Genomic DNA, 131,108 nt, shown 5'->3' with positions numbered 1-131,108 from the left:
ATTCAATAAGCTGAATTTTCTGTAATTTATTTAGACAAGTTAGCAGGAGTATGTTACGATTACTAAATAATTTTAAATGGTGTTTTCTTAAATATGTATTAGTCTATTTTTTAGATTATCAATTGTGTTTTGAAGTGTAGTTGTTTTATAGAATTATTGTTTCCTTTAAAACTTTATGTACTAAATAACTTTCGTCTTTTGTTTTATGGCATGCAAAGTAATAACAACACTTATTATACGAATACTATATCGTTTATTTCTAATCCAACCAGTGTTTAAACATAGTATTATGCATGCATAACACTGTTCCAAATCTGGAATGGGATATAAAGATTTGAATATTTTGTCTTTACTTCGTCTGCGTTATTTAACGTAAACCAAAGATGTATGCTTTTATAAATCAATTAATTACAAAAGACATTGGTCAATAGTTCATATATTACAAAACAAGGATTCGTCTACGTAGGTTAAAAATAATTGTCGTAGACAGATAGTATATTCACAGAGAATACTTAAGATGTGTTTAATGGTCCATACACACAGCTCACTGCTATAATGCAAAATAAAAACTCCCAACAACAGAAAATCTGAAAGTGTCATACAATAGGAATACCGGAAAACAAGTAACATGGTGTAAAAAACGTAAAAATAAAAACATTCAACTTTTTAACACCATAAAATCGTTTCAACGATGTCACTTTGTGTTGTTTAACGGATGATCCCGAGTCAGGTTCAGGCTAATTGCTTTAATTTGCATAATTTAAGACAGCTGTTTATATTTAATACCACGGTCTATTAGAATTATATTGCACATGTCTTTTAGAGTCAGGTACAAGCGATCACATACACACCATTTCAATTACAAAGCAATACAGTGAACGATGTGTGAACTTATACACTCATGATAGATAATCTCATAATTGAAATCGAAATAATGACCTTTGAAATGAAAACAAGTCATAAATAAATACAAGTGATCTACTCTTCAAAGTCCAGTAGATAATAGGCAATAACGCTTTGCTTCCGACGCTGCTCGAAGCCAATCTTGCGTTTGCTCGTGAATGTTCGGATATAATAGCGGGGAATTCAAATGAAATACAAAGTCCCACAAAAAAGAAAAACGAACGAGTTTGTTCAACCTAGCTTTAATACTTTATGAGTTGTCAAAGGATAACGATTTTAGTTTTCACTTAAGTCTATAACCATAGCAATTTTTATCTGACAAAAGAAGACATAACGCGCTCATTTCCAATAAGACCACCTGTCCACATACACAGTTTCCTCATACAAACTTACTCACTATTTCAGTAAGCACGAGATCCATATTTTGTTTCGGAATGTCTGACAAACGGACCAATGGTAAACCTAAACATTCTCTCACATCGCATTATACACATCATTTTTATTAAACAAATGTCAAACAAATCATAGGATGCACGCTCACACAACAACAAAGTATATGTATGTGATATTCAAGCAAATTAATTCTTTATGTGGATCAAATTGTAAAAAAATAGAAGTGTGCGTTAATTTAAACTCTGTTAATATATAACGTCTCCTTTATAGCAATCAGAAAGAAAAGTACACTTACAAATAACTCTATCCTAAGTTGCATAGAAAATGAAAAGATTGAAAACAGTTTTAAAAAGTGTGTATGTTTTTATGTAAAAAGTACACATATTATTATCAACGAGTTTAAATAGAATTGTTCATGTATTTTGGTAAACATATTCTCCATATAATCAGCTTTAAACTTATTTTCTGTTGAAGTGAAAACGTAATACAATTATTGGTATTTAAACCATAAATGTACTTTACACAAAACAAGTGTAATTATAAAACTATATCTGTGAAAAAGGCCATTATTTATAACAGTAATACATTTTTTTAATTCGTGTAACGAATTTTAATTGTTTTCATTAACTTCAAACAATATAAATTTCCAAATCCAAAATATAACAATGTCAGCGGCAATAAATAAACACATTATGTTATCAAATTAAACAAAACCAATATAACATGTTAATATAAGGTATATATATACATTACTAAAGATTAGCTATTCGCATGTTTGTATTACTTTTCAGTGATCATAGGGTAATGTAGAAGGCGCAGAACAGAATCAACATTTACATAGGATGTCAATATATATATATATACATCAAGGGCAGTATCAGTCATATTTGATACCTTCGCATAAATGTTAGACATTACCAAGTAATGAAAAGGACATTCGATTGATGAATTTACAAAATGACATATCCTTAGTAAATAAACTAATAACATTAAACTTGAAGTCATCATTCTATCATGCTAAGCACACAAAAAAACAGCCACGTAAAAATTCCGACTAAAACTCGAAAAATAACTTTAAAATGTGCAAATATATTTCCTGCGTAATTGCATAATATTTTGTCGGGTGATATTATAGTATAAAGCCATGTTATAAGCTTTAATTCTCTTGATTCACAAATAAACAATTAGAAATATATTGTATTACTCCAATACCACATTCAAAAGCCTATGCACATTTAAACAATACTAACTGCTACATGTAATACAAAAATATATATTTTATTTTTTCTAAACACTTATGTTAAAATCCACACAAATCAAACTGGTATTGTCTACCTACAACAATAAGCCAATTCATTACGCTTATTAGCATAAACATAAAAGCTCATTTGGACATCTACAAATCTGTTACAAATATTGGCGATTACGCAATTATAGATACCTAATTATGTAATACTGTTCAAATATAAACGTGAAATGAAAGCAATTGATGAAAATTCAGGAAAAGTCATAAAAACAAAAGCATTAATTTATCGTTACCTATCTTTTAAACACGCTAAAACATTAAGTATATTAAATAACGTTCACACTTACACATCAAACTTGCGTTACTGAATATCGCAAACAGTATTTCACATGTGAAAACCTACACCTTTTTATGAATATCGAACATGTGTCGGTAATACAAGATAATACCATGGTCAAAAAGCAAATATCATTTAATAAAAATATTAAATTTCATTACAAAACTTCATTTCATTAGATTGAACATTAAAATAAACAAGAGCACCGTATAACGGGTGCCAACGCTCGACTGCGGGTGAAGTTTTGAATAAATGAAAGCTTGTCAGAATTTTTTTAGAGGTCACAGTAACCTTGACCTTTAAACTAGTGTCCCAAATATGAGTGTGACTTGTAGAACTCATCAAGGTGCATCTACATATGAAGTTTCAAAGTTGTAGGTGGAAGCACTTTGATTTTAGAGACAAATGTCAAGGTTTTAGCAAGACGCGGACGGCGGACGGCAGACGGCGGACGGCAGACGGCGGACACCGGACGGCGAACGACGAGCTGGCTATGACAATACTTCGGGTTTTCTCCGAAAACAGCCGAGCTAATAAAAACCATCAATCAAATGGGTTTCAGCTAGTCATTATATAGACACTTTTATGTACATGTATAAACAAATAAAGTTCAAGGGTACCATACCACTTTTAAGTGGCATTTGATTATGTATTTGTCGATAACCATGTTCTTTATTTTATCTGTGCTTCTCCTCATTGTCAAACTAGAAACTTAAAGAAACATGCCTTAATTGATGATCAATACTCTTCGGAAAAAGTCGATTAATACTAATTCCATCAGTAAATAAAAATGTAATAATCTGCTTATTGTATACACATACATGATTGCCCGTTTAAGAACATTTTCTTGCTGACGACTTCATACTAATTATAACAGACCCAAACATGACCATTAACATTTGATTTCAAAATATAAAAAAATATTTTATCAGCTGTAATTGTTCATGTAAAATTTAAAAAATGGTCGTTGATATTGGACCACTGTCATTTTACCAATGCACACATAATTAATAAGTTAACTTCACCACGAAAATGGAATATTTCATGATAAACATCGTTTCACCGTTCTAAAACATGTTGACGACTACAACACAATGTACTAAGTGTATATAAATATATAAAACCCACCAACGAATGTTTTAAACATACAATATTATGTTTGAACTATTGGACATGGTTTACAGTGAGGTAATACTGGTAATATATTCAAGGCACGCACCTAAGACCCGAAGGGACTAAACCATTCTGAGTAGGCGGACTTCAGAAGAATGAACGTATTTTATGACACATACATATTTCATTTCTAGGCACATTATTATGACAAACTTTTGATAATTAAAAATATTTCCTACGAAAATTGTATATGTTCATATAAAAATCTTAGACAATAAATATAATGTAAGATCGATAAGCGTTCAAATGATTTTAGTGCTTTATCAAAAGACTTACTGACATCCAGGCATGTACAATCTTGCATCAAACTACACCATATTGCGGCAAAATGAAATTTAAACAAGATGTGTTTGTAAAACACTATGTCCCCCCATATATTTGACCTTTGACCTTGAAAGATTACCTTGACCTTGACATTTCACCACTCAAAATGTGCAGCTCCATGAGATACACATGCATGCCAAATAACAAGTTGCTATCTTCAATATTGCAAAAATTATGGCCAATGTTAAAGTTTGACGCAAACCAACAAACCAACAAACAAACCAACAAACAGACAGGGCAAAAACAATATTTCCCCCAGTATAGACTGGGGGACATAAAAATATAATATACACAGTGCTAATGCATAAGTATAAAACGTCAAACATGTATAAACATTAATTATCAAAACACTATACCCATGTATTCACAACAACATCAAAACTTGATTGGTCTATCTACAACAATGAATGTATATGCACATTCATTACTAACATTTTCACAAAAATTAATTGTTCATGTGGACATCTACAAGTGTAGTAATAATATGGGTAATTATTCAATCATACATCAAACCTAAATATGTAAAATCGTTCAAATATGGACGTGCAAAAACATAATCAATTCAAGAAAACTCCAAAAACCTACATTTTTAAATCGTATAAAACATTTAAACACGCTTAAAACATCAAAACTATTCCTTTACACCAACACATACACATCAAACTTGCATTACAAGTTTATACTTTATACACGGTGTATATTCCAGTTCATAACACATGTATCGCCAACAATATTGAGCATGCAAACACCTACACCTATTTTATGAATAACGGAAATTATACACGATAATACCACGATCACATCATTTAAAAACAGCATTAATCTTCATCAATTAACTGTATTTCCATTGAGAGACCATTTAAATACAGTATAACCATAACACAAATGGGTTTAAAATATACATGTTATGGAAACACTTATTTGAAATACATTTATTACCAAACAAAGGACAAGGTTCAACAGCATAATCTTTTAGGTGTTTTGTGATGTCTTTGTAATTGGGCGTCTGCTAAATTGAACAAAATAAAATAACAAATAGATCATTAATACACTTTGAACAAAGCCATTTACTTCTATTTCCATCAAGTAAATCAAAATGTAATCAGTAATCATCTGCTTACAACAGACACATACATGATTGTCCATTCTATATGTTGAAAGAAAATAAGCATACGGACGACTTCATAATAGTTATAACAGCCCCATACACGACCGTTCATTGCAATTGGAAGTTAACATCGTGATATTATAGAAAATCAGTCAATCAACCAACTTCATTCATTACTATGTTCAAATCAACAAGAATGTATGCTTAAAACATTAGTGTAGTACCCTAACATTTGGTCAATAATTTACTTTCCAATCGCATGTCCTAAAAGACCTTGTTTACAAAGGTTTCTCTGTTGTTTTTTTATCATTCGGGAGATTAACACGTGCAGCGTGTATAGCTATCTTAAGACTTTGCAGCGTTGCTTTCTTCCCATTTCTATTCCTCCATTTAACCAAGTACTTATAAACGAAAGTGCGACGATCTTTGCCCCATTCTTTTTTATATAGCTTACTCATTTCAGCTTCCGTTAAACCAAGTTGAATGCCTAGCAACCAAAAGCCATCACCAATGATTTCAGATGCTTTCAACAATTCTCTGTCTTCAACAGGTGTAGCTGAGGCATCGCAATTTGCGTCATTGGCATTGAATAGATCTAATTTCGCTTTATACCAGTCTTTCAATGCATCTTCTCTTCCAATAGCATGACGTTCAGAACATGCCGTACATGCGAATTCGGAACGATACATAAAGCCGGTCACCCGGAACATGCCTTCATTGTACAAAGACTCCTTCATTTTAGGGCATTGTATGTGCTCTTCGAACGCTGTAGGAGTCCATGGGTCTTCCAGTGACTGGCCTGCAAATTTAAGCAAACTTTGGCGCAGTATGAGTCGAACTTCTTGACACTTCTCGAAATCAATGCCAGATAGCCCGTCGTTAGTACAGGAATTAATTCGTGCATAAATTATATGATCTTTGTACCAGATTGTCAAAACGTAGGTTTCTTGAATATCAAACGCTGCAAGTCCATTGTACAATAGGTTTTTCCTACCTGCTCTGCTGATAGGCCAAGTGCGTATACACACGGCAACAAGTCTGTGGAAAAACGATGGTGGCACGAAGTTTTGAACAAATACAAAGCACAAAACTGGTGTTTTGATGCAAAGTTCCGGCGAAGTAAATTGTGCAATTGGAGGTGGTGGTTTCTTCAGTCTACATGGCACAATATGAAAATCTAAAAAATTCGGATTCAAATTTACGGCTAAATCAACTGTATCTTCTTTAGGCTGTTGAAGATCAGTCGGTTCTGCGTCTTCTTCAAACTTTAAGGGTTTTGCCATAACATCCAGATGCTCCATGTACTGCATCACATGTACTCTATTTTTCTTTATGTCGTCAGAACTCCGGTCCATAATGTCATTGAATACCTCTGGCTTAAGTATAGCAAGTTCCTCATATGTTCTCCAATGTTCTAAATGTAGAGGGATTGTATCTCGCTTGTGCCTCATAAAGCACTTGAATACCTTAATAATCCATTGAGGAGCAAGAACAACCAAATTTTTTAGTTCTTTTGTGTCGAAATACAGAATATTTCCATGTCTGTGCTGAATGTCCAAAAATAAAGCTAGTTCCTTTTCAGCAAGTGGGTGTATTAACAAGCTATTTGCGGTATATATCTCTGCCATCTGTAGTAGCTGTTCTCCTTTGTCTCTCAATTTGTCAAGGGACTGTTCCATCTGGATCCATTTAACCGGATATTTGTCACCCCAATAGACTTGCTTTTCTGCCAGACGTTTGATTTCTCTTCGTATCTCCTGAAAAACAGGATCCTCTCGAGATAGATTATTTACCAGAAATTTCGTATCATGAATGTGCTGCAAGATAGACGAGCGTTCAAATGATCCAAGTGCTTCATCAAAATAATTATCTTTCTGGATCTCTTTATCCTCGTCGTTCCCATCCATTTCATCCTTATGAGTACCAACCAAAATAACGGTTGGAGAAATTGTATCTGCCATCGATTTAAAGCCGCTGTACATGTGAATCGCATTCAGCCAAAACTTGAAGACATCCAAGTAAGTACAATTTTGCATCAAACCACACCAGGTTCCACTTAGGTCATCTTCTTTGACATATTCATGCAAACTCTTAGTCATATCCATTATCACAAGATATATACACCTTTTATTCAAAAAGAACTGATGGGTTGAATAGTACAGCGTCTGTCCTGCGAAATCCCAAACAGATACAGTAATGTCTGTTTTTGTTGCAACACGAGTAGGTATGTTGTCGAGAATTTTTTTCTTTGTCTCCCGAACCAGTGTAAAAAATTCTCGAATGCCCTCTTCGTCTTTACGTTCTGCAACATGTTTTTGTATTTCTTCCAAAGGTTCTAACTTTTCCTCAGTATCTGAATCATGAACTTCATCTTCTGTATCCTGGGGCATTTTGGTGAAAGACGGTGTTAAGGCAGGTACTTTAATCTTGGTAGGCGTAGGCAATTTACTGGCATCCTTAAAAGCCTTCTTTAACCTTAACTTATCTTTAACTAATTTATGTTCTTTATCTAAGCACCAATCACCATCGTCCATTAGCTCACACCTGTGCAGATCAATACCTTCTGTGCTCACAGGAGTCAGTTTTTCATCCCTTAAGTCTTTGATGAGATTTTTAACCAAAGACGTCTTTCCGACACCAAACATTCCAACGACCATAAGGCGAATATTCTTAACTATTTCACAGCCGTCTTTGAGAGCTTTGGCAATTATTTCAGCGGACTGGACATCCCGTGGTTTAAGATCATCAAAAAAGTATGCGTCATGCTCATTATTGAATCGATCTAATGCCTCTTTGTACCAGTCTTTCAATGCCTCTTCCCTCCCAATAGCGTGACGAATTGGACATGAAATGCATGCGAATTCGGAACAATCAATAAAGGAGGTCACCTTAAACATCCCTTCATTATGCAAAGACTCCTTCATATGAGGACATTGAATGTATTCTTCGAACTCTTGATCCCATTCGCCTACAAGTGGTTGGCCTGCAAATTTAAGCAAACTTTGGCGCAGTATGAGTCGAACTTCTTGGCACTTCTCGAAATCAATGCCAGATAGCCCGTCGTTCGAACAGGAATAAATTCGTGCATAAATTATATGATCTCTGTACCAGATTGTCAAAACGTAGGTTTCTTGAATATCAAACGCTGCAAGTCCATTGTACAATAGGTTTTTCATACATGCTCTGCTGATAGGCCAAGTGCGTATACACACGGCAACAAGTCTGTGGAAAAACGACGGTGGCATGAAGTTTTCAACAAATACAAAGCACAAAACTGGTGTTTTGATGCAAAGTTGCGGCGAAGTAAATTGTGCAATTGGAGGTGGTGGTTGCTTCAGTCTACATGGCACAATAAAGAAATCTAGAAAAACAGATCGACAGGGCTTTGCCATGACATCCAGATGCTCCATGTACTGCATGACATGTTCTCTATTTTTCTTTATATCGTGGGAACTCAGGTCCATAATTGCATTGAATACCTCTGGTGTAAGTATAGCAAGTTCCTCATATGTACTCCAATGTTCTAAATATAGAGGGTTTTTATCTCGCTCGTGCCTAATAAAGCACTTGAACACCTCAATAATCCATTGCGGGGTAAGAACAACCAAATCGCTTAGTTCTTTTGTGTCGAAATACAGGATATTTCCAAGTCTGTGCTGAATGTCCAAAAATAAAGATAGTTCTTTTTCAGTGAGTGGGAGTATTTTCCCATTATTTTCGAGTTTTATCTCTGCCATCTGTAGTAGCCTGTTTCCATTGCCTCTCAATTTGTCAAAAGACTGTTCCATTTCGATAAACTTAACTGGACTTAACTGACCCCAATAGGCTTGCTTTTCTGCCAGACGTTTGATTTCTCTTCGTATCTCCCGAAAAATAGGATCCTCTCGAGATAAGTTATTTACCAGGAATTTCTTGTAATAAATATGACGCAAGATCGACGAGCGTTGAAAGGGTTTTAATGCTTCATCAAAATATTTATCCATCTGGATCTCTTTATCCTCGTCTTTCCCAGCCATTTCATCCTTATGAGTACCAACCAAAATAACGGTTGGGGAAATTGTACCTGCCATTGACTCATAGCCGCTGGACATGTGAATCGCATTCAGCCAAAACTTGAAGACATCCAAGTAAGTACAATCTTGCATCAAACCACACCAAGTTCCACTTATTTCATCTTCTTTGACATATTCATGCAAACTCTTCGTCATATCCATCAACACAAGATAGATACACCTCTTATTCAAAAAAAACTGATGGGTTGAATAGTAGAGTGTCCGACCAGCGAAATCCCAAACAGATACAGTAATGTCTGTTTCCGTTGCAACTCGATCAGGTGTGTTGTCGGAAAACGTTTCCATTGTCTCTTGAACAAGTGTAAAAATTTCTCGAATGCCCTCTTCGTCTCTACGTTCTGATATATGTTTTTGTATTTCTTCCAAAGGATCTAATTGTGCTTCAGCATCGGTATCAGATTCTGCTTCATTTGGCATTTCTGTGATAGACGGTGGTAAGGTTGGTATCGTTATATTGGAAGCCGTCTGCAGGACTTCCTTAAAAGCCACGCTTAACCTATTCTTATATTTAACTAATTTATGTTCTTCATCTAAGCGCCAATCGCCATCGTCCATTAACTTACACCTGCACATACCAATACCTTCTGTGCTCACAGGCGTTAGTTTTTCATCCCTTAAGTCTTTGATAAGGTTGCTAACCAAAGACGTTTTTCCCACACCGAGCATTCCTACGACCATAAGGCGAATATTCTTTATTTCTTCTAAGCCATCTTTGAGAGCTTTGGCAAATATTTCAGCGGCCTGGGCATCCAGTTGTTTAAGATCACTTGGAAACTGATCTATCATTTCATCTGCTGTTGATTTATCGATATCTTCTTTGCAACCACTCTTCATACCCGGTAACATTTTTATGATTCATCATGAAACGCAGGACGTTGATTATCGCGTAGGTTTTTACGTCTACAAACGGTGCCGTTAACCCAGAGTCTGACTAACTATTTCGTGTTGCTTGTAAAATTAAGGTTATCACATTTTTTCTCACTGATCTTCATTATCTGTTAGTTCCTTTGCCACTCCCTGCAACACGCAAGCACTTTCAAGCGCTTCGGGGTCAGTACAATCTGTTGAAATTTCTACTTGATCGCCAATGTCAATAATTATGATGCATATCCCTAAAAATTAAAAACAAAATTTTATATGGGCACTTAATACTTTCAAATATCAATTCACAAAACTATGAGGATCAATTTTCCGTACAAAGTCTTATTTAGTTTGCTTGTAAAATCTGTATTTTATGTGGCCCTTAAATATGGCCAGTTTTTATTAAGATTTAGAAGGGAACGTTAATGATAATATTATGGAAAATATACATAGTTTTCGTTATGAAAGGACGCTTGACTTTGACCCCAAAATTGCAAAAGAAAGGTATGATATGTGACGTTTTTGTCGAGTGTTTATTTAGTCTTCACGTTCTCAAAACCACACGACACAGAGAGAGATGGACAGGACGGACCTATAGACCAACGTGTCTATGAATTTAAATGATCATGTATTGAATAGTTTTTGAGAGATTGATAAATTTACTCGTTTTTATTTTCAGTTACAGTGACTGGACTTTGTACGATATGTTTAAATTAAAACGTCGGTTTAATGTATATCAGTGTAGAGTGTTTAATCAAAGTACTATTATTATTTTTTGCGAGAAGGGCAAACAATAGTCTTTTTGCCTGAAACACCGGTATATTTACTTATACGGAGATCAAGAGGGTCATGATGACCTTAAAGCGCTAACCTGAGTTAGATACACCTATTTTGAAGACTGATTTGGTGGCCTAATGTTTGACCCTATTTGGTCAGATTAAAACTTGACCTGGATGGTGTCAACACAATCATTCTTACCCAGTTTTATCAAGACTGAGCAGTAGTGTGGCCTCTAGAGCGGTAAAGAATGATCCAGATTAAAACCTGTACTTATTTTTTCTTCTTCTTTATTTCAGTTTGTATAAGCTGTAAGCAGTAAAGCTATTTTGTGTCATGTGGATGAACCATAGTTACCATTTTTCTTAAACCTAGTTTATTTCCCTTTTTTCTGTAGATGCATCGCTAACTTGATTTTAATATTTGTTAAAGTTGGACAATGTTTCTTGTGTTTACTTATAACTTGAAAACATTTCCTTAAAACGTTTTATTATATTTCTGATTCTTAGGACCCTAGTTCACTAAAATAATATATTTAGTAATGGAATCGCGCGTCACATTTAGGCATTCATGTTTTCGTTTGATGCCGTCATGGGCACATTAAATTGAGATTGTTTTAGACGGGAGTCCGGTTTGTGATTATTTCTGGGCTATGTATGACGCTCCTCTAGCACTAAAACATGTCTGTACCTTAATGCCTTTAATTGACCGTTGCATGCGGTGTTTCCTGTTTTAAATATTGTTTGTTTTAGTGTTATTTATGATTAACTGAAAGTGTTGATGGAGATTCATTGACTGCTATATTAGAGAAGATATATTTAGCTTTTAAAGTGGCACCAAGGCTAATAAAGCTTTGACCTGGTGACCTAGTTTTTACAAGTACGTGACCCAGACTTCTATTTTGCCTTGATATCATCATAATGACCTGTAAAATGGGTTTTGAAACCATGTTATCTAGATTTGAACTCAGCCTCAAACTAGATATTCAGAAAGTTTCATCAAGTCACAAGTTACCAAGATTCTTCAGTTATATTAAGGTTGAGTCATAAATGTGGGTTCCATATTGACAAGTTGACCTTGTCATTGGCGAAAAATAATGTTCAATGTAAACATTCAAATCAAGTTTTTATCACGATTAATTGAAACATTCGGGCTTCTAGAGGTAGAGATACTCATCACACACCACACGATGCACGACGAAGGACATAGACTTACCACAAAAGCTCAGCATAAACAAATGGTTGCCATTTGAGCCAGTTTGATTTTCAAACAATTTTGGTCAAAATTGTTGCTATTTTGAATGCAGTTAAACAACAGTTATCTTCAAAGCAGACAATTAGTGTTGATAAAAGTGATGTATACAGTTATTTTCATCAAAAACCTTTATACCCGCGAATTAGATAACGTAAATTGTAATAAGTCGTATTACATTTTATTTTGCTTATTTTGTTAAATATATCCTTCAGGAGCAAATATATGTTTTATTTCTTTTATTATTGCACATGTCTTAATTATGCCGGTCCTTATCAACTAGAATTATTGCTAGGTCAGTTCAATGTTTGCGACACAGTGTTTTAACATGTTTCTTATGCGCATAAATAATTCATTGACTTTCTTGTTGCAAACACAAAACAAAAGCACCGCCTAACAGGTGCAGACCGCTCATCTATTTTTCTTCTTAAAGATGAAGGGACCTATCTGAATACTTCAATCCAAAAGGGAGGAGGGGTGGGGTGGGGAGGGTTGTTTAGTGTGGGATGTGGTCATTTATTACATTATCTTTCAAAAATAAGAAAAACAAATGGGCAAAAACTTTTTTTTTGGGGGGGGGGCGGGTGATTCTTGAGTGGGATAGTTGGACGGTCTCTCAACAATATAATAGTAACAAGAGGGCCTGAAAGGCCCACAGTCGCTCACCTGAGATTCAAAGGAACTGACCTGTTCTGTGCAGCCCAAGATGTCATAAGAACAAAATGTTATTACCAACTTCCATTACTAGTGAACATCCTGGCAGCCACGTTTTTCTACAGACCAGAACCATTTTCATACACATCCAAGATATCATTTAAACAACTATTCTGATTCATGAAGATTCATGAAGCCATATAAGGAAAAATACCCAGCCCCCTGGGAGCCATATTTTTCAAGCAACTGGAACAATTTTTTAATTTGTCCAAGATATCTTTGGGACAAATCTTCTGACAAAGTTTCATGATGATCGGACAATAATTATGGCTTTTAGAGTGTTAACAAGGTTTTACTACAGCTATAGTAGGAAAAATGCCACGCTCCCTTGGCGGCCATGTTTTTCCACCAACCGGAATCATTTTCAAACTCATCTAAGATATCATTGGGACAAATCGTCTGACAAAGTTGCATGATGATCGGACAATAAATGTGGCCTGTAGAGTGTTAATAGGGTTTTACTAAAGCAATATATAACCATATTAGGAAAAATGCCCCGCCCCCTGGTGGCCATGTTTTTAAAACAACCAAAACTATTTTCGAACTTATCCAAGATATCATTGGGACAAATCGTCTGACCAAGTTTTATGAAGATCGGAGTGATAACAAGGTTTTACTATAGCCATTTAAGGAAAAATGCCCCGCCCACTGACGGCAATGTTTTCCAACCAACCGGCATCATTTTTAAACTCGTGCAAGATATTGTTGGGATGAATCTTCTGACCAAGTTTAATGAAGATCGAGTAATTAATGTGGGCCCTATAGTGTTAACAAGATTTTACTATAGCCATATATAGCCATATAAGGAAAAATACCCCGCCCCTTGGCAGCCATGTTTATCAAGCAAACGCAACCATTTTCAAACTCATCCAAGATATCATTGAGACCGATCTTCTGACCAAATTTCATGAAGATTGGACAATAAATGTGGCCTCTAGAGTGTGAACAAGGTTTTACCAAAGCCATATATAGCCATATCAGGAAAAATTCCACGCCGCCTGGTGGCCATGTTTTCAAACCAACCGAAACCATTTTCGAACTCATCCAAGATATCATTGGGACAAATCTTCTGACCAAGTTTCATGAAGATCAGAAAATAAATGTGGAATCTAGAATGTTAACAAGGTTTTACTATAGCCATATAAGGAAAAATGCTCCATTCCATGGCGGCCATGCTTTTCAACCAACCGGCATCATTTTTGAACTCGTCCAACATATTATTGGGATGAATCTTTCTTACCATGTTTCATGAAGATTGGACAATAAATATAATTTTTAATGTTTGAAATTTATTGAATGAGTCGAAAATTACTTTCCCTTCAGTATGAATTTTGCCGCTAGAGGCGCTCTGGAAGGTTTCTCATTCAGCTTTGGGAACTCGCACGGTATACATGCTATTTTTATGCTAGAGTTTGTTTTTTTAAACAATAGACGACATGGACCGAGCCACGTGTTCGGAAGACATAAATAACAATTTGAAGGAAATTTTGTTCGAATTTAGGAAACTGCAAGTAGATATAACTTCTTTGAAACAGCAAGTTAGTTTACCAGTGTCGTCTAAACAAGAACATAAAGACATTACATGGAAATTTGAAGGAAAAAAAAGCAAATGAATTCAATTGTGATGTCCATGAAGGAATCAAGCAAAGCATGTGGGAAATTAAAAACCATAAAAGCGACTACGCAAAGGATAGCGGATACGTCAGAAGGCGGGTGGGAAACTGTAAGACAGTACGAACAGAACCCCCTCGCGAGTGACTCTGATGACGAGTCGAGAATCAATAGGGAGGAATCGAAAGATCTAAAGAAACAGAAGGCTATGCAGGCGAAGTTGAAGAAAAAGCCAGCCGTCATGTATGAACACTCGGACGCAGTCCGCCAGTTGCTTGAGGGACAGGTAGGAGCACGTCCGGCGCCGTACCCGTTACCACAGAGGCCCACACCACCGTCGATTGGTTCTTTTCGTGGCTACTCTGGATGGGGTCCCCAGCTCGGGTCATGCTTCGCGTGTGGACAGTTCGGTCACTTTCGGCGGACTAGCCCCACCACCAGAGGTCAGCAAGAGAGCGCTCAGGCCAGGAAGTAGTGATGCCACTGAGGCGAGCCCACCCGAGATCAAAAGTGCTGTATTTAAAGATGAGTATTATATTTATGAACAAGATGACATATTTACCAATGATTATTTTATTTACGAGCAAGGTCAGAAAGACATTATTATTAAAATATATTGAGGGAATCCAATTTTGGTACACAAGATAAACGAGTTATGTTTTTGGATGATGGGTTTGGTACACATGATAATTATGAGGAGACGAAAAAGCGTGCGTCTGACATAAAGAATGATTTGATTCTCTCTGGGTTTATCCCTAACGTAGATAAATGTATTTGGGAACCAGTACAGGAAATGGAGTGGCTGGGTGTTAATATTAATATGGGAGAGTTTTCAATAAGAATTCCTGAAAGAAGAATTAGCAAGGCTATGAATACCATCACGTTTTACTGGGCTCTGAATATATACCAGTAAGAAAGGTAGATAGTTTTATTGGTCAATTTTTTTTTCTATGAGTATTGTTATTGGCCCTGTAGCTCAAATAATGACTAGATATTTGAGTATCGATTTTGCGAAAGAGTGCACGTGGAATGCGTACGTTAAGTTGTAAATCGATTTTGTAGAGCAATTGGCATTTTGGAGAGAAACGCTTAATTTGCTTAACAAAAGATTGCTTGTCACTACTGGCGCTTGCTCAAAAGTAGTATACAGTGATGCATCTGCTGTGTCTTATGCCAGATATGAGGTAGGGACGGTCAATGGTTTGGCGCATGGGTCATGGTCGTCAGAGGAGACTAAAATGTCTTCTACTTGGCGGGAACTTTGTGGAGTTTATAGAGTTTTAAAGTCATTAATTGATGTGCTTGCAAGTCACCGCGTTAAATGGTTTACAGACAATCAGGGAGGTTGTGTTATTAAATAAGGTTCTATGAAAAAATATTTACAAGATTTAGCTATCACAATTTTCCATTTAACAGCGAAATATTCAATTTCTTTAGAAGTTGAATGGAATCCGAGAGAAGAAAACGGATTTGCACATTATTTCTCTAAGATTGTAGAGAGGGATGACTGGGGAATTAGTTTGAATGTATTTAAAATGTTGCAAAGCAAATGGGGCCATTTAGATGTAGATATTTTTGCGTCAAAGCATAATGCAAAACTTTTAACATTCTTTAATAGATTTTGGTGCCCAACATCTGCAGGTATCGATGCTTATACATTTGACTGGAGCATGTTTTTTGGGCTGTACGTTCCTCCTGTTACTCTAATTCCCAGAGTTTTGAGTAAAATGGCGTATTGTAAAGCGAAAGGCGTTTTGGTTGCGCCAGAATGGAAATCGGCTAGTTTTGGGCCACTTATATGTGATAATTCTGGCGACTTTAGTGCATTTGTTAAAGATTTTATCTTTTTGCTTACAAATAAAGATTCATATACACCATGCAGAAATGGTGTTGGCATATTTGGTACAGAAAACCTGCGGTTCAGAATGATTGCTTTTTTTCGTTGAGTTTTAAAGGTCAAATCGTCATGTGTTATTTACCGAGGGAGGTAATTTAGGTTATTATAACAACCATATCATGAATTAGGTGTTTCCCTATATAACTAATTCTGTTTTAGCCCCAAATTCATGGAAGTATCGGCTGCCATGGTTGTAATATAAATTGGAATGGATTTGTCTGTTTTTCAAATGTGTGTGTTTATGATTTTTTTATTAACACGAATTTGTGTGTTTTAATACATGTATGTTGTTAATTTTACTCGTGAATGAGTATGCGCTGATGGTTCAGCGGGTAAGGCGCTTGCCTTAATAGAAGCCACAGTGGCTTGTTACAAACCATGTGTGGGAACGTGCGTATAAGCACGGTACGCCTTGCCGGCATCGGCTGTCGGGTAAGTAGTATACATCGGAATGTATCAGTTTGTATTGAACTTTTTATTAACATAAATTTGTGTGTTTACATCTGTTTTTTTTCAGAGACATGCAGGTGATATAAACGCGCTGCCTTGGTCTTGGTGGGGGAGTTTCCTTGCTGTAGGAGTTACTCAAAGAATCAAGAGCTATGAATACATCAGAGGCATACAAAAGGGGGTTTAAAAGGTGGTGCGATTGGGTTTTGAGTAAAAACTTAATCAGTGAGGATACTTTTCCCGCCAAGGCGTTTAATGTGGCTTTATATATGACATCTTTAATTCAAACTTCTCACTCACCAAGTCCTATTGTGAATGCTTTGTATAGTATACAGTGGTATTATGACTTGTTTTACTTACAATCACCAACCGATTCTAATTTGGTTAACACTGTGTTAGAGGCTGCTAAGAGGAGACTAAGCAAACCTTCGAAAAGAAAAGAACCAATTACTGTATCTGTACTTGAACAAGTTTTTCATTGTTTGTATACAGAAAATAATGGGTTTAATCAAAGGACAATTTGTGTACTGTTACTTTCTTATGCTGCATTTTTAAGAAGTAATGAGTTGCTGACTTCAAAGAGATGTGATATAATTATTTACCCAATGTATATGAGTATTTTTATTCAGTCATCCAAGACCGACAAGTATCGGGATGGAGCATGGATGCCTTTAGCTAGAACTGGTTCTGTTTTATGCCCAGTAGTTAATCTTGAAAGATATTTTGTGTTGGCTAAGATACCAAGGGATTCAGAATGTTTTGTCTTCTCTCAACTGTCAAAAACAAAAGACGGTTTTAAAATAAGGCAATGTGATAAACATTTATCATACAGCAATTTAAGAAAACTTGTAATTGATGCTATCAAACCTTTTCTAAGTGATATAAAATGTTATGGTTTGCATTCATTGAGATCAGGTGGAGCCACGGCGGCAGCTAGCATGGGTATTCCTGACCGCTTGTTTAAGCGTCATGGACGATGGTCCAGTGAGTCCGCGAAGGATGGTTATGTTAAGGATTCGATAGATGACAGGCTAAGGGTGTCGAAGTGTATAGGTTTGTAATTGTATATGTCAATTTTAAGAACAATTGTTATAATATTGTATTGTTTTACAATTATGTTACGTCTAGTAGCCAGTTCTTTTAATTCAGCCGGTATGCGAGTCCCAACGGTTTACCAAAACAACAGAGTTTTTGTTTGTTTGCTATATAGGCAAAGGAGAGATGTAAGGGAAATATAATTTTCGATGTTTGAAATTATTGAATGAGTCAAAAATTACTTTCCCTTCAGTATGAATTTGCCGCTAGAGGCGCTCTGCAAGGTTTGTCATTCACAGTTTACATGTTATTTTATAGTAATATGCTAATATTCCATATTATGGAAATTATATATTGAATTGAATTATTGATATATGTATTGGGCTAAAATTACATAGAATGTCACTGTATGATGACTGTTATAAAGATTGTAGTATGTGATGTATGTTTAAAGGTTTGATGATGATAATTATGTTAAGTATAACAAGGCTATTGCCAAGCAATATATGTCCCCTACCGGCTCCACAATTGTCAGATTTTTTATTATATTTGTTGCCATAGCAACCAGAATTTTTGACGTAGGAACATAATAAAATGACGTGCATAATGTCCATATTGCCATCTATCCATCTTTCAAGTTTCATGAAAAAATATAAAGATTTTTAAAAGTTATCGCAGGATCCAAAAAAGTGTGACAGACTCACGGACTGACGGACAAACAGAGCGCAAACCACAAGTCCCTTCCGGTGAAACCGGTAGGGGACAAATAATAAATGGTTCATTCAGCCAGTTTCAGCCAGTATGCGAGTCCCAATGGCTAGTAGCCGGTATGCGAGTCCCAACGGCTAGTACCAGCCGGTATGCGAGTCCTAACGGCTAGTACCCAAAAACAGACTTTTTGTTTGTTTGCTATATAGGCAAAGGAGGGATGTGAGGGAAATGTGGCCTCTAGAGTGTTAACAATGTTTTACTATAGCCATATATAGCCATATAAGAAAAAATGCCCCGCCCCTTGGCAGCCATGTTTTTCAAGCAAACGTAAAAATTTTCGAACTCATCCAAGATACCCATGAGACCAATCTTCTGTCCATATTTCATGAAGATTGGACAATACATGTGGCCTCTAGAGTGTTATCAAGGCAAATGTTGACGCCGCACAACGCACGACGGACGACGCACGACGGACAAAAGGCGATCACAAAAGCTCACCATGAGCACATTGTGCTCAGGTAAGCTAAAAATGAATAGATGTGCTTTTTAAACCATGTTTCACAAAAAAAATTAGGCGGTTGGGGGGGGGGGGTCGGGAGTTGAGAGGGGGTATAGTGTGGTCATTTATTAGATGATCTTTCAAAAATAAGGAACAAATGGGGAAAGAATGGGGAAAAAATTATTGGGGTGATTCTTGGGTGGGATGGTTGGACGGTCTTTCAAAAATAAAATAATGAAAAAATAAATATTTGTGTTTTTTTAACGTTTCACAAAAAAAATATTTAGAGGGGGGTGGGGTCGGGGGTTGAGAGTGGGGTATAGAGTGGATTGTGGTCATTTATTAGATGAACTTTCAAAAATAAGAAAACATGGGAAAAGCATTTTTGGGGGAGATTCTGGTGGAGCGTGGGGGCTGTTTTGGGTGGAGTTTATTGTTGTATGTAAGGTAAGGGTTGTTTTGTCAAAGTATGAATCAAATCTGATCATAAATAAAGAAGTCATGGAAATTTTAGCAAAATATTCTAATTTGACCTTGAGAGTCAATGTCATTCAAAGGTAAAGGTCAAATTCAATTCAACTTGCCAGGTACAGTACCCTCATGATAATTTGAAAGTATTTGAAGTTTGAAATCAATAGCCTTGCTATTTTAGAAGTAAAGTGGATCTTAACACAAAATTTAAACACATATTCAAAGTTACTAAGTCACAAAAAGGGCCATAATGCCGTCAAAATGCCAACCAGAGTTATGCAACATGTCCCCTTATGATAGTTAGCGAGTGCTCGAAGTCTGAAATCAATAGCCTTGAAACCTTAGGAGTAAAGTGGACCAAAACACAAAACTTAACAAAATTTTCAATTGTCTAAGTATAAAGGGGCCATAATTATATCAAAAATGCCAGTCAGAGTTACATAACTTTGCCTGCACAGTCCCCTTATGATAGTTAGTAAGTGTTGCAAGTATGAAAGCAATAGCTTTGATACTTTAGGAATAAAGTGGACCTAAACACAAAACTTAATCAAATTTTCAATTTTCTAAGTATAAAAAGGGCACATTATTCTGTCAAAATGCCAGTCAGATTTATCTTATTGTGCCTGTCCAGTCCCCTCATGATAGTAAGTAAGTGTACCAAGTTTGAATGCAATAGCTTTAATACTTAATGAGAAAAAAGGACCTAAACACAAAACTTAACCGGACGCCGACGAAGACGCCAACGCAGACGCTCAGGTGATGACAATAGCTCTTTTTTAAATAGATGAGCTAACGAGGGAGTAGGAAGTGTAAACATGAAATGTCCCAAGAAAACGCCCTGGAATTGTATTCTGCGTGGGAGAATACAATGTATATGTTCTGTCATTCACGTGATAAAATACACCACAAAAAATTATTTTGAGTTAAATATATGTAGTAATTATATAGTTTATGTAAACTTAAATCTGAAAATTAAAAAATCAAAAACATAAATGTGACCATGCCAGGACACAAGATGTTCAAATATTTACCAATCAATTTAGCTGTATTTAGTAAAGATTGAAAGCATGGTCTAAATGTAAGCTACCTACACTTATATTTACAGCTCAATACTTCCAATACTTGCAACACCAAGACACCAAGTACTGGTTCTAGACCCAGGAAACGGACTCGAGAGCGTTTATATGAGCCTTAAGCTTTCGATGCAATCGAGCTAAAATAAATAGGATTAAACTAAACAATACTTGCAATGAGTGTGAAACAGTTTAAAAGCACCACAATACCTACTTCCATTCTTAAGTTATTGAGGGGTAACACTTTTCATACTTTAAGTAACAGTTACCCAGACACCAATACAACGTTTTGCTATGAAAACCTGCAACCTACATGTACAGAAATTCAAACTGTAAGCACACGATCTTCATCACAACAGTGACCTCGACCTTGATCCGACAGGTCACTAATGCAACCGTTTGCTAAAACTTAATGTCAGCTAGAGATATGAGATTTACAGACAAACGCTTACCTGAATTTTCGAAATACAAACAGCACAATAAAGGGCATTATTCTGTTAAACTATTGCTTATACTCGTAGATTAGTAATGAACCTTGGTCGATGACCTCACATGACGATTCTCAGAGCTCCAGATAAGCATCGTTTTATCGTTCTACGATTTGTTTTTTTTTTTAAAAAGAAAAGAAAATCAAAATCCATCGTATCAAAACGATTTGAGACAGACGGATCCGAATTATGACCGTCCGTTTGATCGTACGGAATTTTCGAGTTCTGGGCAGCGAAAGTTAAATGAAAACGAGATTTCCGATACCGGATCTGTGAATTAGTTGATTGTAACCAATAATATTTGCATTTCCGTTTCCGCTCTTCTGTTTATAAAATTAAACATGGCGGCTGCAAAGCGTGAACGAGTTCAAAAAAACTTCATTCTGCGACAGCGCCAAGTATACTTGGTTTCATTTCGTGGCGAGAACAAAGTCCAAAGTCTAGTGTTGGCAGTCTATTATCTTCTATAGTGTCAAAAGCGGTTGATGAGGTGGAATCGACGATCCCCAAACCCAAACATCGCGGTATCACGCAAAAACAGATCTCGTCATGGAATAATGACTTTCCCTGGATACAGATTGAAGGCTCGGATGTCTATATTCATTTGAAGTGTTCTTCTTGTATTAAACACAATGTGGCGAGAGAGGGCTTTTAAATCCAGAAAGGGACCGGTATGCACACAGTAGCTCATGCAAAGGTCAATAGAGTTAAAAGTTTAGTTTGTATATAATATTTTTCATTGTAAGAATTATTTTTTTTTAATTATGAATTTTGGGAAAAAAACTAATTGCGAAAAGAACTTGTAGTGAAAACTAATTTACCCGAAACCTTATCTGGAGCTCTGGATTCTAAAGGCAAGTATGAAGTTTAAATCTACTATCTGTAGTTTTTACAAACATATGTTCTTGTTCCTGACAAACTTTAAAATAAATTACAACTTGCATGCCAACCTCAACCTGACTTATAAAAGTACAAAAGTTGGCATAATCATGTTCAGATGAATATCAGAGTTATATGTCTTCTTCAGTAACTGTTTGCTAAGACCCTGATCACTTATGTTAAGTTTTAGTAGACATAGAGTTATTGAGTTGTAACCCCCAAAAGTAAACCTAAATTTTATAAGTACTATGGGACAAAATTGAAGGTTAGAGTCATTGGCTTTGGTAAGGATGGGAGTATGTAGTAGTTATGCTAAACTGCGAATTATTGAGAGTTATAGAATTTTGTATACCTCACACAATTATCATTAACACATGTGTGAAATGTCAATTGAATGCCTGTAGTAGAAACCTTTATGAAGAGATTTTGCACATTTACCATAATTCTGCTAAAGTGCAGGTCAGAGTGATGGTTCTTGTCAGTGACCTCATACAATGACCCAGAAAATAGTGACCCCAACACATGTGTCAAGTTTCCATTGATTACCTGCAGTAAAACAGTGAATTGGAAAAATCATTACCAGAGCATTACGAATATATTTGGATGCGCTCGGACTATTCGGTGATATCAGGACCTTACAGTGTTTCTTTTCGTTCAAATTTGGGTCCGGTAGGGGGACCAATTCCCAGAGGGAAAAAGTATATATTTGTCCCAAATGGGAACTACACATTCCAAAAAAAAAGATTTTTATATGTCTAAACATGTCAAATCATCTCTAAATCTAGCTCTATAAGTTGAACCTTAGAAATATAGTAATGATATCACTTTTATTATCAATTTTAAAGTATTTGTAAGCATAAAACAACCAACATAAATTTACCAATTTTAGGCGAAAGTACTTGATATTTCCCAATCCAAAGGGACCCGGTCCCATTCCCAAAATGGTGGACTAAACCACACTACCTAATGATCTGCATTTTAATATTCTAAAGATAATTGTGTGTAGTAGTTATGACTGTTATATGTTCGTGTATGCCGTTGATTTGTGTTGACATTCATAAGGAACATGAACCCATATGTTGAAGTTTTTACAAAAGTATAAACAATGACATTTTTCTTCAAAATCGCACTTCAGCGCTACGTGAGTTGGTTAACTACCAAAAACAATTACCTCGAACAAATTTCTTAACATGCAATTGAATACAAGAAGAAGACAAATGATATGCCATCATATGAAGATGTTGGACATTTACCTTGACCAACTTTCTAAGTACAAAAAGGCATATAATTCTGATATATTGCAGGTCAGAGCCATGGACTTGGTCAGTGACCACACACAATGACCACAAACATGTCTGAAGTTTCAATGAAATACCTGTATTAAAAACAGTGATAATAGATGTTGCATGATTACCAGAGCATTTCGCAGACGGTAACGTCGTACAATGAGAAAGTGTTGCTCTAACTATTCGACAAATAGTCGAGCTGAAAACATTCGCTACTTTTTTTCTTAAAGAGGTGGAGCCAATAAAAGGAAAATACGCTTAGAAAAGGTGGGAGCGCCAATCAACAATTTATCAAGAGATGTGTTTGTCAGAAACACAATGCCCCTATTGCGCCGCTTTGAAATTAAATTTCAACATATCATTTGGCAGGTTAAGAAATTATCTTCCTTTTAAAGCTTATTACTTCCCTTGGATTGTATTTTTTTACTTTTGACCTTGAAGGATGACCTTGACCTTTTACCACTCAAAATGGGCAGCTTCATGAGATACGCATGCATGCCAAATATCAAGTTGCTATCTTCAATATTGCAAAAGTTATGGTCAATGTTACAGTTTTTTCGGACGGACACACAGACAGACAATCGGACTTACAGTTCAACTGCTATATGCCACCCTACCGTGGCATAAAAATAGTGAAATTACATTTGTGATTAAACACAGATGATGGTACCATGATTTGCAAAATCATGTTGACTAAATGGAAAAAAAATACCTTTTTTAAGTCTTATACAATACAGGTAAACCTAAACAGTAGTTTGAAAATAATGTCTGTAAGGCTGATAAGTTCTGACATCACGATTTAATTCCCGTTTCTGTGTCTGTAACCAAAATATCAATGTAAAGCCTGCACATATGATAATCAATATATATCAGATGTAAAAATGGCTTCTGAAACATATACAATACGATAATCATCAAACGCATGCAAGTTAACATTTTTTTAAAGTAAACAATCAATATTAAATAAATCAGTACTGTTCCGTTTATTTTATTAAAATTATAAACAAACGTCAGGTCAAACGTATCAAATGTGTCACAACAATTCTATCACATTGTACCTTCATCGGTAAAACGTTATTACCAAACAGAGCGCGTTCATGATCAAGATAATGCATCCTAGTTAACAAAAATATCTTTATGAAAAACGAAATCGTTGTTAATGAAATAGTTTACGAATATTTATTTTCTGTATAGTATACGAAGCCTTTTCCTGGTTGCTGACTTGTATTAATTGTGTAGGTATAGTTTAAAACTTTATATTTACATATTGGTTTTTTTAATTTCAATAATATTTGTAATGTGAATTGTTATACTTGCGTAATTTGGATTGTAATAATGAAATACGCAAAGTTCCATCATTGATGAAATTTCAGTCATGGGATAATAACATGTGATGCCACTTTAATATCATATAGTGTAAATTGGCGCCAGCTCCAGTTCTTTGTGCTATCAACAAATGACTTTGTGAACATAAAATCGTATATATTATTCACTCAAACGTGTTCTTGTTATCACTGATAAAATTGGGTGTAATTTTGTTTTCTTCAGACATGCACAATCATCATATAGCTTTTGTTAAATCCACCATGTCATAACTTGACTTAATGTCAAACAGTCGTGGAAAAAAATATCGCTAATAAAATCCGTATTCAATCAAACTATACATTATTTAAGATGTACTGAAAATTCTAGTCAAACTTTAGGAATAGCATGACTATTGCCAAGCAATAAAAGTCCCCTACCTACGCAGGATCGATCCACCATTTTCAGCAATATATGTAGTTTATGTGTTGCCATAGCAACCAGAATTCTTGACGTAGGAACAACATGAAATAACGTGCATAATCGCCATATTACCATCTATCCATGCTTCAAGTTTCATGAAAAAATATGAAGAACTTTAAAAGTTATGACAGGATCCACCATTTTCAGCAATATTTTTAGTCTATTTGTTGCCATGGCAACCAGAATTCTTGACGTAGGAACAAAATGAAATGACGTGCATTATCTCCATATTACCATCTGTTCATGTTTCAAGTTTCATGAAAAAATATGCAGAACTTTTAAAGTTACCGCAGGATCCAGAAAAGTGTGACAGACTGGAAGACACACAGAGCGCAAACCATACGTCCCTCTCCGGTTTCACCGGTAGGGAAATAAAAAAAGAGATTATGGAGATTCAAGAGCACCATACTGCACTGCCTAGCGGGTGTAGACCGCTCATATATTTTTTTCTTTTTAAAGGTGAAGGGACCTTTCTCAATACTTCAATCAAAAAGGAGGGAGGGGTGGGTGGAGAGGGGTGAATAGTGTGGCGGTGTGGTGATTTATTACATTATCTTCAAAAAATAAAAAAAACTATAAAAAAAATGGGGGGGGGAGATTTTTCGGTGGGATGGTTTGACGGTCTTTCAAAAATAAAATTATAAAAATAAATATTTGTGTTTTTAAACCATATTTTAAATAAATATATTATTTTTTTGTTGTGGGGAGGGGGTTGTCGGGGGTGGGGTCGGGGTTGGGGTGAGAGGGAGGTATAGTGTATTGGATGATCTTTAAAAAAAAAAAGAAACATATGCAAAAAATATATACAAAAAAGTTGGGGGGGTTCTGAGGTGGGGCGTGGGGATGGTTTGGGTGGAGTCTATTTTAGTATGTCAGGTAAGAGTCGTTTTGTCGAAGTATGAATCAAATCTGATCATAAATAAACAGGTTATTACAATTTTAGCAAAATTTAATTATTTGACCTTGAGAGTCAAGGTCATTCAAGGGTCAGGGTTAAATTCAACTTGCCAGGTACAGTACCCTCATGATCGTATGAAATTATTTGAAGTTTGAAACAATAGCCTTGATACTTAGAATTAAAACGGACCTAAACACAAATTTAACCAAATATTAAAAGTTATAAGTAAAAAAAGGGCCATAATTCCATCAAAATGCCAACCAGAGTTATGCAACTTGCACTGAACAGTCCCCCTTAAGATAGTTAGCGAGTGTTACAAGTCTGAAAGCAATAGCTATGATACTTTAGGAGTAGAGTGAACCAAAACACAAAACTTAACCAAATTTTCAATTTTCTATGTATAGAGGGGCCATAATTCTGTCAAAATGCTAGTCAGAGTTACATGACTTTGCCTGCACAGTCCTCTTATGATATTTAGTAAGTGTTGCAGGTATGAAAGCAATAGCTTTGGTACTTTAAGATTACAGTGGACCTAAACACAAAACTTTTCAATTTTCTAAGTATTAAAAGTGCACACAATTCTGTCAAAATGCCAGCCAGAGTTATCTAATTTTTCCTGCCCAGTCCCCTCATGATAGTAAGTCCCAGTCCCCTCATGATAGTAAGTAAGTGAACAAAGTTTGAATGAAATAACTATGATACTTGAAATAACTATGATACTTCATGATAAAAAATTACCTAAACACAAAACTCGACCGGACGCCGACGCTCAGGTGATGACAATAGCTCTTTTTTTTCAAAAAAAATAGATGAGCTAAAAATTGATTATCGCGCTGTTGGAACAACATTGGAATGTATCTAACACCCACAAAAATTAATACTGCTGGGGAGTTTGATTTCATACATTAGGGCCTGAAAGGCCAAAAGTCGCTCACCTGAGATTCAAAGGAACTGACCTGTTCTGTGCAGCCCAAGATGTCATTAGAACAAAATGTTCTTACTAACTTTCATGACTAGTAAACACCCTGGCAGCCATGTTTTTTAACAGACCAGAACCATTTTCATACACATCCAAGATATCATTTAAGCAAATATTCTGACAAATGTTCATGAAGATTCAAGAAGCCATATAAGAAAAAAAACGCCGGCCCCCTGGTAACCATGTTTTTCAAGCAACTGGAACCATTTTCGAACTTGTCCAAAATATCATTGGGACAAATCTTCTGACAAGGTTTCATGATGATTGGACAATACATATGGCTTTTAGAGTGTTAACAATGTTTTACTACACCTATATAAGGAAAAATGCCCCGCCCCCTTGGCGGCCATGTTTTTCAACCAACCGGAACCATATTCAAACTAATCCAAGATATAATTGGTACAAATCTTGTGACCAAGTTTCATGGTGATCGGAAAATAAATGTGGCCTCTAGAGTGTTAATAAGGTTTTACTTAGCAATTATTTATGGCCATATTAGGAAAAATGCCACGCCCCCTAGTGGCCATGTTTTAAAAGCAACCAAAACCATTTTCGAACTCATCCAAGATATCATTGGGACAAATCTTCTGATCAAGTTTCATGAAGATCTGAAAAAAAATATTGCCTCTAGAGTATTAACAAGAATTCACTTTAGCCATATATAGCCATTTATGGAAAAATCTTTTCAGCCATGTTTTTCAAGAAACCGTTACCATTTTCGAACTCATCCAAGATGTCATTGAGACCAATCCTCTGACCAAATTTCATGAAGATTGGAAATAAATGTGGCCTCTAGAGTGTTAACAAGGTTTAGTAAAGCCATATGTAGCCATATAGGGAAAAATGCCCCGCCCCCTTGTGGCCATGTTTTTCAAGCAATCGAAACTATTTTCGAACTCATCCAAGATATTATTAGGATAAATCTTCTGACCTAGTTTCATGAAGATCGGACAATAAATGTGGCCTCAAGAGTGTTAACAAGATTTTACTATAGCCATATAAGGAAAATGCCCCGCCCCTTGGCAGCCATGTCTTTCAAGCAAACATAACCATTTTCGAACTCATCCAAGATATTATTGAGACCAATTTTCTTGCCAAATTTCATGACGATCGGACAATAAATGTGGCCTCTACAATGTACAAGAGCACCGCATAACGGGTACCACGCTCGGCTGCGTTAGCAGTTTTGAATAAATGAAAGCTTGTCAGAATTTTTTTTTAGAGGTCAGAGTTACCTTGACCTTTGACCTAGTGGCGCAAAAATGGGTGTGGCATGTAGAACTCATCAAGGAGCAGCTACATATGAATTTTCAAAGTTGTAGGTTGAAGCACTTTGATTTTAAAATGAAATAAAACTGGAGCATGTTGAAAAGACACTTACTATAGGCCTCTACAAAGCAAATAAATTGCAACAAAATGGCTGGAAATTAGGTTTTCTGTCACGAACAAGAACTATAAAGTTGCTGTTCACATAAGGTTTCCTATTCTTCTCCAGATGGTATCCATGTTTTCCCAACATGGTCATTAAAAACTCAAATTTCTCCACAAGAAATAGTTTTCTGGAGAAACCCTGCTGAGAGGTTATGGCAGACATGTGTAAGTTTGTATAAATCCTTTAATTATTGTAGTGGCTTGCAAATTCAAGCAGTTTTGTTCTCCCCTAAATGCCTGAACATGGCCCGTTTTGCCAGATCTTCTACTTCAGGGAGCCACATTTCGCTCAATTTTAAGAAAATTTGTCAGGATTTTTTCTACATGTAGGCCAATACCTTTGTTATCAATGTTAATACACAGTTGTTTCAAAATGGACTTTGAACTTTTTTATTTTTTCCCATTTACTTGCCCTATGTAAGTTCACGCTAATATACACAACGCGTCTCGAATGGAATTACGCTTCTCACAAGGTATCGGGTTTCCTGGGTAGAAAATGTTTAGGTTTTAGCACGACGCGGACGGCGGACGACGAGCTGGCTATGACAATACCTCGGGTTTCTCCGAAAACAGCCGAGCTAAAAATAGGCAAATGTTGACGCCGCACAACGCACGACTGACAAAAGGCGATCACAAAAGCTCATCATGAGCACATTGTGCTCAGGTGAGCTAAAAATGGGCAACATAATTGGTTAAAGGGATGGTTAATCATTTGGCTTTTACAAACGATGACCATATATACATGTTCGTCCCCATGTTATCAATACTGGATAAAAGCCTCTATCATGCATCAATTAAGTACGTATTTGTCTGATTAATCATTGGTACCTAATTATAAACGTTGCATAACAAATAAAACATAACTCGCTTTCAAAAGTTATGTTTGATATATCTACATATTTTTACCGTTATTAAATGTAGCTCTGATTGTCGAGTGTTGCGCACTAGACTTATTAAATTAAAGTGATGTTCTACGTCTGATCTGGTCCATGTATTACTTCATAACTACTTTAAAATCTAACCACCGTATTAAGAAAATGAAATGCTTTCATTTCTTAGTTTTTATGTTTTTTAACAAGACAGTTACAATGTAGTTCCCTTAGCGATATAGTCCAATATTGGCCCATTCCTTTGACCACTGACCAAAACAAACTGTACAGAATGGGTTTATAGTGGATAAAGGGTAAAGCCTCTGCAGTAACCAAATAAAAAATAAATGTGTATTTATACAATAAATTACATCTGTGAAAATATCAATCAGGGAAGCAGTTGAAAGTTGTTACGAATGTGTAAGCTTATTTCGGTAAACGAAAAATATATAACTTGCAAGCAGAAATATATTATGAGAAACATTCGATGACGTATGTAAGAACTACCGGTAATCCAAATCAGTATAATCTATAATAATTATAAGTATTTTATTTGTATATTTACCATTTATATTATTAAACGTTATGTATATATATACATTTGGAGACGTTGTTTTCTTACATTCATTTTCCTATTATATAAAATTTTATTGGACAAAAAAAGTTTTCAAGTATGGACTACAAAAGAAGTTTTACTTTTCGGGAACCTTTCGATTGGTAAAAATCGCGTAGTAAGATGATCAATATACAGACATATTTTTCTACTTTTTTATTCCATTAGTGCATTTTATTTTATTTACAATCATGGTATTTGTGCCTTCTGAAAATATGAGTAAAACAAGAGCACCGCATTACGGGTGCCAACGCTCGGCTGCGTGTGCATTTTTTAATAAATCAAAGCTTGTCAGAATATTGTTTTAGAGGTCACAGTGACCTTGACCTTTGACTTAGTGACCCAAAAATGGAAGTGGCATGTAGAACTAATGTGCAGCTACATTTGAAATTTCAAAGTTGTAGGTGGAAGCACTTTGATTTTAGAGCCACAACCTTGACAAAATGTTAAGGTTTTAGCACGACGCGGACGGCGGACGACACGACGACGGACACGACGACGGACACGACGAGCTGGCTATGACAATACCTCAGGTTTTCTCTTGACATGTCAATTGCCTAAAGTTGAAAGGCCTGGTAAAGCAAATAAAATAGCAATATATTGAGGTTGAGGTAATCCATTTTTAAACATCATGTTAACAACCCTAAGATTGATTCGTAAAAAAAGATCAATAGCTGTGGTCAAAAGAGTGTCCTCAATGTACATTTGCAAAACAAACAATATAATAAAAAGGCAAAGGCGACCTCAATATGAGCTAGACAACAATATGTTAATTTTTTGGTCAGCTATTCTGATTTTGGTTTTACCATGGATTGTCTGACTTGTTCGCCGTGTAATAATGTCCAAACAGTATTGCTTATATATCATCAATTACGTTGAAATATGTAAATGAAATTTCACAACAAAGCAATTATCATTGGTGGCCACATAAATACTCTTACTTGAAATCTTTCTCTAATAATCAAACTTTTTTAACCAAGTCTTTTTAGAAAGATTTCCGAAACTCAAACTCGCACTTTTCGTGATAATGTATTTGGCTAATGTGAGGAATCGACTGCTCTTAAACACGTTTTAACCTTAAAAAATTTGTATTGACCGTTCCTAGGCAGTGACCCATGTCTTCATTAATTAATAGTTAATGTTCTTCATTACCAGGTGTGGATAAACACAGGAATTTATCTCCTGCATGAGTTTGCAAGTATGAAATCTTCAGGAGTTAAGACACACCTTCGCGTTGGACCAATGAAATCACTCGTGTGTTTAAAATGTCGGCCAGTTGAAATGCATGTAGACTAAGTCTTCAAACGGCGCTGGGCAGTTAGATTTGATGCATAATGTAACGGCAATAACGGTAAGAATGTTTTTCACTAGCCTAGGAATGGAATGGCTTGGTTGATAAACCAGTTTTGTAAGAACAAACGGAATTATCTTTATCGGACTGCCATGTCCATGATATGTAGACATATTTGATTATGAACGTTTCTAATAGCACATTATTATCTGGTTACAGTTTTAACTGAACTCCCATATATAGACCAGCGAATCTACTATAATTACTATGAACGCGTTCTTCTTGATATATCTTTTTTAAACCTGCTGTTAATAAAGCGTTACACTATTTGTCTCGTTTAACGGTATCCCTCTAGCTGAGCATCAATCTCAAATATACATTTATGTTAGAGTAATATGGATTGCAAATTAAAATAATTAACAAATATTGATTCAACAATGCGAACCATTTTTTAACGTCGCACTTTAACATCACTAAATACATCGTATTGATATATTGATCCCACTGAGAAAAAAGTATCGGTTTTCTTAAGACACAGTAAAGTAAGGGTCTTTTTGGAGCATATTTCACAGACATGTACTATAAATAATAGAATAATGGCATTATAATAGTATATTAAATTTCAATTATTAGGCTTGATAGACCACAAAGGGACAGATAATTGGGATTGTTGAGATAGCAATACTATTTATTAAAAATAAGACATGTTTATTCACCTAACTTAATTTGGTCATTGAACTTAAATTCCCATCGAAATATCTTATTAAAAAGTTGTATGTATGATAACACGTGATTACCAAGGTCAAAATCAAGGTCAATAGAAATGTGATTAAATTCCATTGTGAAAACACGTATGAGGTTTTCAACAACTGTAAAGAAACTTTTTTTTATTGAAAACAAGCATGCTGTTATTACGTGTTTAATGGTGTTCTGGTTGGAAACCATGGTAACCAGATAAGCTGGTGAAATCATTAATCTATTAAGACACATAAAATATGCTTGTATTGTTTGGAAATGTACCCATTGCTGCGAATGATATTAGACATTAACAGAGCAAATAAATGGCCTTTTATAACTAATGTAAACCAAGAAAATGCATTTATGTAAAACGGACATCGCATGGTTTTTAAAAAATACATTTCAATATTTACATGAACATTTTATGAACTGATCTTTATATTGTCCTTTACCTTCAGTTGCCATTTTCGATTTATGCAGTAGTCTTATTCAACAAACAGGCAACGTCCTTGATGTGAATTCTGTATACATGTAGCTTCTATCATAAGAGATCCCATATTAAACTATAGTTAACAATGGCCTGCGGCCATCTTGGTTTTCAACTTAGATTTGACCCCTCGATATGTCGCTTGGGGATCTGGCTTTCACAATTAATCATTATCACGTACTAAAACTATCAGTTTATCAACAGGATCCGTTCTATAATAAAAAGTGATCTGTTCCAAACAGACATTCACTGTAAGAAGTGCGCCATTAAAATGATATCCGTTTTAGAAATGAATTAAGTCAGTTTTCATTGTGTAAAGTGCGCGCGCCAATTAGGAGAGGAAAGGCTATTTATAATATTAAATGGGAAACCAGATTTTAAGGTAAATCATTTATTTACTAAATAAGTTATTATTTATTTCGAAAATTCCAAAATATTTACAATACAACATTTATTATTATTTAGTATGTGTTATTTTAATATACACTTAATATAACATTAAACTAAGCAAACACACATAAAGAAACTGTTCTATAAAGGAATAGTTACCTTGCGTATTTGCAAATCTTTCCTTACACTATACTCTAGTCGAAATAAAGACTGCCCGATCTTAAAAACAAAACAATATATACACATGGCTCTTTTAAACGTTTTTTCGACAACTCCATTCAATGGCATATCGACAAGTATTGATTTTTAAATATGAATAATACATTTGCACAACGTTTTATTAAAGGATTGCTTCTCATAAAGGTCACGCTTTAAAATAAACTTGTTAAAATATTGCGTGGTGTTTGTCACGGAAAGCTGGATAATATGAGTTGTAGTTGTGTTTAAATCGCTATGAATAAAATGTACATTAGGTTTTGTCTTCTGTTGGTTAAGGGTATCGAGAGAATAGCATTGTTTATATTTTCCTTTAAGCTTTAATCAATAGATTATTATTTGAATGTAGTATATCTGTGTGAAAAGAAGAAACATTCCGTTCTTTAACTAGTGTTTATATAAACTTCAATATGCCTCTTTGAGTATGTAAAATGACACGGTAATACAGTGTTCAACGATACCGTGAATAGACGCCTTTATGAATGGCTGATCAACCGATTAAATCTAAATGGTATTGTATATCTGAAATCGCGAGACGGTCAGGTTGCCAGTAATGTCTGCTTTTAACTAATGTATACAAACTGCGTTTTACCGATACATTATTGCACATTAAAAGTAACAAGTTACCTTGATGCATTTACCTTTTTAAAAGAAGCATAAATCTTTATTGTATTTAAATAATCATTTTTTATCATGTTTAAATAGTTTCATTTAAATTGCATACGTATTTGATGAATGCAGTATTTAAAAACGTAATAGAATAATGTGCACACTTTGAATACGTAAATATATAATTAATTAACAAACTCATGGTCGCGTTATTAACATGCATATTTATTTAGTTCGCATATTGCCTAGATGCTAAAGTTCAATGGAGAAGTGGTATCCATATAATTTAAGTTTCCGTACACATAATTTTGAAATATTCTGGTGTTTCGTATTTTATTTTCGTACTTATTCGTATCTGCCAATTTGCAGGTTTTACAAAGTGTGTATCACTTTGAACTACACCTTTATAAGTCAAACCAACATTTGTCTGACCACACCAGGGTATCACCTGTTTGAAAGGTAAAAAAGTATATTAATAAAGTAGACAGTGCAAACCTTTGAGTGCGCGCGTGGTATCAGAAAATCCATATACTTGCAATTTGAACCTTTTTACACAAAGCTGTGATCGGCGGACCGCTAGAAGAAGACATTACATTGAAATTTCTTCACGGTGAAGCATTATCTCTTGGCCACAAATCAAACATGAAGTGTTTGTCTTCCATTGGTTTTATTGTTCAAATTTATGGTTAAATAGAATGATGATATGATCTTGAAATAAACTATTAACTTTAAAACTATGACATGATGTTCACAATGATTGCAAAGAAGACACCTCAAGTTTGTTTCTGACTAGTATGCCTTTTAATATTCATCTAAATTTTATTAAATAGAATCGTAGGTCAAAAATGATAATATGCATGTTGACGGAATTACTTAACATTATGATATATTTACTGCTCTAATCGATTTCTAATATTTAATATAGATAGCTCTCTTTGAATTATAGAGCGACTTGCACAACTTTTAGAACGCTTCTTAATACTAGTATACAAAAAGACAAAATTCAGTTGCAAAATGATCCGAGAAAGCGTATCACAGCATTCAGTCATTTATGTTTTGCAAGAACCATTGCCAAACAATCAGTCATAAAACAAAATGAACTAAAGAAGACAACAAATACACAGCAGTAATATAACTATTAATAAAACTGTGGATATCGCTTTGGATCAGTCAACTCAAATCATTGGTCGTTTAACCCGTTTTTTCGGGAGCTCCAAACTTGACCCATCGTTAATCATACTCGTGGAAGTATATATAAGAAATCATTATCATAGCATCATAATTAAAATACAAAATGTTTAAAACTGACAATCCGACAAAACTTATGAGATCTTGTCAGACAATGCGCTTTAAAGCCTTGCACGTTCACTGTTGTTTTATATGTATACAGTAAGACGCGAACTGGAAGTTGGAAGAGAGTCCAGTTAATAAAAGAATTTGTGTAAAATGTAACATATTGTGGGTGACTTCTCCCATATCGTGCAGGAGTGTTTGTGGGTATGAAGACATTCGCCAGCAAATCAAGACAAATAAACCGCAAATAACAAAAAAGAAAAAAATTATATACGTCAATTATGATATTTGTCGCGCGCTATGTCATTCTAGCGGGTATATTTGTAGTTCTGGTGTGTCGTTTTGACGACTGTCAAACCCGCAAGCACGTCATCAAGTTAGAGAGAAAGACAGATATACTTGTCTCAACAACAAAAAATCGCGCAAATGTGAAACTATGATACTTTTCGCCAATTTGTCGTTCTGATCGGTATATCTATCTTTCTTGCATTTTCCGTGTAAGCTACGTTCAGATCCGCCAACGCGCCAACACGCCAAAAGTGGGGCAAATACGACAATTTTGACATGTGTCGGACGTTTTGTCATACTAGTGTTTTCTCTTATTGGCGACCTGCCGTCTAACGTACACGCCAGAATGATATGGCAGCTATCAGCCACCACATTCACAATCACTGAAATTGTCTACCTTTGAAAGCCAAAGAAACAGTCAATTACAAATATTACCTTACAAACACACATGAGTGTATTTTCGTTGCGAGGGATATCGTTACGTGAGTGTTTACATGTCTGAATTCACAATTGATGGTCAGAGGCCCGTAGTGTTACAAACTAAATACGTAAGCAATTGGATAATACATATAATAAGTCTTAATATTAAGGAGGTGTTTTTAACATTCAATGCATGCCTTAAAACATAAATATTATTTATATGTCCAAGCCGTTCTTGCTTACATTTGTCAATATTACTACAATTTGAATTCACATGTACAAGCATGATTGTTATAGATTTTAAAACAAATAGGAATATTCCATTTCAGTGACAATTTTTAATACCCGCAACCCAATTATAGTATCCTTAGTTGTAATCATCGACTGCTAAGTATACAGTTTGTATAATAATGTTGTTACTGTTAATGATGTCAAACAAACAATTAACCACACTTACATACCTATTTGAACTTAAAAATCTTTTCACAGATTTTGGCATGTTTTGAAGTTTGTACAAAAATAACACAGTTTAAAAAAGGGGAAAAAGTAAACCTCATCTGGGCTCGAACAACTGACCCCTGGAGTCCTGAAGTAAAAGTCTACCGCTTAGACCCCTCACACAATGAGGGATGTATTTTATACTTTATATAAGCAATCCCCGTAGTTTCACAAAATATAACGACAACAACACAACTCCCCCAAATTATTCAATCGTTTCGCGTTGCAACGCTTTATAATTTTCAGGTTTTTAAATCGTCAAAAGATGCGTATAATGGATATTTAAGAGCATAGTAAATGTTCAGTATTACTGTTTCCTCACAAATAGCATAACTAAAACGAAACTTTGCGAATTTGAAACAGCTTTTTTTAAATTTTGTCAATTTACCAAAGCGTGAAAAGATCCCTTTAACGGTATTTACCTTACGCTGTATATATAGTAGCGTTACATGTGTTTATCTTTTACATTTAGCAACCTTTTGAAAAAAGAAAGATTATGGTTGTTCTCGATCATTTTCGGTTTATCTAATACCCTTTTTCTTTTTGAGACATAGCATAACATAGAGCCAACAAAAGAATCGAACAATTGACAATCTAATTTAGGCTTAAGATAAATATTTCTTTAAAAACGTGTATAGTTAAACACAGGGCAATATAATATGAATTATTGTGTAAACAACTGCCGGGGACCGTTTCAATAAACATCGTAGAACACATTTACGATGCGATACATTTTTCGAAGATACATAATTTCTGAAGTCCATATCATATGATTATAAATTTTCAGTTCTTAATTAATTACATTGGCATCTCAAATATATTTGACGAACATGGCGAGCTAGTTCGTCTACTTATTAAGATTACAACAATCTCTAGTAAGTTAAAATTGTCGTACGATCGTTTATGAAACGGCCCCTGATCCGCAACATTCCAAATTGTAGTTGTGCAGTTATCAAAAACTTGGTAAATTAACATTTTACACAAACAATAAAACTCCGACAATATCATTTAAAATATGCAGTTTTGAAATAATTCCTCAACGAAATTGATCTCGTTATTCACTTTTACATTTATATTTAACATCAGTGAATACCTCATAACTGGGTTAAAAATTGTAACAATATAATTTAAAATGTAACGGGGCATGATCACTCCATTCTTTAATTCACCGACAGTAAAGTTTGCTAACGATTGCAAATTGAGTTAATTCGGTGAACAGTTAATCAATAACAGAGGTATCGTTATTTGAAACAAAATGTATGTTTACAGCTATCGCCTATTCTACCGTTGATAATATGGAAAGAAGTTGACTTAAATAAATCAAGCAGTTTAATCCAGTGTATAGTATGAGTCATGAACAATAAATTCACAGTTATAACTAGTTCTGCATTACAGATCACCTGTGCTTAAAACACTACCATATTCAGGCGCATACGTTATGCCATTTTCTTAAATATAATAAAAGTCTTCATTAAAAGCTCTTAAACCCTCACAAAACAACGAACATTTCGTACAATATTTGGAAATAATAAAGTTACACATAAGAAATCAATGCTCCTTATAGCAATATCAACAATTTCAACGCTAGATATGGTATAGTACCAAAGATGTAGCTCGATAAAAAAATGATTTTTTATGGGATGGAGGGGGGAACAATATACATGTATTTAACACATGTTCATGTACTAAGTTAGTGTTCGTGTGTCGTATGAATAAGTTTTTATTTTTACTTTAAATGTTCATTATAATGTGAAACCGTTCAACTTTATGTTACTGGATAAATTTTTCAACAAGAAGCCAATATCATCCAAATTTTAAATATGTGTAGCATATGATAACTAAATCCATGAACTCTCTGAGATAATATATATTCAAGTCATCGCGCCCTACGCTATGACCGCGAATCCATCGACGTAAAGGGTGTCGTAGGCAAAGAACGCTCGCCTACTCATTTGCCTCGCCCCGTTCATCGTTGGTATCAGTCATTTTGGTGACGTCTTGTGGGATTTAGAAAACGTTACCCATACTTATCTAGTTGCCCCAAACGCTGGCGACCATCACCCGGTCTTTGAAAAATGTGAATTCGGTCATGGTATTTCGCACTTTGATAGACATAGGAAATCCCAGTGAACGATGTGCCGTCTCAAACTTAATTGAGTCAGCAACATTCGCGATATTAAAGGAAACTTAAAGACTCTGGCGGAGATTATCTTCCTAAAGACGTGCTTTGTGTTGCGATGCACTTTAAAATAAGGTCCACACATGGAACTTGTTACAAGTGCAATTGTGGTGCAAATAAGCATGTTGACAGACATATGCCTGCTATGAGAACCAAGATTGCTTATTGACAGTACATTAAGATTCTTGATCCACTGTTACATCAAGATAATATATTTATCTACTTACATTAATGGATAGGCTTTGTAACACCGATGAAAACATATACTTAAACCCACTGGTACATTTTCGAAAGCCGCACACAATTGGATATTGCGGTTAACATTTAATTCTAACCCTTTAAATGATCTTCGCGAATACCCGCGTTTGATGTAAAACAACGTTTATTAATGAATATCAAATAAATACGCGCATTGTACCCCTATTCATAGCTTGAAATGCTTGAATTAATTGACCTATGTCTTACAGATAAAAACATGATTCCGCAGATATCTGACATAAATGTTGTAGTTTCTGAAATGTATCGATGCTAAATGGAACATGTAATCATATCATATGTAATATATCAACATTTAACGGCTATTTTGTCTTGATATGAATTATTTTTTTGTTTGCTTCTGCTACTACTTACGTTTTCCTTTACATTTTAAAATTTGTGTCGAAGTGTTCTCGGAAACAAAGACAAATATACGATAGTTTTATATAAGAAAATAAAGCTAAATGCATACATTTTTGTAGTATGTGGATAAACAGAACAAACGAAACTATATTTACAACTGGAGTGTTCGCCTCCTCTTTGACGACTGATGTTGACTTTTGCGGTCGCGTGATACCGTTTATTTTATGCCAGTGTCTGTACAGGGTATTAAATTTTGCGTGCATTGTTTGAATGATTCTTTGAGCGCTACGAACACTTAAATGTATAATTGTATTATTTCAGTGCAAGAACAATGTGACCTTTGTACGATGCTGTATTGTTGGTTTTTGTGGAATTATAGTACACATTTCTTTCCAAATAGTCAATTGCAATGGTCCATATGTGCTAAGAGCGAGATAATATGAATTATTAGAGAATCGTTGCACTCGAAACACCAATGTCGTGTCAGCTTTCAACACCTCATCAGATTCGAAGAGAGCGCAGCAGACAAAACAAATTTCAACTCGGTCAGCTATGTTTCAACAACTTAAAACTGCTATACATGTACTTGGCTAGAATAATCACATTTTCTAGCTCCAGATTCCATTTGTAACCTGCAAACTATTTACAAACACTTTCGAATCCCAGAACGCATACGTGCTTACCGTCGAATAAGACTCTTCTCCAAAATTGCTTAAATTGCTGTTGCCTGTTAACAAGTGGATGCTTAATCACTGGCACTGACAGGACGACTGATCGGAGATTCAATAACGCGTCGATTTTGGAAGAAAAGCTCAAATTAATTGTACCATTTGTCATAAGAAGGCGATCACGCGATTTTCATCGGCGAAGAACGGTAACCTTGACAACTGTTTTTCGTCTAGAGCCTTGTTCGGATTTCGGATATTGTCCTAAGCAGATGCCAAATTGCAATTATTTATATAAAATAGGATCGAGCGACGTCAACACGCACTCCAGATTAGGGAACTCATAGAAACACATTTCCTTTATTTCTTGGCTGCAATATGACATACAACTTATGAGTTGCATTGCCAGTTTTTAACGTATTGTAAACAGATACGCATTTATTTTGATTTTGAAAATTTCAGCGGAAAGGTTTATACAAATATGGAAGGGTTGAACAAAAAAATACGGATTTATTGATTGTAATAATAATATTACCGAATTTAGTGTGTTTAATATGTGAAAGTAGCGAACGCTTCCCGTATTGTTTGTTTCTTGACAATAATAGAACAATATATATATCTTGGAATGTGGATTACAAAGACAGCCTAGTATATTTCCGCGTTTGCACGGATATGTCGCAATCACAGTGGTTTGCAATCGGCTTTTCCGACTACGGCGATCTTACAGACGCCGACATGGTTGTGTTTTGGACTGATTCTAGCGGTGTGCACCATTTTCAGGTACCTCGCTTTGTATTATAGCACGTATACCTTTCGCAAAAAAATGTTGTTTCGTACCACCGAAATCTACCCAACCATCGGACGGGTTTGGACACATCCTTTTTGCAATATAACAATTAGTTACTACTTCAATAATTATGTTTCATTACTGAAACACTGCAAATCTCTATACATGATCTTTTATTTATGTATACAAGATTTTTAGTGAATATAATCGAGTACATCAAGGATGATCGAATACACATAGTTTTGCTAAGTACAATGCCGTGAACTCAACATAGAATACCAAAAACATTTAAGGGTCGTCACCAAAACTTAAGGCGAAAAACAAACAACTACGTTCACACCAAACTTGTAGCATGATAGTAAGTACTTAAAATTTTATATTTCTATAAACTATTATAAGCTATAGATTATATTCTTACACAAACATACAGGTAGTTAATGTAACTTAACCAGCCGACCCTAATTTTGTAGTGTCGACCAGAATCTAGCGTTTGTTATTCCAGGTTACTTCGATCATATTATCAAAATTTACTAGTATGTCTGCGATCTTTATTGCCACATATGATCATGTGTGTTACATTAACTTTCAATGACCTAAACAAATATAAAAAGAAATGTTAAATATATAGGGAATAAAAGGTTACTGCCGGATCTTTTTGTAATATATTAGGCAAGGCTTAGAATATAATAACGGCGAGGCATGGGCCTTGTATTTGTAAAATATGTATTTTGCTGTCTGTTTTGTTTGTATCAATAATATATTATATCTCTGTATCAAATTGTTTGTTTTGTTTAATCTGATTTGATTTTACTAACATTGATGATTTTTTTAGTTCATTCCGAGTAATATCACCTACTAACAATTATCGACTGATACAACAACTGTTAAACTGATATACAAATATATTTCAGGAAACGTTATATCAGACAGACATCAATGTATCGGTATGATACGTATTTTGAGGATTTTTATCCATGGTATTGCATATCCTTATTAATGTGGGAAATCATAACAAATAACGAACACAATGTGTCGCCGACATACCTACCCATTTTTGGAGATGTAATTTAAACAAATGACGTTTAACCAAATGACTTTCAGACCTTATTTCCCTCTATTATTTTCATTTTGTTACGAATTATTTGTATAAATAAACTACTAATGACACTGACATATGCACAATGTCACAAGTACGTTTGTATTTTGAATTTAATAACAAAATAAACTCATTGAAAATCACTAGTGATCATTTCAATGACAGTGTCAATGTTTTCACAAAATTAGATAAAAAGTATGTATGTCGAACATTGTACATTTTATTGATGATGTCGGTTTGATTTCTCCACAATTGAAACAAACGATCATTCGGTTGAACAAAAACAACTTAACAACCCATCTAGATCTACTTCTAATCAGTGTAAAAGTTGTTACCACACAGTGACAGTCAATAATGTTCATTAAAATACCATATGAATCATAGATATTGTTTTGCGCAGATTACGTGTTTGCTATTAAATAAATTTTATGTTTACGTGCTAAAGTGGAAGACCTGAAAATTAAGCACATACATTTCGGCATTCGAAAGTGTGCATATGTTACCCAAACACAGAGCACAAGTTTCAGTGCTTTGTAAATAAAATATATTTGATATAGTAGGAAGTACTGAAAGACACTGAAAGACCGTATTAACAACCAACTAATGCTTGTTTTTAAACCTTCAACTAGAACAATAATAAAATGTAAGAAGACAAAGCATATCACGGCTTGCAACATACAGCATTATTTTTTAAAGGAGTCTCTTTGAAAAGCGTATTACATAAACAAAAAGGTTTTTTAAAACGTTTAAATTTTTAAACAGGGGTGGTGAATTGTGGCACTTGCAAACGCTTTTTAGCTCACCTGTGCACAACGTGTTCATAGTGAGCTTTCGTGAACGTCTTTCGTCCGTCGTGCGTCGTCAATAGTCCGTCGTGAATCGTCCGTAATTTTTTAATTTTTGAAATAAATTATATATACCTCTAAACCTCTGGGCAGATTTTAACAACGCTTCACAAGAATGATTCTGGGTGAACCTCTTTCAAAGTTGTTCCATTCGTTCCGGTCCGCTGCATAGGTTGTTCACCAAACCTAAATATTTTTAACCTCAAAACTTTGACAATGTTTTGCCATGAAACCACACGGACAGGGGTTCAATATTTGGCATGTACTATAGTTAATTATTTCTCTATTAAGTTTGTTCAGTTGGGGGCAGGGGATAACATGATCAATAGAGACAAATATAGTAAATACATGTACACAAATCTTCTCTAAAACAACAAGGTTCAGGTGTGTAAAAGAGGTCATAGCGGTCATATATTAAATTGTATTCAATCCATGCTCTGAGTTCAGATTTAACCACGTCCCAAGGATCATATGATCTATCTAAACTTTCATTTTAAATACACTACAAAACTTCTCCTCTGAAAGCACGACGGTCAAAGGTTTTATCTTTGGAGTGTAACATCGTTAAGTGATCATCTGCTTAGTTTGTTAAAATGGTGCGATGCCCCATAATGTATGTTACATGATTTATATTTTTTATAGAACATATCTTTAAAAACTTTCTTTTCTGAAACCACATGCCTCATTTTTTATAATTTTGTACGGTTACATTCAAAAGTGGTCCTGTATAACTTTTGTTGTAATCAAAGCCATGACTGACTATACCCTAACGAGTCGCATTATTTTATACTGTAAATTGTTGTTTTTTTAACTCTACAAACGCACAGTTAAGAGATTTCATATTTGGTGTGCAACATCGTTCAGTTGACCTATTCTATGTTTGTTCGAACCATGTCCCCTGGGTCAAAACAAACCACGCCTCATGCCTTATAAAGACTTTTGTATAATTGTATTTTTCATCTTCGTTGAATTACCAAGACCAAAAGGTGTTATATTTGGCATGTAACATCATACACTGATCTAGTACGTTTGATCAAAAATGAAATTTGGGTCAGAATCGACCTGGGAGTGTGTGGATAGTATTTAATTGCATATTAAATTATATAGCATTATAACTTTAAAACAAACTTCTCTTGAACCACAAAGCACCCATCATTGATGTTTAGTATGCAACCTCAGATTGTAAGTGGCCATCAGCAAATATTATTCAAGTCATGACAAAGGGGTTCAAACAACGCCACATTACACATTACACAGGTAAGCGATCTAAAGTCATCTAATGCCATCTCTACCTATTTATTTACACTATTTAGAACTTAGTATCGCTCTTTTTGTAAATGCCAATTGTCGAAATTGACCGCAATCATGTCACCAGATACACTTTGCACCTAACATATTGTATGTTAAATTGTAAGCAGTCTTGTTGACAACTTGTTTGACTATTATTAACAAACAATATGGTTGATTTAGGCACTGTGCACGTATATTTGTGTTCATTTAACCACGAACATATTTTACTATGTATTCAAAAAATTATAATAAAGTTATGTTACTTTTACACAAAAAATGTCCTACAAGATGTCCACACAGACAAAGTAGGCAGCCTGCACGTGGATGCCCAACAGGATTACACCCTGACACGTGCTCACGCGAGCAGAAACGTGGCGGAAATATTGTTCCATCGGAAGTTTGTCACGTGTGACCCGAACGACTCCCAGTTTGATGTAAATAAATGTCGTTGTGAATGCTATGACTGTAAGAAATAATTATCGATATATCATTGCTAATTGGTAAATCATCAACGAGTTATTTGTCGGCAGGTGAACAAAAGTGAATCAAAATAGTTTGATGCTAATAAGATATATAGGGCTGCAACGCTTTAGCAATGGCTCAATTAACAAAAACTATACCCCATTGGTGTTGGAGGCAGGAAGCATTGCACGTGTCCGTCTGTGTATCCGCACGATTGTAAGACCCAATATTTGTGTTTTAAACTTCTCTTTAGGCACTGGGCGGATATCGCTAAAACGTTAAGCACAAAATCTAAACAAAACAACATAATTTTATCTAGTCGACAGCCCCACTTAAGTTGCAAGTCCTGTAATGATAGGTGTTGTTTTTTCAACATGAAGATACAAATGTATATATACAAGATTAAGATATATTAGCAATTTACTTAAGACTGATGCACTAAACGTCTATCATAATGATGTATAAAATTTCGTCCGTTTACATGTTTAAATAAATATCTTTGTCCAATTTATACCAGGTATTAACATAAATATGCAGCTTTTTGACAGTATGTACCCAGCCATATTATTGTATTGTTGTATGGACTTACACTATTGATTAATACGGGCAAAAGCCCGCGAAGCGGGCGTTGACCGTTCATACATATGGGAATTTAGACATAAAATTACATAAGAATATCACATATGGATACGTCTCAAAAAAATTTGCCACGCGACATATATTTTCGCGATGCTATTTATGACCTTGAACAAATCAAAAACACTATGACAAATGCTAAATCACTTGTAAATACATACCTCAGGAAAAGTTATATCAATGACATCATAATTGTGTAGCGAATCGCACTAAATATTCTCGCATTATTTGTTTTTCTTCGCAACCGTGTCAGAATTAAGTCATTTCTCAATTATCTCCCCTGAATGCTCTTCTTCAGTGGGTATAAGCCGAAGACTGGTTCACTACATATAGTGACAGTCTTTACCAAACAAAATTTACGTGAACATAACCCGTCTTTAATATATTGCCGAATCTCAGATTTCTGTCGAATTTATTTGCTTTGATCTTTTCGATATCTTATTGTTATTATTATCCTGACAAATCACAAACGCTTGTTAAAAAATTGTTTGTTTTAAACCAGGGACCTATACAAACAGTTGTTTGTATAGGTCCCTGTTTAAACATTATAGTTGGCATCTCTATTCTTCCAGTATTCTCGCAGTATTTCAATAACGACACCCTACTGTTTATTTGTCAGAATTGGTGACGCATTTTCCATTCGCTCTCAGAAAGAAGTTTTACGTGTGACCATGAGCAATATTCTGGTAAGTTGTCGTTGTTATCCACCAGAAACACATTTATTCACAAAATTTAAAGATATTCCGATCTAACTTGTTAGTCTTTTAGCTTTAATTTTTAACGTATTTACACCTCGTCTGCTCGCACTTTACGGATACTCCGAAAGGTTACATATCACTATGATTACTTTAGGCCTAAAACCACAAAATCCGATACCGTTGGATTTTCGTACCACAATCTTACGTAAAAAATCTTCCAGATTCGAAATCAACAAAAAACAAGACATTTATAAATGGTCTGCATTATTGATCAAATTTTAAGATATTTGTTGGTTTTCCGTTTTTAGAAGCTGTTCTGCGAAGGCAAGAGCTGGGCATCATACAAGCCATTCTATCCAGCAAAACTGACAGTTTTGGTTTACAGAAATCAACAAAGGAGGGATTCCTGAACTATCAAAATTTCCAAGCTATACACACAGTTATTATCTGTGGTGATTTTTATTGGTTCTGTTGGTTTACTTGGATGGAACATGTGTGAACTTTTATAGAACTTTGAAAAGTCTATATATGTCTATCTATAAACAAAAATCAGCTATGGTATAATAAGATCAGATGTGCAAACAATGTCAAAGGGTTGTTAAATTAACAATTTGAAGGCAATTATGCTGAAAAAATATGAAAGTTCCCATGCAAATTTTGTCTGTATATCGACAAGTGTCTGCCAATAAATGTCAAACTAGTAATACAAAACTTACCACAAGTATGTAAAAGCACTACAGTATGTACCTGTGATCATTTTTAGTAAGATAGTGTAATTCTAAACAGTAGCAAATAGCTTGTTTAGTAAATGCATAATGCAATTTATATGATTTCCGTTCTATTGTGTAATTAATAAATTGGTTGTTACTTGTTAATCCATGATAAATATTTTATGGCTAGTACAAAACCAGCAATGTTAATTTTGTAAAAGGTAATACAATAACAGCACTTTGTTATTTCATATACTAGTACGTACATATTCTTGTACTGTAGGTTGATGACAGTGTTTTAGTATTACTTATTTTGTAACTATTATTTTATGTGCAAATAAATGATGTGAAGTGTTTTGTATCTCCACACAATACCACATACCAATTTATATATGTACTGAGTTATGTGTTATTTGAATGTTTAAGGTAGCGCACCTCTAATGATTTCCCGCGATTCCTTTGAAGGTTGAAGAGCCTACTATTAGGTGCCGTAGCCTAGTGGTTAAGGTGATAAGGTGGTATGTTGCAATTTTTATGCACATTCTTCAATTATTAAAATAAAAACAACGTTATGGCGAAATTGGGTGATTTACTGTTGAAAATACGAACCATGCATGTTGCATTTTTATTTTTATTTCAAAAAGTAAACGGTAAATCTGTCTAGTTCTTGGTATTTTTGCTGTATATGGTGTTTCTATAAAAACTAAGTTTAAAATATGACTTAAATGATACTGTTTTGAATTTTATGACACGTTGTTTTTAACCGACCCAATATTTACTTGGCTGAAATCACTTACATTTCATGGCGCTCTTCCATAGATAAAAATTTGTAAAAAATAAATGTCTGTAAAAGAATACTTATTTCATCTTGTTTAAACTTTAAACACCTTTACAGCATCTGTACACACCAACTGCATGCCCATATTTGGAAATTTGAATGAATTATGGAACTTTTATATACCCCAGGGATGAAAATAAACTGGACAAAAGCCGAGCGTGGGGGTGGTTTTGAAAAAATCCGTATATTTTTTTAAAAAGCATGGAAAGCCTACCTACAAATTTGCATGTAGTTCAGTGAAATGATGCTGATTAAGAAAATAATTAATTAGATTATATTTGGATATGTGCCCATTAGAGGTGCGCTACCTTAAATAAAAAAATATGGATGATATAACATGATGCATTCTAATATTTGCATTCAAATTGTAACTTTAGAGCTAAGTGTAGGCAGTTTAGACTGTGATTTTAGAATTGCTACAAAATGGCTAGTTTTTTAGTGGAGACAAAATTTTAACTTCAACAATAGTTTGCGAAAGAAAATTAGATACCTGCAAGATACCTGTATTTATTAAATATTTTAATTGCGAAACAAGTATGTTGTAATGCTGTTACACATAATTATAAATTGATAATAAATAAGAAGACAATTAGTGGTGTTAACGTTTCCCAACAGTAGAAATCATTCTTCTGATAAAGTCAGTGATATACAGACAAAAGCTCCAGGTACGGCTTTCAATACGTAGTGTGTGTTATTTGACAGTCTAAAACTTATTGGATTAAAAAAAATCCTGTCAAATTTGTCAATCAAAATTGATTTGACACATCACATGATTTTGATTATTTTAAATCAGTGTACTGTATGCTAAATGCAACTGCTTTAGCAAGCTGTCAAGTTTAATTGAGACATTTGATGAAACAAACTGTTTCCTGTGTAGGACCAGTACTTAGTGTCTATATGACGTACCATGACGTTGACTCGCTCCACATGTATAACGACTCGCCCCACATAGTCTAATTTCGATTTTATTGTGTTTTAAGTCGGTAAAAACTGGTGGGGCATTGAAAAAATATCTTAAGATTTGGCAAATTAGAAGTTAAAATGCTTTACTTTAACTTTCACCTTTTTCAGGAACTTTCAACAGAAACTGGAATACTGTATCGCATCTTGCATGATATGTTCAAGATTTCTACACCTGGAATTTTATCAACTCTTGCAATTAATATTATGCGTTACCACAGTAACATAACTATGTTTTTGCGTATATAATATATAACGACTCGCCCCCATCATTTTTATTGTTACATTTTTAGCATCTATGTTAAATGTAAACAGTACAGATGAATAGAAAGAGAACTATATAAGAAAAACTTTTTTTGTGTTGATGGTTTATTAGATACTTATGTACTTATATTCAACAACAACAACTTATAAAAATAGAAAGTTACGCAGTGTGTATAATAATATCAATACATTGAATTAATAAGAAAAGTTTACAAAAGACAGTAATACATCAGTAATCAATATAATTATATCTTAATATTATCAACATTGAATTTATGAAAATGATTTTATTCAAACGTTTTATTCATAACAAATTTAAACACTATTTACATAAACAACAACAGCAACAACAACTTTTTACACAGGTCCGTACATGGCTGAACACAAGTCCAGCAGCTGACTAGTTGAGATGGAACGCTCGTTGTATCTTTTCCACACTCCCCACAGCTTCCCCTTAATATATCTTCGATTGTACGTTTTAGAAGTACTTACCAGTGTTACCACATTTTATGTGAAGCCACCCTTGAACAGTTGTCACATGTCACCGCTCTGGAGTTTTGGTACACCCGTCGTAGACAAAACAAACAAGGAGGCGCAGGCATGGTGTTAGTCGAATTATCAATTTAAAATAATGGTATACTATAATAATGTGTACATCTTTAAATACTAAACTCCACAGTGGCACGTATTACTCAATTAAAGTTATAACCATTAAAGTAATTAAACAAATCGTGGTATTAATTGATTTATCACAAATGGTTTCTTGTTTATTTGAAATCATTGCAAATTTTCCGCGATAATTGTTCACACCTACAAATTAAAAGAACCGCCATTTAATTAGCATTTAATGTTTATTTGAAACCATTGAAAACTTTCCGCGCTAATTGTTCACACCAAAATTTAAAAGAAACGCCATTTGATTAGCATTTTAAAGTAAAGTTTGTGTGAAAAACACAAAAGGACTGATGCGCATTTTATAATATGAAAAAAGATTTTTAAATCGTGCGTTGTGTATTCAGATCAACAGGTAATAAATAGGTAGATTTAAGATTATAATGGTAATTTTAAAATTATAAATAAAAAATTATCTTACAGATGAATTGTGTCCGTAAAATTTCTGCAAAAAATAAATTTCGGCAAAGACCTTTTTTCGTTTTTCTTACCTTTCAATACCCGTATATATGAAAATATCTTTACCACGAAGCAAGGTATTCACGCTTTCGCGATTATGACACGTGTATTGTTGATTGTCATCACCCGCCCGCGGTAATGTACCTGTCAATTATGTTGTTAATTCATCGGTCTCCTTTATAACGATAATCCCTAAATTCTTGAGTAATTTAACCTGGGAATCTTTAATTGTCGATATGATCTTAGCCTTTGCTTCTTTTTATACATATAAAGGAAAGTATGACATGAGACAAATGTGCCGATATCCAATAGTCTTGCTTTATGATAATATTGTCACTGAACAAAGATGTAAAAAAAAAACATCATAAAATAAAAATTATTACTTTTCAGAATATGCCTGCAATAGACGTATATAAGGTCAGGTATAAGGCAAAAAAACGCTGAACGATGGTTATCAAACAATGCCGAACCTTAATTTCATATTATGAATTGATTTCATTTATATTACCATATATAATATAACATTTTATTTTAATAGGGCGAGTCGTTATATATGTGGGGCGAGTCGTTATGCATGTGGGCGAATCGTTATAAAAAGTGGGGCGAGTCGTTATGGGGCGAGTCGTTAAGGGGGCGAGTCGTTACATTACCCCATGTAACTTGTTTTAAGATTGATTTTTTTTGGATGCGTTACGTAATTATTGCAACAATTATAATATTTGTAACACAATCATGTCCATATATTTATTAAAAATACATGGTTATCAAAAAAAACTTAAAAAGCTTTTGCCTGTAAATTAGGTAGCACCTATAATCATATTATATTTGTTGGATTTGATACATTGTTCTACAAAAACAAATTTCGGAAAATTTGATTCATAGACGGGTACAACCCATATCGTCTATCTCATGGGAGAGGGGCGTATGAATGACGTCATAAGGATTGACGTCACAAAATACGTCCACGGACTTCAGCGCGTACAGCTCTTAAAACCAGAAATTCGTCGTAAAGTGATGCCAAAAAATGTATGGTCATTTGAAATAACAGCCCCACTGGTATGGTTTTTTTACAACTACAGTACTTAATATTAAGTACATTGTTGCTGCATTGATTGTTTTGTTCGTTTCCCGTTCTTGGAAACTCCATTGTCTTTACGTCTATTACGTGAGGGCAATATGTATATTTCTATATTAGCAACTGACACTTAATTGCGAATGTAAACTTATTTCTACTACAAAAAAGATTTATAGAATATGTGGTTTGTATATGTGTGTGCTTGGATTTATCCGACGAGTTGACGAGTTGAAGAAAGTTTCCCACGGTCAGGAGATGTTTCAATCTTAAAGGAACGCATGTCTGGAAAAAAGTAGTCCTTCCCAATTATTTTGTTTATGTAGGATCATACAAAAACAAACTGTGAACGATCGTTTGAGTTTCCTTATGAAAATTTATTACTTGAGAGGATTAAAATGAAATAGCAGTGACACCTCCAAGCAAGCCATTCTAATGAGCATCCCCTTTTCCTTAATATGACGCAAGTGATTATTTGCATAAAAACTTAATACTTAGATCTAATATAATAGGAACCACATAGAACAAATAAATCACACGTTTAAAAAAATGATGCTGCCCCTATTGTTATTCTAGTACTGTGACATGCACAAAGTATTGTCAATGTTGTGATAGAACATGCCCACTCTTCGGTAATGTGCGATGTTGCTAGGTCGTGGTACCGGACACGCAGACAACCTACTGGTGGCATGTTGCGCAGCTTCCTGCGATGAACGGGAAACACCACATCGTTCAGGTAAATTAATATAAAGAACATCCCCCAAAAATCTATTGTTATAGATATAATGCAATAGAAATATGACACTGCAGCACATGACACAATTTTGCTTTTGTGCCAAAAATTAAATGGAAAATTATGCAATTCGATGTGTGTAAATATCAATAGTTCATCGCTTATCTTACTCCTCTTCCTTCACTTCCCTTCCCCCTTCTCCATTCCCCTCCCCCGAGCGAGAAGTAATGCTTGTAGAAAGAAACTAAGATCTCTTTATATCTTACTAGTTGTTGATTATTCATTCGTTGATGCCTAATACTGACAAACTGATTTTTTCTCATATGTAAATACGAAATTGTGGATTTACAAGCACAGCCATTTAAGATGGTTAATAACACTGCAAATTCTCATTTGAAGCAGGTTAACTTTCGTTTTAATGCATACAATAATAGATAAGTTTGCGACACAAAATATGCATACAATAATGTAATTATCTAAATAAGAAATTCGCCTAGGTTCAGATGCACATAATTCTGTGAAGAATATTGCGACATATACGCAAATAACGTCTCGCACGTCTACAAGTATAAACAACATATATACAAAGTTTCATAGTTATGGGCTGAAACTCACATACAAAGAATATGACGGAGCAACATGTGCAGAGTGACAGAACAACCGACCAACTGACAGGGTGATTCCAGGATACCCCACAAACTTCGTTTTGGTGTTTATAAATGTGTTATAATTATAATTTCTTTTATATCCAGTACTCATAGACAAACACAATGACGGAACAACAAGTTGAGTTTGACATACCAACCGACCAACCGAGTGATTTCAGAATACCCCGAAAACTTCGTTTGTGAGGTTATACATATTATACTTTATTATAACTTTAATGTCCCGCCCTTTTATTCAGTACGAAGGAGTTATACAGAAGGGCAGCGAAAACCTGGTCCACCACATGGAAGTGTTCCACTGCGAGGTGCCGTCCAATCAGATCGTCCCGTTCTACAGCGGGCCTGGCCAATCAGAAGGCAAGCCGAAGGAGCTGGAGGCGTGTCGCAGGGTGATTGGCGCGTGGGCAATGGGCGCGACGGTGAGTAGAAGTGGATTCGATGGGTAACGTATGTAGACTTGACGCGCGTCCATGGTGTTATGTTTTTTATGAGGGTTCAATAATCACTCACGATTCATGTGAGTTAGATTTTTTCACTAAACCGGACATTCGCAGGTACTCCGTTGGCCTAAAGAATCACCCGTGCTAGATGTTCTTTCGGATTTGATGTTTAAAATTTGCAAACGTCTCTATTGTTTTTGGAGGCTAGAATTCCATGACAATCAGTATACTATACATTGTGGTATGACAACTCTGGGCTTGCAATATATCGACGTGCACTTTCCAATCCCTATCCTTAATATCGATCAAAAATATGTCACATAATTTATACTCATTTAACATTTTGGTTTATCCCAGGCCATGGAACTTCCCGAGGAGGCGGGGTTTCCAGTGGGAGGACCGGGTTTCTCTCCCTACGTCATGCTCGAGGTGCATTACAACAACCCGATGGCTATAAAAGGTAGCTATAAACAGTCCTTTTTGGTCCCATGTGTGAACATTGGCGCCTTTGGTCCTCTATTGTGTCGAAATCCCATCTGTTAAAATCTTGGACGTTCTTCTGGCGCATTTTTACCAAGTAATCGGCTCCATGTGAAGATTGCGTGTAACTGTTAATGTAACTGTTGTGTATGTTAGAGTTGTTCACGTTATATCTTAGGGTAATGATCGAAGAACACAACTAGATTGATACTGCTGCAGAGAGATGGAGATCTTTGCTTGATGAAATTAACCACGGTACTTCTTAGGGCTGCTTTTACTTGAAACTGCTTTATGCTTAAGTTTACCAGAAATCGTAATTATGCGTACTTTAGCTTTGATAACTTAAAATCCTCTTATTTTTATAGGTAAACTAGACTCGTCCGGAATTCGGTTCATTGTGACGTCAACGTTACGTGAACATGACGCGGGGATAATGGAGCTGGGGTTAGAATACACCAACAAAATGGCGATTCCTCCCCACGAAACGCTTTTCAAACTGACTGGGTACTGCATAGAGGAATGCACAGAAGTGGTAAGTATTACAAGTACATTTGATCAAAATTAATGGAATCAATATATAAATGGTAAAAATACAACTTTTAGCCTTCCCGCGTATATTGGTTAATGATTTTGATTATTTGTTAAATGACTATTCACCTGTTACAACAGTATTCTTTTTTCTTCATGTTTATATATAATGACTAAAACGTGCTATCTCAATTAAAATGTAATTTTACATTGGACGAAATATAGTATATTTTCATTCTTAAATAAAATTGTTTACAAGTGTCAACAAAAATTAATCAATTTCGTTGATAAACAAACACTTACCATTTACTGTACAATATAAGTCATTTGTCCTCGAAATTTAAAATCGGAAATAATTTAATAAACACATTGTCCGTAATTCGCACTACTTTTATTCCGAGAAATGCGCTTAAAGAACACCATTGCACATTAAAATAATTGTAAATTAATTAAATACACCAGGGCTTACCGGAAGGTGGAATTTTCATCTACGCTTCCCAGCTGCACATTCATTTGACGGGACGCCGCGTCTACACGAAGCACGTGCGCTTAGGTCGGGAACTTCCGGAGCTAACCGTGACAACCACTACAGCCAGCACTTTCAAGAGATCCGAAGGCTTCCGAAGCCCGTCAGAGTACTTCGGTATGACGTGTCTCTGGCCTGTATATTAAATCCATCTTTATAGTATGGCTATAGGTATAAACATAAACTTATGGTGCTTTAAACTCCACATATTTATTTTAATTTTTACTCAAATGTATACAATATTACCAAACAAGCTTATAAACATTTCAGGGGGACGCGCTGATCACAACGTGTGAAGATTCAACTCTAAACCGAGACAACGCTACCATCGTAAGGCTACTCTAATCGAACTCGACCGATCAATATGTTGTAAAGTGGTTAAAACATGGACGTGTTAAATTTGTTTGATTGTTTAGTCTAATTTCACTAAGAGTCAATCAATGGTGTCCCTGCTCCGGATAGAACGACTCACATTAGCGACCAATAAAGTGGGTTAGTGAAATAATTGAGATAAGAGAGACGGCGTTCATTACATATTTTTGAATTTAGATTAGATGCCTTCATACTAAGAATTTTTTAAGTTCTAGTAAATTGATAATATTGAAAATAACACGCGAATCTTTGCCAATTGATTTCATTTCAAGTTTTGAAGTTTCGCAAAATACACGTATCAATATTTAGAGCTAATCCATTACGCATTTACGTGGAAATGTCTTCAGGGCCATTCATCCAATCCGTAAGTTGTTTCTGTAGCAGGGCCCCATATGACATTCCCAATGTACATAACCTCCATTTGAAGGGTGGGTTTGCTATCACGGATGAGATGTGCGTGAACTACGTGCACTATTACCCTGTGGCGGCCCTGCAGGTCTGCACGAGCTCCGTGGAAACAAGGGCGCTCAACGACTTCTTCACATTCGTCAACAAGTGAGCACTTAAAACGGATAATGTTATACAGCTGAACATGTTCGTCTTCTCTTCTACGGGTCACTTCTGCCGCAACTTTTCAAAATTATCTCCCTTAATTGGGTAGGTTCTTATCTAATTATTCTTATTGGTGTCTACGCTGCTGGATCTGGAACAAGTAAGTTCAGGTATAATTATGGATGATATAAAGAATCAACATTTGAAGATGCAATATATCTGTTTTCTGTGTAATAACTCGCTAAATCACAATTGCCTAGGTAGACAATTCAACGTTTGTGCTTGCGTGGATAAATATATATATGCAAATTGTCTACCTTGTCCGAATGTTGATATAATTTTGTATCAATACAAAACGCTTGTTGGATTGTATGGTACTGATTTGTTTCGTTTATATAATGAAAAGTATTATTATACCTCACTTATATTCACAATGCTTTATTTACATAGGCCATCGTGGCATAGAAATACTGCGAGACCCAGCGGGAAAAAATTACTGTCCAAAAAAAAAATACTGTCGCCCGCTCCAAAAAATGCTGTCTCCCGCTACCTTAGCAATCACGCCTCGGTTGACAGTATTTCCTCAAGTTGAAAAATTTACTATCGACCTGTCAGACATGTAATATTTATAAATTACATACCATTGATTAATATATGGAGTGACATATACTTTACAAATTAAAGGGGCCGTCCAACAGATTTTGGCATGTATTGAAGCTTGTCATTAAATGCTTTAAATGCTTTATATTGATAAATTTAAACATTTGAACTAAAAATCTCCAGAAAAAAAAACAAGAATACAATTTAAAAAAAGGGAAAAAGTAACCCTCAACAGGGCTCGAACCACTGACCCCTGGATTCCTGGAGTAAAAATGCTCTCGCTTAGACAACTCGACCATCCACGCTCATGTTTAAAGCGGATGTATTTTTTAGCTATATAAGCAATCCTCGTAGTTTCCCAAAATATCGTTTCGCGTCGATACAACGCTTTATCTGTTGGACGGTCCCTTTAACATCAAATGAAATGTTCTAATTAGTACAATATGCGTGTATATAAGAATCAAAAGAATACTAGTTTATACTAGCCTGTCATTGTTTGCATCAGCGCATGTTTTCCAGATGGGACCTTGACCCCACAAACCCGAAGGCCGGGGACCGGGCAAACTACCAGTCAATTCGCTGGACCCCGCGTGTGTTTCAGAGTTTATTTACAGGTCCTACTGGCCTCTTCACGAGGTTACGGTAGCCCGACCTGCCCCTGTGACCTCTCAGGAGAAAAAGATTAATTTTAGAGTCTCTACTCTTAAATACGCTTTACCGCACATCCCTTATCTCCATGCAGTGTAACCAGTCTGACGGGTCCAGATTTCCGGTAAATTGCCCTTTTGTAAATATGATTTGATAACACTGATCGAAGTTGATAATTGGTTTGAAAGATTTCCGAATGGTAACTTAGATATAAGTGAATGTATGAATGCTCGTCGATGCTTCGTTAGAAGTTATAAATCCCCATAGGCACTCGATCGGAAAGTCCTTTCAGAGAAATTCAGTTTTTGGCAGACGTTGTATCGCAGAAGACTGAATTCAATTGTAAATACTCCAGGTCCCATTTCTACTGAGCATTCGAGCGGAATATATATGGTTCAGTGCACACCTTTGGTTGTAATAACTTTTCCAATAAAGTTTAATCAAGTCATCGTCGGTACTTACATAGACAAGGGTGTGTGCATTTAAAATGCTTTGTTAAGGAATCGTCAAAAAGCCAAATATTTCAGCGAAATATACATAGTTACAATTAAATTAGGTTATAAGCAACACTTATATGTATGTGTATCTCTTGTAAAACATTAATACGCCTGCAATTTTTCAAAATTATACCACGTTATTTTGTTCACAAGAAGCCCTGACGTTAATATTTAATTTGTAATTTAACGTTATTTACGTTGAACTCAACTTCTTTCTGATGTTAACTGGGTACATATCATATATGAAGTACCTAAAGAATATCTTCGCTCTTGTTTTTTTTTTGTTGCTGGGCAGAGATTGGGAGCATTCGAAGAAACCTGTCATAACGCTGCCATTAGAGCCACCGACTCGGGTCTGTGGCGCTAGGGACTCGATTTGAACAAACACAAACAATAACAAAAACATTATCAGCGCCTATATGTAATGGATTTGACCAGAAGCAATAAACACATTTATTTCATTAAACACTAGTTATATTATTCGCGTTTTAACAACGACCTTGACACAGTCTAATATGAACGGTCGTCCTGAACACTCACAAAGCTAAGCTTTTGTTATGCAGTCACTTGTTTGTCATTTACACATGCGCATGGCTCTTGTCATAAACGATGTGTCAGCTAATGTGACACTAAATGTCTTTATCTTATATCTAGTTAAATCTTGAGCTCAGGCTAAACTTGAACTATTGACCAATCCGAATAATTGTCATATTTGAGATTATATAATTTAATAAATACATGTACTACGAATAAGTTTGAACTTCAGAATGTTTGTAATTGATACTCGGACAAAAATGCCTCCTTATTTATGCAATTTTACTGAATAAAGTAAGGTCGGCTATGTCATTTACAATCTTATTATTTGAGTCTCAAAGTTGAACTCAACTATGATCAAACTTGAGAATAATCATAGTCTCAGTTGATTAACATTTGAAGTTTGAGAAACAATCATTAGTGGGAGGTTAAGTCTGATATTCTAAATGCTCGTAGTTGAGGGGCCTGACAACGCAAGATCTATACATTCCTGAAACATAGCACTACAATCAGGCATATGAATTAGTTTCATGATTTTATTCCAATGACATATTGCATTACAATCATAAATAAAATCGACCTAAATGAACAATAACGTCAAACTAGTATTACATCAATGTATGGACAATTAATAATTCAATGCAAATCAGATATGGATAAGTCATAGATCGTCATATAAATTCATCACACAGCTTCTACTTGGGACTGTTAAACTGTTTCATGTAACAGGTCACTAGTTATGGAATGACCAATTTACACATGATTTAATTATCTTAAAGTAGGGCAATATACAATTTAAGAAGCTATACTAGTAAAAGTGGCCAATCTATATTTGTTAATCAGTTGATTGTATTGAAGATGACTGCAGTTTGTTTTAAATGTGTATTCAAAAAACATCACATCGCTCTGAAACCAGGTTTTCAATGTTGAAAATATTAATTTACATAATTGCGCAATCCCAAACAAGGTCTGTATTCAAGCTACCTACAAACAAAGCTTTAGCATAATTCTTACATCCAAACCATGCCGTTGAGCGTTAAACACTTTTTCTTTTTAAAGTAACACTGACCATGACCTTGATCCAACTCGTCCCAAATACATTCCAAGTGAAATCTACTTATCTAGAAAACTTCTGTTTAATACCTCCATCTAAATTCAGGATGAGAGTAAGCCATTTATCAATTTTTAGTAAGTAACCTTGACATTGAACTAACACGCCAAAACTACAAACCCAAGCTAAGTCTATATGCAAGCTTTCTATATCGAACATTGAATCACCATTGGTTAATGCAAACTTGAGCTATTGGCCAAAACAACTTGTTTGCAGTTTTTCTATTTTAAGTCACAGTGACCTTTACCAAACTGGACCAAATGTATTCTCAAGCAAGGTCGCTAAGTAAACTACCTACAAAAAAACATCAGTATAATATCTCCAGCCAAACTACAGTTATGTAACAGAAACTGTCTTTTTATTTTTAGGAATGGTGACCTTGACATTGACCTTGACCCAACATATCCTTAATACAATCCAAAAGCTAGGTCATCGTGCAAGCTTGTTATATTTAAAGTTTCATCAAATGCAAACTTAAGTTATAAAACCGAAAACACCTGTTTGATGCAGCCACCATTTCGATTTAAATGGTTTATGCGATCAATAACAACATGTGTAAAGCTTAATAAACTATAAGTATACCTCAGACAATACATGTGATATAATGCAAACATGTTATATCATTCTAACAGTGTTATACAAATGCATAGAACCAGATACAAACAGAAATTCAATACCAACAAACGTCATAACAAAAAGAAAACAGAGATTAAAGAATCATCGAAATTTGAAAGGTCATTGCTTCAGGCCAGGCAAACAAGTATAAGAATGAGATAATTGTTTTCCGCATCCTGTTAACACCAATGAACTATTAAAACGCCGCAACAACATAAAATGAGACATTATATGTTATGAACATTTCAAAGCACTTCATTATTTGACATATAAGCTCATTTTCCTTTCTAGCAACACAGGTAACATAAATTACCAATATACTGAAAGATAAAATCGTTACCATTAATACACACTGACAACAGAAAATTAACCATACAATGTCTAATAATGCATTGTAAATATTAATACAATTATGACATATCGATCAGAACATAAGGCGATGTAACGGAGATGGGTCAGCACGCATCAAGAATAATCATCGTCATCATCTTCAGCATCAGCTGCTGATGGCCCTGCTAGTCCTCCAACTGCTGTCACAGGCTGTTGTTGCTGCATCACCTGCAGAGAAGTCGCATTGTCACACGAGCTGTAGACTCATTCATTTGTGTTGACATGAAATTTCATGGATACATAAAATATGGCATTTTCGTTTGATTGGTTTTTTATAATGTCGCATGTAAGAATTCAGACTAAAACGTTTGTTGAACTTTTGTTGTGGTTTTTTGTGAGGAACCACACAAGTTCACGATAATTAGGGTTCGACAAAAAAAAATGTTTCCTTGGAAGTTATTAGAGTGGAAACTACTAAAGATGAACACCTGTATTAACAGTCAATTTCTTGTATTATCAAAGCTGTATAGTTACAATAAATCATGCTAAAAAGGTAGTCCAGCAAGAATGGTAAAAGGGGTCACAAAAACAGAAGTGAAAAAAATATGACATTTATTTTCGTAAGATTGTACTGTAAAACAAATTTTATTTGTAAGACATGAATTGTCTTTTCATTTTGTGGGTCGGCTCAACCACGTTATTAAATTTTCAGCGAAAATTTATATGACAATCAACAAATTTTTTTTTTTAATCTACAAATTAAAGATCCAACAAACATGCCAGATTGAATGAATCAACAAAATATTATGTCAATGACATACAATAAATCCACAGTATTCCACTTATTGATTAAGCCTGTTTATTTTTTCATTTTTAAGATTTTGTTCTGCAATATAGTAAATATTTAGTTAAGATTTACTATCCGGAATATATTACATATTTTGTTAAGATTTTATACTGAAATATAGTACAAATTTTGTTAAGATTTTATACCGGAATATTTTACATATTGTGTGAAGCTTTATACCGGAATATAGCACGAATTTTGTTAACATTATACCGGAATATAGTATATATTGTGTTAAGCTTTATACCGGAATATAGCACAGATCTTGTTAACATTATACCGGAATATACCGGTAGTACATATTGTGTTAAGATTTATAAACGAATATAGTACATATTTTCAGGACACTAGGTCAAAGGTCAAGGTCACAGTGACAAAAAACATATTCACACAATGGCTGTCACTACAACGGAGAGCACATATGGGGGGCATGCATGTTTTACAAACAGCCCTTGTTTATTAAGATTTTATATAGGTACATGTATAGCATACATATCATTAATGCCTTATACAACAGGAATACATTACACGTTTTATTAAGATTGTTAAAGGCATATTATATAAGATCTGACCTGTTGTAACTGCTGCCACTCCTCCTGTTCTTTCTGGGCTTGCTCTTGTCGAGCCTAGCAATGTTAATAACAAAACAAGTTCAATCTGAGTAGAAATAGTATTAATGCTAATATTTCTACAAAAACAAGAGGGCCATGATGGCCCTAAATCGCTCACCTGACTAACCAAATACAATCCCAACCCAGATTTCATCAAGATAAACATTCTGACCAAATTTCATAAAGATTAAATGAAAACTGTGACCTCTATTGTCTACACAAGGTTTTTCTATTATTTGACCTAGTGACCTAGTTTTTGACCCCAGGTGACCCAAATACAATCCCAACCCAGATTTCATCAAGATAAACATTCTGATAAAATTTTATAAAGATTGGATTAAAACTGTGACCTCTATTGTCTACACAAGGTGTTTCTATTATTTGACCTAGTGTCCTAGTTTTTGACCCCAGATGACCCAAATACAATCCCAACCCAGATTTTATCAAGATAAACATTCTGACCAAATTTCATAAAGATTGGATGAAAACTGTAACCTCTATTGTCAATACAAGGTTTTTCTATTATTTGACTTAGTGACCTAGTTTTTGACCTAGTGACCTAGTTTTTGACCTAGTGACCTAGTTTTTGACCCCAGATGACCCAAATACAATCCCAACCCAGATTTCATCAAGATAAATATTCTGACCAAATTTCATAAAGATTGGATGAAAACTTTGACCTCTACAGTCTACACAAACAAATTGTTGACGTTTTTTCTATTATTTGACCTTGTGACCTAGTTTTTGACCTCCGATGAACCAAATACAATCCCAACCCAGATTTTATCAAGATAAACATTCTGACCAAATTTCATAAAGATTGGATGAAAACTGCGACCCTTATTGTCTACACAAGTTTTTTTCTATTATTTAACCTAGTTTTTGACCTAGTGACCTAGTTTTTGACCCCGATGACCCAAATACAATCCCAACCCAGATTTCATCAAGATAAACATTCTGACCAAATTTCATAAAGATTGGATGAAAACTGTGACCTCTACTGTCTACACAAGTTTTTTCTATTATTTGACCTATTATGTGACCTAGTTTTTGACCTAGTGACCTAGTTTTTGACCCCAGATGACTCTAACACAATCCCAACCCAGATTTCATCAAGATAAACATTCTGAACAAATTACATAAAGAATGGATGAAAACTGTGACCTCTACTGTCTACACAAACAAATTGTTGACGGAGACACGCACACACACACACGCAAGCACGCACATAAGGACGCCGGACATCACACGGTCACATAAGCTCACCATGTCACTTCTTGACAGGTGAGCTAACAAGAACCAGACAAGTATGGGTTAAAGTCTTCATAATGCAATCATTAATGCAAAACAAAAGGGCCATGATGGCCCTGTATCGCTCCACTGCTGAAAAAAGGCTGAAACAAATATTCTATGCATGTGCAAATACTTAAATATAGGCCCTATTTAAGCACATGTACACTTTTGTGATCCCCTGGGCTTGGTCAAATTTAACCCCAGGGGCATAATTTGAGCGTACTTTGTAGAGGACTACTATATCTTACTACATGTACATACAAAATATGGTAGCCCTAGGTCCAAGAGTTAAGGAAAAGAATATTTTAAAAGTTTTCACAAAATAAGCAAGATATAAGTGTATATAATGTTCAATTTTGTGACCCACGGGTCAGGGTCAAATTTGACCCAAAGGGCATAATTTGAACAAACTTGGTAGAGGACTATAAGATGTTACTGCATACCAAATTTGGTAGCCATAGTCTGAATGGTTTATGACAAGAAGATTTTTAAAGATTTCACAAAATAGGCCCCATATAAGCGTATGTTCAGTTTTGTGACCCCCCGGGCAGGGTCAAATTTGACCCAAGGGGCATAATTTGAACAAACTTGGTAGAGAACTATTAGATGTCACTACATACCAAATTTGGTAGCCCTATGCCTTATGGTAAAGGACATAAAGATTTTTAAAGTTTTTACAAAATAGGCACTATATAAGCATATAATCGATTTTGTGGCCCCCAGGGCAGGGTCAAATTTGACTCCTGGGGCATAATTTGAACAAACTAAGTGGAGGACTATACAATGTCACTACATACCAAATTGTGTAGCCCTAGGCCTAATGGTTATGGACAATATTTTTTTTTAAGTTTTCTCAAAATAGGCATTATATAAGCATATGTTCAATTTTGTGATCCCCCGGGGCAGGGTCAAACTTGACCCCAGGGGCATAATTTGAACAAACTTGGTAGAGAACTATAAGATTTCACTACATACCAAATTTGGTAGCCCTATGCCCAATGTTTATGGACAAGCAGATTTTTAAAGTTTTCACAAAATAGACTCCATATAAGCGTATGTTCAATTTTGTGACCCCCAGGGCAGGGTCAAATTTGACCCCAGGGGCATAATTTGAACAAACTTTGTAGAGGACTATAAGATGTCACTACATACCAAATTTAGTAGCCCTAGACCCAATGGTTATGGACAGAAAGATTTTTTAAGTTTTCACAAAATAAGCCCTTTATAAGCATATATTCAATTTTGTGACCCCCGGGGCAGTTTCAAATTTGACCCCAGGGGGCATAATTTGAACAAACTAAAAAGAGAACTATTACATGTCACTACATGCCAAATTTGGTAGCCCTATGCCATACGGTTATGGACAGAAAGATTTTAAAACAAACTTGGTAGAGGATTATAAGATGTCACTACATACCAAATTTGGTAGCCCTAGGCCCAATGTTTATGGACAGAAAGATTTGTAAAGTTTTCAAAAAATAAGACCTTTATAAGCATATATTCAATTTTGTGACCCCCGGGGCAGGGTCAAATTTGACCCCAGGGGCATAAATTGAACAAACTAAGAAGAGAACTATTACATGTCACTACATACCAAATTTGGTAGCCCTATGCCATACAGTTATGGACAAGAAGATTTTTAAAGTTTTCACAAAATAGGCCTTATATAAGCATATGTTCAATTTTGTGACCCTCGGGGCAGGGTCAAACTTGACCCCAGGGGCATAATTTGAACAAACTTGGTAGAGGACTATAAGATGTCACTACATACCAAATTTGGTAGCCCTAGGCCCAATGGTTATGGACAAGCAGATTTTTAAAATTTTCACAAAATAGGTTGAAAGAGGTTCACCCCAGGAACATTCCTGAGAAATTTCATCAGAATTGGACCAGCAGTTTAGGAGAAGAAGATGTTTTAAGGAAAAGTTAACACATGCAAGGACGCACGCACGACGGACACAGGACCATGACATCAGCCCCGCTGGCCTCTGGCCAGTGGAGCTAAACAAAAGAAAAAATGAAACATATGTAGAAATATTCACAATGCAATTATTGATGCAAAAACAAGAATCAGACTATTATGGGTAGAAGTGTATAGACAAAAATATAAGAACCAGTCAATTATGGGTAAAAGTATTCATTTAAATGCAAAGACAATTATCAGTTGAAGCATTCATAATGCATTCATTAAAGAAAGTACAAGAAGCAATCAATTATGGGTAGAAGTATTCATAATGATTTTTATTTTTGCAAATACAAAAACCTATACATTGTAAATAAAAGTATTCATAGAGCATGTTTAATAGTGGAAAATTTTAACTAGAGGGCACAACTATTCAAGAGTTGGTTTGAGACAAAATTCCTTCTTTACTTCAGCTGTGACAATGTAATTGAAATTTTGTTGTTAAACAGGAGTACATTACACATTATGTTGGGAATTATAAATTATACAAAGAAACAAGAGATGTGTTTGTCAGAAACACAATGCCCCTCATGCGCCACTTTGAAGCCATATATTTGACCTTTGACCTTGAAGGATGACCTTGACCGTTCACCACTCAAAATGTGCAGCTCATTGAGCTACACATGCATGCCAAATATCAAGTTGTTATCTTCAATATTGCAAAAGTTATGCACAAGGTTAAAGTTTTGGGACACATACAGTGACAGACAGACACATACAATGACAGACAGACAGGCCAAAAAAAATATACCCCCGATCATTTAATCCGGGGGCATAAAAACAGACAAAGGGCCACAATTCTGCAAAACCGGCCACGGCCAAAATTCCTTCCTCTAAAATTACCTACATATTAAGGTCATTCAGCTGTTAAAATTTCAGAAAAATCCACCCACCTGTTTCAGATGAGTTAAGTGCACACACTTTTTGTACTTTAATACATACAGACAAGTGCAATTCTTAAGGCTCCCACTTTAAGGGGGGCAAATATGTCACAGAAGCTGACATTTTTCATAGATGTCTCCTTATTAAAGCCCACCCCATATTCATCAATGTGTGACAGACAACGCCCCCAACTCTCAGCCCCCAACACACACCTGTGCAAACAGCTCCTGTTGCTGCCGTAACAGCTCCTCCTCAGGGATGCCGAGGTTTTCAAGCCTTGTGCTACCACGGCGACGTTTGGCAGCCACTGCCTTCGCCTCCCGCAGTACCTCCGTAGCATCCTCCTTGTAGGCCCCAAACCCGAGGCTGTCAAGAGCTGAAATTACAGGAATGAATTTCAAAATATAAGCCTACCAGTGTTAAGGGATATCATTTTCCTACTATTTATTTCATAGCAATATGTTGGAGTGACGCCAGCATAAACTCAGTCATACCTCTACCTGCTCATTATTGGGGGTCCAAAGTGGTACAAGAATATACTAGTGCGTGTGTGTTCAGGTCAAATTTTCAACAACAGGACAAGTAATTTCAATTGCTGATCGGGATATAGCATGATTGAATCATTTATTGTCCCCTGCCGGTTTCACCGGAGGGGACTTACGGTTTGCGCTCTGTCCGTCAGTCCGTCACACTTTTCTGGATCCAGCCATAACTTTAAAAGTTCTTAATATTTTTTTGTAAAACTTGAAACATGGATAGATGGCAATATGGACATTATGCACGTCATTTCATTTTGTTCCTACGTCAAAAATTCTGGTTGCTATGGCAACAAATAAAAAAAAATCTGACTATGGTGGAATTTCTGACAATGGTGGAGCCAGTAGGGGACATATATTGCTTGGCAATAGTCTTGTTTAATGTGTGCATCACGCACAGCTGTAATTGTTTACTCTGTGGTCATTTTCGGTCAAATATTCAAGAGGCAGAGTTACGCACGTGTTGTAATATAACTGGATGATTGCCACTAAGCAACAAACCACGATTGGTTTTGCATGTCTGTCGCTAGACAGAGGACGCCAATATTATATATGAGAGAAATATGTTATTTTATGGCCCTTGACTCTTTGCTTACATGTTTACAGTGTATTTGTTTTACAACCTTATCAACTCACATATATCCAATACCCTGTGTTTTATAAAACCAAAAAAGAATACATGTATTAAGTCGAGTCATCTATCAAAAAATAATGCTGTAGGTCAGTAAAGATATAGAAGTCGCTTAAACATTTAAAGCCCATAGATGATCTCAGAAACAAGACTTCAAAACATTGAAAATAATTAGATTTTTTTTCAAAAGAATTGCTAAAACACAAATGAGAACCTAACCAACAGACATAGGAAACAAAAAATATAAATAAGGTTGACAATTTAAATACAAATGTTGGTTTATTTTGAAAAACTTTAACTTCCTCCCAAAATCAAGAAATAATTTTTAGAGCATATGAACTGTACAAAGCATGACAGGTTTGCAAACAAAGGTCTCAACATGCTACAGCATGTAAAGGTTAGTGGGTCTGCAATTTTGACAAAACTTAAAAATTCTGGAGTTCAACTTTAAAATTGGCTGTGCATATGCAAATTTTGCTACAAAAATGTCCATTTTGACAACTTTTTCTCATAAACCCAATCACATATAAAATAACAAGACTTTAGATGTCATATGGTAAATATAGCCGAAGGCACTTATAGCCAAGTGGAGCCCTGATAAGACACAGACCTGCCAGCACATGTTCAGGTGAGATGGTCTTTTTCATCTGTTTGTTGCAGATGTCATTGGCCTCTGTGGATACCAGGTGAATGAATTCAGTACAGCAGTTGAGAATTAGCTCTCTGGCATCGTTGGCAACACGCACATTAGGTATCACCTGAAATACCAACACAAACATTGGGTATCACCTGCAATACCAACACACACATTGGGTATCACCTGCAATACCAACACACACATTGGGTATCACCTGCAATACCAACACACACACACATTGGGTATCACCTGCAATACCAACACACACATTGGGGATCCCCTGCAATACCAACACACACATTGGGGATCACATGCAATACCAACACACACATTGGGTATCACCTGCAATACCAACACACACATTGGGGATCACCTGCAATACCAACACAAACATTGGATATCACCTGCAATACCAACACACACATTGGGGATCACCTGCAATACCAACACACACATTGGGGATCACCTGCAATACCAACACACACATTGGGTATCACCTGCAATACCAACACACACATTGGGTATCACCTGCAATACCAACACACACATTGGGATCACCTGTAATACCAACACACACATTGGGATCACATGTTATAATAACACACACATTTGGCATAAACTGCAATAACAGCACAAACATTAGGTATCATCTTCAATTACAATATCAATTATTTATAATGATAATTTAGTGCTAAGCCCAATACAAAAACCCTCTTGGTTAGCGGGAGACTGTTGAACATTGAGTGCAAAGTCCACTCATTTGGAATCTTTGATTTTATTTTCAAAAATCTGATTTTTGTACTCTTCATTTCAACAATAATATTTCAAATAAAATAATTACACAATCGTACCATCTCTTAGAGTTGCGGGTCTTTAGATCAGTTTTAAGTATTGACTTTGTGAGTCTATGAAAACCCCAGGGTAGTAATGAATACTTACCTCCTTGATCCCAGGGTAGTAATGAATGCTTACCTCCTTGATCCCAGGGTAGTAATGAATGCTTACCTCCTTGATCCCAGGGAAGTAATGAATGCTTACCTCCATGATCCCAGGGTAGTAATGAATGCTTACCTCCTTGATCCCAGGGTAGTAATGAATGCTTACCTCCTTGATCCCAGGGTAGTAATGAATGCTTACCTCCTTGATCCCAGGGAAGTAATGAATGCTTACCTCCTTGATCCCAGGGTAGTAATGGATGCTTACCTTCTTGATCCCAGGGTAGTAATGAATGCTTACTTCCTTGATCCCAGGGTAGTAATGAATGCTTACCTCCTTGATCCCAGGGTAGTAATGAATGCTTACCTCCTTGATCCCAGGGTAGTAATGAATGCTTACCTCCTTGATCCCAGGGTAGTAATGAATGCTTACCTCCTTGATCCCAGGGTAGTAATGAATGCTTACCTCCTTGATCCCAGGGAAGTAATGAATGCTTACCTCCTTGATCCCAGGGTAGTAATGAATGCTTACCTCCTTGATCCCAGGGTAGTAATGAATGCTTACTTCCTTGATCCCAGGGTAGTAATGAATGCTTACCTCCTTGATCCCAGGGTAGTAATGAATGCTTACTTCCTTGATCCCAGGGTAGTAATGAATGCTTACCTCCTTGATCCCAGGGAAGTAATGAATGCTTACTTCCTTGATCCCAGGGTAGTAATGAATGCTTACCTCCTTGATCCCAGGGTAGTAATGAATGCTTACTTCCTTGATCCCAGGGTAGTAATGAATGCTTACCTCCTTGATCCCAGGGTAGTACTGAATGCTTACCTCCTTGATCATCTTGTTGAGAGAGGCTCTGGGAATACTGAGTTCATCATCATCTCGATTATCCCCCATTTCAGTGAAGCAGTGAGCACTCTCTCACATGAAAAACAGGTTGCTAGTCCGTCAAAGGTATACTGATGAAGCTAAAACTTTAAAATCAGGAGCTGGTGAGGAAATAATAAAGAGCAAAATACCACAGTGCGTTTTACTTTGTAAGTTTGTACGCTGCAATAATTCTGCACATCTTCTTAATAAAAATAGGGTTAAGAGATTTTGACAGGGCCTTTTCTTACCATTTTAGAAATATGACAAAAGCCAATTAAAATTGGAAACTTAGGCTTCAATTACTCATTCCAAAAAAAGTATTATTTCATTTATAAATTATATATTTTTATTTATAACTCCAAACAGCTTTATTTCCAAACATCCAACTGTCACACCATTAATTGGGAATTTTGTGAATGGATTTGCACACACAAAAAATCCTTTGGAAATATGACAGAATCACAGCAACAACGAAAAAGCCCTGTTTATAGTTAAACACAAATAGGTTAATTTCCTTATAAAAAATGAAAAACATGCTTCAACATGCTAATTACATGTGTAAGTCTCAGAAATTCTTTGTTTTTAGCAAATTAAAAGAGGACAATAAACTTGCCTGGCTATCCACCTTGCCCTTTTTAAGCATCACCTTGAAGTGAAAATATACCAACTTACAACGTATAGTTTTAATGTTCTTGTTGGCCCTTTGGGGAACAGGTCTGGTACCATTGAAATACAAAAATTTGATGCAATAAAACCAAAACATTAAGCAAATATGAGGTCATAAATGCACTTTAAAATGAATTTCTCTGAGTTATTTGTTCCTTGAGTAATGAAGCCATGTGTTCCACATGACTGTCTGTCATTTAAGCAAATGCAATTTAGAAAATTGAAGGAAGTAATTTACTTTAAATTGACGTACAGAGTGTTCACACAGGTGTCAACTCTTAATCCTAGACAATGATATCACATACAGAACTCATTTACATGCATACCCTCATTAAGGACATATCACTTTATGAAATGGTCAGAAGTGGGTGGGGTAATGTTAAAGAATAATTCCTTATATAAGCATTCTATATTAAGTTTGGAAAAATATGCACAATTAAAATAGCATATACTTCAGTGATACATGAACCAGTTCTAATGAAATCTTTCAAAAAGAGTAAATAATCACATTTTTTCACCTTAAAAACCACTTTCTTCTTGGGCGACTAAAGTCCTTATTTTCTTATTTTCTTCATAAATACACTGATACCAGCTGGAACATACACCACTATAGAATATAGTGTAAGAGTATTATTAAATATAACACACTAGAAACACTGAAAAAAGCATCCTTTTTTGTAAGAAAAATGTAAACAACTGGAGTCAAAAATAGAAAGAAAAAAGTATGGTTGACCAGAAAGATAAATATAAATCTTATTGAAACCTTTTGAATATGTGTAAAACATCACTTTAACAAACACATTTATAAATCATTATTTATATATAATTAATATACGCTATAAAATTAAAGGGATTTAATTAAAATGTTTTCAATATTTTTGTATCTTTCATTTTTTTGTGTAAATTATCATTTCTGGCCCACCATACTTGTTCAAGTGGTAACAGCGGATTTATGAAGAAAACAAGAAAATAAGGACTTAAGTTATGTGTAAGCTAAAGCACAGCCGACTCGTAAGTCTCGATTGTTAACATACTTTACACAAAGATGCTAAAATCAAGTAAAAAAAGTGCTTAAACTGTTTCTGCTATAACTTTCCTTTCGAGTTCAAAGCGGACTACATGAAAAGGGGAAACAGTTAAAGCATCTTTCTGACTAGAATTGAGCACACGTATAAGGATGTTTCTAGTTCATAATTCATTGGTGTGACATCGGTTTTATTTTGTTTTGATATTATTCTATCAGAACTTTGATGAGAACTTGCATAGAAGCTTTAAATTTTAGAATCGCTATGTCTAGTGTACGTATTGTGTTTAACAACTTGGTGTAATCAACAAATAATACCAGATTGCTTGTAGTACACAAATTTATTAATAAGGGAAGTGACTCTGCGATCAGTCATATTAAGGTTACACATAACCTTTAATGGGCTAGAAATTTATGAGCGACCGAATCACAAATATAATGGCAACTTTAGAATCTGAGACCATGAATATAATTAATCTAGTGCAAGTGTTTCTCAGGTTATTATCAATATTAAATAAATAGCGATTAAAATGAAGAGATAAACCACTCAAGGACAGGAAAGTTCATTTGTTGCGATTTCGCTATGCTTGAATCATTCAGGGACCATATTTGTATAGGTCCCTGAATCATTTCATCTTCGATAGAGTTTGTGATAAGTGTTTGGACCTGCGGAATACTGTGAACCTGTAGCTGGATACATGTTTCAACTTATGGGCCACCTCTTTTTATGCTCAAATGTGTTTACGGGTTTAAATTTTAGATTGTCTTATCTGTTTTGTGAATTACGATCATCCATTGTTCTTGTTTATGACAGAGAGGCAGCCAAGAATGAACAGTGAGGCAGCATTTTGACAGAAAGGCCACCGATATGCATCTTCACCGTGGGTTTGCGCTTTAGATTTTCTCATGAGATAAACTTTGTCCACCATGGATGGATGTTTTAAAATCTTGGCAGCAAATACTCAAGCTATTTAACTTATTTTGATGTTGCCGCTATGAACTTGCTCACTGTATTTATGGGGCAGATGGTTATTGTGATAGTATAAGATTCAATTACAGTCTCTGTTTATTTTGTCATAATGCGACGGCAAATGTGATCATTTTACCTATTTATTTATTTTTTGAGGGTAATGCATACCCTTCCGAATTTTATCATTCAAAATATTTATTTATGGACCTTACAGTGAAACAGCATCTGCTGTGGGACCGTGGTCTAGTGGTAGGATACTGGTCTAGGAATTGGAAGATCCCTTGTTCGAATCCCGCTCAGACCACGGAATTTTCATGAGCAAAAAATTAATCCCACGCTTGCTCCTCTCCACCCAGGAGTATAAATGGGTACCTGTGAGGGAAATAAGCCAATGTGCCGTGGATGCATACTGCGCCGAATGTAAACGGACGACTTATATCCCAGTGATCGGGGGCAAATGTCAAAGTCGATTGAAGAAGAGTCTAGTTTCGTAATCAGACTATAAACACATGCATTTGCATTTGCACTTATAATACTACCGCTCGAGTTGTATCATTCAAATTATTTATGTATAGGTGTTTCTAAACAACGTTTTTTGCTGTAATTTTAAATCGTCCGACAAACGGCTGGCGTTTCAGTATATAAAGCAGGCCGAATAATGCGTTAAAAAGTTTTGCAACAGTATACACCAGATTTCAGGAAAGAACTGACTTGTTTCTTAAAGTTTAGTAACTCCCGTACGAGAGTCTTGCTGATCGAATATCTTGTGTACTTGGAAAGCGTCATGTTAAATAGCAGAATAGATTTCAACGAACTGTTCTTCGTGCTAAATGCGTCTTTATTCCACTGAATTACATATCTGTATAATCAGTAAATGAACCAGTAGACCGTTTTCATTTACGATACAATGTTTAAAAAGTAATATTTCTAAGTTTAAAACTCTATGATAAGTTCATCTCAGTAATTATGTTCAATTCAAATGTATTGCATCGTTAACATGCCCTTTTATATTAGGAATATGCTACGTTAGGAATAGGTTGTGATATAGAGAATAACAGGTTAATACTGCCTGATCTTTTTGTAATATATCAGGCAAGGCTTAGAATAATATAACGGCGAGGCTTGATCATACCTCAACGTCCCCGATTTTGAAGAAATAATGAAAAAATAGCTGAAATGCTGCAGTTTTAGATGGAAACAATATGACTTGTGTCTTTTGACGTGTTAATAATGACGCCATGAGCACGCGCGCTTAATATTTGTAAAAAATGTTTTTTGCTGTTGTGTTGCATTTTGTGTTTAAAATATATTACATCTTGGTATCAAATTGTTTGTTTGTTTTGTTGAATCTGATTCGATTTTACTAAGAATAATTACTTTATAGTTGATTCCGAGTAATATAACCATCCTCCACACATGACTGATATAAGAACTTCCTGTTGACCATGATATACAAAAATATATCAAGCAACGTTATATCAGGCAGATATCAATGCGGTGGTATGATAAAACGTCATTGACGACGTGTTTTCATTACGTAATAAGGATCTAGACTGTGCGGTGATTATTTGATGCGTATTTACGCTGCGTTATGATTAGGCGTTCGTGATCTACGCGTCATTTTCAATACGCAATAAGAATCTATGCTGTGAGATGAATCCGCGGTTAGTATCTATGCTGTATTATAACTCCACGATAAGAAGCTATGCTGTGTTGTAATTCCACGGTAAGTACCTATGCTGCGTTATAATTACACAGTAAGTAGCTATGATGTGTTATAATTACACAGTAAGTAGCTATGATGTGTTATAATTACACAGTAAGTAGCTATGATGTGTTATAATTACACAGTAAGTAGCTATGCTGCGTTATAATTACACAGTAAGTAGCTATGATGTGTTATAATTCCACGATGAGGAGCTATGCTGTGTTATAATTCGACAGTAAGTAGCTATGCTGTGTTATAATTCCACGGTAAGTAGCTATGCTGCGTTATAATTCCACGATAAGTAGCTATGCTGTGTTATAATTCGACGGTAAGTAGCTATGCTGTGTTATAATTCCATGGTAAGTAGCTATGCTGCGTTGTAATTCCACGGTAAGTAGCTATGCTGCGTTATAATTACACAGTAAGTAGCTATGATTTGCTATAAATCCACGATACGTAGCTATGCTGTGTTATAATTTGACGGTAAGTAGCTATGTGTTATAAATCCATGGTAAGTAGCTATGCTGTGTTGTAATTCCATGGTAAATAGCTATGCTGTGTTATAATTTCACTATAAGTAGCTATGCTGTGTTATAATTCCACAATAATTAGCTATGCTGCGTTATAATTCAACGGTAAGTAGCTATGCTGTGTTATAATTCCACGGTAAGTAGCTATGCTGCATTATAATTTCATGGTCAGTAGCTATGCTGTGTTATAATTCCATGGTAAGTAGCTATGCTTTGTTATAATTCCAAGGTAAGTAGCTATGCTGTGTTATAATTCCACGGTAAGTAGCTATGCTGTGTTATAATTCCATAGAAAGTAGCTATGCTGTGTTATAATTCCACGGTAAGTAGCTATGCTGTGTTATAATTCCACAGAAAGTAGCTATGCTGTGTTATAATTCCATAGTAAGTAGCTATGCTGTGATATAATTCCACGGTAAGTAGCTAAGCTGTTTTATAATTCCACGGTAAGTAGCTATGCTGCGTTATAATTCCACAGTAAGTAGCTATGCTGTGTTATAATTCCACGGCAAGTATCTACGCTGTGTTATGATTCCGGGCCATTCATTTTGCAATTACATAAGAATGACCTGTTAGTCTGACCTTCACCTTCAAGCAATTTTGAAAGGTCTTATAGCATACGTTATAGCCAAATGGTGAAAAGTTTTGGCAAGTTATTTATAAATTACGAGATGAATGATGTTTCAGTCATTGCAATAAGTATTATGTTCACATTTGAGCTTTGACCCGTTTGCCCTTTACCTTTGAGCTAAGAATACCAGACAAGGTGCATTATGTTCAATTTATGAGCTTTGTCCTGCGTGCCTTTTGTCCTTTGAGCTAGAGAAAACGGTCTTACACGCATCGTCTTCGATTGAATAGGCAAACTAATAAGACAAACTAAGGAATATATTTCCGATCAGCAACATGTTTGTTTCATTGAAGATATAAATAGTGGGTGACAAAATAGGACAAACTATTCATGTGTACTTACATATCATTTATTGTCGAAAATGTTCAAAGAGCCAAATTATTAAACACAATAGTTACATTGATACCGCTTCTACAGAATACATAAATGTTGGGTGATAATAATTGATCGCCATTGTAAAGTTATATGATGAAATGAAGGACATTCAATATGAAATGTACACAGTGCATTTGTCTCCCCAAAATGAATAGTACTCAATTCGTAAACTGAACGAAATACTACGATCGAAAAGTAATACTTGTATGTCAGTTGAAAAACAATAAGTATGAGAGTAATAACAATCTACATTTTGTATAGTAAAAAGAACCATTTGTAAATGTTGCAGCGGGGAAAAGTAGCCATCTCAGTAATCTAACAGGTCAAACTGTGATTGAATTTGGATGAGTACGCATAATAATAAAAGGCTGCTGAAGTTACAAGCAAGCAAGGTCAAGCAAAACTGAGTGCAAGTGTACTCACTATGACAGTAAGATGTCTAAAATAAAATCAAGAAATGGTGCTGAATTTGAATGTGCGGTGAGTTGTACATGTTGCCTTTAATAAAGCAATGTCTTAAACAACATGATTTAAACAATAAAACTAGTTTTATAATTGTTTAAAATGGCACTCGCTGACTAGCTGTGTTGCTACTAAAATATATATACATAATGACATTTTGTTATACAAGAAAGAAATTACCTAGGGGCTACAGGTCTGAGCTTCAAACACAGGGAAAAGGATTAAAATTAACAATACTTATGTAGATCTTTATGCAGATTCAGAATTATTAAATCCAAATATAAGTGATCAGCAGATCGGCAAGTATTTTTCTCCAATTCTTTTAAGCTGTTCCTTTTCTGCGAAATAAATGCTGTATTTGTCTTATTTTAATGATGCCACTGACCGAAGCTTTTAATATAAATATTTAAAATATGCACATACAAGCCTTTCTGAGATTCTTGTATCAGATCTTAATAAAACGGGGATACAACATATACATATTTTTCACCAGTTTTCATTTTAAAGATTGAGTGATATCTCGTTTAAATCACAAACTACACATTGCATTTCTTCTTTTTCCCCTAAATATATTTTTTTTTGCATATTGGAGTATAATTTTCTTAAGGATATTCAAAGAGAGAAATTCTGGAAACAATTAGATTTGTTGGTAGTAAAAAACATCAAATAATAAACCACAGTATGGGAACAATTCATTTACATAGAAATAGCTATAACATATGTGAAGTGTTTTTTTCTCAATCTAAAGCTTTAAAAAGACATTGTTCTTTTAAATACCAATATTGGATAAAGTGAAATTATTGTAAATCAGACTTTTGCTAAACTTTTCAGCAAAAAAAATGCATATGTACATTTTATAAGTACGTGACACTTTGTTTATAGACAAAAATACTACTAGCAAATTTTAAAAAAATATTAAAAAGGTAGAAAGTAAGCAATGAATGATGTATTGTTTTGCTAATAAAATATCAAAGAATGTTTAATAAACAATATAGAATTTTAGATATGCACCAGCTAAACACAAACTAATGTACAAATGACTGCAGAAAATTCTAACAATGATAAATAAATGTTTGCAAACCAAGTAATGATGTATGACACTTTTTAAAAGTGCGTTAACCCTTAAAGCGCTGGAGCTGAATTTTAAAGGCCTTTGCAAACAGTTTGGATCCAGATGAGACGCCACAGAACGTGGCGTCTCATCAGGATCCAAACTGTTTGCTATTCTGATAGTATTCTTTGAAAAAAATCGAAGAAAATGCTAATTTTAGAAATTCTGCAGACGACATTTTAGCAGAAGACAAATTACCCAGCATGCAAAGGGTTAAAACCATACAGTATGCACCTCTTCTAATAAAATCAATACGTAACTGTTATATTTACGTGTTTGTAACTGCAGAACTAATTGTACCAGTATCCTTAAAAAATTTCCAACTAAAAATGCTCAATATGTCTTTCAATAATTATTGCAAAAGATAGTAGCAATGTGTACCGGTACTTGTTTACTTCTCTAGGGCATTATTCAATTGTTCTATAAACAATACCCATTTGAACAGAGGTGCTGTGATTAACACTATACTGTTACTATAGATACATATGTTGCACAACTAAACTCAGATATTAAAGCTTTGTACATTAATCAATAAAAAGTTTCATGTAAAATTCTCGCAGTGCAAGTTCATAAAACACCTGTATATACGAAATATTGCAAAACACAACACACGAATTCAATATAATGCCAGGACACACAGTTCTTAAAATAAACAGAAAACATAAAATCACCGCAATTCAAATGCTTTATAGCCTGGCCTGTGTAAATAAAAGAAGCAGTTTAAAAATAATCAGCAAAAACAATAATATAAAAGTTAAATGTTGGTACATGAAAATCGTTTTATTAAGATATAATCAACCAAACTCCCAGCATCATAAGTTACAGCTTTAATTTTTACATCTTGTATAACTTCTTAATCATGTTCAGAAGTTCATACACAAAAATATGAAACAATACTGACTATAACCGAGCAAAATGGTAAAAACAAAGCACTGTCCATTGTAAGCACTGCATCCACAGATCTGTCAACTCTGGATATGATACATAGTTTATACAAGATAGATTCAACTTTCGAGCTATGTAATAATTAATAATTAATTGTGTCTTGTTCTGTGAAAATTGGGCAAAATGCATGTGCCTAAAGTGTCATCCCAGATTAGCCTGTGCAGTACGCACAGCCTTATCAGGGATAACACGTTAAGCTTTAATGGTATTTTTCGTTTAATGTAAGTCCCTTTTTACCGAAAATCTAGAAAAAGCGGAAAGTGTCGTCCCTGATTAGCCTGTGCAGATTGCACAGGCTAATCTGGAACGACACTTTACGCACAAACATTATGCCCAGTTTTATCAGAACAAGACACAATTTCACAACATATTATGCGATCAACACATTCAAAGACATCCACACAAAATAGTCCTCTATAAAGTTAAGTACAAACAATAAACAACAGCTCCCTTATTTTTGCCCGTCAGTTATATTCAATCTCTCTCACGTTTACTCATAATTCAAATATTTGACTCGACTTGTTCGTGTGTTTTGAGGAATAGCATACAGATAGGTGTAAAATGCAACATTTTTTTATGAAAACAAGTTAAGTATTTTTAATCAACGTTTAAGCAAAAATATTCGACAGACACTTGTTTTTTTAAGATCTTCTAAATGACAAAATCAAACATCCAAAAATCTTTCAAATTGAAGTTTTACATTGGGCAATTATTTTTAAAATCCCAATTAATTTCAAATCACACAACAATGCAAAATTTCATCACTCCATGAAATTTAAGGTAAAACAAATATTAATACTATTTACTAAAATTATTTTTTTTTTTAAAATAGTTCACCACTGAAACAAAATTCATGATGAAACGCTTTTACAACTTAGACAACTGCACATAGTGAATTAAAGTTCAATTAAAATTCAACCAGTAGTTCTTATGTACTTAGTAAAATACCAAGATTTAAAAGTTACAAATCAACTAAAAATAATGCTTTCAGCTCATTATAACACATACTTTGTTCACAAAAATGTATAAATAAACAAAGAACATACAGACAACAATTCAATACAACACAAGTAATGCTTAATTCTTCATCGCTTCCCTTGGGCAGCCAAATCGTTGCCAAAGTCTTTTTGTTGTATCACGGCTGAAGAAGAATTTTCAAAATGACCAATTAATTATTTATAATTCACATGCCTGGGTGTTGATGCTGGTATTGAACGACTACTTTTACAGCACTAGCACTCATTGTAATAAAGAGGAATAAATCATTTTAAATAAAATAGAATAACGTAAATAATAGAACCATAAATTTCAATAGCACTTTACTTTCCATACAAACATTGTATTTCTCTAGGGTTTTATTAAATTATAAAGTATGTGGATGTTTTGCAAAAATTGGAAAAGAATTTCTATAATTTCTTTAACTAAAGATTCAAAAAGTCCCACAGCTTTGATAAAATTTTAGGCCAAAAAAACAGCGTGAACTAAAGCTGCATGGATCTTTGAAGAAACACATGAATTTCTTGTAAAAAATGATACCATCGATAAAATTTATATCAAATCCAGCGTATTTTATTAAAATAAAAAGCCCGTACAGAGATACGTATGTTAACATAGAATTTTTTCCACATGGTTAGTCTAGACAACGGAAAGACATTCACGACACTGATACATGTTTTGAACACGCCTCTATCATATTAAGTCCATCAAACAAAGTTGATTCATCAGCAATTATTGTTAGTGAGACTGAGTTGAGCTTTGTGGCGCAGTCAAAGCAACAGGCCTGGGGAGCATGCATGCAGGCATCCATTCAAGCATGCCCATTATATGGCAGGGGGAGTGAATACACGCGTGTCGAGCTAAGCAGTCCCTAGATTTGTGCATCCCATTTAATCCAACTGCAAAGAAAATCGTGCAAAATTGTTAGAGAAAAATTAAATCTTACTGCAAAGATAATTGTGAAACATTGTTAGATAGAAATGAATTAGCAAATCCAACTGTAAATATAATAGTGCAACATAATTAGAGGCAAATCAATGCATTTACTATATTAACAGGCAAATAAATTTGCATCCCATTTAATCCAACTGCAAAGATATCATTGGGCAATATTGTTAGAGGAAAACCAATTTACAACCCATTTAATGCAACTGCAAAGATATCATAGGTCAATATTGTTAGAGGAAAATCAATTTACAACCCATTTAATGCAACTGCAAAGAAATAATAGGGCGAAATTGTTAGAGACAAATCAATTTGCATCACCAAAGTTCAAGTGGAAAATGTAAAATAACCTTGTAAGCAAACATACTAATAAAACACTTGATTTAGAGTGAAGGATAGAATGAAAGAGTATCAAGTATTGTTTAGTTCCGAAAACAAGCTTTAAAGCTGCAGATCTTTACATCTCTTTACCATCTTTCAAAATGTGCAATCCTAGTAAACAAAAACAGTGTTACAGATGACCCATATCATGCGAAAATGGTTTTTATGCTATAAGCAGCAGCGTAACTCCAGCCCAGCCTGAACATCTGCACAGTCTGGTCAGGGGCGACCCAGTCTGCTTAAGAGACAAAACCTGACATAACTTCATAGGGAACAGTATAGCTCCTTACAACACAGCGGGGACTGATATAAAGCTATGCTGTCCCCATGTGGAATAAGACATGTTTCAGCATGACATGCGTCAGATAAAGACTGTCCTACATTTTATTTTCATAGCATCATGCGAAAACCCAAAGCAGACATTTTACTTAAAAGCTTGGTTATACGTGAAGCATGTTTCTGTCAATTAATCATGCTTAAGGTCAGTTATCAATTGCAGAAAAAACATAACTCGGCTGTCTTTTGATGGACCAAGCAAAATTTCAACTTTTCCATAATTCTTAACCCTTTGCATGCTGGGAAATTTGTCGTCTGCTAAAATGTCGTCTGCTGAATTTGTAAAATAAGCATTTTCTTCATTTTTTTTCAAAGAATACTATCAGAATAGCAAACAGTTTGGATCCAGATGAGACGCCACGTTTTGTGGCGTCTCATCTGGATCCAAACTGTTTGCAAAGGCCTTTAAAATTCAGCTCCAGCGCTTTAAGGGTTAATGCCAAGTTATCATGGTGATATTTTGGATAAGCTTACAGGAAGTCTACCTCCTGATTCTGCAGTTTGATCCCCACTTGGGCTGCGTTTAAATGATCTCTTTATTTAAATAAACACAAGTTATTGATTCTACCCAGGATCCCTTAGCGTGTTTAAACAAGCAAATTTGTTGAATTCAGAATCGATATCCCCCGCCAATATGCTTCTGGACACTAAAGTGTTATATTTGACACTCAAAAAAGCATTTTTTGAAGATACAAAGGGCCATAACTCGGTTATTAACAAATGATGTACAATGCCATTTGGCGTGCATCATCCTCTTATCCATATATATACTCATACCAAGTTTCATTGAAATCCGCCAAAGCACTTCCAAGATATGGCTCTGGACACAAAAGTTTTGGACAGACCGACGGAAAGACGGACTGAAGGACGGACAACGCCAAAACAATATCCCTCCACCTATGGCGGGGGATAACTAGTAAAAAGGTTGCTATCAATGATGCCTTAATGATAAGCTTCAAAGTGATATACCGTTATTACTCTATGTTTTCGGAAACTCTAAGTTTTTGGACACCCCTTTTTTTTCCCGCAAAAATAATTATTTTTCATGACTCTTAATTTTCGGACACCAAGTTTTCGTCCATAATTAATGTTTCTAAGTTTTCAGACAGTATATTTTACAGCGCTATTTTACCAAATTTCGGTTCTGTTTTTGATATCTAATGACACTTCGATCATGGGATTTTACAACCAGATTAACATCATAAAACATGGCAGGTGCATACCTGAGGGCAACGGACCATTACATCTGCGTTATTGGGTAAATAACCTTGTAAACCGGTATTAAACAATGGTTTCGCCCAATAGCCTTACCGTTATAACAATTACCAGGGGTAGTGCCAATTAACAGTTCAAATATCTACCGCAATGATACTACCCCTTCTCAGTAAAATAACTGTGACAAAGACTAAACGCTTCAAAGTGTGATGCACCCTATTGCAAGTTTTAGGAACAATGAAAAGTGTTAGACAATAACTATCGGAAATAACAATAACTATCGGAAAACAAAGAATTCATAGTTTGCTTTTTTATTGCGTCAATTACAAGTTCATACTAAAGAGTATCAGTACATCACTTGCTCATCTTTGAACTCGTTGGTCAAAGTACAACCTTGTAGTAACTTTCTGTCAAATAAATTAAGCATTTAAAAATATTTAAAATGCAGTGCAAACATATATAACTGTAACTTATACTGTACGGCATTGTATTTTACAAGTGCAAGCTATCACCGGTAGTCGTGGATATAATTGACGCTATTTTCGGACACTTCAATTTTCGACTCTATGTTTTCGGACACCCGTATTTCAAGTTTTCGGACACGAAAAAAATAAATAAATTTTTAAGTGTCTGAAAACATAGAGTAATTACGGTAGTTGCAAAACATTCTTAACACAAGAGCACCGCATAACGGGTGCCACACTCAGCTGCGAAAGCTTGTCAGAATTATTTAATTTTTTTTAGAGGTCACAGTGACCTTGACCTTTAACCTAGTGACCCAACAAGAGATGTGTTTGTCAGAAACACAATGCCCCTACTGCGTGGCATTGAAATAAAATTTCTATTTATCATTTGGCAGGTACAGAAATCATCTCCCTTTAAAGGGGAGGGGGGGGGGGGTTTGGAGGGTCTCACAGTCAATTATGACCATGTCAGACATTATTGACAACCAAGGCCTGTGGTTTAAAAGAGATCATAACCAAAGTTGATCATGTATCTATGGACACAAGTCCACAGGTATGTAATGAACATCAAAGAAATTATAATTATATCATTAAAAAAGAAAAGAAAAATCAATCATTTGGGTTATAAATAATCAAAATAATAAATCTGTACAGTAACTGTGAAAAGAACTTCAATTCTTGGTAAGGAAATATATATGAGATTTATAATTATATAAATTACCGGAACTTCCCTTGAAAATAATTGTCTGTCCATTTAAAGCTTATTACTTCCCTTGACTTTGTTTTTTCAATCCTAGACCTTGAAGGATGATGTTCACCTTGAAATTTTACCACTCAAAATGTGCAGCTCCATGAGATACGCATGCATGCCAAATATCAAGGTGCTATCTTCAATATTTAAAAAGTTATGGCCAATGTTACGTGCTGGCTATGACAATAGCTCGGGTTTTCTCCGAAAACAGCCTCGCTAAAAATTAGTTCTTAGTAAGCGAGCACAGCCCCACAGTGGCAAGGGCGATACACTAATTTTATTGCCGTAACCAGACTGGATTTCAAACCCACAAAATCCCAGATTGACAGTTTGGGGCTCACCAATATATTCTAGCTGGATGCAACATAAACAAAAACCACACAATTATCTGCATCGTGCAACAAGGTCTAGGCAAAACCCTATAAATTATTCATTAGTGCATTTTTACTGGCTTCGTCAGAGAGTTGACAGAATTTCTTGTAGATTCCATATTAACCTAATTTCAGTTAAAAGCAACATCACTCATGGCAATTAAGATTTAAGCCTTTACTTACTCTTTCCCACTGAGAAGCAAAGTCAAAATGGCTATTTTCACATTAAAAGCACCATCACTAATGGCAGTCACAATTCAATCCTATATGACTGCAAATCAAACTTATTTTACCTTCATGACCTGATCAACATCACTATTCACTATGTGCAATCAAGATTCAAGCCCATATCACAACATACCGAGGTGTCCCCTCCACTGGTGTAGTTGTCCCCGTTCATGCCCATGTACATGCCGCCCCCGTTGCCTCCCCCAGGCATGTTGTAGCCCGACGCACCCGGTGGCATGAAGCTAGACTTGAACCCACCCACTGTAGAGGAGTCGTCCGAGTCCCCGTCTCCATAGTCTGCAAAACACGGCAGATACAGTAAATCATTTATGTTCATTGGCATGAGATTTGGTGGTTTTTCAGAAAACGACTTTTTCGTGGACTCCAAAATTCGTAGATTTCAAATTTTGGAAAAAGAATGAAAGGGGATTTTGTGTCTGTTTTTTTCAAATGTGAAATTATACCCAAAAAAGACGAAAATTAATGTACCACCAATGATGATTGAATTAATTGAACACGGCCTTCATAGAATGCTTATAATCATGTCATGAACAATAATTAATAAAGAATTGAAATTTAATGTTAATTTAGGTGGTCTGCTGAATGACTTTGATCAGCAGATTTAATTCACATTTAGCACATTCAAAAAGATGAAAAATATACCTTTTTAATAGTTGCATAGTCAGACTCTCCGTTATAAAATGTGATAATTTGCAAAAAGTCAACTTTATCAATGGTTTTATGGTTGCATCAGATATTAAATCATAAATGACATATGTGAAGTTTTTGCATATAAGCTTTATTTAGCACATGAATTTCTACTTATTTTTTTTATTCAAGTTCACTTTCTAAGTGATAAATATTTTCCCTAATTTAGGAATTGTGTGTTACATTTTCAACAAGGGACAAAATTGTCAAAAAAACAGGTTTTCGATTTGAAAACAAAGTCTGATAAAGGAAGACAATTTAAAATGTGCATTGTTACTGATTGTTCATTGTTACCCACCTTGTGTCAAATTCAATCTATTTTTAGTTGTGGCGACCTTGATTTCAACTGAATCATAAAATACCGATTATATGCACCAGGGAACTTGGTGACAATCATTTTGTGAAAGTTTCATTGAAATCCGTTGAGAAATGAAGGAGAAGTTGCGCTTGAAAGAATTGTTCTGCCCGCCGACATTCACCAATCTAATAACCAGATTTTTCCTTCGGAAAACCAGGTTAAAAATTTCATGAAAATCCAAATTCGTATACTGCTTAAAAGAAGCACTGATCCAATATATCTTCAATAAAAGGTCAACACAGTGATAAAAGAATACAGCAGGCTGCCACTGATAATAGTAAGGCAGCAATCGATCAATAATTTCTTAAGGTAGCGCACCTCTAATGGGCACATATCCAAATATAATCTAATTAATTATTTTCTTAATCAGCATCATTTCACTGAACTACATGCAAATTTGTAGGTAGGCTTTCCATGCTTTTTAAAAAAATATACCGATTTTTTCAAAACCACCCCCACGCTCGGCTTTTGTCCAGTTTATTTTCACCCCTGGGGTATATAAAAGTTCCAAAATTCATTCAAATTTCCAAATATGGGCATGCAGTTGGTGTGTACAGATGCTGTAAAGGTGTTTAAAGTTTAAACAAGATGAAATAAGTATTCTGTTACAGACATTTCTTTTTTACTAATTTTTATCTATGGAAGACCACCATAAAATGTAAGTGATTTCAGCCAAGTAAAAATTGGGTCGGTTAAAAACAAAGTGTCATAAAATTCAAAATAGTATCATTTAAGTCATATTTTAAACTTAGTTTTTATAGAAACACTATATACAGCAAAAATACCAAGAACTAGACAGATGTACCGTTTACTTTTTGAAATAAAAATAAAAATGCAACATGCATGGTTCGTATTTTCAACAGCAAATCACCCAATTTCGCCATAACGTTGTTTTAATTTTAATAATTGAAGAATGAGCATAAAAATTGCACTAATTTAACAATAAATATAGCTTATATGCCATATTAAATCAAATTACGTTAGAAAATAAATAAAACACGTCGGAAAAAAGTATACGTCGTCGGCAGGATTCGAACCTGTGCGGTAATATCCAAAAAGATTTCTAGTCTATCGCCTTAACCACTAGGCTACGGCACCTAATAGAAGGCTCTTCAACCTTCGAAGAAATCGCGGGAAATCATTAGAGGTGCGCTACCTTAAGAATGCTTAACTTATATATTAAGCAAATACACACCTATTTTTGCTGAAATTACAACAAATATTATTTTATCATTAAACTTTAAATATTACTTCAGTTTAAATTTATGTTTCATTAATGAAAAATTGCCAGTTAGACAAAACGTTGCTAAATAATCAATTCAAGAAAGGAAAAGGCCAAAATGAAGGGAATGCTGGATCAACATCACTGCATATTAACATACTTGTAAAACTGTATGAACTTTTTTATTTGAAATGTCGATAAATGAATACATATCATTATGTAATGCATTATAGACATACATTTGAGCAAAAAAAATGGAGAATAAGGTGTAACATGCTTGCCTGACCAGATTTCAAAGTTACTGCTCATCATTCAAGCACACATTTTTTTTCAAGATATAATTTTATTTATTAATTAAAGGGAGGTAATTTCTGTAACTTTGAAAATCTGCTTGTTTTTAGCCTTTACGTGGATTAAGATTTGCACAATAGACTTTCCAATTGACATACTGATAAACAAATTGTTGAAGAATTTCAAACATTACTTTTTGTGCAATAACACAAAAAATGGCAAATTAGTGAAATTACGTACTGGTTCAATTAGAACCCATTTACTAGAGATTTACATAATTATAAACAAATTAGATAACAGCACATATATTTTTAATACTGGTATATTTTCAATACCGGTAAATGACATTCATGAAAATCTATCGGCACATAAATTCTCAATTGTTGCACAAGAAAAGCCCTACAACCTGTGGCTGACATAAAGGCTAAAAACAAAGGGAGGTAAACATGTGAAAACCTTGTCCTGAATCTGACTCAATTATCCCACCATGCTGTGCAGCGGCTGCTGCAGTTTTCGCTGCGTAGAGGTTTGCCTCTTCCTGCGCCTTCCCAATGTTCTTCTTGTAGCGAATGCGCTTGTTGCCGAACCAGTTTGACACCTGCAAGAAGTTGTGGGTAAAAATTAGATTTCGGAATGGAACAGAAAATGCAAGAAAACACACAAAATAATATGTGGAAATGAAGAAAGGAATTCTGATTTAAACAAGGGCTGTTTGTAAAACATGCATGCCCCCCATATGGGCTGTCCGTTGTAGTGGCAGCCATTGTGTGAATACGTTTTTTGTCACTGTGACCTTGACCTTTGACCTAGTGACCTGAAAATCAAAAGGGGTTCATCTGTGAGTCACGATCAATGTACCTATGAAGTGTCATGATCGTAGGCAAAAGCGTTCTTGAGTAATCATCCGAAAATCATTTTACTATTTCGGGTAACCGTGACCTTGACCTTTGACCTTGTGACCTCAAAATCAATAGGGGTCATCTGCGAGTCATGATCAATCTACCTGTGAAGTTTCATGATCCTAGGCATATGCGTTCTTGAGTTATCATCCGAAAACCATTTTACTATTTCGGGTCACCGTGACCTTGACCTTTGACCTAGTGACCTCAAAATCAATAGGGGTCATCTGCTAGTCATGATCAATCTACCCATGAAGTTTCATGATCCTAGGCGTATGCATTCTTGAGTTATCATAGGGAAACCATTTTACCATTTCGGGTCACCGTGACCTTGACCTTTGACCTAGTGACCTCAAAATCAATAGGGGTCATCTGCGAGTCATGATCAATCTACCCATGAAGTTTCATGATCCTAGGCGTATGCGTTCTAGAGTTATCATTCAAAAACCATTTTACTATTTCGGGTCACCGTGACCTTGACCTTTGACCTAGTGACCTCAAAATCAATAGGGGTCATCTGCGAGTCATGATCAACGTACCTATGAAGTTTCATGATCCTAGGCCCAAGCGTTCTTGAGTTATCGTCTGACAACCACCTGGTGGACGGACCGACAGACTGACAGACCGACATACCGACAGACCGACATACCGACAGACCGACCGACATGAGCAAAGCAATATACCCCCTCTTCTTCGAAGGGGGGCATAATAATTATTTTAAAAAATTCAAGAAAGAGGGATATTATTACTAGTTTGATGTTTGAATAGTGTTGTAGCAAGAAGCCTGTTTAGAACACAAATACGTGAACATGTTTGATCAAAGGTTAGGGGAATGGTTTAGCAAAATAGAATAGCACTTTATTTCAGAGCTGTGGACAGACACTTTATGACAAGTTTAACACCTGAAGTCAAATTAATTTATAAGTCAGGTAATAGAAGCAATATTTAATGCACATTATTTAGCCGGTAATTGTTTTTAAATGAATGGAAATGACAAACTGTAGATTATGTTTGCGTATGAGAACCATTTTAGTTTTATTAAAGGTTACTTTTTATCATTGTTTAAATTTTACATCATTAATAAATGCCCAATCATACATAATATATTCAATCAGTAATATTAAATGTTAAATAAAGCCAATGAAAGTTTATATAAGAATACATTTATTTGTATGAATTAATTTTCAGAAATCAAAAGAACTACAAAATCCTCAATTTAACCTTAATTCTGTTCCTATTACTCAATGAATGATTTCATGTACTGAAAGACAGTTGTATGGCTCCTTATAGTAAAAGCTCATGTCAGATGTCAGGATTGAATTTCTGATTGTCCTAAATGTTGCAATAATTCACAGAAGAAAGCCAAACCATGGTCCATTTGTTTTTTGAGCTGCTACAGCAATGGGGTATTGACTGAATGAATGCACAGGGTAAAGGTCACAGAGGCAATACAATTTAAGGAACATGTCATTATGGGACCCATGGACAGATAATTTTTTATGTTGGTAGTTCAGTTTGAATCTAGTGTATCAAAGAAAGAATTGTTAAGGGCATACAAATTTTTCACAGTGAAATCAGATAATGCCAGCTGGATATGTCCAAGGGCAAGGAATTAAACCCACCCCTCCGATTCTGGAATGCAGTGTTAATGAGCAGTTTCATTATGAATGGAATAGCTTGAATGTTCAAGTTAATCTTCTGTGATTTTTGCAATTAGTTTCCTGCTTCAGATTGTGACTCATGGGCATGTCAAATAATGCATTCCTGGCAGTGTTTTTCTCATTCAAGATCAGGTCTGGTATTCGGCCCCATTCCCAATGGAAAAATATATAAGTTTTTCCCCATTTGGGAGCTTATGTTGTTTTATTCTTTTTGGATCTCAATATTTTGTTCATCTCCTAACCATTAATTTCAACCTTAGTAAATATAATACTTAAACACATTTATTCTCAGTTTTGAAGCATTTTTTAGCAAAACAACAACACGTATTTCCCAATTTTAGTCAAAACTCCTTTTAGTCTATCTTAAACGAAAATCTGGTCTAGGCATCATGTGTTGTCCCCGATTAGCAGATGTGGACTGCACAGGCTAATCTGGCACAAAACTTAACACGCTCATTTAACCTCCTTTTCCCTGAACGTGGCTCAAACTAGAGCTTTGTCACAGACGTGACGTATACCCCCACATGCCGCATTAACACAGACTATTTTACAAGCTGTCTTCACAAAACAAGAGAATCTAAATGGTGATTTTTAAGAATTATTATGCCATTATAATTTATGGCCATTTTGACCTTTGAACTCTTGATTTTTTTCGCATGACACGCTGTTCAATGACTGTGAACAAAATTAATGTACAGAGTCATTTTAAAGTCTCACAATGAATGACATAATTATGGCCCGGACAAGCTCATTAAGGGCCATTTTTTCACTTTTGAACTCCAAGTGCGACCTTGACCTTGAAGATATCGACATAATTCTTACACATGACACATTGTCCAATGATTGCGAACAAATGTACCAAGTAATTTTAAAATCTCACAATGAATGACATAGTAATGGCCCGGACAAGCTCATTTATGGCCATTTTTGACCTTTGAACTCAAAGTTTGACCTTGACCTTGGAGATATGAATGTAATTCTTTCGCGCAACACACTGGCCAATGATGCTGAACAAATGTGCCAAATGACTTTAAAATCTCACAATGAACAACATAGTTATGGCCTGGACAAGCTCATTTATGGCCATTTTTGACCTCTGAACTTAAAGTGTGACCTTGACCTAGGAGATATCAACGTTATTCTTTCGCGTGAAACACTGTACAATGATGGTGAGCAAATGTGCCAAATGATTTTAAAATCTCACAATGAATGACATAGTTATTGCCCGGACAAGCTCATTTACGGCCATTTTTAGCTTTGAACTCAAAGTGTGACCTTGACCTTGGAGATATTGACGTAATTCTTTCTTGTGACATACCGTCCAATGATGGTGAACAAATTGTCCACATAATTTTATTATCTCACAATCAATGATAAAGTTAAGGCCCGGACATGCATTTGACCTTTCTTTGAACTCAAAGTGTGACCTTGACCTTGGAGATATGGACAAAATTCTTTCGCGCGACACACCGTTCAATGATGGTCAACAAATATACCAAATGATTTTTAAATCTCACAATAAATGATAAAGTTATGGCCCGTACATGCATTTGACCTTTGATCTCCAAGTGTGACCTTGACCTTTGAGATGTTGACGTACTTTTTCCACACGACACACCGTCCCATGATGGTGAACAAATGTACCAAGTTTTTTAAAAATCTAACGATAAATGACATATTTATGGTCCGGACAAACTTTCAGTTTAAAACACACTAGGTGACCCTGTGACCTAGTTTTTGACAAGGCATGACCCATATTTAAACTTGACCTATACATCATCTAGATATAACTTGTGACCAAGTTTGGTGAAGATTGAATGAAATTTCGGGACAGACAGACAGACCGACAGACCAAGCGACAGACCAACCGACAAAGTGACTCCTATATAGCCCCCATTACCAATGATAATGGGGGTATAATAATTATTTGGCTCCTGATACCAGTTGTAAATACTGTTAACGACTTTTATTGAAGCCGCGGTGATAAAGCAGCCAGTCTTAAAGCATTTATGCCTAGCGTCTAGAAAAAAGGCCTTTGCAAACAGCGTAGACCCAGATGAGACGCCGCATGATGCGGCAACTCATCAGGGTCTGCGCTGTTTGCTTAAAGGAATTTCTGTAAGAAATATTCTAAATATAGAAATAAATATACTAGACATCCCTAATTTTTGAAATAAATTGATCCAATTTAGAAGAATGGGAGAGTCCACTAGGCATAAAGGGGTTAACACTGAGCTACAGCTCTGACAGTCATGATGGATGAGGTTTGAACTTGTCCCATCCACAGAAAACACAATGACTTTCACACAAATCTTGGGATCTCATTGTTATACTTTGGCAAGAGTGGTATTAAATGACATCATTACCCTAAATACCACTTAAATGTTATCATTAGCCTTCATGGGGTAGAATTATTTGGAAGTCACTCTTCTAGATTTAAAGAAAACCAAACACTAGTTTTTTTACACAGATCACCATACATTAGTTCATAATGATCATTAAGTGGTGGAATAATTTTGAACATTATAAATACTTAATAACATAAAAAAAGACAATGCCCTATGCTTTTCAGTTAAAACTTTCATTGGTATAATAGTGTAACTCATTTAAGATTTGTATTTTGTGTTTATCAGTATATATCATGAAATGCATTGAGGAAGTTTGAAAGATAATTTTTTAGAGAAAAAAAATGCTGAAGTAATTTGTATACTTAGTCCATACAAATATACAGAAATTATACCATAGAAATGGAACCATTTGATTTCTCAATTTTCACACACTGTGAAATAGTGGAGACTATAGCTGTTGTTGTTGTATTTAAACAAGCTGTAACAAACATTATGCAGTCTATAAACCTCCCTTATGTTTGACCAGCCATCAGTCAACCTTGTTGACAATATTTTGAAGAAAAAATAAAATCATGAAATATCATTTACATAATTATCATCAAAGCAACCAATTTATGGATGGTGATCAAAGAAATTTGTACAAAAGAGAAGATTTAATGTTCACAAAAAAATGCTTATTTTCAAGTGTAATGCCAAAATATATAATTGATCGTTCAATTCATCAAATATTGTGTCACATTAGCACACACAACAGATCATTATTAGAGGCCATTTTGTAATATAATTATGTTCACACAATTAATCAGAGCATTTGCAATATAATTATGTTCACACAATTAATCAGAGCATTTGTAACTTATCATTTTAACCCTTAACCACTTAAGATACGACGCAGGTGTAATAGCTTAGAAAGTTACATTTAATCAAATACCTTTCTTAATAGATTCAAATTTTATATTCTTCACTTCCAACCCTGAACTGATGAGTAGCAAACAGCATAAAACCTGAACAGACTGCCAGTAGCTTGATTTTATCGATTTAAAAAATCCCAATTTGACCAGACTCCTTTTCCGAATATGGCTAGAAAAACCCATGTGTTCTGATTGTTTTGCATGGCACTTCTCCTAATTGATATCTTTACACCCATGAAGTTTCATGTTGATATCTCATATAGTTTCTGAGATACATCCCTGAAAATTTTGTAATAGAAGGACGGATAAACAGACGGACGAAAAGACCGACTGACAACGCTAATTCTTTATCCCTCCACCTTTTGGCAGGGGATAAAAAAAACTGTCCAAGGCAATTGAAATAGAGTATTAATGTTTTGTCAACACTGAGTCTTATTTTGAAAACTCTAGAACAGGTATTCAGACATAATCTGGGCAAGAAAACATTGATTTCTGACTCTGAATAACAAGGATTCAGCAAAAACAACTTCTGTATCTTGCTTATGTATAACATGCCTCACCTCATGACATGAAAAAGCAATCAAAGTTCAACAGTTGTGACAGTTCAACAACACAAATTTTGACAATGCCTGTATGATGTGATGATGATGGCATGTTCATATGTGTATAAACTTTTTTAATCTCAAAAACATTTAATATAATTTTGATAATGCACATCATTGTTGTGTCATTATGTTAATCTTGTTGAATCAAGAATTATCTGAACATTCTTTAGAATTTAAAAAAATGTTCAATCAACCAAAAAATCCCATTGACCAACTTTGATTAATTTGCAAAATTTTGATAGATTGACTTACATATTGCATGAACAGGTATAAAATAGTGGGTATTACTAGCTTAAGACATTATTGGCAACATGTCTGTTTAATTTATATTATCAATATTGTTTAATTAAGCATGGAATATTAATCAAAATTGGGGGTAAAGTTCAATTGACCAGTATTGACCAGTAATGACCACTTCGGGAGTATTGACCAGGGCGGTTTTAACCTGTAAAAACCGCCTGTTAAAACCGGGGGCGGTCGATTGGTGCAAACCCTGCATGACATTCAAAGAAGTTTCTTCTTCCGTATAATAAAATGTAATAAAACCTAATATCATCCATTACTTAAACATTAATTTGCGCCAACAATGGCCATAAGTGGATTTAAGATATTGCTGGCTCCAGATAGTTGTAATAAACATGTCAACTTAACTGCCTTGCTAATGCAATCACACCTGGGGAAAGTAACTATATACTAGTTGCATGGAAAACAATAGGTCAGAAAACTCATATTGGCCTCTTAATTATGTATACTTTCTGCGAAATATGGATGAAGTGGTGTTTATGAGTCAATAATGATGCAATTATTTTTTTCCTCTTATTTATGTTAAATTTCTGTGAAATATTGATAGTCTTGTTTATATATCACTGTTGCGGAAATTAATTTTATTTCTTAACATTCTTATTTTTTCACAGATAAACTGGAGGAAGTGGTAATACACTGTTATTTCAGAAAGAACTGTTTACTTATATTTTTTTTGGATTGGGACATTTGAATTGGTTTTGCTGCAACAAAATATTTTAGACAAAGGATCAAATATACCAGCAATAAATAATTTAAAGGTTTTTGTACAAAAGTAAGAATGAACATACATTTAAAGGAATCAATTAGCAACAAATTGGGACAAATATGTCTATTATTCAAAACACCTGAAAAAATAATTGTCAAATAGAATAGCTCGATTGATCTTTGATGAAACTTTGAATTTTTTTACAAACTGCATCCCTTGAAGCTTTAAAATTAGGTGTATTTAACCCTTTTCCATTCACAAGGTTGGAAATGAAGACTTTAAAACTTGAATCTAGGAAGAAAGGTTTTTAATTAAAGTTAACTTTCTAAGGGACTAAAAATGCATCAAAATACGTATCTAAGTGGTAAAGGATTAACCCTTTGCATGATGAGAAATTTGTCGTCTGCTAAAATGTCGTCTGCTGAATTTCTAAAATTAACATTTTCTTCGATTTTTTTTCAAATAATACTATTAGAATAGCAAACAGTTTGGATCCTGATGATACGCCACGTTGTGTGGCGTCTCATCTGGATCTAAACTGTTTGCAAAGGCCTTCAAAATTCGGTTCCAGCAATTAAAAGAGTTAAATTGATACAGTCAGAGGGGCCTTCACCAGTTTTTGGACACGCTAATTCTGATGCAGATGCATTTCACAGTAACTCAAAATACGGACAGTATATATGGACAGTGTTCACAGTTACAAACACAAGTGTAAATGTGAGGACAAAAGATAATATAGTTTGGACCAAATAAACAGACAAAAGTGAACACAGTTGATTTAATTGCTAAACGAAAAGCTTGACATTTTCATGAAGAATTCTAGCCATCTTGAGTTAAATAATGCACTTATCAACACAATCTGAAACATTATAAAATTTTCACAGTTTCAGAATGTCAAAAGCGGATTATTACTCAAACCAAATATGAAGTATGGTATACACAGTAAGGGATTTTAAATTCTTCAAACACAAATAATTTTTGTTGTCATTGAGCAATAGGTATAATATGCGTAGGTTGATTATAACACACACCTGGGACACCGTTATATTGCATTTGCGAGCCAATTCTTCTTTCGCTTCTTCGCTAGGGTAGGGATTACTCAGGTGTGAATAGAAGTATTCGTTTAGCACTTCTGTGGCCTGTTTACTAAAATTTCGTCTCTTTCTCCTGTTGTAAACAATTATAAAGAGAAACACAATTGTTCTTATGTTAAGTAAAGAGTAAAAATACCGTACACTTCCTAATGTCGAGCTTGTCATGCGGTTTCAGCATGTTTCAACAAAGTCTGAAACAGAATAACTATGGTAACCATTTTTCACTGGCTGACATTTTGCAAATCTTCACCCATCCTTAAACCACCAAAAACTTTTTAAAATGTTCTTTTGTTGCTTTGTTTTTTAACCAGCCAAACAGCAAAAGATTAACTTCCTTTTTGGTGATAAGTGATGACAACAGCATAAATTAGGAAGTGTACAGTATGTAACGCAAATAATTAACAGACTATATAACACACACCTGGGACACCGTTATATTGCATTTGCGAGCCATTTCCTCCTTCGCTTCTTCGCTAGGGTATGGATTACTCAGGTGCGAGTAGAAGTAATCGTTAAGCATTTCTATTGCTTGTTTACTAAAATTGCGCCTCTTTCGCCTGTTACAGAATAATATATATACAATATTTAAATTTTGATAACTGGAAGAATGATATAAGCTGTGCAAATTTACATTATCATTAAATGAAATGGACAAAACTGACATTCTAAGTGAAGTTCCGATTTTGTTTCACCTAATTATACCATTTATTTTGTTGTATCTTTTTTTAAATATTGAGTTCAATATCAAATGCAAGTCGCAAGACATAATATTTTCAGGAATAGTCAGTAATTTCCACTTTTTTGTTGTTGTTTATTTCTTTTTATAAGTTACTTGGTGGGGTCAGATGAATATCATAAGTTTGACGCACATTAATGCTACAATTTGTATTAATTAATAAATCATCCTTAATGGGATGTCTGATTCCAAAAAGTCTACGATATGAACTGAACATTGAAATGATAATTGAGCACTTAAACAAAAATTATAACAACATACCACACACATTTTGTGCATTTCATAATTGTCAAGTGCACTTGCTGACTTTACGTAAGCATTATAAGATGGGATTAATTCCAACATAAATTATCTCCTTAATATAATTTAAAATTTGGGTAATATGCAACATAAATAGACAATTACTTAACACCTTTGCAGCCATGACAATGATAGCTCCTGTGCGAGCAGAATTTCAATTTTAAAGTCATCAATACATCACGGTTAAACTATGCATGATGACATTTCAATTTATAATTGATATTCATGGATACAAAATCAGAACTTCAAAATAAACTTTTATCAACTTCATCAGAAACACATGCAGTAACTTTAAGAAGTTAAAAAAGTGTTTATTATATTGTATTAACATTATTCATCATGCAGCATAAAAAATTAATTTAGCAATAGTTGCACAGACCACATGAAAGTTGGGAACCACATGGAAGTTGTGCCATTCACATGCTTGAATGGTCTGAATGTTCGTTACGTATACAAGTAAGTTCCCAATTACAAAATCATTTAGAGTTTCTGCCTGCATTTTATGAATATGACATATATCTGTCAAATTGGGTACATATGCATCAGTTTACAATGAGAAAACAAAATAATCAGTTTATATGTAAATAAGACAGGATCCCATCTCTGTGTCGGGTCGTGCCTCTCTCAGACATCAGCTTATATTATAAATAATAATACAATACATCTAGTAGTCTACTTCATTTAATTAAATATTCCTACTGTGGAGTTACAGTCCTTCTATTTGAAAATCTAACTTAACACACTCAGTGATTGGTAAGTTTTTCCCCCCGGGGATTTTTATTTCAATTTAATTGAGGATTGGCATGGAGGGAAGGCTGATTATATTTTTTAGACAGGGATGCAGCATATTTTTGGCTTTATTAATATAAGATGGAGGTCCTTGTCAGGCAAAAGATATGAGCCTTACTCTAAGTAGTTCTGAGAAAACTGGGCATAATGCATGTGCGTAAAGTGTCGTCCCAGATTAGCCTGTGCAGTCCTCACAGGCTAATCAGGGACGACACTTTCCGCTTTTATGGTATTTTTAGTTTCAAGGAAGTCCCTCCTTGAGACCGACAATCAAGTTTAAGCGGAAAGTGTCGTCCCTGATTAGCCTGTGTGAACTGCACAGGCTAATCTGGGACGACACTTTACGCACATGCATTATGCCCAGTTTTCTCAGAACACGACTCATATAATAGTTATAAACCCCTATGTTCCCAGAGAAAGGCTCAAATGTAAGAGCTTCAATGATGATGCATAAATATTGAAAGACATAATCTTTAATCATGACATGCATATTTCTCGCTTATCAGTTCATGCATGCCAGATCTTGAGAAAATTAATGCACACATGAATTTTCTTGGACAGTTTTGACAAGTGTGGATTAAGAAACTATATGATACTTGGTAAAACATTACAGCACAATATCACATTCTGAATTGCCATCAGAGTTGCAATAAATGTTAAAGGACTGTATTTTGTACTAGTTTTACCCAACAACAAAGTCTGTATGAAAGTTGAAATTATAAATGAAACAAGCAAATTCGTTGAATTGATATCCCCCCGCAAAAACAATATATTGTCAATAATTTTGAACTATTTGATCTGTACATTGTCTTATAATCACAACCCTGCATACTCCTCTAACTTCAAATTATACTAATATGTTTAAACAAAAACTGATGCAAAGTTCTTGTAAAACAACATAAAATGATAATGACCACACTAAGTAAACATGAAGAAAATCATATCTTTTTCTTCTAAGAAATTTACATAATTTAACCCTTTTTATGCTGGGAAATTTGTCGTCTGCTAAAATGTTGTCTGCTTTTTTTTATAAAATTAGCATTTTCTTCGATTTTTTTCAAAGAATACTATCAGAATAGCAAACAGTTTGGATCCTGATGAGACGTCATGTTCTGTGGCATCTCATCTGAATCCAAACTGTTTGCAAAGGCCTTCAAAATTTGGTTCCAGCAATGAAAGGGTTAACACCCACAGTAAAATTAGAAGAAAATCTTACCTGGCGTCCAGAAATCGAGATCGGAGTATCATTACAGCCTCACAGGTGCTCTGCTTCAACTGCATTTCGATAGCGGCAAACTTCTTGCGAATGATGCTGACCATGCGTTCTATTTCTTTAGGAGCTATGGGCCTGGTGCGACTCTGTTCGCGCAATAAGTTGACCACGTGTGTTGTGAATTCGCTGCAGGCCTGAGTAAAACACACACCCAAAAAAACAAGTAAATACCTCAGTTATATATTGACATCAGTTATACTTAGCTTTTAGTTATACATACCCTTCAGTTATAACTTGCAATCAGTTATCCTTTGCCATCAGTTAAATTTGTCCATTAGGTATGGTATACTTAGCCTTCTACTATATATTACCTTAAGTTATACTCAGTCTTCAGTTAAACTCAGCCTTCAGTTAAACTCAGTCTTCAGTTAAACTCAGCCTTCAGTTAAACTCAGCCTTCGGTTAAACTCAGCCTTCAGTTATACTCAGCCTTCAGTTAAACTCAGCCTTCAGTTATACTCAGCCTTCAGTTATACTCAGCCTTCAGTTATGCTCAGTTTAGCCCATACAAATTCTGTTTCGAAAGTTCAAAAAGACTATTTCACAAATTAAAATGTGTACAGTTTGGAGACTAACATTAATTCTGTCATCTAGGGCTTATCAAGCAAATGATACAGCAGAACATAGAAATCTGATTTTATATTTTGGTCTCTTTTTTCATATAATATTTTTCACAGACTTAATACTATCTTAATCATGCAATAAGTTTGTCATAAACACAATTTGTTACAGAAGAAAGAATGAGATAGTAAGGGAAAGGAACATTGGACCGAGCCATTGTTAAAACAAGAAATGAAGATCATCAGAACTCGACCCTATACAAGTTTGGAAGAAACCCATGCATACAATTAAATACAAATCTTACACATTCTACAGTATTAGTATTTTGTTATCATATTTCATAATCTTCACTGATAGTTGGGTGATTTGTCATACCATATTAAGTACATTATTTACACCATTCTACTAACTTAAGAAAACAAACACACAAACATGCCACGCTGTGTGAAAAATGTGTCTTATGCCATATTATGCAGCTAATGTACCTTCAAGAATTACCGTCTGTATAAAGTCAGTCAAGGTTTTCGTAGAATCAAAATTGTACATGGCAGCTCCTTCCCAGACAGCGCTAATGCACAGGCTAGTCTGGAGCTGCGCTGGCAGCATATGACTTAAAGACACTTTTTCGCATGAAGTGGCCCAAATACAATTCTTTCAGGGCCTTCACTGCACCAAAAGATTAGCCCTTCAGGAAAATCTGACAATTTCCTTAAAGAATAGAGGGCAAAGATTGAGACATTATATCACAGAAAGTGTTCTCATTTATAATTTTCAGAACCATTATGATTCAGAACTGTTATGATTTTAATATTTAATAATATTAATAACGAGTTTGCATGTTTAAGTGGCAACTGCAAACAAAAATGTGAGAAAAATTATGCATTTTTCTCTCTTGTTCATCCCAGAAAAAAGTGGCAAAATGAAAGCCCTGAGCATGTTTACATCATTTCACCATGGTAACCCAAGCACCTGCCTGCCGCAATCCAAAACATCGATCCACACAAACAGTAGCCTTGTTTGTTATGTCAGTTAAATTATTAAAATTTTGATAATGTCTAAAATTTCAGTAAAATGCCTAATTTGCAACAGCCGATACTTTGGAGATAGTGAAAGGATGATTATTTAAAAGTAATGTTTTGTCCAATAGTAACTGAATAATTAATACGTTCTTCAATAACAGCTTCACACTTAAAAAAATATTTAAAAATGTCGTTGCAATTTCAAAGCCAAATGACACATGACACCCATATAAAGAGGGCCATGATGGCCTTTAAGTGCTCACCTCAGTTTGTCAAAACATGACCTGGTGAACTACTTTTTAGACACATGTGATCCAGATTCAAATTTTAACTAGGTATTACCTAGGTTTTATCAAGATGAACATTCTGACAAGTTTTATCAAGATTGCGACTTAACTGTGGCCTGAATGATGGAATCAATATTTTACCTGGTGACCTAGTTTTTTGGGTGACCTAGTTTTTTGAAGCACATGCCCTAGATTCCAACTTGGCCTACATTTTATTAAGATACAATTCTGACTAAGATTAATCAAGATTCATAAATGAGGCATCCAGATCTTTCTAAGATTTTACCAGATGACCTAATTTTCTGACTCACATAACCAATAATCGCTATTTGGTAGAGCTATTGTCAGGATAAACATTCTGACCCAGTTTCATAAGAAGCTAACATAGATTGAGTCATAAAATTGGCTTCTAGGGGTTAGTAGATTTTTCTAGGATTTCACCAGGTGGCATAATTTCGTGTTGATCTTTACCCATATACAAACTGAGTCTATATATCATCAAGATAACCATTCTGACAAACTTCGTTAAGGTTGAGTCATAAATATAGCTCATAAAGTGATAAGATTTTTCTCAAAGTTTGACCATGTGACCTAGTTTTTGGACACACATGTCCCAGATTCTTGAACAACATATTGGCAATATATCAATTCAGAGCAAGTTTCATAACAATTAGATGAAAAAATGTGGCCTTAAATGCGATAAGAAGCTAAAATTTGTCAACACACTTTAGGCATGGCTGGACATAGGGTTATCACAATAGCCCGCCACCAGACCATCGTGCCAAGTTGATCTAAGAAGTCACATAAACCGATTTAATTCAGACATTCTTTCTGTGTGCATGCAAAGCACTGGACTCAACTACCCCAGTAAAATACAGGCTAACCAATGACACATTGACACAATTCTATATGCCACAGGTAACAAGAAACATATGAGAGACACAAAGAAAAAAGGGGGTTTAATGCACCTGCGTTAAGTGTTGTCCCAGATTTTCGCTTTTTATTGTATTTTGCATTTACAGGAAGTCTTTTCCTGAAATAAAACCAGTTTAGGCACAATGTGTCATCCCTTAATCAGCTTTTATGGACTGCACAGGCTTATCTGGGACAACACTACGCCCATGCATTAAACCCCCTTTTCCCAAAGGCTGTTATCTTTAACATAAATGCCATATGCAGACTGTTAAGATAACCACAGAAATCCCTGCAGACACTTCACCCAATAACCACCAGCACCTCTGCCTCCAAACGTCCTGTGCATTGGATCTTTGCCTCTAAATGTCACCGTTATATTGTGAACCCCTCCATGTACTTTTTAACTTGTAAAGCAATCATGAAACAATTAAACAGTCTCATTACACATTACAAATTTACTTCATCCTAATTAACCTTCTATTTGGATGTCATTAAAAGGTTTACAACTAATAGCCTAATTTTTTAGAAGGTTATATGAAACTTTTTCTTACTAGGCATTATTTGATTTATCAATTATAATAATATTAAAATAATTTACACTTCTATACATTATATAAACAGACTTTCACCAGAAAATCTATGAGTGAAACCCTTTTTTCAATATACTCTTTTGAAATGAGAGGCCAAGGAGTTTTTAAACAGCAAAATGATGATTCAGATATATTTCTGAAAGAACAAGCAAAATACCAGTATGTCGTTGTTAGAAGGCAAACATCCAATGCACCAAGAATGAGTGTAGTGTAACCTCTACCTGATCATATTTAGCCATTTCAGTCTGGTATATGTTGCGAATCCGTGCGAGTTTTGCCTGGTAATCATTATTTTGCAGATCTGTGCCTTCCGAATCCGGCTAAATCAAGGGGAATACAAGGTTTTACATCACAAAGCAGGCTAGGTATATAGTATGATAGCGAAAGAATTCCACATACAACAACAATGCTTTATTTTACAATTGTAATGAGCTTACAGTGATATTAATAGGGCATACTTCTTAATTACAAACACTTTTTTGTGTTCTGCAATGATATCAGAATCTGTGATTCTGAAACTGATTTTTTCTTATTTACTACAAGTGGTTAACCAACACTTGTTTAAAATAATTGCAGCAATTAAAAACTCAGAATGGTTGTTCACCGATGACCCAAAACAGTTTTGCAAATAAAAGTCTTCCATATCGAGCCACGTGTCATTAACCTGTGAATGAGTCAGGCCTTTTTTTGTCACTTGGTGTGCGAAAACTTAATGACAAAGGTGTTAAACCCTTGACAGCTGTCTACCATGTAGGATCATCAATTTATTTTACTGCGAAGTTATTCAAATCAGACGTTTAACCCTCATTCATTACTATTAAGTATCCTTAAGTAACTATTTCATTACCATACCACATCTGTTTTGTTGTAGTAGGGCATCAGGACAACATCTTATATTTTTATACTTATCTAATATTTTAATTATAACTTATGTCCATTATGTCAAAATGCTGCTTTACGTTAGTACATTTTATGTCTTTAAAATTCAGTATTATAAATGTTGCAATCATTTAATTATTCCCAATTATCTTCAATTTCTCTTGTATGATGCCATTTAGAAAACAAATAACCAACACATTTTCAAAGACCGATTTGTGTTGAAACATTCGGAAACAGATTGGGAATCAAAGGCCAATGACCTAGCTTAAACAAAAATAATGCAATATGCGTATCATGCTGCTAGTGTTATGTGCAGAGAGGATTCACAATAAGATGTGTTGCGGCTGTGTTTACATACATACATGTTTACAGCATGAACATTAGTAACCCCAAACTGAATTTGTTTACGAATTTTCTAAAATCACAGAAATTACCATTAAAATATTGTGTGAGCGTGGAAATCCAGACAAAATCATAACCTTGGTGATAAAGGCCCACTTTATATGTGTTGATAACTTGATCCAAATCAACTTGAGTCTGCATGGCACTGTTTCCCAGGGCAATTAAACTTGACACAATGGTCAAATTTATTTTTTGACAATTTTGTGACTTATATAAAACAAGGCTATTGTCAAGCAATATGGTCCCCTACCGGCTCCACAATTGTCAGAAATTCTACCATTTTCAGATTTTTTTGATTTTTTTTTTTGGTTGCCATAGCAACCACAATTTTTGACGTAGGAACAAAATGAAATGACGTGCATAATGTCCATATTGCCATCTATCCATGTTGCAAGTTTCATGAAAAAATATTAAGAACTTTTAAAGTAATCGCAGGATCCAGAAAAGTGTGACGGACAGACAGACTGACAGACAGACAGACAGACAGACAGAGCGCAAACCATAAGTCCCCTCCAGTGAAACCGGTAGGGGACAATAACCAATAACCTTACACCACATCATGTTATGGTTAAACTAAAGCATTGGGGATGTAGAATTCTTTCTTTTGCATTCTTATTGTCTGCATTCAATACAATATAGGTGTAAAATAATTTTCATTTCAGTAAAGAGAACAACATCGCAGAAGTGAAAACATAAATAACAACATTCAACTACCTTAAAACAAAAGTTTTAACAAGTTCATGAGTGTAAAAGAGCAGCATATATACATGTAGGGTCAGAAGGATTTATGTTTCATAAAATAAATTGTCTTGCCAATTTACAACATCTATTTTAAATAATAATCAGCCTTTTGGTTCAAATAAGAACAACATTATTCAAATTAATACTTTAATTTAAATTATATAGAACAAAATCATAGAACTGTCTGTAATTGTTAACCATTCTCAAAGGATTGCTAAATGATCACAAAATTCTCCTACTTTTTGCCACGAGAATCAGAAATAAAATGTCATGTTCAAACTACTTGCAAATCATGAAGTTTCACAAATAATTATTGCTTAAATTAGATCTTGCATTTTTTTACACTGTAGTAAAAGAACAAGCATCATGCTAAAATAACCAAATCACCAAGTGTTTTTGCAATAATCATTCCAATAAATGTACAAACCAATACACCCAGAGCTCCAGATAAAAATTTGGTCAAATTCTTATTTACTCCCTATTTCAAAAATTAATTCTTATTTTACCCCCTATTTATAAAATTAATTCTTAACACTATATTACCAAATAATTTGTATGCATTGTTTTTGACACATCAACAATCCAACATTTTAGTTTATAGTCTTGGAAAAGCCTGGCTTTCTTTTCCGTTTCTTGCTTTCCCATAATCGGACAGCTTTTTCTGGCTCAAAAGACCCCACATCTATCTTGCTCATCTTGCTTTTTTTTGCCTTCTACGCTTCGATACACCGCTTCGGTCGGCCATTTTGATTTTTTATTTAAAACAGTAACTGTCACTTCGGCTTAGGTCATAATGGCATTTTGGTCGCCGTTAAAGTCATATCAAAAATATATATTAAACATTTAATTTTAATGACATTTTGAATAGGTATATTGTTTATTACGTGTGAATAAAAATTACGATAAGTGTAATTAAAAAGGTACAATAAACAGTAATGACTCGCCTGTAATACCAGGAGAACAGAATCGAGACTGTTTGGCCTTTCGACCGTTCTTAAGTGTAGCCCTTCCTAACAGCAAAGTGACGTTGACTTAAAGCTGTAGTTTTAATTGAGCGCCTCGACGAGTCAGAACCGGGATGAAATGTTTACCATATATAATTTGCTACTGGAAGTTTTACGCACGTTCGAAAATGTCGAATTCGTGTTTTATTTTTTCAATGCGTAACTTTATGCAAAGATTTTAAATCTAAATCGTTATTTAAGAAATTTTATTCGTTTTTACGCCTTTACACATGTTATCTGGAGCACTGAATACACCCATCTACTTTAACCCATTTATGCCTAGTGGACTCTCCCATCCTTCTAAACTGGATCAATTTATTTCCAAAATTAGGGATGTCTAGTACATTTATTTCTATATTAAGAATATTTCCTACAGAAATTCCTTTAAGCAAACAGCTCAGATCCAGATGAGACGCCGCATCATGCGGCGTCTCATCTGAGTCTACGCTGTTTGCCAAGGCCTTTTTTTCTAGATGCAAGGCATAAATGGGTTAATTTCAGTTTGGAAAATCACACAAACAAGATAAAACAATACATTTTTCTACATAATTCCTACATATATATGGTTGTACATTTGTTCACATTGAATACTATGTTACAAAATTATGGTTCATAGTATGTATAATAATTTTCAAAACAATGCAAGTTTATCACTTTATATGAAGTTAGTTAAAACAAGTACATATGTTTTAAAGAACATCAAGCAGTTTGTTATGACAAATCACCCAAAGTCACTTCAAGGTTTTACTAGACACATAAGAGCACCAAACCAATACCAATATACTTATGGCAAGGGTTCAGTGTGAAAATGTTCTATCTGCTAAACAATTCTAGATCTGATAATTCAGTTTCAGACTGAGCCCTCAAGTTTAACTTCCATATACCGAGAACTAGGTCCGGTGCTGGTGGCTTAACGGCAAGTAAAGCTAACCAGTGTTTTTTTGTTCACCTTTTTAGGAATGGGGCCCTGGAGACCCTTTGTATTGGGAAAAATAGCTGTGTTCTGACCAAAATTGGGAACAAATGCTACAAAAATGAGAATATAGTGTTTAAAATATAAAAACTAAAAATGTAACTTGTAAAGCTGGATGAGAAATTAACTTAATGTTGATCTAAAACAAATTTGTTTGGGTCTGAAATAAACAGACTGTGACCTTGACTGGCGCTTAAAAGTTTTGAGCATCTGAGCCCATGGTTTTAAAATTCAACTTGCATGCTTACAGTGCCTACACAAATTTTGCTCTGAGCGATCATCATAAAATTGTCTGAAATAGTCCCCATTTAGGTGACCCCTTTTTCTTGTTTGGAAGCAACAAGATTAGCCTGTTCTGATGCTTCTTTCTGTTAACCCTTTGCATGCTGGGAAATTTGTCGTGTGCTAAAATGTCGTCTGCTGAATTTCCAAAATTAGCATTTTCTTTGATTTTTTTTCAAAGAACACTATCAGAATAGCAAACAGTTTGGATCCTGATGAGACGCCACGTTCTGTGGCGTCTCATCAGGATCCAAACTGTTTGCAAAGGCCTTCAAACTTCGGTTCCAGCACTGAAAGAGTTAACAGTATATAAATGTATGGTAATTATTAGTATGCATGATGCTTCTCCTCAGTGATATATATATACCCATGAAGTTGCATGTTGAATCCTTTTAGCTTATCTGAGATATAGCCCTGAAATGTAAGATCATACAAAACAACAAAGGGTAAAAACGCTTATATAAGAAAGTGTGGCGTTTTAGTTCTTGCGCAAGGAACTTCTTCTTATTGATATCTATAAGTCTATGAAGTTTCATCTTGATATCTTGTTTCTGAGATATAGCCCTGAAAAGTTTAATGACAGAGGGACGGACAGACCCCTTCACTTTTGGCAGGGAATAAAAAACATGTCTTTGTATGGATCAGTAATTACTGTGACAAAAGTGAAATTAAGGATTAATTGAGAGTTACTGCGACCTGATTTTGACAGCTGTTATCTTAACAAAAAAAAAATTTACAAAGATTTTAACACCCTTGTTTTTAGTTGAAATACACATTGAATGTCTTGCAAATTTAACAAATACATATTTCTCTTTCTTAGAACTTGTTCTAATAATACCAACTTAACCCTTCAATATTATAAGATTACCACTACGTACCCAGTATTCATTTCCACTGCGATTTTTTCATTCTTCAAAAAGAACCGGAAAACGACACTTTCCCTATTGGGAAAAAACTACATAATTCCCAATTGCTGTCTCAAAAAATCCTAATTTTTTATTATTGAAACATTAAGTTATTTCCTTTATGCAGCTCTATGTCTGCATATAATATGAAGTAAATATAATATTGACGATTTGACAACACTTAGTTATCAATTTAAGAGTACTTTTGAGTCAAAAAATCAGATATGCCTAATTCCCGATCTCAAGACTTCACGATGCAAATTTTCCCAATTTCAGGGTCTTTCGCGCTAAGTTTTCCCAATTTGGCTGGTACTGGTAGTTTTCCCAATTGTGAAAAAAAAATCCCTGGATACATGTACAAACTTATTTCTTAATAATAAATTGCGCAGCAAAATGAGAAGTAAAGGTTAAACACTTATTATGAAAATTATTGTACGAGCCCGCTAAAAGAGAAAGAGCTATTCCACTCTACAGTTTGAAACCCAAGCTGTTAGTTACACAGTACTTACCCACTGCTACGATGTTAACTATCCACTCCACTGTTTACTTTTAGATTCCAAGCATGCTTGTTACTTACTTTCTTGATGATGAATAATTGATAATGATGATCCTCATATTTACAAAGGTTTAAGCAGGACTTTTTCTGAGCTTTGCCAATATTATCAATTTCAACGTTTTGTGAATGTAATATCTAATTCGCTTTGATTTTTCCATTTTATAAAATAACCATAAAACAACCAATAATGGATATGCCAAAAGTCAATTATTGAGGTTTGATCATTTGATTTTTTATCAAAAAGCAAATTAAAAAACTTAAGTCTTTAGTACTGAAATCCATTAACTTTTAACAAAAGCAAACAAAAACAGCTATCTTCTTCTTGGATATTGTAAAGTTTTCACAATTTTGAGAAGTAAGTGACCCAAATTTTCACAATTTAAAAAAGATCATGACTAATTTTTTTTGCAATTATGAAAAGTTTGCCACTCATTTTTGACAAACTATGGTGCTAATTGTCCTTTCACACAGACAGGGAAAAACAACCCTGTACCCAACATATCAATTCAAGCCAAAGAAAGCCCTGCTTTACGGTTACACCACTTCACTTTCAAGGTAACCTTACAAACCTGCTCATATTTCTCCAACTCTGTATGGTAGATCTGTCTAATCTGTGCCAGCTTGGCTCTGTAATCCGAGTGCTCAATGGCGCTATCTGGCTGACCGCCTGATGCCGCTGCCGTCGCGTTCGCCGCTGCTGATGAACCACCACCCTTCTCAGGCCCGGCCACGCCCTCGGCTATCAGCATGTTGTCAAGACGCATGAGCTGCGGGTCCGGGGGTTCATCTTCTTGAGTGTTCCTGATGCTTAATACTGAAATAGCAATCAGGGATACAATTAACTTTTTGCAGTAGGTTTCTCAGACAGACAACTTATTTAGTTTTTTGATTTCCTGTGCAAAGTAAGGAACCCTGAGCCAAGTACTCTTATTTATTATATACCTGTTTAATGATTTTTACAAAATACAGGTTGTAACAATCGTTGAAATAAAAAATCCCGTATTATGCTACACGCTGTTTCCAATTCCGTATTACCATACTAGCCGGACTACTTCGACCCATTTAATGATGTCACATTACGCACACCGAAAATAGAAAAAAAATTATATTACAAAATATATAACGTAGTACTTCGTGGGACGTCATTTCTGTGACGAAACACAATGGTTTTATCTAAACTCTCTGGAATTTAAGGACTTGTCCGACGTGGTGTTTTTAACAATAAACTATTTGTTAACAAGATGTGTTTGTGAAACACAATGTCCCCCTATATGATGTTTGACCTTGAAGGATGACCTTGACCTTGTGAAGGATGACCTTGACCTTTCACCACTCAATATGTGCAGCTCCATGAGATACACATGCATGCCAAATATCAAGTTGCTATCTTCAATATTGCAAAAGTATTCATAAAATAAGCGATTTGGGCCACATATATTTGACCTCTGACCTTGAAGGATGACCTTGACCTTGACCTTGAACCACTCAAAATGTGCAGCTCCATGAGATGCACATGCATGCCAAATATCAAGTTGCTATCTTCAATATTGCAAAAGTATTTATAAAACAAGCGATTTGGGCCACATATATTTGACCTCTGACCTTGAAGAATGACCTTGACCTTGAACCACTCAAAATGTGCAGCTCCATGAGATACACATGCATGCCAAATATCAAGTTGCTATCTTCAATATTGCAAAAGTATTCATAAAATGAGCGATTTTGACCACATATATTTGACCTTTGACCTTGAAGGATGACCTTGACCTTGACCTTTCACCACTCAAAATGTGCAGCTTCATGAGATACACATGCATGCCAAATATGAAGTTGCTATCTTCAATATAGCAAAAGTTATTGCAAAATGTTAAAGTTGGCGCAAACAGACCAACAGACCAACGGACCAACAGACCAACAGACAGGGCAAAAACAATATGTCCCCCACTACTATAGTGGGGGACATAAAAACATAGAACGAATTCAAAACATATTTTGGAGTGTGTGTTTATCATGCATAAATGTATATTTCGATAGGAATACAATAAAATAGTGTGGTTTAAAGTAAGTTTCGGTAAAGACATGGAAGATAGAAGTGGAAGTGCATATCGATTCAACGTTTTTGTTGTTAACGTCCGATTAAAATTTAAAGTTGTCAACTTAATTGTTATAATCATTGGATTAACAATGGCATTAAGGTAAGCGTGTCGGAAACCTGTGTTTTCCCGGTTAGAATGTTTACACGTTAATTTACATAAACTGTATTCATACGCGTCTTAAATAAACAATGGCGTACGTTTTAGTCATTGTTTTGTCAGTTTTGTTAAAGTAAAAAATACAATTGTTAACTTTTTTCGTTAGTTGTTGTATATAATAAAAGGAATATTACGCTAGTCAATTGTTCCAAGAGTTTGTATCAGTCTCGTGGTTTGTGCTATTTCGCATCACACTCAAGGCTCCGCCTCTCGTGTGATACGTCATCACACAAGCCACTTGAGTAATACAAATTCTTGGAACAATTGACTAGCGTAATATTCCGTATGTATCTAATATTAATTTTTTTGAAAATAAAATCAGACAACAATATAGCATCCTGACATGATTCAATGCATATAAATGCCTTTCTTTGAGCCTGAATCTTTTTTTTTAATTAAACAAACTATAAGAATGTTTATATCCATCTAGTGAATGGGTTTTTTAGCATCTGGGATTCAGTGCTCCAGCTAAGATTTTAAAAGGGCAGGGGGGGCTTTTCTGTCAAAAGGGCACTTTGGACGTGCAGTATTTTGTCAAAAGGGCACTTTCTAGCGCGCAGGCGTTTCTGGAATGCTTCCTCTTGCATGTTAATTTATATGTTATTAATAATTGTAAACAATTCAAATATAGTGTCTACAATGAGGAATAAATTAATTACAATGTATTGTAATAAGAGATTATTAATCATCATATGTACAAAAATAAAAAAATTATGGGCAGGGGGGCCCTAGGAAGGGCAGGGCAGAGGTTCGGGAGGGTAGGGCGGAGCGCCCTTCAATTTAGGCACTGGGGATTTTCGTGTACTACTATGAAGAATATTTTAAGACAGACTAAGACCGCATCAAAAAATATGGATTAACAAGAGTTTCCTGGTACATTAATTTAATATGTATATTATTCCCATGTTCTTAAATTCTATTGACATTTCCGTGTAACTGCCCAAGAGGTTCAGTAATTTTAATAGTTAAAAGAAATACCTGTTACAACTAATTAAGGTCCTTCTCAAACAATTCATCTCATCATGGAGCGTATAGGTCATCTGGAGTCAGTGATCTCATTTTATAATATTGCTGGGTTCATTGAGACTATCGCCCTATTATTGATCCTATTTTATCTGCAATGCCCCAGCCCCTGTGAGCCAGTACCACACTATGTTTATCTGCAATGCCCCAACCCCTGTGAGCCAGTACCACACTATCTTTATCTGCAATGCAATAGCCCCTGTGAGCCAGTACCACACTTTGTGTATCTGCAATACCCCAGCCCCTGTGAGCCAGTACCACACTATGTTTATCTGCAATGCCCCAGCCCCTGTGAGCCAGTACCACACTATTCTATGGGAGGCTAACATTGGCCCTGTGAGAGGCTGGGGTGATCAATGATCGATAGACCTGAAGACAATGCACATTAGACATGTTTGTAATGCTGTCTCACAGAAATAGAGAAATTAAACCCAATTTCACTCTTCTCCTTATTATCAGCTTCTTAGACCTTTTCTGATTCCAAGAGATGTTATCCCTAATTCCCAGCCATCTTTAATGACCTTTAGCTTTATTCCACTATTTACCCACTTAGGGGATGAGTAACATAAGGCCATAATCTACCAAATCTAGGTCAGTGAACTCTCTTTCTGCAGTATTATGCAATCAGAAGAGGCTCATATTTTTCCGCTTAAGTGTTTGTCCTTATCAGGGCTAGACCCAAAGGCAGTTAAATCATACACAAGTAGGCACATCTTTGCACATAACTTTCATTTCACCTTGCAACTGTGATATTATCTCTAAGCAGGCATTGGGATTCATTCCCTATTGATTATTTCAACATTTTCTTGTCTCATAAATTGCACTGCAAGTCACTATAATGGCTTTACTTAAACAGGTCTAGAATGCTTACCCCTCCCCCCCCCTAACATACAATAAAAGATGAACAAAGTGCATGTTCAAACATCACATGTTCAATACCTACAATCCACTGTAAGCCAGGCTTTATCAATTAATTGACTACTTTCCAAATCTTGTGTCACTTACAAATCTGGTTGGATAAAGAGGGATTTTTTTGTAGAGATTCTAACATTATTATCTTGTTACTCACACATTTTAGTTGTCTATGCTTTTGGAAGTTGTCATCATTTTGTCTCTTTACGCTGCAGGGGCATAAACAAGCTTAACCAAATTTTCTAAAATCTTTATCACAGCTCAAGTTATAATAATTATAAGATGATAAAATAAGATTGTCAAGTAACAGTTATAATGTATCTTTTCACCATAACATTCTGATCACAAGGAATAAGTTATTTATAACACTTGTTTGGTTTTTTGACCAGGTCCAATAAATTCCAAAATGCTTGATAAAAAAATATTAATATATTAAAATTATTGGTGGTTCATAGTCAAAATAACACAAGTATTAAAAAGATCTTTGCACCGACTGTAATGCAATATTTTTAATGAGATTTTATGTGTGAAGCAAACAAAATATCAAACTGATCAATTAGAAAGCTTATTACCGAACATTTGAGTAATGATTTCATTGTGTTATATAATTAACACCATGAGGTTATGAAGGTTATACATGTTATTATAGTATGGAATGTAGCACTTAAATTAACCCATTTATGCCTAGTGGACTCTCCCATCCTTCTGAAATTTCTAAATTGGATCAATTTATTTCCAAAATAAGGAATGTCTAGTATATTTATTTTTATATTTAGAATATTTCTTACAGAAATTCCTATAAGCAAACAGCAGCCTCGCATCTGGGTCTACGCTGTTTGCCTAGGCCGTTTTTCTAGATGCTTAGCCTGATGCCTAGGCATAAATGGGTTAACCCTTTGCATGCTGGGAAATTTGTCGTCTGCTAAAATGTCGTCTGCTGAATTTGTAAAATAAGCATTTTCTTCATTTTTTTCAAAGAATACTATCAGAATAGCAAACAGTTTGGATCCAGATGAGACGCCACGTTCTGTGGCGTCTCATCTGGATCCAAACTGTTTGCAAAGGCCTTTAAAATTCGGTTCCCGCACTGAAAGGGTTAAAGTAACATGTGTCCAAGAAATCACATTAAAACCAAGCAAATATTATTACCAGTGTAATGACATTTTTAAAACTGCTAAGAACCTGCCTGTATCTTTCAAGTACTGCACTTGGCCATAAATCAGTTTCCCCTGTCAACCAAATCAGAATGTTCAGGCATATTTATCAGTATTTCGGCTCAGAAACCAAGCATTGCAGTAGATAACACTGCCTGTTCCCCAAATGCACTCCAGTTTCACTAAGAGTGTAATGCAGCGTTTCCTGAACATTTGAATGTTCAAGCACAAATTTAGTTGAAAGATTTGCTTGAAAAATATTGTTTCAATTTAATCATGAAATACATATTTTGGTTTCAACAATTTATTTTCTGCAATGAGAGTTTTCCACAACACCGTCATGAAGTTCATTAGAAAAACATCATACATTGAATATTGAATAATAATGTATTTTTGTCCCATTCAAATTCTTTCATATGCAGCCCATTTAACTGTTATCATAAACAGACATCTTTAATGTAAATCAAACCACAAAACAGAAAACTTTTTACTTGTTTTTGTTACAGCATGTTTCAATCAATATCATTGATGACATCTGACTTCATTCCTCACTTAATGTTTTCATGTTCATGTTTGAAAAAAAAAGCCTTTTGATTTCTCGAGTCTACAGCATTGCACTTGAAATCAATAGAAATGTATGCAATTCAACCAAGATTGGACTAGTTTAACTAAATGCAACACAAAAAAACATGTAGAACAAGGTATATGTATTAATTGTTCATCTAGGACATTTGCATTAAATTTTCTACTCTTAAAAAAAACCCTGAAAATATGTCAAACATGGTATATGCTTGACTTGAAAAATTGATGCAACAATCTAATTAATAGATGGTTCATGTATGACCATGCACTTTTTTGAGTGATCATGTTCTTCAACATTGCAAATAATTACATCTCTGATACACAATTGTGAAGATCATCAACAAAAGACAGTGACACTGTGACAGTGAGTGAATATTTGCAACCAATCCCAAATAAACAAGAAACCGTCGGAGACGGGTGATGCTCCCCAAGGTTTTTTGTCACAATATTGCACTATATATTCAGATAAAAGAAAACGTCCTGAGGGCACAGTAGTTGGGGGGACAATAAATTTTTTTATAGAAAATTTCAAAGGGCCATAACTCTGTGAAAAATCATCCGACCAGAACCCGCTGATAATATGCACATCTCCTCTTGGTAGTGAAGCTTCCCATAAAGTTTCATTGAATTCCAGTCATTAGTTGCTGAGAAATAGCCCGGACAAGAATTGCACTATATGTACAGTTAATGGAAAATTGTAAAGGGCCATAACCAGTGTTCGACACTAAGGCACATCCGACAGACATTGTCTAGTAAGATCAGTGGTCGGGCTAGTAAAACTGCGGGCAAGCTTGTCCGACTGGTCATACATAAAAAATCTATACTGATTCATATAACTATTACTTACTGCTGCGAATACCTTTTTCCTTAATGTGAAAAATTACTCTCATATCTGTTATTTACATCAGAACAAAACTAGCGTATGTAAATAAACGCGGAGTATTCACATGATTCATCGCTATTTTTAGACGCGAAGGAGAGCTTCCTGCAGGAATTGCTTCTTCAATTGGTCAAGTTGTCATGAATATTAATGATTTTCTGCAGTGTTGTAAAACTGTACAGCATGTTTTTATGTCTTCTATCAAAATCGGTCCATCAATGTAAACATTTTTGCGTAGCAGACAAGATAATGTAATTTAAAGAATGGCTTTGTTCAAGAAGAATCCAACTGTTAAACTGACAGGAAACGTCAGTTCCCATGGCATGAATTTGACCAAGAAAAGCAAAAAAAAAAGTTTTATTTTATTGTCTTACTCTATGCATCAAAATAACTTTCTGGTGTCCACTGATTATTTACTGATAAAATACATTTTAAAAGGAGCTGGTCCGATGGTCTTGCTGTAAAAAAAGTTAATGTCGAACCCTGATAACTCTGTGAAAAATCATCCAACCAGAACCCGCTGATAATATGCACATCTCTTCTTGGTTGTGAAGCTTTCCATAAAGTTTAATTGAATTCCGGTCATTAGTTGCTGAGAAATAGCCCGGGACAAAAATTGTGCACGGACGGACGGGCGCACTGACGGACGGACAGACGAAGCAGCGACTACATGCTACTCCAAATATTTTTTGGGGGAGCATAAAAATCATCCGACCAGAACCCGCTGATAATAATGCACATCTCCTCTTGGTAGTGAAGCTTCCCATAAAGTTTCATTGAATTCTGGTCATTAGTTGCTGAGAAAAAGCCCGGACAAATACTGTGCACGGACGGACGGATGGACAGACGAAGCGGCGACTATATGCTCCCCCTAAATTAAATTTTGGGGGAGCATAAAAAGGCAACATATCATATGCTTCCCCTTCTATACATGTATATTAGGACTGCTCTAAGGCATCATTTACCTCCACAAATCGTGCACCTTTCCCCTTAAAACTACCCTTAACTCACACTCCCCCCCCCCCCCCCCGCCCCCAAGACTTTCATCCCAAATCACCACAAAATTACACTATGCTTCCCCCAACCTATGTGCAAAATAAACACATTCCCTTAAAAAAACAACAAAAAAAAAACAAAAACAACAGAAAAACAAGAAGAAAGGATGACCTTGACCTTTCACCACTCAAAATGTGCAGCTCCATGAGATACACATGCATGCCAAATATGAAGTTGCTATCTTCAATATTGCAAGAGTTATGGCAAATGTAAAAGTTTGACACAAACAAACAAACAGACAGGGCAAAAACAATATGTCCCCCAGTATAGACTTGGGAACATAATGAAGTTTGTTTTAAAATAAAAGTTGCAAGGCTTCATTTTATTTAATACATATACATGAAGACAATTATTTTCTAGCGCTAAGTTAACCCGAGGCTAGACTAGAGCACAACAATGACACTGCTCCTGGCAAGCCTTTGAGCGCAGTGAAGTAATGGTGAGGCAATCCATCACTATGTGACAGCTTGGTATAGTGCGCCCTCAGGGCATCATTAAAGACTGGGGCAACTTTTTTCTATACATGTACATGAAAACGATAATTATTTCTCACACAAGCTTAACAATTAGTTAATTACATTAAGTGAAATGGATGTAGATTTTAGAAATACGCAATGCTAATGTAGATGTTATGTTTTTAGAGATAAAAAAATTGTGATACAGTGATTGCAAACGGTACATTAGTGAATATATATATATATCCACTATAAACAAGTGAATATCTTTATATTGACACTAACTTTCTACATGCTCAAAATATTGTAAAGCCTTTCCATGGGACTAATATATACGGGCAAAAGTTCATGACAATAACATTTCTGTAGGATATATTGTCCAAAGCTCAAGACAATAACATTTCTGTATGCTAGTTTCCAAAGTTCATGACAATAACATTTCTGTAGGCTAATTTCCAAAGCTCATGACAAAAACGTTTCTGTAGGCTAGTTTCCAAAGCTCATGAAAATAACATTTCTGTATGCTAGTTTCCAAAGTTCATAACAATTAACATTTCTGTAGGCTCATTTCCAAAGCTCATGACAATAACGTTTCTGTAGGCTAGTTTCCAAAGCTCATGACAATAACATTTCTGTATGCTAGTGTCCAAAGTTAATGACAATAACATTTCTGTAGGCTAGTGTCCAAAGTTCATGACAATAACATTACTGTAAGCTTGCGTCCAAAGTTCATGACAATTACATTTTTGTAATGCTAGTGTCCAAAGTTCATGACAATAACATTTATGTATGCTAGTGTCCAAAAATCATGACAATAAAATTTCTGTATGCTAGTGTCCAAATTTATTATCAATTTTGAACAATTATTTTTTATAAAATACAAATGGTCTTTAAATAAGATTATCAGTGAAATGACAAAGGCAGAAAATTATGTATTAAGTGATCTACAGGATAAGGTTAATAAATTTGGCTACATATGTATTGGACTTTTTGAAGTTTTAACTTGGAAAACTATTCACAATAAGGCTTTCACAATTTTTAGTGGTACTCTTAGAAAATTTCAGCAAATGAACTTAATGAACAAAATGTAAACTGATATTAAATATTCAATGGCTCATGCAAATTTGTTGCCTTAAAAGTGTACTCTCTAAAATCACGCAACGTTAAGGCCCCAACATCGGATGATGCACAGTAAACAAATATATATACAGGCTTTCTGAAAAGTCCCAAAAAGTGCCTGTCAACCGGACAGGCTGATGGAAAATTTAGCCTGTCCGGACAAAAATTCACCAGACCAAAAAGCGTGAGTTTATAACTGAAGAATTAAGTAAATTAAAACTAATATTTATTGCTATGTGCAGCCTATAAGTACACTCAATAAAGTAAATCAAAACTCTTGTGTGTTCTAGTGATTACAGTGTATGATGGACAACAGCTTTAAATTGTAGTCAGACTCAAAACAAAATCACATAGCACGATTGGTGTTGCCATTGAAGAACTTTAGCAACTACATTTATTTTCAGGTGTAGTTTTTTGTTATAACCTTTGTAATAAGTTAGATGGTAATATGTTGGATCAATGAAATTGACCTTTTTGGAAAAAAAAAACGTTTCAAAGGGAGAGCACTCTCAAGAACTAGTGACGCGTTAGTGTTCCTAATGACAAAAAGGCTTGAAATTCACAAAAAGAGTGATTCTAATTTGTTTTTCCCGATCTTTTGGCAAATATTAGACTTTTCTTTTTTTAGTCATATTTTTTTTGGCCTGTCACAAGGACTGGCGATATTAGAAACTTCGCCGGACCGTAAAGAATTTTGCCGGACAAGACCGGCGGTCCGGCCTTTTCAGGAAGCCTGTATATATAAGTGGGATTTTTGTACACGGGACATCAAAAATGTATGTAATTGAAGTCAGTCTTCCATCTTTAAATACAAGAGATTGCCAAGCAATATGGTCCCCTACCCGTGAAACTCAACCATTGTCAGTATTTTTATATTTTATATATATATATACAGGGATTTCAATAGATTTTAAAAACCAGGAGTCAATGACCCCTGGACTGAAATTTTGAGGAGTCAAATTGAAAAATGGTGGGGTCAATTTTGAAGCGCGTTAATTGTGTTTTTGTCTGTATTATTCATTTTTTTAGATAAAAATATGCTCTAAGAGTAACACAATATCTTAAAAAGCTACACTGCTTTATTAAATAACAATACCATGATACATAACACAACATATTTTAATGAATTGGTACATTAAATATACTTCCTTATAGTTATAACACATTTAAGTCTTTTAACACATTTAATTTAAGATATGTACCGGTAGCACCTTTTCATCACATATTTATCGTCATTATATACAGTACACTCCACGCGTTTTCCCCAAAAAACGCGCTCCCTCCGCGGGGTTTTTCTGCTAGCGAGTGTTCACGCGGCGTTGGAAGAGCGAGGTGAACTCGATAAAACGCTCGGCGTTACGCCGCGTTCGCTAATTCCCGCGGCGTGTATTACTTTAGGCTAGTCGGTAAATGCAGACACCTTCCGTTCTTATCAGTGATCGCCGCGCAACGCCGCGTTAGCAGTGTGCTACTGGGCATGCCAAAAAATAAAAACATTGTTATAATAAATTGTTTAAATACTGTAGTACATGTATAAAAAGATAATTGTATAGAAAATTAATACGTATAAAAATTATGTTTTTTAATTCACAGGTACGTCTACAATATGAATTAGTCTAATATAATACATTTGACAAATTAATATTTAAATCATAACACATACGACACAAGAATAAATGTTCCGTAAAATTTCCAAATGAGAATAATAATTAGTAATCCGAAACACACTACGATTTTTAATTGTTAACACGACGTTTACAAATGCTTCCAATATACAGTCATGTATATTTCCCGACAAAAGCGCGCGAAAATTATGCTGCAATGTACAAGGTCAAGGTACAATGTATACTCCTGCAAAGCGTGCGTGTATTGATTTTTTTGATACAAACTTTGTAGCGCAGAGAACATTGTTGATTTCGGTTAAAAGTTTCTTTGGTATTTATTAACGAAATTATATCGCGAATAAGTTGATATTTTCTCTAAAATAATTTCAAATCGAACACGCCGAATCTTTATCGTTACGGTATTTTAGTAGAGTAATTATTTTAACACTAATTGTACTGTAAACTGATTACAGAAGACATCTGGGCGGAACTGGATTTTAAGTGTTTGACGTTATGAAAACACGCAAAGCTTGTCTACTGACCTATTGTGTAGACTGCTGTATTCGGTGTTTTGACAAAAGGGATTAACATGTGTGAATGTCACTCTGCCGATTTGGTCCATAATTACTGGTAAACATTGTTTAGAATGTCGACGCAACAAGAATACAACTGTGAATATTAAATGCAATTATCAACTCAATAGTTACCACCTTTTAGCAATCAATGGAATAACCTACAAACAAAGAGAAAATCAATGCATTAGCGAGCAGAGAATAGACTTTGTTCCGACAATTAAAACCATTCCTTATGCATTCGTTGAACGTGTTTACTTGAGTAAGTTATGCCTTTAGACAGGAAGCGGCTTTTCTTTGATTACGTCAAACTGTCAATTCACACAGATTTGCGAGATTTTTAGGGTCCTTGGTCATTTGTATACATGTTCATTATAGAAAATCACCTGCTAACATGAAAACTTTGGATTAAATTATCAAAATAAAAACAATGTTGCAAACTGTGTTTATATTAATTGGTAAGTATTAGTTAAAAGACGACGTTTTGTGTGTCGTAAATCAACGAGTTTTCTATACAACCACAACTACTTCTACAACCACGTCGGGATCGATCTATCTTGGTTGTTTTTTTTTAATTGTAAATATTATACTACATGTACATGTATGTACTTGTAATAAATGTAATTTTATTTGAAAATCAGGAAGTCAAACAAAATTAAATTGATCGTTATCTCGTAAAACGCGGAGTTTCCCCCGCGTTGCCAACGCCGAGGGCCGCCGCGTCGGTTTATCAGTTTTGCCGATCATTAACCGCCGCGTCCAAAATCATGCAAACGCCGCGTATAGCGGGATTTTCTTAATCTCCCTCCAGGTCGAAACCCGCGGAGTATGGAGGGAAATTGGGGAAAACGCGTGGAGTGTACTGTAATCATCAACCCTATAACAAAACACAATCTAAATGCATGGAACATCTAGTATATCTATTACTAATTATCCGAATACTATACATGTCCGAAATATGTACACTTTGGAATGCCTTACCTGTAGTAGTTTTACTTTAATAATCCAAATTTTTCTTGTTGTTATCGGGTTTAACAAACCTTATCAAATGTTTGTTAAATCCAGTTAATGCTTTCTCCATTATTGAATCGCCATTACTTGCAATTTGAATCGCCAGCTTTGAATTGAACGCGGGTTGAATGTTAAGTCCGCCATTTACAATGTCGAAGGTCATGACGCAGCAATTTAATTCTACTCGGATAATTTTTATCTTATCGAGAAAATGTGTTTTCTCAATGTTTATGTGTAGTATTATTACTTGTTAGTATAAAAAATGAACTGTGATTCCAGTTTATATAAGATGGGTGTTACTCGTAATTATCGGTGGATTAACAACTGACAAAACTCGCTGGACTTAGATCTACTATTGGATCTACGTAATTAATAGACCTTTGATCAATATGGTTTTTACTTGAATTAATTTTGCCGACTTTCTTTAACCGTGCCGTCTGAAAAGTCTGCAAAAAACCTGCAATTATCGGATGGTCAATCAATTATCATGTAATCACTGCTGCTAATTACCCAGTTAGTGGGCACGCACTATTTAGACGGTGACATGTGTATTGGAAGAGATGAGATAAGATAAACAACGCCCGGGGTATTCCCTCGATTATAGACCGAGTTTCAAATACTGAAAAATTAATTTCAATTAGAAGCACAGCGGGATTTATTACCATGGAACTCGAGATGTTAACTGACTGACGCACGGGTCAAATTTTCGACGCGTCAAAATGACGCACAGCAGAAAAAAGGGTTGCGTCAAAAATGAGTCATTTTTAATTTGCTCGCGTCAAAACGCAGGATTCTGCGTCTATTGAAATCCCTGTATATATATATATATATTTGTTGCCATAGCAACCATAATTCTTGACATAGGAACAAAATGAAATGACGTGCATAATCTCCATATAACCATCTATCTATGTTTCAAGTTTCATTAAAAAAATATGAAGAACTTTTAAAGTTATCGCAGGATCCAGAAAAGTGTGATGGACTGACAGACAGACAGAGCGCAAACCATAAAACAACAAGGCTATTGTCAAGCAATATGGTCCCCTACCGGCTCCACCATTGTCAGAAATTCCACCATTTTCAGATTTTTTATATATTTTTTGGTTGCCATAGCAATCACAATTTTTGGCGTAAGAACAAAATGAAATGACATGCATAATGTCCATATTACCATCCATCCATGTTGCAAGTTTCATGAAAAAATATAAAGAATTTTTAAAGTTATCGCAGGATCCAGAAAAGTGTGACGGACAGACAGACTGACAGAGAGACAGACAGAGCGCAAACCATAAGTCCCCTCCGGTGAAACCTGTAGGAGACACTAAGGCCCCAGACCGCTTCCCTAAACAGTCAAAAACGTATGCCCTTGAAATCAGTACAAATCAAAACAATCTGTTACATGAAATAAATTGCAGGGTTTTTATCTGATTTGGGGGAAAGGGCCTGGCCTTTTTATAGGGGAAAAAATATCACGCGAAACGCTGGATTTTGGGGAGAAAATCACGCGAAACGCCAGAATTTGGGGAAAATAAGGAAATTTTTAAATGATCAATTAAACATATTTTACTGTTTTTAAAACAAATTCAAGGCAACAGATAATTTATTTATGCAATATTATTTTGTATTTTTGCTACACTGGATCAGGTCAACTTATATATTATATAAAGGTTAAAAAAAATAAAAATGGGGGGGAAGGAGAAAATAAAATCTAAGGAAAATTCACCTGCTGAGGGGAAAAAAATCCGAGGGGAAAGGGCCATTTTACGGCGGGTCACAAAAAAGGACAAAAAAAAAATTAATCGTATCCCCAAATTAGGTTTTCACTTGCTATTTTACCCCCACATTTGAAGGCTAGGGGCACTTCCCTTCAACCTTTTTTAAAAACTTGATTGCTTAAAAAATGTCAATCATGTCAAAAAGAAAGAAGAGACAGGAACAAATATACAACTAATGTGAAAGTCAGACTGCAAAGTAACTGTAGTGTTAATATTTATTAATTTACATGATACTGACCTGTTTTTTCTTTGATTTCACATAGCACGCTGAAGAGTGCCGGTTTCATGCGATGGCAGTTGAGTGTGTGTTTCCTGTAAATACAGAATGTTATGTTCATTCTCCAAGTAATGCAAAGCTCATTCCCATGGTATCTAGTTGAGACTCATACTTTATCATCATCATGATGACATTGTTTATCACTTCTTATATAAAAAACTTACATTCATTGCCTCAACACAGACATAAAACTTTTGAAAGTAGTGAAAGAGTTTCCCATACATAATAAAAGTCTCACAATGTGGTGTGTTTAAAGCCACACACCTTGAAATGAAATACATGTTAATCAATACATATAGATGCAATTTGAAAGTGTGCAAAATTGTCATTAAATCTATTGCCCAATTTGCAAGTAATTCATAATTTCTTTTAATTTTTAAACCGAAAATAGGATTTCTATATGTATATGTCCATTTCGACAAACGCGATCATTTTTAAGTTGTAAAGCACAAAAAAGACGGATTTCTACCTTGTAACCACCAGATATATTCTAATTGTCATACAGATAAAATCAAATATAAAGCCTAGTTAGCAAGAAATATATTATTTTTCAAACGGCACCGCTTTTAAAAGACGTATTTCTATATTCTTATTGGCATAGATAAAATACGTTTCTAATTTATACTTAAATTAACTTTCATTTCAAGGTGTGTGACTTTAATAATACATAGAATAGAAATCAAATTATACATTTGGTCCGCAATTACCCACCACCATTATTCCAAGACAAAGAAAATGTAAGCAAATCACATTGAATAACAAATCTTAGGTTTACTTTTATAAAATACATTTTGTATTTTCATACCAGATTAACTAAGCAATGATGTAAATGCCAAATATGAAATAATACATGGGCGGCATTGTAATAAACTGAATTGCAACATATTTTTGAGAAAACAATACATTTTTAGATATAACAAAAGATGTGTTTGTCAGAAACACAATGCCCCCTATTGCGCCCCTTTGAAATAAAATTTCAACATATCATTTGGCAGGTTTAGAAATTATCTGCCTTTTAAAGCTTATTACTTCCCTTGGATTGTATTTTAATGACTTTTGACCTTGAACGATGACCTTGACCTGTCACTACTCGAAATGTGCAGCTTCATGAGATACACATGCATGCCAAATATCAAGTTGCAATCTTCAATATCGCAAAAGTTATGGCCAATGTTAAAGTTTTCGGACGGACGCACAGACTGACGGACAGTTCAACTGCTATATGCCACCCTAGCGGGGGCATAAAAAGGTCACGCCAGTTACTGTACAAATACTGCTAGGGAGATATTTCGTATTACTGAATACATAAGGCACATTTTGGTGCTCAAAAACAGCGGGGTGGAAAGCCTGACCAGTCAGGTGAATGTTTTTATATAACATGAATAACATGATGAAAACACAACATGGCAATATATAAGCCATGAAAGTGATCCATTATAATAATGCAGGCTCGTGGATTGTACCCTGTCATGCATGCTACATGTTTCTTGGAGTTACAGTGTATGCTAACATATTAAAACATATTAAAACTGGAAATTCAAGAAAGGACTAGTGTCAAACAAGTTTTTAATAATAAAACAAAGAATAATATTATACATTCTTTATTACAATGGATTTTTTTGTGCTCTTTTTAAGACCCAACATTTTCCTTGTTGACTTCTACTTTTTCCTTTGGTGCTAATACTTTTTCAATGTTAGGAGTCCCAGGACTCCTGTTTTAAAATCCTAGTGAGACTCCTGCAAATGGTGTCAGAAACCAAACTCGCATGAAAAAGAGGAGTGAACCCTGTTGAAAAGCTCCTGTCTAACCACTGCCGCACAACCTCAAATTCATAGATCACAGACAAATGCATTGACATGTTTGATGTTGAGAACAGGGCTTTCCTTAGACCTCAAATCTCAAGTGACTATGACTCTTAGGACCAAATTTTCAAGAGTCAAAATCAAATTTGTATGAGTCATAATTTTTTACGCAGGAGAGTCAATGATCTTTTGTACTTTAAGCAAATTACTGAGATATAATATATAAAAAGCAACAAATTTACAAATATCTAAACATTTATTTCTTATATTCCAGTCAATAAAAGAGATAATGTAAACATTCATTGCAGCGCTTCCGTTAGTGGACGTCCGGGCGTAAATTACGCCCGAAATTGGCAGTCGTACGTCCATTATGCAAATGGTGGAAGTCCCTTGGACGTCCGAGCATAGTGAAATCAATACGAAAAAAACACTCGCACTTGTAGTGACATAATATATATCAGGGGTGTCAATTGTCCCAAATTCGACATTCGGAAAATTAAGCAGAGATTCAGAGACCGTAAGATAAAGGGAATAGAGGACAGAGCCCCTCGAGCCCTTGCTTATTGTTATTCTTTATTTTCCTTCTATGTGCAATTTTTTGTGAGTAAAATGCGAAATTTTATCAATCAGACCATCCGTAACACCGCATGTGTATTCGTCATTCTATAAAAAATGTTATCAAGATCGTTGGAAATAAATTAAAATCGACGAACCATACTTTATCCGGAAAAGACTGTTCGAAAACAGGTAGAGATACGTCGTTTGCAAATTAAATAAAATGTGTTTTGTTTGTCTGCAGAAAATGAAAGCCAGTAATAAGTATAATAGCCTAGCAAATACGCAATTAATATATAATTCGGTTGACATATTGTTTTAAGTATGATATTGCAGTGCTTTACTTTGCCAATAGATAATTTATAGTTGGCGAATATTAGCAATGTTCGTAGAATGGTACTGTTTTCGGAAAGAAGCGAAGATGATTCGTCAGTTACTGCTCATGTCAGTGCCAGCCGTTTACCATCAAAATACCTCTTTAAACTAACTAATTGGATTTACATTTATCTCAAAATCGACCCTGGACGGCTCAAATCTGGATTTAATTATTTCATGTGCCATCTTTACCGAAGACGTGCGACAAACACGCCGATTTTCTATGCCGTCTCTAGTTCTGGCTACCATAACTTTAAATGTCACTTTTTATGATTTTTGACTGGTGTGACTTTATAGTTATGGACCAACCCCATTAGGAAAGTCAACCAGAAATTCCTGAAAAGTTGACAGTTAACAAAGACCGGTCCAAAACAGCTTTTAAATGCAGTTATTGGCCAAAATCAACCACTTGATCGGAAAGATTGACATTTTTCACATTTAACTGATATATTCTTTTGCAAAATACTATCTTAAACATTTAATTAACATTTATCTATTCTGCTCTTACATATGGAGAAAAACAGCGATGTGACAGACTTACTTGAAATGCGAATCTTCCGAGATTTCACGGTCATATAACGTTATTTCTATTTTTATTATTAACATACCATGTGCTCAAGTGTTTTCAAATTCTGAATGACATTTCCCGGTATTTTAGATTATTCTGGCTTGTTTATTAAACAAATTGTAGTGTAAATAGTACTAAATACAAATTCAAAGTAAACATTATTGAAAACTACCTGATTCACACTGAAATCAATCCACCAGACGTAAGTTGTTTATCACAAATAATAGATTTCAGAAAACTCTTACAATTTCAGCAAAAAATGTCAAGGTCAATCCGAAAGTATCCAAATGAAAACTCGTCACATGACAAAGCGACAATGGTGTCAAAATTGTGAATTTCAGACTGATGAGAGTTATTTTCATATATTGTAAGATGCATTTGAAATATTTGAACCTTAAAATAATCCCCGATGCGCGATGCAGTTATTTATATTCATTCACCAATATATGTAGAAATGTATCCAAGAAAATGAGCTTTCTTTGATTTATAGCGTGACATAAATATGTTATGACTCTGGTTGACTTTCGATACGGGGTTGGCTTCAGCGTACAGGTCTGTCAATACTATATAAACTGTACGCTGAAGTTTCTTTAGCTATGCCGTCTCAAATGGTCAATTATTACACCTATGTTGTAATCAATTTGCACATGCAGCATCCAAATTTGTCACTTTGCCACACGGTCAGTTATACCAGTTCTATGGTTATTTTAGCAACTCTGATGCAAAGCGTGTAAATTGACATTGTAGACAGTACATATGCCAGCATAACTTTCGCGCATCTTTGAACTGAGCAAACATGGAATAAAACAGGGTTGGGTACACTGTATTCAGCATTGAAAATACATTCTTACATATTGTGGAAGTATTTCTCAAAATATTAAGGATATGGATGTTATAATTATATATTGGATATTATTAAAACTGACGCGGGTGAGTCCATTCTGTTTTAGTGGGTTTAATACATGTCGTTTCTGCAAACAGCTGATAACAAACGCTCAGATAAATGGAACGTTGATACACGCGTCATCGAACCAGCAGTGTTTTTATTGGACATTACTTGATTTCTCAATGGGCAAAACTCCGCCTACTGGCCGGACTTGTGCTTCAATGATTGGAAACGGTCGATAACGGTTAGCGTCTACCAAAAGATACTCCGCCCAAGCCAATTATCAATTACTCTTAACAACTTTTGATCTCTTTGACGCAAGGCGGTACATTCCCCCGGGTCACATGTGACGCATGACGTAATTTTCTCAAGAGTCAAACTAGGGTATTCTGTAATTTTCAAGCGTCAAAACCCGGGAGCTCGGGTCAAAGGAAAGCCCTGGAGAATGTCCAGTTACAGGGCTTTTTTTCAGCTTTTGGGGAATTTTATCGGCATTTTCAAGAAATTGGGAACATAAATTGGGATTTTAAACTACATGAATGAGTTCAGCATCTTTAATCACAAACACCACAAACACCATCATGACAACATAATAAGCTCACACAAAGTCTTCAGTCACATCAGGCACCATTTTATAAGAAGGCGCTTCATCTTCTTCTGAAGAACTACTGCTATCACCATGTTGAAAATCATTTATGCATTAATTCATCAAACAAATACTTGACAATCATGTTGATGCCAGGCAATATTGAAATGTTAAAAAAATGGTATATTTGTTCATATGCCAGGCAAAGGGGAATTATTGAAGCTTGGTATGTGCTTGATAATGCTGCTTTAATTTGAAACGAAGTGACCAACAACAAGAGAAAGTTCACAAAGCCGTGCAAAAAGTAAGACCAACATAAAGATAATTGTCAAAAGCCATGCAAAGTAGATGTTACTTGATGCCAACCCATCTCATGACTTCTGAGTGCTGTGTATATGCCATGTGCGCTGGAGGCTCCAGAATATATTCTTAATACAATCGGAAACACAACGTAAAAATTAAAGCGCATGCTCAAATCAACAGTTAAGCCCATAACCAATGTTATTAACTAATATCTATGAACATGTCTCTAACACTTTTACCAGGTAAAAAAATTTCACTCTCAAATGTCAAATTATCAATTTTCTTACCAGTTACCATGCAGCGTTAACAGATATTACCAAACAGCAAACACTTGGCAAAGCTCAGACAACATTCACCATACAAACTTAGAGTAAATCGTGTTACCAGGACCTTGCTTGGGCTTCATCCAGACTTTGGTCTGTAATCGTCATAATTTGCTGCAAGATGTCCCCTATTTCTTGTTTTCGCTGATCATTTGGTTCATCGTGGCCAGTCTGACCCATATATCCCTGATTCATGTTCATACCACCTGTATTGTTATTCATTCCACCACTTGGATGCATCATCCTTTGATCGTCCATACTACACTTGAAGCTCAATTTTCGTAATCTTGGTCTCCGGACCCAGAAAAACACAAACGAAATGACAATAGAAATCTAAACAAAAAGATTTGTCCGGAGATCAGTTATTAACGCATCACGCTTGAACAGATGCCGAATCTGCAAGTGCACATTTAAACTAAACGTCGATAATCCGATATGTCACATGGAGTTCGGTAAGTTCTTTATAAAAAGTCGGAGACAATTATTTCATGTCAGCAATGGCCGCCGCTAAGCATTCATCATTACTTTCCGGTAAATCTGACCAATCGAAACTAAGCATTTGGGTTCATAACCTTTCGTTTGGCCAATCCACCAATGAACATGAAGGAAACCCAATTAAGCTAAAGCAATCCAAAGATAATTTGACAGGTCCTTTCCCTAAATGGGGGCGTCTCAAAAGTGCCAATTCAAAACAAGACGGTTGTAAAATGCAACATATAGCATATCTTTATGTAGTGCCAATAATTGACAAGTATACTATACCATTGCATACATGCAACCAAACTATAACAGAATATAACGTTGCTTGACGTTTGTAGATCTATACATATTTTATGGAAATTTGCAAATTTAAATTCATTACATTTTAGGAAAGTCTTTTCCATCGAAAAAAGGCACGATTTATTTATATCACTATGCATTTTTTAACATTTAGTAAGTCTTAATCAAACGCAAAAGGTTTTATTTATATGATACTTTATTTAATGTAGAGATCTAACGGTAATCTCTCAACAGTTATGCATGTGTCTATATGAACGTTTTTTAAATAGCCAATTTTCAAGTTATCTCCCTAACTCCGTCAGCGCTGTGAACAGATCAGAAGAAACGATGATTTGACAATAATTGAGTACTATCAAAATGTCATAAACTAAATTGTAAATCACTTTAAACAAAAGTATTATGATAAAACATAAGTATATTTATCTGGGAATAAAAAACGAAAAAAAAATACGTATTGAAGATTTTCTTTTGATAAATTGAAGTGTACAGTATATTTTATTATTTGAACAATATATCTGTTCAAAGATCTATCAATGATATTGGTAGATCTTCGACCTGTTGTTTTATCTATCTCTATCACAGTGGATCTATCATTAGTGGATGTATATGTACTATTCTGTGGTTATTGTGCGGGTACCTTAGTCCGCACACTAGAGATTAGAGCTAGGGAAGTTAACAATATAACATTTAAAAAGTACACATAGTGGGCCCACCCATGCATTGGGCATATCACTCCTATGGTGTTCATGTGTATTGCCCTGGTGTTGTTAGAGTATGTCGAACTTACTTGGTTGCTAAAATCAATACACTGCTGCAACTGTGAAACCAAAGGGTCTTCATTTTTTAGATAAGAGTGTATGTTGCACTAAGTGACATGAGTTAGTTAATATCCCAAGTTTTATACCCCAAGTGCTTACAAGACATTCATACACATAGCACTTTAGGGGCATAGTTTGTGGAATGCGGGCCCGTTAAGGGCGACGGTGCGAACATAAGTGAAGCATCAGTTTCCAATCGCTTTAACCCGACTGATCATGCACAATCTACTTTAAGACTCTTCTTACATATGTTTGGTATTGGTCTACCATTATATGTCTTATCTCTGTTCGATCTTTGATCGCAGCTGACTTTTGTGTATTGTTTATCAGCTTGTGGTCCGCTGCAATGTGCCCACAGCTGCGAGTACACAGAATTGTATTACCCCATAGTGTGTGTGCAGAGTAGATGGTCAAATAAGGAAAGAAAAAAAATCAGGCCTTTAAAAGGACCGTCAACCACGAATGACGAAAAAAGAAAAGTTCTAAAGTACCCTATTTTTTACAATTATTAGTTTATATTAATTAAAATATCACGACTGGTATAAATGTATTACATTACTTGAAAAAAAGTTAATATTTTGAGTATATTCGGTAATAACATTCGCGATGTGAAATCGAAAGTACATCGCGAAAATAGGTGACACACTATACATAACGCAAGTAGATTTATCATTTTATATATAAAATATATACAATTCACTACGCATGCACAATTTGCATTTCTGGGTGAACCACGTGACGACGATGATCAATCTACTTGCGTTATTTATAGTTAACTGGTAGTTACCTGGTACCTGTACCCAGTAAAATTTATTACCGAATATACTGAAAATATAAACTTAACAACTTCTTTCAAGTAATGTAATATGCCAGTCGTGATATTTTAATCAATATAAACTAATTATTGTAAAAAAAATACGGTATTTTATAACTTTTTTTTGTCATTCGATAGTGGTTGACGTTCCCTTTAAGAGAAAGCAAAAAAGAGAATAAACGGACAAATCGCAGTAAAATAAAAACTTTGAAAGTATTAGTTTAGCTATATATCCACAAGTTTTAATAAAAAGAACTGTTTTTATCCTGCGTTTGCCTAAAAATTTATATATTGGACGAGTTCGAAACTTTGATAGTTTAGTTCTGATTTAAGTTGTTATGCCCCCCTTCGAAGAAGAGGGGTTTATTGTTTTGCACATGTCGGCCGGTCCGTCCGTCTGTCGGTCCGCCCACCAAATGGTTTCCGGATGATAACTCAAGAACGCTTAGGCATAGGATCATATGAACCTTCATAGGTACATTGATAATGACTGGCAGATGACCCCTATTGATTTTGCAGGTCACTAGGTCAAAGGTCAAGATCATGGTCAAGGCCACGTTTGGGAGGGCATATGTCTCCGACCGCGAAACACTTGTAATATACATTATCAACAGCGAAATTGTAACTTTACCAGTTCAGGAGATGATCAATCGCGAAACGCTGTAAGATCAGCCCAGATCCTGAGGTTTAGCTGCCTGTTATATTAATTGATAGGTCTTTTTTTACAGCTTTCTTACTGTTATATCCGTCAAAGACCTATATAGTGTATTCTAGGTCTTTAATTGTATCTGTTTAACTTTTGAAATGTTCCGTTGCCCAAAGATCGATCAATTGACATATGTTTATTCAGGGACCTATACAAACATCAACATTAACCACTTATATGAACGAAATTACACCAGTATGCAGCAAATTGAATCAAACACCTCAAATCCATACCTCTCGTGAATTGATAAACCGGCACAATAGTTCTTCAAGGGTGCCGGTCAACTCGTACCTAAGTCAACTCGCACGGTAGTCAACTCGCACGTTTTTTGGTCAACACGCACGGCATTTCTGGTCAACTCGCACTTTTTGAAGTCAACTCGCACCCCCCCCCCCGCCCCAAAAAAAAAATATATACAAGTAGATGAAGGATGTAATATAATCAGTAGTTTATAAGTAGTTTATAAGTATTAATAATAGAAATTATGTCCTTTTTTAATAATCTGAATATACGGTTGTCACATTTAATGGCTCTTTTACACTTGGTCGGTGTTTTCACGGGTTATATGAATGTGTGTAAGAGGTGTGAAAGGTCTTTAATACAACAAATAATTATTAAAATGGCAAAACATTATTCAATTAAATTTAACTGGTATGATACTTTAATGTTTGTCACAACACGGATAATTTTGTAAAGGCTGTTGTATACCGCGCACGATTCAATAAAAGTTAATTTAGCTTGAAATCAAAAATTTTTACTTGTATAATCAGGTGTAAGTTAAATTAAATTAAAACGAACATTAGGTGATGTTTGTTGCATGCGGTTATTTCATAATAAATCAAAGTTTCTTAGTTATGTATTTGTTTACTTGTTAGATTTATCAAATACGTTTAATTGTTCGCGTGTTGAGAATTCGTATCGAGTCTTTGTAGAGCTCTATTTCCGCGTTCATGTTCTTTGTTTTTTAATTATTTGTATTCTTATTTCTATTCAATTGTTAAAATTTTATATAAGCTTTTTGTTTTTACTTTTTTAATAAGCTATGAAAGATTTAGAAATTTTTATACGTAACTATGTTAATTGTTAAATTGGAAATGTAATAATAAAACATCTGTCACATAATCAGTCAACAAAGTAACAATACCTGAAAACACCATATCCTATTTCTCACCACTAAAATAACAATAAACAGCTAATCTGTCAGTCATTAAGAGCTGATGAGGGTACTGATTATCGAGGGATAGATAAGGCTATTACTGATAGGGATTGCCTAGAGAGGGCTGTAGTATGGAATTAATTAATGCAATTTAATATTTAATTTATTAATGTAGAACCGTAACTCATGTTCAAATTTTAATAATGCTGGGCAGTTTTATTAAAGTATTAACTAAATACACATTTGATTATTGTAAAATTGTATTATGATTGATTGTTATTGAAAAATTACTCATTTTTTCGTACAACCATGTTTAAATACATTATAGGTCCCTGAATACATGTATGTATGATAATCATATATACGCGGTTTATACGATACTAAGCTATACGTATTTGTACTCACGTACGTTGACATTATTGTTATACGTTTTTTTCCCTATAATTTTGTGCGCAATAAGTTTTCCATATATAACGGGATCTTCATTAATTGTTGTATGACAAATTATTAAATTTTTAATGATTAGTAGGTCTGTCCGTTCTTCGATTATCGGTCTTAATGTCCTATTCGTACATATTATAAGCTTTGATACTGTGTGTAAATTTATATTGAAATAAATATTAAGATAAATGTATATAGATGTATGTCTACTTGTGTACATATATAACGCTTTGATAATGTGTGTTCATATTGTAATACAAATTAAAATGATAGTTAAAAAATATTTTTAAATGCACTTTTACTGTCTGTTATAACGTTCCGATAATGTAATTATGGTTAAAACAATATTTTGTGAGAAAAAAGTGTTATTTTGTGAAAATATTGCAATAAAAAGTATTGAACTACACTCTGAAAGTATTTCTCATTTGTGTTTATGCATGAA

General features: G+C 34.9%; 2 protein-coding genes and 1 pseudogene across 5 annotated transcripts; 1 reads left to right on the top strand and 2 right to left on the bottom strand.

The window, feature by feature from the left end:
• The first annotated feature begins 14,784 nt into the window (after positions 1-14,784).
• Positions 14,785-58,679, top strand: LOC127839779 (dopamine beta-hydroxylase-like; annotated as a pseudogene).
• A 6,358-nt stretch (positions 58,680-65,037) lies between these two features.
• On the bottom strand, positions 65,038-69,177 carry LOC127839778 (protein Dr1-like). The gene is made up of 4 exons (XM_052368165.1): positions 69,067-69,177; positions 68,412-68,557; positions 66,621-66,768; positions 65,038-65,219 (listed from the first exon to the last, which is right to left on the bottom strand). Exons 2-4 carry the CDS (start codon positions 68,478-68,480, stop codon positions 65,038-65,040), a joined length of 399 nt encoding a protein of 132 aa, XP_052224125.1. The 5' UTR covers positions 68,481-68,557; positions 69,067-69,177.
• A 5,138-nt stretch (positions 69,178-74,315) lies between these two features.
• Positions 74,316-126,551, bottom strand: LOC127837507 (pre-B-cell leukemia transcription factor 1-like). 4 transcript variants are annotated; one of them, XM_052364655.1, is made up of 8 exons: positions 126,013-126,549; positions 120,514-120,587; positions 106,450-106,694; positions 96,710-96,900; positions 93,606-93,741; positions 85,628-85,739; positions 82,696-82,859; positions 74,316-78,016 (listed from the first exon to the last, which is right to left on the bottom strand). In XM_052364655.1, the coding sequence occupies exons 1-8, from the start codon at positions 126,207-126,209 to the stop codon at positions 78,011-78,013; spliced, it is 1,125 nt and encodes a 374-aa protein (XP_052220615.1). In that variant the 5' UTR covers positions 126,210-126,549; the 3' UTR covers positions 74,316-78,010. The 4 variants fall into 4 exon arrangements, with proteins under 4 accessions (XP_052220615.1, XP_052220613.1, XP_052220616.1 ...); XM_052364653.1 differs by having other exon boundaries at positions 74,316-78,770; positions 126,013-126,547; XM_052364656.1 differs by having other exon boundaries at positions 74,316-78,770; positions 126,019-126,545.
• Positions 126,552-131,108: the final 4,557 nt, after the last annotated feature.

The sequence above is a fragment of the Dreissena polymorpha genome, chromosome 7 (assembly GCF_020536995.1).
Source record: "Dreissena polymorpha isolate Duluth1 chromosome 7, UMN_Dpol_1.0, whole genome shotgun sequence".
NCBI classification, from domain to species: domain Eukaryota; kingdom Metazoa; phylum Mollusca; class Bivalvia; order Myida; family Dreissenidae; genus Dreissena; species Dreissena polymorpha.
This window is presented reverse-complemented; position numbering and strand designations above follow the sequence as displayed.

What these genes read in the sequence shown, in the direction of transcription:
- LOC127839778 (XM_052368165.1), bottom strand. Translation starts at nt 68,480, where the DNA reads ATGGGGGATAATCGAGATGATGATGAACTCAGTATTCCCAGAGCCTCT. An exon ending in TCAACAAGATGATCAAGGAG is followed by an intron (nt 66,769 to 68,411) that starts GTAAGCATTCAG and finishes TTGGTATTTCAG; the next exon opens with GTGATACCTAATGTGCGTGT. An exon ending in ACCTGAACATGTGCTGGCAG is followed by an intron (nt 65,220 to 66,620) that starts GTCTGTGTCTTA and finishes CTGTAATTTCAG; the next exon opens with CTCTTGACAGCCTCGGGTTT.
- LOC127837507 (XM_052364654.1), bottom strand. Translation starts at nt 126,209, where the DNA reads ATGGACGATCAAAGGATGATGCATCCAAGTGGTGGAATGAATAACAAT. An exon ending in TGAAATCAAAGAAAAAACAG is followed by an intron (nt 106,695 to 120,513) that starts GTCAGTATCATG and finishes TTGCTATTTCAG; the next exon opens with TATTAAGCATCAGGAACACT. An exon ending in AGCAGCCGCTGCACAGCATG is followed by an intron (nt 82,860 to 85,627) that starts GTGGGATAATTG and finishes CGTGTTTTGCAG; the next exon opens with ACTATGGAGACGGGGACTCG.